Consider the following 144,179-nt stretch of genomic DNA (forward strand, 5'->3'; position numbering starts at 1 on the left):
CAAGTGAAAAATAAGACCTACTGGATAGTCAACCCATTACACCCCCCTGCTGGACACTCAGTGTTACACCTGAAATAATATGTCCTCACCACCAGTCATTTTCTACAGGGCTTCTAAGGCTCTCAACATCCCTGATAACACCATTGATTACATTTTGTTATACATTTAACACACCAATTGATGCAGAAGTATTTTACTCACTCTGCATCAACAAAGGTAAATAGTTGATATTAGGGACATTTTTTTAGTTGTATCCATGTTAGAAGCCTACTAGTTTGTATCTTTAAATAAGACTCATTAAATATAATGTCTTACTGCAGCTCTGCAGTAGCATCTTCTGTTACTTTTGCTACTTTCTGCATTGCAATCTTTGATGCTTTGACATTTTCTGTCTTTTTCCTGAGGTCTTCAGTCCTCATCAAGACATGATTCAGCTCATTTGAAACTTCTGCATTTTGTTCCTATAATTGGAAAGACATGTTACAAAGTTTAAACAGATTGCACCCGCCACAGTAGTGTATATCAAAAGGTAAAGTTCTCCTTGATTTACTTATATGTTTTGACTTCCCTTTTCACATAACATAACATATCACCTACAATAAAATTGTATACGTATGAGTGTTTAGATATGCACAGAAACATAAAAAATGGAATTTCAATAACTGGAAAAGTCTTTATAAATTATAATCTTTATTAATGCACTTTATTCTAACTTGGGTTAAGTCACTACAGTTAATTTAGATATAAACTATTTGTATCAACTAAAAGTGCAGATTTGATTTTTTTTTTAAAAAAAGAGGTACTGGTACAAATCGGCTAAATATTAACATGAAATAATTGTTCAACATAATATACTAAAATTAAATATTTTTGTTCACTGCATTTTTTGCAGCATGCACTTGATACATCATTAACAAGAATATGCCATCTACTGTGCAACAGTGCAATCAGCATCTAATCCCAATTACTGTACTACTGCCCACTATTTACTAATATCAGAAGTCTTCTTACTTAACAAGCAGTTACAGATAATTAACACTACATTTGCACAGAAGGTCACTTATTTAGGAAGTCTCTAAATCATAGGTTAATTACCAAAGCTGCTGGTTACGCACATGTGGGTGTAGGCCTGTTCTAGTAATCATTACATTTTATTTTCATTAAATGTGTTTTTTTTTAGTAACGAATGGGTGATTTGGCTATATTTCTGGGTTTTATTATTTTTCCATAATATCACATCACTTGAGCCTACAGTGAGTTTGCCAATGGGTATGTATCATGTTCCTGTGCTGTTTTCTCCCCAATTTGAAAAGTTTCATTTTAAGTCTAAACACCTAAATAGTGGATGTTACTCTATTCCCCATTGATTTTACTCCATAATAATAATAATAACAATAATATGAGGGAGCAACTGAGAGCCACTCCAAGCTGTAGTGATTAAACTAAGTGACCCACACTAGGATGAAATATATTAACTTGTTCATGTTGCATGTAATCAACAAAGAAAAAGGTCATGTGGGATCTGGGTTTGATCTTGTTAGTTGTTGTATTTGTGTTTTTATCACAATAATTGTGTCCTAAACCCCCTTTAGAGTGACTTTGTGGTAATACAAATATGAAAGCTTTACACTCTCTCATTTTGTTGTGAATTACTATATTCTTTTCAACATGCTTTTGAACTATCAGTTCATTCTCATACCTTTACATTTCTCAACTGTCTCTGTGCAGTTATCTTATTTTCACAAAACATTTCTTCAGTTTGTGTCAGCTTCATATCACGTTCCAGTAGAGTAGTCTTCAAATTCTTAACGCTCTAAAAGACAACACATAAAAATACACAATGTGAACTAAAAACTTTTTATCTTAAAGAAGCACATTAAAAACAATCAGAGTACATACAGCAGCTTGTTTAACAAATAATGTAGCTTGCACACCCATACAGGACAACATGGTAGAAATAATAGATACAAACAAATATTTAAAATCATCTGCAATACAAAATAGAGGGTCAGCCTCCCTTTGCTCTGTTCTAATGGAGCAGCTAAATAACTTATACTCATTTAACATCAGCCCTCTGATCCACTTAGGCTTACTATGTAATGACTAGGAAAAGAATGACATGGAAATTGATGAAAGATAGGGGAAACCATTTAAAAGGTTTGCAATTTCTCATTTAGGCCTTCCAGTTGATAAAATGAAACAACATAATTGTGGTGAGTGTCAGTCATGTCTAATATGACTATTATGTTTTATGGTTTTAAAAAAATAGCTAATTTAGATTTAGAAGTCCACACCATCTTAACAACTTCAGATAACTAAATAAATGTTGCTAGTAGATAGTAGCAGCAGTGATGTACAATATGTACCACACCTTCAAACTATCACAAAGACTAATGGCATGTTCTTGGTCTTTTTTGGCCATATTTTAACTGAGGGAAGGGCTTCCCACATTAGTCACTAGCATTTACCTGTTGTGGTTAAAACACCATCAATAATGAGTGCTTTGTTGATGTCTGGAGACCACCATTCTATATAGAATGCAATTTTAAATAATATATAAAATGTAAAAGAGTTGAAAATATCCATACAAATACTACACTCAGGTCACTGTGAATACCATAGTGTTTTGGAAGCTTTGGTGAAGTGTAAAGTCAATGTTTAGGGACATTGGAAACACTTACAGTACATGTAGCTTGATGCCATTGTCCTAAATATTCCATGTGCTACGGGGTGGGATGAGTTAAGAACTTGAGGATACTTTGTTTTCATGTGCAAAGCACACAAACTTGGTAAGAAAATGTTGTGCTGAAATTTTAGACATCGTAATGTTCTTTGAACTAACCCTTTTTTTTCTCTTTTCAATTTGATGCAACCTATAGTACTACTCTATTCTGTAAGGCACGTAACAGGCTTACAGAATAAAGTAGTACTATAGATGCTTTTGAAATTTTGATAAATAGTTGTTATTTGTCCAATTACCAGTAGACAGTTGCCTATTAGTACAACCAAACAAATATTAAAGTGTATTTTTATTATTACCTCTATTGCTTCCTTGTTAAGTGTCTGGAATTCTTCTACTTTCTTCTGATGCTGGTTAGTTTCAGTCATTACTTCATGAAATATCTTCTGAATGTCTTTTTTCTCTATATTTGCATCTGTTTGCCTTTGCTTTAGTTCAGCGTTATCGGAAGCTACTTTAGTCTGTAAACACAGAAGTCGGTCAACAGTCAACACAAGATGTGAAGCAAAACCATTCTTGTTTTTTTGTTTTGTTTTGCAATACATCAGCAGGATTTATTTAATGCAGGTTTTCTTTTGAAGAAAAGTACAAAACAGAACTTTAAATCATCCTCAGAAATGATGACGTTATACTACCTTTATTCTTACAAGTTCCTTGATTTCGTTCATACACTCTTTTCTTGTTTTTTCAATTGTTTTCTAAAAGGGGGAAAACAGAATTAGAAAACAAACTATTTGCTTTTAAAACATAGAAATATACACAAAACCAAACATTTCTGTTTCAATTACTAACCCTCATTTTAGCTTCATCAATGAAAATCTGCTGCTCCATGTCTTCCATATTTTCTTTAGTTGCACTGTGATTCATCACCACATGGGAGAGCTCTGCCTTCACCCTGATTGTGGCTTCATTATTCCTACCTATTGCTTTATGCATTCTAGTTCTGTCTTTCTGGATCCTTACAACTGTGTCCTCACTGTGGCAACATAAACATTACATCAGGTTTTTTGGGGTGCTTTTTTTTTTTTTTTGCATGAAATGGGAAGAGAAACATGATAGTAAGGACAATATTCATCACCAGCTTTTTGATATTTTTCTCAGAAAGAGGGACCCAATATTCAAGTATAACAACATTAACAAACAAAATACCTTTACACTATATTATATCTTGTCTGAAATGCACTAAACTGGATTGTGATACAAAATGTGATATGATGGGTCTGGTAGGTATATGAAAACTGTTCATGTCGTATATGTTAACACAAGTTAGAGAAAAACTGTGTACCTCTCCTGAATTTGTTTAGTTAAGTCTTCAATCTCCAGTTCACATGCTTTGTTTTCATCACACACAACACAGAGGTCCCGACATTTTCTATTGTATTTGTCTCTCAACTGCGCAATCTTAGATTCACCATTCGATTTCTATGGAAGATATCAAATATTTTAAAAGAATATTCCAACTACGTTTGTTATCAACATGTTCTGTAATTAAGCATCAGCACCCAAATACATAATTCATATAATTCAAACAAAGTTCAAAAACTCACAGTGATTTGAATGTGCTGCTGAAGTTTTTCATACTCATTGTTTAAGTCCTGGTTCTGCAATACTTTTTCTTCTATTTTCAACATTAAATCAATTGTCTAAAATAATAATAAAAAAAATATAAATGAAAATGGAAGTAAGTGAAGGTTTCAAAAATAAAAAAAATGAAACAGCTTTAATCAAGGTAGCATTCACATGCTCACCAAGATTGGAAATAACACATTACAGGTGTCAGAGCCATGAATCAACACATACATGGGTGACTTCACTATCCCTGTCACCAGGAACATTCACGCCCAGTTTAGGACCATTAATAAAATGACACCTGTGTTGGTTAAGTAAAAGTACAGAACAAACTAAATGAATGATTTTTGTTATATTCTGTCGCACTGCAATTCATTAAAAAATACAGTATTCGCTCTTCTTTAATAAGATGAAAAGATATACATAAGCCAGAGATCTGACATCTAAGCTGAAATAATATTACTGCATTCTTTTTTTTAAATGGTTGTACAATCATTTTTTAATTAATGTTTGGACCACCGTAGTGCCGCAGTACTGTAGTAAAGTATCACTACGTCTTTAAATGGGATATGTACACGTTAAACTTGTGACTTAAAAGGACAAACTCATCAGGTACATACTGGGTCCAGTTCAAAATGTATGATCCTTACAAATGATTCTATGCTTTTTGGTTTGAAGTGGTAAATGGCCCATATTCTTCTTAGAAAAAAGCAAGTAGCAGCAGGACCTGCATGTGTAGGTAGGAGAAAACCCAGCATGTCCTTTGTGTTCATCACCAGCTACTCTGAAGCACATTCTTATAGGTGGCTCTGAGTCAGGGTTAGCATTTGCACTGAAGCATGGTGTAATAAGATTAACAGCTCGCTACCAATATCAGCAATAGCTGCACACAAAGAACGACATTCCTCCATCCAGGACAGCAACCAACAGGAAAGCGTAACAGAACTAAGATGTGCCTGGGACAATTCTGGTCCCCACCACTTCTATTTAATTTTATCTTGGCAATGAAGCATGAAGTAAATAGCAGCTACTCTCATGTGATAAAATAAACAAGCACTCTCGTTTCATGTACATATCATCAACAGATAATGATACTTAATTAAAAATAAAGTAAGACTCCTGAGAAAAAGAAAAAAAATAACATCAGTAAGCCAAAGTTATCTCAAAAGTTAGCTTCTTTACTTTTTTATTAGTGTACTTATAAGGGTTGAATTTTACTCATCTAGTGCCAAATAAATATGGAAACACAAAATGATTCTCTTGTGTATAAAATACTATTTTCTGTATGTTCTTTTCCTTTTAAGCTCAAAATCATGGAAAAAGAAGACTATTTTGGCACTGGAGTCTGTTCAGATTGATGATTTGATCAGCATATTAATCATAATCTGTACCACACTAAAAATGATCTGTTTTATGTTTTTATACAGTACTCAACCAAATTGTATTTAATTAAATATCAGTAATAACCACAGCTCTGCACATTTTTGTTACTTTAATATGCTCTTAGCCAACACTAAGATGTGACATACGAGAAGAAGAAACTCTAGTCTGCTGAGTTAGCTCCTGAGGTGGAACAGCGGGGGTGGAGAGTCCAGGTAGTTAAGTCAGTTTAAACTGCCGGGGTCTGAGGACAACATTTTGGGCTCAATTAATTTCTTGGAAGCAACAAGCATTGATGGACCAAATGGCTTCCTTTCGTTCGTAAATTCTCTTCTTCTGTCAATGGTTTATGTTCTACAAATTTATGGTCAACAAATACATGACTTAAATGAAATGTAATTAAGATAAAATATTGACAGAGTTTTTCCAGACTTTGTTCTGTAATGCACAAATAGGAATATCTTTGTGTGGAGTCGTGCACAGTGATTTTGTTGCAGCTGCAGGTTGCATAATCTCTAAACCTAAATTTGCAAGTCGGAAAATAGCTTTATACACAAAGATAAACATAATGTTGACCTGGTTGAGCAACTTCTGTGTCATGCATTGCAGAACATGGGCAGAAACTAGACAAAAACAAAAACTATTCATTATCAAACAGTTACCCTATCACTTAGGGCAGTGGTACTCAACTCTGGCCCTTGAGATCTATTCCAGTCCTGGTCTTTATTACAACCAGGTCCTAAATTAATTAATTGCCTCTCAGCAGCTTCAATTAACTACATTAGAACCCGCCTGGAGTACAAACCTGGACTGGATTAGATCTCGAGGGCCAGAGTTACCAGTGATCTAGGGTGTCTATGTGTCGTGGATTGCAGAACGCCCAGAAACTCTCACATTTTTCATAGCAAATATAATAATCCAGTCATAAGTCTGAATAAACCAGGTATCAGTGACAGCTAATACTTGCTTCATTTTTCAAAGCTGTTTCCTGTTCTTTAAGTTTAGGAATTATTTCCTGTAGTTCTTTGAACAATTTGTCTTCGTCTTCCATCTTTTTTTCAATCTCCAACACTTTGTTGCAATACATATTCCAGATTAATTTAGTCTGCTCTAAATCTTTTCTGTCAAAACCAAAAAGACACATGCAAAAGTTAGTTTTTATTGTGCTTCAGTTGTATGCTTTTTAAAAATATAACAATGCAAAGAAAATATAGTTTACCAAATGCAGATAACAATAACTATAACTATCAATTAAAATCTCTTATTATTTTGTTTGGTTCATCAAGGAGATAATGGAAAACATTACAAGGGGATTTTTTTGGTCATCTTTTTACCTTACCTAACGTTAATGCAAGGAGGCAAAGTAAATATTACCAAATAAGCAAATGCTGTAACTGTCTCTTAATTAAGGCAGTGAGTTCTTGTGACAGTACACTTTATTTTAAGGATCTGCAGGCATGTATTAAGCAGAAACTCAAAAATATTGGACCATCGATTTTTGAGCGTGTTATAAATTAGGGGTGTGCCGATGCTTAATGTTTTTTTTTTTTTTTTGGTCAGCAGGAATTAATTCATTCAGATTTTTCCGGTTAAAATGCAGAACTATTTACCTCAATATATCTAAAGAAACATTCGAACTACATAAAAACCATGAACAGAAAAGTTGGTCATCACAGATATCGCTTTCCAATGGTAGCAAAGTGGAGAAATCCACAGCTAACTTCTTTTACAGTTTTAAGGTGAAAAATGCGCAAACATCCTTCCTCGTTTTTCTTTGAAACCTTTAGCAATACAATAAAAACACCAGTTGGGAAATTACTCAGCTTAAGATATGATTTTAAAAGATATCCTCAGTTTTTTAAACAACCGTGTAGTTTTCTTTTAATTTGAAATCAAACATAACAGTGAAAACAGTAGAATGATTGATTATGGGAACACCTGTAAAAACACACATCTAAATATATAAAATTATACAGTCTTGGTAAAAAAAAAAATAAATAAATAAAGCAACATGGTTCTTTGAACATTGTTTTGCAATAACGTGGTTTTGTTTTTATGAAGGGCACAGCAAATTAAAATGGTCCATGGACACTGTATGGCTACTACACTTCAGTAGTTACTGTAGACTAGTACTGTAGTTTCTAGTACTGCCTCAGTTAATGGTAAAACTACATTTTCAATATGTTGATACCAGAAGACTAAAGTACACTAAAATTCTTTCTGAGTACAGAAAGCCTTCTTCGCTATTCATGTCTTTTTTCTGAGGGTTGTTAAGTTTGTTTTTTCAATCTGTTTAGATGTTTTATTAGTATCTCCAGTGTATACAAATTGCACTGAAATCAAAATGCCTACCAGTGCAGTGAGACACCCTGTTAGGACAATGTCAGATTTATCCACTTGATGGTAGAAAAATTCTTATTTATGGCCACAATCAAATTAATTGCTCAAGTTATGGTTTATTTTTAATTTAATAACATTGTTTTTCTTTAAAAAAAAATCATTATAATATTGAATGTGGTATTTCTTTCGTTTTTATAATAATGTGTGGGCTTTGTAGTCTCGTTACACATGGTACAATAAGTATACTTTTTATTTATTTATTTATTTATTCATTTTTAATTTTGCCCTTGACGTTTTGCTTGCTAGGTTGTCATGCTGTGAGTCTGTGTCTGAAAATGTGATTCTCACAGCAACTCTGCATCACCAGGCTTGTACAGCCTCAACACTTAACTTCCCCCTGCTGCTAACAGGAAGAAGAGGCTGAATTTAATTGCCATCTGCATTTTTTTTTTTCTTCTATGGGAAGACAGTTTTTTTTTTTAAAGTCCTGACTAATGTGAGACCCTTGCTTATTGGTCAGGCTTTCTGTCAATTTAAAATTCAATACATTAAAAAAATGCCGTCAATCAGGAGGAATGTCACTGTTCAGGGGACATCTCAAAGCACTAGGGAGAACAATGTGACTTGAATGAAGAGCAACTCTGGGCGCTTACCGGAATGAATTAAATTAATTTAAATTAAACTGAAACAAGCCTTTTACAAATGTGTTAATTTCACAGCAAGATAAGCTGAGTCCCTCATTTATACAAGTGAGTTCAATCATTTGGCAATAAACTTTGCATTGAGAGGGGGTTCATCCTGCAGACGGATGGGTCTCGGGGCAGTGTTGTCTCACGAGGTGTGGGGAAGTGAACACCTGGTCATGTCTATCATCAGGAAGCTAATTTCCTCGCGAAAATAATTATAATACCATCGAAGAGGAGTGGGCAGTTGACGCACTCTGGTACTAGCCCCCCACTAGCCCTTGCAGAATACAATCCAGCAGAAGCTCTGGCCGGAGAACTGGATTAACAGACAGGAACTGACAGAATACCAATGAGAAAGAGACAACAGAGACAGCGGAAGAAGGCAACCTCTATAGTTGTGTAACGTACCCACACTGGGATGTGGTTTAATTAGCTCAGGGGATCTGGGCAACCCCAATAGTGATAGTGAGAGGAGAGAAGAGTGTGCGTGACACTCGAGCCTCACCGATTAGTGGAGGCTGCGAGATGCTGCATGGAGCAGCAGTCTTTGTTTGTAGTTTTGTTAACAGTGCTTATTTTCTCTTTTGTTTGTACTATTATTTTACGATACCAGTGCATTCTTAAACAGACTTGTGGCACCAAGCATATTTAACGTTGTTGATATTGGACTCCCCAGCTCAAGGGTGCCCCCTTGTGTTAAATAAATCTTGTGCGCCTGTGTGGCATTTTCAAAGAAACCTGTCTGACTCCCGTGTCCATCAGTGAATCAAACACACACCCTATCACACCTACTTCAAAGCTAATCACTCTGCCTGAATTATCTCCCAGTGTTGTATTTGTTTGCTGAGTTTAATCAGAGGTTATATCTAATTAGCAAATCATATTATATCGTTACCTTTGAACTCTACTGATTCTACCTGCTTCATAGGTTGCTCTGTTTTATCTCATTATTCGTAATATGGTAGTGAGCGAGTAAAAAAGTACACTGGATCACCACCACAGAGAGCAACTGAACAGCAAAACAGAGTGTGAAAGTTTTCTTTTTTGCTACTTGAAGCGCTTGGCTTCACTCTGATCACAAGACAAGGCTCTCCAAGCTAATACTTATAAGCACACATGGCACAGTTGAAAGTTACAATATCACATTATTTCTAAAGACCCACAATGGTAAAATAAATGGCTAAAGGATTAGCAGTAGATTAACCAATAAGATTACAGTAGCAGAGGAAGCTTGCACAAGAATAATGTATTTCAACTACAAGTGTCACTGAAGCTAATGGAACATGTATTATGTAGGGGCAGCAGTGTGGAGTAGTGGTTAGGGCTCTGGACTCTTGACCGGAGGGTCGTGGGTTCAATCCCAGGTGGGGTACACTGCTGCTGTACCCTTGAGCAAGGTACTTTACCTAGGGTAATAGTATGTAAAAAATAATGTGATATCTGTATAATGTGAAATAATGTATAATGTGATATCTTGTACAATTGTAAGTTGCCCTGGTTAAGGGCATCTGCTAAGAAAATAATAATAATAATAATAATACTGTGACAGAGACATTATGATTCTTGGTGATAAATCTCCCTCCCAACCTGTGAGGGTGTTGTGTAAAGGGAACAGAGTGCCCTGGACTGGATGGCCAGACAAATAATTCCCAGGGTTAGGTGAAAGTCAGCCATCTAGAAAGGGGGCCAAGCTACGGTACACTAAATCATCGACCCGTAAGGGAAACTATGTGGCAGCCGCAGATTGGAGGAGCGCTTGCAATCATTGCATGATTGGTGGTATATAAGGGGATGTTGCAAAGTGATCTGTTCCTTTGTTATGGTTAGCGCTAACCGGAAGAAGAACCATATTATTGTGAATCATGATTGTTTTGTTTGTTTTTGTCGTGTCTAATTATACTTGTTTGTTATTTAGACAGCCAACATGATCCGGAGCCGTCGCTACATGCCAGTACAAAACCCGGACCATGAGCACTACAGCACTCACTTTGGACTGGTGACCGTGCTTGTATATTGTGGGTGTATTAAAGTGTTTATTGTTTCAGGACTGAACCCCTTGGTTATTCACTATTATTTACCATTTGTCATCAGACTTTGGATTATAAATAAAAGATCATTGCACCTGGATTATCGTTGTCTGTCTGTTATTGATCACCACATCCCTCCTGCATCTGCACATTGTTAACCACTTTGCCACATATACTGTATATATATATCTCAAAAAAGTACAGTTCCAGCCGTAAAGCCACAGAAAGGAAAAAGACGACAATTCCCAAAAATCCAGGTCCTCAATCAAAGTTTCAACAAAGCAAAGTTTTTATTCTTACAAAAATCTGCTTACGCGTTTCAACAATATGTCTTCATCACAGCAGTACATGAAACGTGGATCTCAGACCTTAAATACATTAGGGGACATAGATTAGCATCTTCATTCAGTCCCTCCCACACTCACTTAGATTTGTGTGTTTGGAGAGGGTCTAGGTCTCAGCACGTGGGGGTAATTTGGTAAACCAGTTAATGCGAAGAGAAGCATACTGGATATTCACCTTACAAACACTGGAACCATTTGGACTGAATGAAGATGGTATCTATGTCCCCTAATTTAAGATCTAAGTCCCCTAATTTAAGATGTAGACCAGATTTCTATCTCATTATAAGGGGCAAATTGATTACTGTGAAATATGGCCAGCTATATATATGTATGAATGCATTTGCAACTGTTATAAATTCCGATCCTGTTTTTTTATCCTTTTTTGTGTGTTTTATTATACTGATTAAGGTCAATCATGCTTTCCAATTGATGAGTGAAATTGGACCTCATTATTGTGGAATAAATTATATAATCTTAGCTTGTTCGGTACACTAATCTGATCGTAAATAATTGTAATAATTGGTGATGCTAATTGGACATGCTCTCATGGTTTTACTTATTGACTGTATATATAAAAGGTTGTTAATATTTAAGTCAACAATTTAACCTAAAGACATCATTATTCATTTTATAATAGATTATCACGTGCAACCAACTGTCATAGTTATGATAGTGAGTGCTGTATGAATTTAAGGTCTGAGATGCACGTTTCATGTACTGCTCTGATGAAGACATATTGTTTAAATTTTTGTAAGAATAAAAACTTTTTTGATTGAGGACCTGGATTTTTGGGAGTTGCCGTCTTTTTCCTTTCTGTGCCTTTACGGCTGGAACGGTACTTTTTTTTATACATTTTTACAGCGCTGGTACACACATCCTTCTAATATATATATATATATATATATATATATATATATATATATATATATATTATTTGAAAGTACTTAAAGTGCTTTTGTTAGAATGCTGAATTCTCATTTGCCAAATTTCCCTAATAGACACTCAAAAATGTATAGAACTGTTAGAAATAATCATTGTTCTTCAATAAGTCCTGCAGGTTGAAGAGTTCCAGTATATTTGTTGATTCAAGAGCAAACAGATATACAACAGCTGATGTTTTTTTTTTTATATGGAAAGTATAAGAAATGAATGTGTCTGCAATATACAGTGGAAGTTCTGCAGGGGAACTACGTAATTAATTTTGGTAACTGTAAAATATTTCAAACGTATAGTGGTGGTTTACATTCTTTGAATGTCCTCATTCAATATACATACATACTTACTGGAGCTCTTGCAATTTATACGTGATGTCATCAATTTCCTTAACCATATTTTGTCGTTCTTTCTTTGCTTTAGAACTGGCATCATCAAACTCCTGCTGTTTCTGCTGATGTGCAGAGTCAATCTCTGAATTTGTTTTATTTGACTTGAAAATAAGGAAGTAATATTTACAAGGTTAAATTAAACAGTACAAGTAAAAAAAAAAAAGTAAATAAAATATAAAAAACTGTAAGAAAATACAGATAAGGAGTTCTGAAATAATGCTTTGCCTTCCTTATTTTCAACCACAGCCTCAGTTAGAAGTTAGAAATGTGTTACTGAATTTGACAGAATAATGAAGTATAGGTCTCTAAGCTTGAAAGAAGTATGTTTTTTTGTTTGTTTGTTTTTAACAACAGCAATATAAACAAAAAATAAATGCAAAGTCTTTCTCATTTACATTCTTTTAATTCCACTGAGAAAAAAGAAGTGGTTCAAGGTTTGCTCTGGAGTTAAATATAAATTTGGTAGTGTACTACTAGTTGTTATTGTACTAAAATGCATGTTATTAAATGTTTTCTGTCCAATTCAACCAATTTTTAATAGTGGTTGCCAAACTCAAAATAAATAAGTGCATGTAAAAGCTATACTTGTTCTTGTGACTCAGTAGGTTTATTTTATACTGTTTGGCAAATATCTTTAAAAGGACAGTTCTGAAGAAAAGGTAATTCTTTTAAACTTTACTATTGTATCTGGTATCAAAATATTATAAAATACTATGCTAGAATAGAATACCTCCTCCTGAGATTTTTCTATGAGACTTATCGTAAGGTTTTCCTTTTTAATCTTTTCTTTCAGAAGTGGACCGTGCTTCTTCACAAAGTCAATGTCATCCTGTAGTCTCTGGTTCAATACTTCGGCCTTTGTCAGCCGTTCTTGCACTTGTTTTACCATTCCATCTTTACATTTAATATGCCATTGCAGTTCGCAGATATCTCGGGCACAGGCTTCATTTTCTGTCAATCAAAAACAATTGTACAAGTACATCAATCTATTGGAAATTAATTCAAACCTGTGTCTTCAGAGTCTCTGGTACATCACTGCCAGTTGATGGACAGCAAGAATATGTCATCAAAATCATGAAGCTGATGTGATATCTATCATGACCTGATGCACAGACCCCGATTAGCACTACTCTTGTACCCTTTTCCACCTGCACTCCCGAGCCGTGAGGCCCTCACGGCTCGGCTGGTTTTCCACTAGCAAGATACCCGACCCGAGCCGACCTGTACAGTGAATCTCCAGCCTCGCAACATATCTGAATCTGGCTCGGTGCCGACTACTTAAAGTGCTAATCTGGGTCTGTGCACAATGCCAGTTGATAACACAAAAGCTGCATGACTGTTAAATATATAAAAATAATGAATGTAGTGCAATTGAAATATATTTAGATCTTCAAATCTCAACAGATTTAAAAGCGGGACCTTTAGCTTTTAAGCCTTGACTATTTGCCATAACTACATGTTTCAGAGAACCTATACTGTACCTACAAATAGAGACATATGCTGTATCTGATTGTCTGCTCGTGTCCCCCTGTCATTTTCTCAATTGTTAAGGTATTTGACAGGGTGTGCTCTGTTGCTGGTTCCTCTGCACAAGCTTGCCACTGCAGGAGCAGTTTGGACACACAGCGGGAGAAGCGTTGACGATCAGCTGGTGGAACAAGGAGGCTCGGCCAGGGTTTGGTTGATCGGGAGGTACAGTAGTGCTTACCGTTTTCACGGAACCTCTATTTTCTTAGCTGTGCTTTGACCAGTGTTTTGTTTTTACTGTTTTTTGTGTTTATTAAATTACGCACTGGGGCTACCATTGCTGGTACCCTATTGGAGTTAAAATGAAATTAATCTGTGTGTTTGAATAAAATCAAAGCGCCTGTGCAGCGTGTCAAGTACAATGTTCTATGTCTGGCTCCAAAATCTAATGATCACCCACACATGTAACAAAACCCCCTGTTACAAGCTACTTTGAGATTTTTCCTCTAAGACTGACTAAGTCAATATGCTGTGTTATAGTATATAAAGCAAAAGTGACTGTGGTTTATGTAGGCATTGATTGTTTTCTCACACTCCATGGTAGCTGATGGAAATACAAAGAGTGACACTCTAGTGCTAGTCGTAATACCTTTCTGCACAGCTGCTGGGAGCTGCTGAAGCCTCCAGAGTGACAGGCAGTCGATTTTCTTGCCTAATGTTTTTCTTCGTTCCTTCTCTGTCTTTAAAGCTGCTTCTGCCTCTTGGCAGTCTGCTTCCAGACGTGCTGTCAAGTCAATAACCTCTGATAGCACGGCGCTGGTCTCCTCTCTTAGAGGGGTCGATGTGCCACTTTCTGGATCAGAGCAAGAGAAACAACAACTAGGAAAATGAAAACTGAGCAACAGAAACGAATGCATTTTGAGATGCATCACTGTTTCCTATCCTTTTTTGTTTGGAAGTCAATACCCAATAGATATACAAAAAAAGAAATTCCCAATAAAAAGTGACAGAATCCGGACTTAGACTCTTGCTTACTGTGAAACGTGCTATACCAGATACCCATGTTTTGAAGATCTGTTCAACTACTATAATCAATGACAGCTTAAAAAAACTGTTAAAACAATGTTCTGGTTATATGATGATAATTATCCAATCCCATATTTATTTACCTTTATCTTTATATGTATAATCACTTGTTAAATGATAATTAATTACCTCTTGCACAAAGTCCCATCCCCTCAGCAGTGAGATCAGGCAAAAATAAGGTACTAACAAGAGGCTGAACAGCACTGGGGTCTGGTGATGAAAACCTAATGGAAACATAATTTAATCATGACATGGTTAAACATGGTTAAACAGTGTGTATGTTAATCTACTTCAATCAGGCATTCATCTAAATCTGCTGTGAACTAAATATATACTAAATAAACACTCTAGTCCCTCAATAGCTCTTATTATTGATGTAAGAAATATACAATTAAAAAAAAAATGTATGTGTAAAATAATATGTAACAACTAGTGTGCTATCAAAATAGCATAAATAAAATGATGTCATTAACTGCCAGACAATGAATTAATTAATTATACAATGCTGCTTGCTCAGTGAAATGGAAATGTAACAGAGTAGAATGTGCCTATACCAGCATCCTTAAAACAGACAACATTTTAATGAAATACACCTTGGGCTGTAAACAGTAACACAATGAAAATAATAATGAGAGTTTAATTATAAAATGCTATGTTTGGCCATACGTAACTAGGCTTTACAAAGTTCAAATCTGATAAATCCTTTTGTGTGGCTAATGCAGCTGTGAAATGTGCCTTTTAATCAGATCTTAGTAACAAATTAGACAGAAATCTAAATCTAAATTGATGTGCAACTTAAAAGCAATAACACACGACAGAATGTAAAAATACGGTCCAGTATCTGCACACCAATATCTGCAAGTCTTGGAGTGTTTTATTGTGCTTGTAAAATGGCTTCAGAATGCTTCAGAATGGATCTTTAAGTAAAAAAAAAACCCTAACAATTTGAAAAATGCTTGCAAAATGTCATATTCATACATAGATATAAGTTACAATTTTCTTCGTGAGTAACATTATTGTGCTTAAACATTCTTACCTCACAACCTTGCCATGCTGAACTTTCAGAGGAAACATCTGACTTGGTGTGTGTTCCAACTGCAAAATTAAGAATACTGAAATTAAATCTTAACTACAGGTATTTTGCCTGAATATTTTGGCATCTTTGTTTTTTATGCTCCATAAGCAGAAACAGCACTAAAAAATTATACGAAACACACATACCAGGTAATAAATTATATATTCAGAGAATGTTGATGTTAAAAGCATCCCTTTACGAATCACATAGTATTTAAAAATGTATTATTGAAAATCTCTGGAAAAAAGACTAAAGGCAGGCACTAACATAGATAGCATTAGCAGTGTGTACATTAGCAGCAAGTTTCAATTTAATACATAAATAATGTTGTCAAATACAGATCCTTCATAGTGTCAACATGTCTTAATGATGCAGGTGCTCAGTTTACAAATACTCAGATACAGGCCTGTGACAGAAATACAATGATTCTTGGTTGTAAATCTCCCTCCCGACCTATGAGGGCGCTAAGCAGCGAGAACAGAGTTCTCTGGACGGGCTGGTCTGACAGTTCTTTCCCAGGGTTCAAGGGAAGTCGGCCAGCCTGGAAAGGAGCGAGACTCTGTTGCAATAACCCACTGACCCGGAAGGGAAACGACGTGGCAGCCGCAGATTGGAGAGGCGGTTGCACTCGTTTACAAAGGGGTCATGTGTGACGGCATAAAAGGGGACGGAAAATCGCAATCTGTTCCTTCACATTTGGTTTGGTTTAACCCTTTGCGGTCCATTTATTAATTGCGCGTCAGGCACGCCAGGTCTAATTCATTTTCACACGCGCAGTTAATTTTAGACGCGCTGTTTAAAAGTATTTTTTTCACAGTCAAACTGGTTTAAACGGCCCTGCATATCAACAAAGCACTCACTAGGCATCTCCAGCCCCGCCCCACCCTTTCGTTCGCTATAGCTTTCACCTATGTAAGAAATAAATAATAATAATAATAATAATAATAATAATAATAATAATAATAATAATAGTCATACATACCAATGCATACCAATCAATCATCTCCTGATCACTCGTTTTATCACCAAACTCCTCAATAATGCGATCCAAGTCATTATTTTATTACTATAACATCTCAAAAAAGCTCTGCAAATGTCCGTGTTCTCTGTGCGCTGATTCACAGGCAGCCAGCTTGTTTACTTACGACCGCCCCGTTATCTGATACCAGGGCCATGTATGACTATTCATGAGATACGCCTTTTTTTTTTTTTTTTTTTTTTTCAACTTGTCTCGGCTCCTGTCGTTCCCACTCGGCCATTGAATGATTTTCTCGACTTTTTCCAGAGAAAAAACGACTAAAACCAGTTTTTTGCGTTTCTATAATGATGTCGGACAGGGTCCGACAATGGACCTGATAGGAATAATTGCAATGTCGGACCAGGTCCGACAATGGACCACAAAGGGTTAAAATAAAAATGAGATGGACCCTGTGAGAAACAGTATTGTGAGTGTTGTGTTTTGTTTGTTTGTAATTGTCTTGTTTGTTATATTACTAGACAGCTAAACATGTTTCCAGAACTGTCTCCAAGGGCCAGCACTAAGCCAGAACATCACTTCACCACTGTCAATAAATAAACTTGTATCACCCACCACGAGCTCTACTGCATGCACCCAGGACTGGTGACCGTGTCAGTATTATTGTGGGGCGGATATTGTGTTTATTATTTGGGACTGTAATCCCGTTATTGTCTACCCCGTGCAGTACACATTGTTGTGCATTTGCGGGGGATTATTGTTTTGGTCACCAGACATGGATAAAAAGAAAATAAAGTCCTTTCCAAACAGGATTACAAATCTGTGTGTGTTTCATTACTGCACTGCATCACCCCTGCACCTGCATCCACTCAGCCACTTTGCCACACGTGGTGTCAGACACGGGATATGAATTGCAACGCACTGGCGGAGCTACTGGAGGCACTGGACAGCAGACGGGACACAGAGGAGAGAAGGAGGGGGGAGCGTTACACTGCGCTCATTGAACGGGTAGTGCTGGCACTTTCCACAGCACCAGCCCCTACAGGAACACCAACAATGTCGGCACCGAAGGCTCAGGCGATGAAGATGATGGCGGAGGATGACCCAGAAGCGTACCTGGTTGCGTTTGAGCGGCTGGCTACCAGCGAACCATGACCACGGGAGTTCTGGGCAAGCCAGATTGGACCCTGCCTGATCGGGGAGGCTCAGGCAGCCTACCAGGCTATGAGCGACCTCAGCTGCACCAGTTACGACCTGGTCAAGCTGGCCATTCCCCGCCACCTCAACATTATGGCAGAGACCCACTAGGTACGGTTCAGGGAGTACCGAAGATCCACAGAGACACGCCCCAGGGTGGTTGTGGAGCAGTAGTGTACCCACATGGTACACCTGCTGACCCCCGAGAAAACCAACCTGCAAATGGGGAAAGCAGTGGTTGTGGAGCAATTTTGCCATGTGGTCAGTGCCGATACCCAAGCATGGATACGGCGCCACAAACCCGACACCCTGGAAGACACCGTGAAACTGGCAGAGGATTTTGAGGACTCCCTAGTCTCAGCCTGGACCGGGATACTGTTGGCTCCTGCCCTTCGGTAGGACCGATTAAAACATCACCTGTTAGTAGGGGTGGCGGAAAAGTTGCCACACCCAGTTATTCTGGGCCGAGACTGGCCAAAATTCAAAGGACCGAGGTCATGAGGCTGGCGCATGATATCCCTTTTGCTGGGCACCTTGGAGCTGATAAGACAAGGGAACGGATATTGGCTCAAGACCAAGAGTATGACCAAGAGTAATGACCAAGAGTAACAAATTAAAACTTTTAATTAGAACAGTGGTTTTGTGTTTCTACCTAGCAACATGACCTGAATGCCGTAGATCCTGAAAAAATAATAGGGTTGTTGACAGTTAAGTTTGTGTGAGCCATAATAACCGTGGCTGTAGTAATCCCATTGTGGCGCTGGTACAGTAGTTTAATATTACACATACCGGCGCATATGTCGCACCGGCCTATTAGTCGCTCCCCCCCCTTTTAAGGGCCCTGCAAAAAATGCCTAGAAAATCGACTTATACAATGTTTTTTACGGTATGTAAAGTATTTATTGAAAGTACTCATGACTTCAAGGTAATATTGCATTTTACTCACCCAAAATACATTTTACTCACATACAGCCTGATTTTCAGAAGGGGCAAAATGAAAAACAGGTCACAAAACACCATTGCAACACCTGATAGGTGGCAAACTGTATTTTCAAAAGTCCTATATGTCAGTTGTGCAATGGCATTTCAGCATGTGCGCTTTGTAAAAATGCACTCTCATTACAGCTTGTTAAGCAATTGTACGTAATTAGTTCTATTTTGCAAATACCGTCTTATTTTCAAAAGATGCAAAACACTGATGTGCCCACTTAGTACAACAAAAATACACTCGCTAATTAAAACATGACCCCTCTTGTGTCTTATTTAAACTGCAACCACTGACAGGGTTGCTGAGCTGTAATTGACAGTGGCAGATATTGAAGCGCTTACAATTCTCTGACTACAGCATGAGAGGAGAGGGAAGGGAGGAGAAAAACTGAATTAAAACGTTATTATCAGTTCAATTAAGGGTCTAGTTAAGTAATTGAGAGCTCAGTTGGAAAGTAAAAAGGTCCAATTAAGCAAATTCTTATGGGAGTTAATGTTGTTGAAGCTGCCACCCTGGGATCCTTCTAGACGCTGTTTGATGAGATTCTGGGATCAATAAGATACTAACAACCAAACGAATGGCCTCCTCTCGCTTGTAACCTTTCTTATGTTCTTATGTTCTTATGAAAACCAGCAGACAAAGGAGGTCCCCAGGACCGGGTTTGAGAATTCCTGCTGTAAATGCAATGGCAATCCAGACAACAGCTGGGGACAGATCAGGCATCTGTCAGTCTTATGTCAAAGATACTGACTGATGTCACAGATGCACTTTTCCGTAGGGGTATATAATATTTCTAATTGGGAATGTGGAACCAAACACAAATTGTATCAGACTAACACATTGAACATCACACAAGTTTTATGTGATGCTCAATGTATTATCACTGATGTAGTTGCCAAGTACACTGGTTCATGGCATGACTCATTTATCATGGAGAACAGTGTCTTGTTTAGAAAATTCGAACAGGAGCTTCTAAGTGGAGGCTGGCTAATTGTAGAATATATTAAAAACATAATTAACATTTCATAATTCTAGGAGGTGATTTCTTATAAAATGCATTGTGTGCACTATTTATTTATCGAATGTTAATTTGCACAGTAATTTTGCAGTTTACCATGATTTTCCCATGCTTATTTAATGCATTTGTAGCACTTTACCATGGTTAGGTCTTTTTCTTTTTTTTTTTACAATACCCAATCATGTTTATTTGTGATTCACCATGCATTTGAATCTGCACTTTATTCTTTTGACATGGAATAGTGCAGCCAAGTTTTACAATGGGTACACTGTGATAAAGGTAATTCTAAGGTAACAGTGGAAATTCCACTTAATTCTTGATCTCCTATACTTTTCACTATTGTGCAACCAAAATAGAAATCATTTCATCTGACCTTTTTGTCCTAACCTGATTGTAAATGCAGTTCTTGGTCCTGAATGAATACTATACTGCCATATTTACTTATTTTTAATCATACCTGTTGAAACCAGCCTTCAGTTTTTCTCTCAAGCTCATGAATGTGGAGAATAGCTTTGTTAATACAAGGTGATGGAGTGTTTACCAAAGCACAGCTACGACGTCTGGTGGAACAGACCAAAAATAAATCATTCTTCACACCTGAAATAAAGCGTACATTGAAATTCTAAAAACTGAATGCCATAATTCCTTCCAGTAAAACATATGGAATTGAAAGTAGATATTTGTGTTTTTTGTGTACAAATACAAAGCATATTTTATGGCACAATGTAATACTAATATTCAGAATATAGCCTACACACACACAGGAATACACATAGATAAGTAGGTATTGTTTGTAGCCTTGCTTCATCAAATCAACATTCTTGTATATATTTTTACTTTTTGACAATAGGGTTGGAGAACAGCAGTGTTACAAATTAATATAGTAGCCTACATTCTGTATATATTAAGTTTTCTTTTTAAAAGCTGTCTTATGATTCATAAAAACACCATCATGTGATTAAAGTTTGCACTACAGCTCTTGAAGTCCTTAACATAGGTCTATATAAGCATATACATACACAGTGGAACTCCGTTCATCCAAGTCTAGTCGAGTCAAGTCACAGAGTTTGCTCGAGTCGAGTCACCTCTGGCTCGAGTCAATTCGAGTCATTAGTTCTGACAGTTCGAGTCTGATTTAATCAGATTAATTTTACGAGAGATTAGCAATCGACAAGTAAAAATAAAATAAAATTTCAATAAAAAATAAAAAATTGAGATGCTCAATAATGTGGTCATACATACCCCACTGAGATTCACCATTAAAGGTCCACAGTTTCTGCCTTTTGTTTTGTCTCTACATTTCAGGGAATTCATGATTCGTTGGCCTATTTATAAGCAGATTTTGTTATTGACCATTCAGAGGCCCTTTTACCTATGCTCAACTGGGTTGGATGTACAGTAATGGATACCACAAAACTAAATAATGCATTGAACCATTTATTTACAATTTAACTTTTTCTCAACAGTGAAACTCCCTGATAGTTTTTTTTCAGATACCTTAACCATATGAAAGGAAATGTTGTGGCATTTAATTTTATATTTGATACAGAGATCCTGTTTCTAGGCCTTAAAACATAGCAGTTACAAAGGAAAACAGTCCAAGTAATGCAAATGAGGCAAAATTAGAGTTTTAAAACCATTACATACTCACACATATACTGTATGCTCCAATTCAAAATCAATAACCTGAACCTAATTTGCTTACTATTACAGAAAGAAATGTATCTCGAAAGGATAAGAGTTTAGCATAATAATGCATGTTACAAAATAAGTAATTCTTGTTATTTTCAAATAAAAAAGGGTTGTTCACTAATATGTTTAAAAAAATAGTGAAAATATTTCACACAGAACACATCGCACCATAAACCCTTTAACTACCTATACTTAGCACAATAAAATCCCAGTTGTTTGTCTAAATAAAATCATCAATGTGGTTAAAATGCGCAAACGTACAGTAATACTAAGAGGCCAATTGTATTTTGAATAACCCTACTAACGTAAAAGACTGGTATTGTAGCTGCTGTTTCATAAACACATGCAAAATACCCCAGCAGCGCAAACAAATACATTTTTTTTTACCGGTGTAATAATTGATCGGTTCACCCATTATGACAAAATGACAAAAGCCAGTGGTTGTAGAAATAATGGAGAGGCTACAGGAATGTAAAAAAAATAATACAATTATTAAAGCTCCAGAGAGCTGTTTGTGTGTTCATTTCTTGTACAGTGCGTTATTACGTTAAAATTTGTGTGCAAAACAATGTTTTTTGGTTTTTTTTACATTTTGTAAGCTTGGGTAGTTTGGCGTTTAAAAACTAACAATTTTAGAAAAATATTTTTTTTTACAGTTCTTTTTTATTTTATAAAACATTTTAAATAGTATAACTTTAGATAAATATACATTAAACTAGACAACAAACACTTAAACCCCTATTTCTTTCTACTGCATTTAAGTTTTAAGCTCACGTAAATCTATTGATTGACCCACCAAAGAAGTAATTTCTTATTGATACTTGGTAAGAAATAATAAAAAAAGAACAAAAAATGATTTCAGTTATTTTAGACGCCTTATTTATCTAGCTTGGAATTTCTCAGTACTGGCAGGATATAGACTGCTTTTTTCTCTCCCTGTCTTCTCCATAGTTCTTAAAAGAGAACTCGACGAATGCAGGTAGTCTTGATTTACCTTCCATGCTGCTGATGCTCTTCTCTCTGTCTCTATGTTGTCAAGTGTTCCTCTCACTCATAAAGAGGCAGGGCTTGTATGCATCAAAAGGGCTGAGGTTGTTAAAAATTAAACTGATTGTGTAATTTATTTTATCATAAAGACTATGACTTGAGTCGAGTGGGGACTTTTGGGCCAGGACACAAGTCTTTTCTTGCAGGGACGCAAGTCAAGTCGAGTCATTTGATGACAATGACTCGAGTCGAGTCACCAAAAATTGAGACTTGATTGACTCGAGTCATTACAACTCTGCCTTCAGTACGTCTTGATCCATCGGTTGTGTGAGGGGGAAAGAATGAAATTGTTACTTCAACACTCGCATTAAGTGTGTGTTCATCTGAAAAGGGATGCGAGGGAGCATTGCCCAGCAATAAGAGTGCCTTTTGTGCCAAGCCATGCTCTTCATTAAATCGGTGGACCGCAGGTACAAAATGAATGGGGAACCAGTTTTTAAAAATGTCCACATCCATCCATTAATTCTTTTGACTGAAATACACGACAGGTTGGTGATCCATGTTGACATTTTTAAAGCATCTTGGGCTCCTTGACTTGCCTATTAGAACAAGAAGAAGCTTATGTGAACTGTTGCTGTTTGCACACGTAAAGTGCGTTACCCTCTCCTTGCTGCTTTATTGACCAGGTGCACAAGTTTCCAGAACAGACATGTTTCGTCTCAGTTGTCACAGTTACACATTTTCATCACAGGTACAAATCATGCACAAAAGCGCCTTCTGTGGCCACAACATTGCATTTCATTTTGAATTTACCAACTTTCCTTGAGGAAAACATATCCACGTCTGGGAGGTTACTAGACATCCTCTGCTTTTGAATAACTCTGAGGACACCTGATTTTAAGTCCCATGCTTATCATGCTTAAGTGCTTGCTTTTCAGTAATATCTCCACTATATCTCCAGAGTTCCGGAAACCAAATCCATATAAAGCTTTCAAGGTTTAATAAAACATATGACTAGATATTTTGTGCTTTGTGTCCTCCAGTGAACAATCATATTTTGACTTTGGGCAATATATTCATCTGTCTGTCACAAAATCCCAATAACAATAGTTTTCCACCTCAACTGCAGTCCATATTTTTATACTATATTATCATTGTTTAAATTCAAGTTCAGGTTATATTTTAACATCAATAAATAATCTATGAGAGGTTTTCATGTTTTAATAAAAACATCCCTCTATCATCCAACTTTCAGTTAGTACTTTACTCACTTCTCCATTCTTGTAGATGGAGATTTACTAGATTTCACCTACTTTAAAATATTGTTTTTGGCTACCAGAGAGGCAATACTAATAATGGCTTATAATGTTAACAATTAATTTTAGCACCCAGAGTGCAATCTTATTTTTCTATATATTTTTAAGTCATCTTACCATCATCATATACTTTGGTAGAGTCTGAAGGGGATTGGTCATTGCCAGCCTGGCTCAATTAATATAATTCCATGGGTTCAAATGTGACAAACTCCAGGGAAAAACTGAATAATAATCATCTTACTGCGACAAAATACCTGATCTTCTGTAATAATGTTGCAAATCTCATGTTAATAAGAAGGCTTATCCCACAACAATAAAATAAATAACGCAAGAGCCAATGGAACTTGATGGCAAAAAAAAGAGCAATATCTCATCCAGGGCAAGTGAGCTACAGCGCTACATTAATGCATTTCATGATTGTTAAAAGTACATTCTCATTTCAGAACAGAATGTCCTGAGTAATCTCAAAAAATGTTATTCTGTGTATATACAGTGCCGAGAAAAAGTTTGTGAACTCCAATGATAATTATGGAAATTCCATACTTTTACCATGATAGCCATCTTTTCTTAAATATCCAATAGGGTTTATATTAACCAATTCCATGTCTTTTGAAACAAAATTATGTATGAATTAGACAAACAATGAGTAATTCAGATTCAGGGTATGTGAAAAAGTAAGTGAACCCCTGGTTTTATCAGCTCAGTTAGGGGGATAATTAGAATCAGGTGTTTAAATAATTAGGTAGATCTTCAGGGGTGAGTTTGAGAGGCCCCACCCTATATAAAGATCAGAAACTTTGTGAGTTTGGTCTTCATCATACAGGTGTGTGAAAACACGTCATGCCATGATCAGAAGAAATCTCTGAGAACCGCAGAAAAATAGTTATTGATGCTCATCAATCTAGAAAGGGTTACAAAACCCTGGCCAGTTCAGCGGGGCTGCACCAATCCACTGTCAGACAGATAGTCTACAAATGGAGAAAGTTCAAGACCACAGTCACTCTACCCAGGAGCAGTCGTCCTACCAAAATCTCTCCAAGAACAAACCGGAAAATCATCAAGGAAGTCACAAAGAACCCCAGAGTAACATCCAAGGATCTGTAGGCCACTCTCGCCTTGGCTAATGTGAGTGTTCATCACTCAACTATCAGAAAAAGACTGAACAAGAATGGTGTTCATGGAAGGATAGCCAGGAGGAAACCACTGCTCTCTAAAAAGAACATGGCTGCCCATCTGAAGTTCGCCAAAGACCACATAGATGATCCACAAGACTTCTGGAACAATGTTCTCTGGACAGACGAGTCAAAGGTAGAACTTTTTGGCCTCAATGAGAAACGTTATGTTTGGCGAAAACCAAAAACTGCGTTCGAACACAAGAACCTCATCCCAACTGTCAAGCATGGTGGTGGTAGTGTCATGGTTTGGGGCTGCTTTGCTGCCTCAGGACCTGGACGGCTTGCCATCATTGACACAACCATGAATTCTGCATTGTATCAGAAGATTCTAGAGGAGAATGTCAGGCCATCCGTCCGTGAGCTGAAGCTGAACTGAAAGTGGGTCATGCAGCAAGACAATGATCCTAAACATACAAGCAGATTTACAAAAGAATGGCTGCAGAAGAAGAAATTCCGTGTTTTAGAATGACCTAGTCAAAGTCCGGACCTAAACCCCATCGAAATGTTATGGCAGGACCTGAAGCGAGCTGTCCATGCAAGGAAGCCCTCAAATGTCACCGAGTTGAAGCAGTTCTGTAAGGAGGAATGGGACAAAATTCCTCAAAACTGATATGAGAGACTGGCCAACAGTTACAGGAAACGCTTAGTTGAAGTCATTGCTGCTCAAGGGGGTGCCACCAGTTACTGAATCTAAAGGTTCACATACTTTTTCACACATGGATATTGAATGTTGAATCATTTGTGGAAAAAGTATAATGTTTTTGTGTCATTATGAGGACTTAGATTAAGATCTAATAACATTTTAGGTTTGAAATATGTGAAATATGTGAAAATCCTAAAGGGTTCACAAACTTTTTCTCGGCACTGTACTTATTTATAAAGAAAAATGACATTCTATAGTCCAGATATACACACCTCCAGATTGTCCCTGATAAACCCTACTGGTACTCACGTCACCTGCTGGCCAATTTTTTAATTTACTGTAACCTTTGGATAGGTATGCATATCCCGTTGAATGCACAATATTAACCCGCCCCGTTACTTGTTCTTGCCCTGGTGAGACTAACCCTTTTTGTATTAGGGACTGACCACACCTTGAATCCAAGAGTGCCTGGGTTTGTGTACCATCCACTGTCACAGGACGGTGACAGAACCCATCTGCTAGGGCCGGTTGTACTAAACGGATCCGATCCTGGATCCAGGCTCCGATCTTGATCCTATGACGTATTGGGTTGCACTAAAAGGATCAGAGCTGATCTTGAGCTCAGTTTCGGCTCAAAATCTGATCCTATTTCAATCTTGCTTCAGACCACGATCAGAGTGGGATCAGAGCTTCATTTAATGTTTTATAAATGGAGAAATTAAATGTTTTTAGTTTTGAACAAAGGAATAAACAAAATAATGTAATTCCTCCATTTAAAACTCCTTGATCCCAATCTGATCCTGCTCTATGATTGATGGTTGCGAATTAACATGAATTAAACTGTAATATATATTAAACAACAGAGATGTTTGACATACACCGTCATAATATGTAAAGGAAACTATTTTTACAATTGTAATCTTTAAATAAGCACACTGTATTTAGATGACTGATCGACATAACGGTAACTTAATAAACTTTTCAAATATTTGCAGGATTTCACAAAAATATTTCCCTAAGATTATTATATGAAAACAGAGATACTTTAATGTTTTAGAAAACACTAATGTTATCCAAATAACGGTGCATTTAAACATAGCCATAAATATTATATTAAGAAAATATTGCTGTACAGAAAACACCCAGTCAGGTCTATAATATATTATGGTCTAATACAGTAGACCTGACTGAGTGATGAAGCCTCATAACTAAATATTATTACACATGTTTTGTGTGTTGACAAAGTCATACTGCCGTTATCATTTTATCGATTAAATTAAATCATTGGTTTAATTAGATTGAACACTGTCAGGTTTTTTTTTTTTTTTTTTTAATGTTTTGGTCACTTCCCTTTTTTTTCTTAATGAGCTTACCTTCTCTGACAGCCTCGATCTCTCCCTGTCCGCAACATTTTTCTAGTGGCAGCTATCATCAGCCACTGATTCAATTTGCTCAAAATGTGTTGATAATTTGCCCTGAACCGATGCTGCAGATAGCTGTTTGTGTGTTTGGGGGCTAACTTACCGCTGTAAAGAATACAGCATCGTGAGTGTATCCGTCAGCAAATACACACGAACATTTATTATAAACTTTTTATAAGTTAAAACAAACAACATCCAGATATTAATGTACTCAATCTGTTTATACAAGCTTTGGATTTTTAAATTATAAATGTAGTAGTTGCTTCTAAGGTTCCAGCATGGACAGAATTTAAAAAAAAAAAAAAGTATGGATGGGATTTATGTCGTTTTAAATTAAATGTACTTGATATTCTGACATTCAGAATCCTTAAACGCTGCACCACAAATATTCGCTTCTCATTGGTCAGTTTCCCTAATTACGGCATATGCAGCGCCAGAATCGGATAAAAAAATTGGATTAGTGAAGCCTGCTCATGATCCGTTTAGTACAACGCCTTCTCAAGATCCGGCTCCAGTGAGCCTGGATCCGATCCTGTTTTTTGATCTCGTTAGTACAACCAGCCCCTGGAGTGACTGAAGTAATTGAACATTCTTACCTGGACAGATGAGGTCACATTCCATGGCAGGGCAATCCCGATCAATGTGGCCCACCTCCTGGCATGTCCAACACTTCAGTTGACGTGGTTCTTGCCATGAAGCTTCTAGTGGAGCTCTGAACACCGGAGCCATCAATGGGGCTCGACGGTAGGGTGGCTGACGGCCATGGGTAGCCCCCACCCTATACTGGTTCTTGGGCCGGGACCTCACGCCGTCACACTCCGTGCAACTACCTGGTCACACAATACTATTCAGTTTCATCGAAACTGGAGTAGAAAAAACTACATATTTCTTGCACTATATTTGTAGTCACTAAATACAACTCCTTGAACTAACTAACAATCCCGTTTAACACGAATATGTGTTTTTCAATATACAGCTGTGTCCAAAGGTTTTGCATAATTTGTTTATATCGTTGAGTCAGAAAACAGTGACAGTGACGTTTTAATCACCATTTTAGTGTTTGGAGCATCTTTCTTTCATAGTATGTTTTGTAATTAATGTTCTGTTAAATCACAGAATCAGTGTTCAGCCATTTTCTTGTGAGTGCACGGGAGAAGGGCGTTCCTTTGAAAAGGGGCGGGACTGACAGTGATGTGAACCAATCACATGACAGACGGAAACTATTGCCCAGTGGTGTAAGGATGGCAGGGCAATAATTAAATCTATTTTTGTTCTTATGATGAAGTTTTAAGCAATCACAGGCCAGGATTTCCAACTACTGATATATTATGTAACGGAGCCTCACGTGTTTGAAAACAAACACCTAGCTCTTTTCAAGCACTAACTAAACTTATGCAGGTCCCTGACTAGCTCACAAGACGGCTAAGCCGTTTACCTGGCATAAAACAAAAATACACAGAAAAAGAACACACGGTACCTTTTTCTGTGATACGACTGATTACACACACAGTCGGGCTCTTCACACAGCAGCCTCGAAGAGATTGGCTGCTCTCCTGTGATACCCTGCACCTGCTCTAATTTACAATAATAGACAAATTGGATTATGCCGCACTGAGAGCTGGACACCAAAAAAACTTTTATAACTACTGTATGCGGTATTGCGGTTCAAACCCCGGCCCACTCACTGACTCTGTGTGACCTTGAGCAAGTCACTTATCCTCCTTGTGCTCCGTCTTTCGGGTGAGACGTTGTTGTAAGTGACTCTGCAGCTGATGCATTGTTCACACACCCTAGTCTCTATTAGTCGCCTTGGATAAAGGCGTCTGCTAAATAAACAAATAATATTAACTTCAACTTTCAACTTTCGGTTATTTATTTATTTACTTATGCTGTATAAGCTATATTTATTTATTTATTTATTTATTTATTTATTTTTAAATCTAGTAGTCGTCAACAATTTTTTTGTTGTTTTAACCCAAATTTAGTAGTGTCCAATTATTTTGTTTAGCTCAACTCACCACTACCACCCCTGCGCTCGGGAGGGGCGAAGACGAACACACGCTGTCCTCCGACGCATATGTCGTTAGCCGTCCGCTTTTTTACACACTGCAGACTCACCAGGCAGCCACCCAGAGCTACAGTGTCAGAGGACAACGCAGCCCTGAGCAGCTTACAGGCAAGCCCGCAGACGCCCGGCCAGACCACAGGGGTCGCTGGTGCGTGGTGAGCCGAGGACACCCTGGCCAACCTAACCCTCCCTAACCACTGGAAGGCGCTCGGCCAATTGTGCGCCGCCCCCTGGGAGCTCCCGTCTTCGATCTGCAAAGGAATAGCCTGAACTCGAACCGGCGACATCCAGACAATAGGGCGCATCCTGCACTCTACGCGAGTGCTTTTACTGGATGTGCTACATTTAAACAAAATATATATGTAAATATTTATTTATGTATGCTGTATCAGCTATGTAGTGAATTAGTTATACAATTTATTTAAATATAAATTAGTCTCATAGTTGCCCTCTCAGGGACGTCAAAATGTAAAAAATGAGACATCCCACATTTAAGTTCTGGATCATGTAAAACTCGAATTCCCTTGACAATAACCGACATTCACACAATGTGTCAAAAATATAAAACAATAGTTTATTTAAGAATAAAAAGGGGTGCACAACTAATCTAATATTACAGAAAGGAAAGGCTATTGGTTAGAGATATGCGTGAATAGTATACAGTTCATTGATTTCATAGTCAAACGATTACAACGACCATAACATTATTAGCATACATGGTTAATATGATGTTCTCCCATCACCACAGAACCTAAACCTCTGGGTAGGAGAGGATCTCTCATGTCCTTTGTAATGTTATTGAAGCTGACACCCTGGGATCCTTCAAGAAGCTGCTTGATGAGATTCTGCGATCAATAAGCTACTAACAACCAAACGAGCAAGATGGGCTGAATGGCCTCCTCTCGTTTGTAAACTTTCTTATGTTCATCACCTGCAACATTAAGGCACATTTTGACAGGATGTAAGGTGGCTCTTAGCCAAGGACGGTTTACTTGGCGCCATGACCAGGTACTGAGATGTTTGGCCTTAGCACTGGAAGACAAGCGTAACATGACTAATAAGTTGCCACAAGTTCCATCAAAACATTACACACAAAAGACAACATTCCTCCGCCCAGGAGAGCAACCATCAAGAAAAGGTGTTAAAACCAAGCCTTGCCCAGGACAACTGGATGCTGCTAGAGACTTGAAAATGCTGGCAGATGTTGGTCAACGGCTTATTTTTCCACCTGAGATTGACACCACTAATCTTCGACCAGATATTGTCTTGTGGTCTGGATCAGCACGCCTTCTTCACCTGGTAGAGTTAACAGTGCCATGGGAGGTTGCTGTAGATGAGGCGTATGAGAGGAAGAAACTGCGGTATGCTCAACTAGCCGCTGAAGCGGAACAGCGAGGATGGAGAGTCCGGGTTTACCCAGTGGAGGTGGGTTGTCGAGGATTTGTGGCACACTCTACAACCCGGTTTCTCAGAGATGTCGGATTCAGTGGCCAATAGTTGCGTCGCACAGTGAAGAACTTATCTGAAGCAGCAGAGAGGAGCGGCAACTGGCTGTGATTGAGACGGGAAGATTCTGGTTGGGGATCTCAAGCACAATAGAAAAAAAGAAACGCTGATGTACGGGTAAGTAAGCTGGGCTGAGTTGAGTGGGGGACGGAGGGGGGTGATGCTGGGATGCCAGAATCACCGTCGAGCCCTCTTGAGGTGTCGTGGGCTAGTCGACGGAACACAGAGGATGAAAGGTGCCCACTTGAAGACCCCAGAGATGTACCCTACTTAGCTCAATCCAGACGGTTGTCATGCTGATACGCTGGGGAGACCGCACTGTGGTTGATCCTCGGAGCCAGCATCACAGCCGTTGTCTGTGCTGATGCACTAAGGAGGCAAATAAGCTGATCCCTGGAGCCAGCATTACACTTTGGCCATCAACACCAGGCAGAAGGATATTTACATCATCATATGGAAGGAAACGCAAATGGATGGAGACACATATGGATCACATTAGTTTACTGTAAAGCTACGTCTTAGTTAGTGCTTATCTTGGCGAGAGCCGAGTTCAAATCAGCATGAAGTTTTAACATCTACTCTCGTGTAATGGAAATCATATTAATTATGGCTGATCACACAAAGTGTCTACTTTGCATTAATATTTTCAATACTCGCTTCTCGTTGTAATCGATCATGTTTCATATCAAAATGCACGAGAATTAATTCAACTTCCCATTCAGAATGGAATCCAACATTCCAGTACCTAAACTGTGTTGATTTATTTAGTTTAGACGTGATCTACCAAACTAATTATATGTTATCAACCTCAATTAATTTATTCAAATTAACAAAGAAATGGGGCAATGATCAAATTCTCTGCATTTAAGAAGCAACTCCTTTGAGTTGCACATTTCAACAAACAAAATACATTTCTTACACACTCTAAAACAGGAAGTTATATTCTATTCCTAGAACAATTTATCCACTAACTTGATAGCATTTGCTACAGTTAATTTCTCGAGTCATAAAGTATTTAATACGTTGAATACTTATCGATTTTCAACAAAGAAGAATCTATGCTGATGAACACGGCAGCTCTCTGGATCTGAAGTTCCCATGAAAGAAGACAGTGTTTTGCTTGAAGTATGCATTGTATTGCCTAGGCTCGCAATAAACAAATAGTTATTTTAATGTAGATCAGCTTGTTGATTTCCAAGTCTTGCAGAAATATTTCCGTTGATCAGACATAACTCAGTTCAGATAATGCGTTGCAATTGAAAAGTTATGTAGTTCGTAAAAGTGTTCTCGTTGCAATTCTTCTGTATGGCTAGTACATGACCTTAGGTCCAGCTGCTGGCTATACTTCCGTTTGTTGTGTGGAGTGACGTGGAAACCAAGACCCGCTTTCAGATCAAGGCAGCGTCCTGTTTACTGTTTCAGTCTCTTGTAGGGCAAAGAGCTAGGCTCTTCAAAGCTGATTTTAGCCATTCTTCAGAACATTGGTTCTTCCTTGCCTTCCGTGAATTTGAGCAATTATGCTCCCATTACTCAGAAACTTTCTTCATAGCAATTTAGCTTCCATTTCTTATACCTCCAAGCCATTTCCTCTCAGCACTCCTTTCTTTCCTCTTGCCTCAGGAGCCTTGTTTCTAGTGTGTGGAGCTCACTTCTTGCCTGGAATGCTGTTTCTAGTGTGTGGAGCTCACTTCTTGCCTGGAGTGCTGTTTCTAGTGTGGGGAGCTCACTTCTTGCCTGGAGTGCTGTTTCTAGTGTGTGGAGCTCACTTCTTGCCTGGAGTGCTGTTTCTAGTGTGGGGAGCTCACTTCTTGCCTGGAGTGCTGTTTCTAGTGTGGGGAGCTCACTTCTTGCCTGGAGTGCTGTTTCTAGTGTGTGGAGCTCACTTCTTGCCTGGAGTGCTGTTTCTAGTGTGTGGAGCTCACTTCTTGCCTGGAGTGCTGTTTCTAGTGTGTGGAGCTCACTTCTTGCCTGGAGTGCTGTTTCTAGTGTGGGGAGCTTTCTTAATGTGGGAAACGCGCCGTATGGGAAGCACACCCTTTGAAAGTCACGTGGCTGCTTTCGTGATTCTCACTTCCACCCTGTGATTGGGCAGTTTGTTTATTTTGGGCTGTGCCCGAGTCCACATGGGGTGTTTCTCATTGGTTGTTCTCGTTCAGAGACGGCCCCTTGTTCTCAATTGGTCCGCTGTTTCGCCCCCTGTCGGCTGGATTTATGAGATGTACTGTTTTCTGTCCGAGGTGTCAAAGCACCTAAAACTGGTTTGCCTTGTGCAAGATACTCTACTGGTGCCAAATGATTCATTCAGCGATGAGGGAAGATCAAACACTTGTCCAGCAGTTAGTTTATGACTTTTTTAAAAGCATTCTTTTGTCAGTGGGGGAGTTTTTGACCAGAAACCAAGTAGATACAGAGAATATATATATATATATATATATATATATATATATATATATATATATATATATATATATATATATATATATATATATTCCATTTAATTTGCCTTGCTTATTTTCTTGACTGATTCATATATTAAATATGTACTGAAGACTCAACCATAGTGGAAAATTAAATGCCCCTCGGGAAGACTATTGTTACCCCCCTGTCAATCATTTTCAACTACAGCCCTCCTCTCCAGTCCATATTTACTATACAGTACTGTGCAAAAGTTTCAGGCAGGTGTGAAAAAATGCTGTCAAGTAAGAATGCTTTCAAAAATAGACATGTTAATAGTTTATATTTATCAATTAACAAAATGCAAGTGAGTGAACAGAAGAAAAATCTACATCAAATCAATATTTGGTGTGACCACCCTTTGCCTTCAAAACAGCATCAATTCTTCTAGGTACACTTGCACACAGTTTTTGAAGGAACTCGGCAGGTAGGTTGGCCCAAACATCTTGGAGAACTGACAACAGTTCTTCTGTGGATTTAGGCAGCCTTAGTTGCTTCTCTCTCTTCATGTAATCCCAGACAGACTCGATGATGTTGAGATCAGGGCTCTGTGGAGGCCATACCATCACTTCCAGGACTCCTTGTTCTTCTTTATGCTGAAGATAGTTCTTAATGACTTTCGCTATATGTTTGGGGTCGTTGTCATGCTGCAGAATAAATTTGGGACCAATCAGATGCCTCCCTGATGGTATTGCATGATGGATAAGTATCTGCCTGTACTTCTCAGCATTGAGGAGACCATTAATTCTGACCAAATCCCCAACTCCATTTGCAGAAATGCAGCCCCAAACATGCAAGGAACCTCCATCCTGGTTTCACTGTTGCCTGCAGACACTCATTCGTGTACCGCTCTCCAGCCCTTCGGCGAACAAACTGCCTTCTGCTACAGCCAAATATTTCAAATTTTGACTCATCAGTCCAGAGCACCTGCTGCCATTTTTCTGCACCCCAGTTCCTGTGTTTTCGTGCATAGTTGAGTCGCTTGGCCTTGTTTCCACATCGGAGGTATGGCTTTTTGGCCGCAAGTCTTCCATGAAGGCCACTTCTGACCAGACTTCTCCGGACAGTAGATGGGTGTACCAGGGTCCCACTGTTTTCTGCCAATTCTGAGCTGATGGCACTGCTGGACATCTTCCAATTGCGAAGGGAAGTAAGCATGAAGTGTCTTTCATCTGTTGCAGTAAGTTTCCTTGGCCGACCACTGCGTCTACGGTCCTCAACGTTGCCCGTTTCTTTGTGCTTCTTCAAAAGAGCTTGGACAGCACATCTGGAAACCCCTGTCTGCCTTGAAATTTCTGCCTGGGAGAGACCTTGCTGATGCAGTATAATTACCTTGTGTCTTGTTGCTGTGCTCAGTCTTGCCATGGTGTATGACTTTTGACAGTAAACTGTCTTCAGCAACCTCACCTTGTTAGCTTAGTTTGGCTGTTCCTCATCCAGTTTTATTCCTCCTACACATCTGTTTCTGTTTCAGTTAATGATTGTGTTTCAACCTACATATTGAATTGATAATCATTAGCACCTGTTTGGTATAATTGTTTAATCATACACCTGACTATATGCCTACAAAATCCCTGACTTTGTGCAAGTGTACCTAGAAGAATTGATGCTGTTTTGAAGGCAAAGGGTGGTCACACCAAATATGGATTTGATTTAGATTTTTCTTCTGTTCACTCACTTTGCATTTAGTTAATTGATAAATATAATCTATTAACATGTCTATTTTTGAAAGCATTCTTACTTTACAGCATTTTTTCACACCTGCCTAAAACTTTTGCACAGTACTGTATATACATAGGTCTCAGAGAGTTTGAATAGCTAACACATTGCATTCCTGAAAGAAATACAACATTCAAATATTAAACACCACAATAGAACATGGCTGACATGCCACCTTTTCCTTCAACATCAAAACCAAAAAATGTCACCTCAATTACAATAAAAGATACAGCCATGAAAGTTAACATTAGCCTTTAACTACCAACCCTGACAAGCTAGCTGTATGTAATTCATACAGCTAATCCTAGGGCCAAAGCTAGGGCCAAAGATGTTTAGTTATATAAAAGGTAAAGCATGTAAGGGTGAATACTGTTGAATATATTTCTGAATTTTTTATGGCTAAACCATTGCATTAATGAAATAAATATAACATTAAAACATTAAAACTGAACTGCATTCCAACATCAAACAGATAACTGTGTCAATATAACTGTGACATTCAACCTTTTCTTCAACATCAGCTCTGGAACAGTGAAATTTAGCAAACAGCCAAGAGTGAATATGCCTGCTTATCCATCTTTTAGAAGTTGCTGTTACAGTTGCTCATCACAATGTCACAACTCAAAGAATGATCACTTGCTGTTCATCAAAAGGTCATAGAATACAGGCAGACAGAATAGTAAGACTGCAAAGCCATGGGTTGAAGATGCCCATATTAAGTACATGGGGAATTATAAAGGCACCATAATACAGGGTCAAAAACAGGCTAACAGCAGAACAGCAATCTTCCATGAACAGACAACCACTAAACAGAAGCATGTATAAACCCATATTAAGAACAATGTCTAGTTGTTTGCAAGTCAACATTTTAATGAGTCTATTGAATTATCAAAAATTTCAATATTGTTCAATGTTATTGTGGGCATAACATAGAAATATGCATTTTAAATCTTTTTTCTCTAGAAATACAACAAATCAAAGATGTAGACTTGGTAACAGATGCTCCTATAAATTAAAACTAAACATGAGTTACTATTGCTGGTAAATATGGTACTACACATAAGCATCAGCAGCTGCACAATCTATGTAAACAATTACAGCAGTAAATTCAGCTGAAATTATGCTTCCTTATTAAATAAATCAAAATATGAGTTTGCAGTTAATACCAACAATTCGACTTTTACACTTGGTTTTCCGAGGCAGAGGCTTAAAAAATGAGAAAAATAATCCAAAACTGTTTTTTTTTTTAATTTTTTTTTTTTATTCTAAAACTGTCAGAATAATTGCAGAGCCTTAGATCAGGAAACTGCACATTTCCCTCAGTTAGTATCCTCAAAAGCAGCTAAAAGAAGATCATTCGGATTATAACTGAGTATGGTAAGTACTCACCACTGACTATGTTCTGCTTTTGAGTTCGAAAATTGCCAGCAGTGGCCTCGGCCTTTGGCAACGAAGGCACCAGCACCATTGATAAACCTTCGCTGCCTTCATCTGTAAATATAAAAATGCTGCTCTCAAATATAAGTACAAGTACAGAGAAACATCATCTGTAATTGATAAACCCAGGAATGAAAGACCCAAAAAGCTGTCTAACAAGGATGAGCAATACTTGAAGATAATATCCTTAGGAAATGAAAGAAGACAAGCGTTGAATTGATAACAGAACTGGCAGAAGGCACAGGTGTGGTTGTCCATCAAATCAACAATACGAAGGTCTCTCTTGAAATCAGGACTTAAAGGATGTGTTGCAGTAAGACTACATCTGTTTAGAAAACGGAACAAGACTAAAGGCTAAAATGTGCTCAAGAAAACAGAAATTGGACTATGAAACAATGGTCAAAGGTGCTTTGGACTGCTGATGGATGGACAACGACTTTTGCACAGTAGTGTATATATACACTGATAGATTGAAGATAGTCTGGTATGGTAATGACAAATAATTACAGTTTCAAGCAATAATGTATTACGCATCCACTCAAACAATGTAAGAAAAGTACATACAGTACAGTACAACTATTTTATCATTATTCAGCATCATACAACACAAAAGGGACATAGAAACGGTACAGGCATGTGCTAGATTATTATACACATAAAGCAGCACAAATGTCAACATTTAGTGATTAAAGTAAAGAAGAATGTAAAATCTACAAAAAAAAAGGCGTTGTCCACATTAAACAACTGCACTATACAATACTAGGTCAACCTTCCATATTTTTCTTGAACATTTTCATTAACCTTTACTACAGTATGGGTCACTTGAATTCGAGTAATTAGGAGATTACAGTACAAATGTCAACCAAAACCTAAGATTGACATTTTCTGCAATGAATACTGATTAAATTCATCTTACATGAGATCTATCATTTTTTATTCTGAATAAACCTGGTAGGTCACTCAAATAGCACATCTCTCTACTGATATTGGTTTAAATTTATTAGAGGGTTGTGGTTTAATGTTCAAAATGTAATCTCTAACTAGGGCTGTCTGCAATAACTAATTTATTTGTGAAGCTAAAACAAATTATTGTACACTCAATAGCAGATTTAGATGGGCAGATACTTGCTGCACAGCATGATATACAGTAGTTATCTCAATGATAGATGCTGTTGTAATGACACCTCAAGGAAGAAAATGTTTGGTGTTGGAAATTCCTACACATTTCTAAGGGTGATGCTACACCATTTTACAAACTACATTGTCGCGGTAGTTTAACAGTTAAAGTCAGGGGAACATACATGTTAAAACCATTTATGGCATGATCAGCTGCTGTGAAGCAAAAACAAAAAATGCAATGTAGTTTGTACACATCAATTTGGATATGTTTCCTAGCCTGAAGATAAGTTTAGCAAGGCAGACACATTAAATTATGCACTTGAAGTTTAAAAAAAGGACACATAATACATACTGGTATAATACATACAAAATACATACTGGTGCAATTCTTGTTGCCAAGTAAACAGAAATGGTATCCTCTGCTTTGCTTGCTATTTCTTAAAATATGAAAGATTTATCAGAGGTTATTATTTAGCAATGGGCTAAAGGCGTATACTATATATATATATATATATATATATATATATATATATATATATATATACATGAATAATTTACTGTACAGACTATATACAGTGTATATATATATATAGTACTGTGCAAAAGTTTTAGGCAGGTGTGAAAAAATGCTGTAAAGTAAGAATGCTTTCAAAAATAGACATGTTAATAGATTATATTTATCAATTAACTAAATGCAAAGTGAGTGAACAGAAGAAAAATCTAAATCAAATCCATATTTGGTGTGACCACCCTTTGCCTTCAAAACAGCATCAATTCTTCTAGGTACACTTGCACAAAGTCAGGGATTTTGTAGGCATATAGTCAGGTGTATGAGTAAACAATTATACCAAACAGGTGCTAATGATCATCAATTCAATATGTAGGTTGAAACACAATCATTAACTGAAACAGAAACAGATTTGTAGGAGGAATAAAACTGGGTGAGGAACAGCCAAACTCAGCTAACAAGGTGAGGTTGCTGAAGACAGTTTACTGTCAAAAGTCATACACCATGGCAAGACTGAGCACAGCAACAAGACACAAGGTAATTATACTGCATCAGCAAGGTCTCTCCCAGGCAGAAATTTCAAGGCAGGCAGGGGATTCCAGATGTGCTGCCCAAGCTCTTTTGAAGAAGCACAAAGAAACGGGCAACGTTGAGGACCGTAGACGCAGTGGTCGGCCAAGGAAACTTACTGCAGCAGATGAAAGACACATCATGCTTACTTCCCTTCGCAATCGGAAGATGTCCAGCAGTGCCATCAGCTCAGAATTGGCAGAAAACAGTGGGACCCTGGTACACCCATCTACTGTCCGGAGAAGTCTGGTCAGAAGTGGCCTTCATGGAAGACTTGCGGCCAAAAAGCCATACCTCCGACGTGGAAACAAGGCCAAGCGACTCAACTATGCACGAAAACACAGGAACTGGGGTGCAGAAAAATGGCAGCAGGTGCTCTGGACTGATGAGTCAAAATTTGAAATATTTGGCTGTAGCAAAAGGCAGTTTGTTCGCCGAAGGGCTGGAGAGCGGTACACGAATGAGTGTCTGCAGGCAACAGTGAAACCAGGATGGAGGTTCCTTGCATGTTTGGGGCTGCATTTCTGCAAATGGAGTTGGGGATTTGGTCAGAATTAATGGTCTCCTCAATGCTGAGAAGTACAGGCAGATACTTATCCATCATGCAATACCATCAGGGAGGTATCTGATTGGTCCCAAATTTATTCTGCAGCATGACAACGACCCCAAACATATAGCGAAAGTCATTAAGAACTATCTTCAGCGTAAAGATGAACAAGGAGTCCTGGAAGTGATGGTATGGCCCCCACAGAGCCCAGATCTCAACATCATCGAGTCTGTCTGGGATTACATGAAGAGAGAGAAGCAACTAAGGCTGCCTAAATCCACAGAAGAACTGTGGTTAGTTCTCCAAGATGTTTGGGCCAACCTACCTGCCGGGTTCCTTCAAAAACTGTGTGCAAGTGTACCTAGAAGAATTGATGCTGTTTTGAAGGCAAAGGGTGGTCACACCAAATATTGATTTGATGTAGATTTTTCTTCTGTTCACTCACTTTGCATTTTGTTAATTGATAAATATAAACTATTAACATGTCTATTTTTGAAAGCATTCTTACTTTACAGCATTTTTTCACACCTGCCTAAAACTTTTGCACAGTACTGTATATATATATATATTTTTTTTTTTTTTTTCGAAACTATGCATTTATACAGTATCAAGACTTACTTTGTAAATGAGATTCCTCCCCCTTTGAAGGAAATTGAAGTAGTTTTACATCAGACATGTTGCAATGCAATGACTTTCAACAACCTGTAAGAAAGAAAAGTACCAGTATTTTGTTATTAATGAACTGGATTAAAGTATACAAGAAAGCAAAACCACATGACAGGGTGTTCAAAGTATCCACACGACTAGGGTTGATGTTTGGCACAAGGCAAAGTCATTGGCTTGCAGATTTTACCAACTGTGCTGGTATGGTGACACATTTGCATAGTTCAGAACACTTGTTAGCCAATGAGATTGCTCCCTCTATTCTTGCCATTTTATAATTTATATCACAGGAGCCTACTCAGGGGGTAGTCTCACATCTGGTTCTAAATTAGATCGCATCAGGTAGTGCCGTTTGTCAGAAGTGTGGACGCTGTAATACTGAACTACATTTTTTGTGTATCCTTCAGTATCCCAAAATGTACTCAGAACAGACGCCTGAAGGAGTTGAGAACGACTATCAATACTGCTGTACCACATACAATTTCTGAGGCTTGTTGTTAAATGATGGCTCATGGAGCGACGTGATCAGATGCCGAAATCAAGCCAAATTGATATCTGTACTTGGTGATATCTGCTCCATATTCCTGGATTGTAAACATAAAATACAGCACATGCGCTGCTTGGAACTGTAACTGTAACTAATAGTGTTTGTACTTATTAAGCCCAACAAAACAATACTTTAGTGTGAACACTTTGAGCTGGATTAATTAAAATGTTTTTGAATGGCACTAACACACATTACTCTGATATTAACTTGCTGAGCACACCAATACAGTTCTGTACTAAAATAAATAAATAAATAAATAAATAAATAAATAAATAAATAAATAATACAAAAATAAACCCAGGACGATTACAATTTTACTGTTTTGGACCAAGACAGAAAATGAATGCTGAAAACTGTGACAATCCCAGTTCACCTGGGATGTCTGGTAACCCTAATATAGTTCCCTGATACATTTTGCTTTGTGCTCTATTTGTTTCCTCAGAATAATACAAGGGTTGTACCAACAGACTGGAGAACCAGGTAAACTACAGACCAATAAGCCTGACTTCTATTATAAGTAAACTTATGAAAACTATAATAAGATCCAAAATGGAAAATTACCTATATGGTAACAGCATGGTTTTAGGAAAGGGAGATGGTGTCTAACTAACCTGCTTGATATTTTTTGAGGATGCAACATTGACAATGGATAATTGCAAAGCATATGACATGGTTTATTTAGATTTCCAGAAAGCTTTTGACAAAGTCCTGCATATAAGATTAATTCTCAAACTGAACGCCATAGGGATTCAAGGAAATGCATGCACATGGATTAGGGAATGGTTAACATGTAGAAAACAGAAAGTACTGATTAGAGGAGAAACCTCAAAATGGAGTGAGGTAACCAGTGGAGTACCACAGGGAACAGTATTAGGACATCTGCTATTCCTAATCTACATTAATGACACAGATTATGGTATAGTAAGCAAACTTGTTAAATTTGCAGACAACACAAAAATAGGAGGAGTGGCAAACACCGTTGCAGCAGCAAAGGTCATTCAAAATGATCTAGACAGCATTCAGAACTGGGCAGACACATGGCAAATGACATTTAATAGAGAAAAGTGTAAAGTACTGACCCATTTTATAAGTGCAATAAGGCACTTCAGGGTGTGGGATATACTCTAATATCCACATGCACCAGATGCATTATAAGTCACAAGGCGTGACTTATTGCTTGCCTGTATACCAGTTCAGTTGAAGTTTATTTATGTATTTATTTTATGTATTTACCTAAACAAGATCAATACTGTCTTGATTTTATTTTTCACAAGACCTCCACTAGAACAGTGGGTCTTTGAATATAAGAATACTACTGATTTAATACATTTTTAATTAAACGGTATTTGAAAATCTATACACTAACTCATTTTTAATTTACCTACTGCTACTATCACTGTCATAATAAATCCCATAAATATCAACTAATAAAGAGGTTAACTGGGTTTTTCAAAAGGGCCGCCTCCAGTTTTTGTTTTCTCTTTTTTAATATTCTTGTATGGCCTCAGCCAGCCGATTATCCATTTTTTTAAATGTCATTTACAGTACGACTTACGGCTCGGTTGATGGCATTTACCAGTTCAGTAATTTCTTGCTAGGCTTTATTTTTGTTGGAATTTATTTAATGACACCCCTAACGGCCTAACCGCCCCAATATTATTATTATTATTATTATTATTGTAGTACAATTGCCAATTTCTCTTCCCCCCCCCCCCCCCCAAAATAGACTCGAAAAAATAAGACTGGTCATCGTTGCTTAGAAACAGTAGCTTAAGCCCAGTCTTACGTAAAACCTACGAAGTTTTGCTTTGTGCAACAGACTTATCTCAATGTCTTACGTTAGCCCAAAGGTTCGAAAACATTATATTTCATGCTTTGTTTTATTATTATTATTTTTTAACTCACCTTAAAGTGTTGCACATGTTTCGATGTCAGATTGTTCATTGTATTGCTATGTTATTATTTAATAATTAAAATAAATGTATTAAGTCACCAAAATCTGTATTTAAATTATGTAAATCTTGACATAACATATACATTGTGTGGTGTCTGCATATCTGCCTGTTTTATTGTTGATTTAACTTTATTGTTTGTTAAGTTTTGCATGTGTTTTCATTTAAAGTGTGGATTCTCTATTGCTTCATAGTTTCAATTCATGTTGTTTATTGAAATCTATCACAACATTGCCACTGTTGTGATGCTAACCCAAAAAAATCTCTTTTATCGTTTGTCACATACCGTCTGTTTTGTTGTGTCTCGGGAATAATGAAGACAGTGTGTTGGTTGAGATAACTCAGCTTTATTGTAGCTCATTACAATGCCGTGTGTCTCGCGTTCTGGCTTGCTTACAACTGACACAGACCTGAACTCTAGTGCTGCGTAAAGATTATAACAGACATGTACTTAACACATATACTAGTGCGCCATCTAGCGACCTGAAGGCTAGTTATCGTAACATCTCCTTTTACATAAACAATGAGCTATTTCCCCACTCCAACAATTCTTAATGTTACTTGACTTTTTTTTTTTTGTTTGTTTGTTTTTTAACTTGTTTACTGTGTACATACGTTATTAACTCAAAGAGTCCTTAGCTTAAGTCTCAATATCCTTTGAATACTTCAGAGGCGGTTTAATGTTGGATCTGGTTCGAGTGCATTTCAGTTTGATGCTTTCTTGCTCTGGTATTTTTTCAGAACTTTGTTCTTGTTCATGAGAATCTTCTTCACTTGTTTTAGTCGCCATTGGTAATTGATCTCTTCCATCAGGTAGGTTGTCCGTTGGTAATTCATCTGGTCTTGCATCAGGTAAGTCGTCTGTGTATCTCTGTATGATGTCTTTGTATTGCTCGTTGACAGGTTTTATGTCCTTTCAGTTTCGTCGATATGTATGTCCATTGACTTTTACTTCGTACGACCTTGGGCTGATTTGTTTGGTGCAAATTCCAGGCTCCCATTTGTTTGACTTGCTGTTAGGTGTTAATAGTGCTCGGATTGTCTGTCCCTCTTGTAGTTCGGGCATGTCTTTTGCTTGTCGGTTGTAGTAATGCTTTGTTTTCTGTTGACGTATTTCTTTTCTTTCAGTTACATCTTCGACTACCTTTGGTTTGAGTAATTGTTGCGCTGTAGGCAGTAATGTGCGTGTGCGTCTTGACATTAATCGTTGTATAGGACTGCTTTTCATTCCTTCTGTCGGTGTGTTTCTCCAGTTCAGTATTGCTTTCCATGGATCTTTGCCATCTTGTTTGGCTTTTTTCAGAAGTGTTTTGGCTATCTTCACTGCTGATTCAGCTTTGCCGTTGCTCTGGCTGTGGTAAGGGGATGATGTAATGTGTCAGAATTCCCACTCATTTGCGAACTGTTCAGATTTGTGTCCAACGAACTGAGGGCCGTTGTCCGTAATGACCGTGTCAGGTATCCCGTGTCTGCTAAAGTGCCTTTTGCAGCATTCTATGGTTGTAGTTGTAGTCGTGTCTTGAAGTTCATCAATCTCCCAATATTCTGAATAGTAATCAACTATAATCAGATAGTCTGATTTGTTCACAGTGAAGAAATCCATTCCAACTTTGCTCCACGGTTGCTCTGGTATTTGATGTGGTATGAGCGTTTCTTTCTGCTGTTCTCTCTGATGCTCGTTGCATATGCTGCACTTGCTGATTAAGTATTTTACTTCATGAGTCATGTTTGGCCAAAATACAACATCACGGGCTTTTCTCAGGCTTGCTTCAATTCCACAGTGGCTTTCATGGATGAGTTAGTATGTTTGAGCGTATTGCTTTGGGTATTACAACTCTGTTGCCTTTGTAGATAATTCCGTCTTGCGTTGTAAGTTCGTCTCTGTAAGTCCAGTATTCTTTGATAATTGTAGGTGTTTCTTGTTTTGTTTCAGGCCATCCTATTGTGATAACCGACTGTAGCGTTTGCAGTGATGCGTCTTGTTGCGTATACGCCTTAACTTTGTTCAAGCTTTGTGTTGAAAAGTTAAGGTTGGTGGCATGATCAATGTTTTCAATCTCCTTCTGCAGTTTTGTTTCAATTGAGTAGACACATTCTTGTGTGTGTGTGTGCATTGTCTTCTCGAGCGGTAGTGGTGCTCTGGAAAGGAAATCGGCGATGTGCATTTCTTTACCTTTCTTGTACTTCACATGCAGCTGATAGCGCTGTAATCTTAGCATTCTCTGTAGGCGCTTTGGTGCTTAAAGTAGAGGTTTCTTGAAGATTGTTTCTAGCGGTTTGTGATCACTTTGTATGTTGATGCGCCTCTGCCATGTATGTACTGGTCAAATTTTTCGCATGCAAAGACAATGGCCAGACATTCTTTTTCAATCTGTGCGGATCTTTGTTCAGTTGGCGTAAGTGTCCTTGAAGCGAAAGCTACTGGTTGTCCGTTTTGAAGTAGTGCTGCTCCAAGTCCAGTTTCGCTTGCATCGCATTGTAGGGTGACTTCTTCATGCACATCGTAGTATTTCAGTATGGGGTGATTTGCTCTAGGGCTGCTTCGTGTTGTGGTAGCCAAGTCCACATGACGTCTTTGTCAGTCAGTCGTCTTAATGGTTCACAGACATCGGATAGGCAAGGTAGGAACTTCGTTAGATAGTTTACAAATCCAAGTAATCTTTGTACAGCTTTTGTGTCTGTCGGTTTTGTCATTTCTTGTACTGCTCTGACTTTGTTTGGGTCGGGAGACAGTCCCTTTGCAGTCAATAAATGTTCCATGTATGGCACGCTTGTAAGTCTTAGCTTCATTTTGGCTTTGTTCAACTTCAAGTTGACTTCTATGGCTCTCTTTAGGAGGCTGATTAGATTTTGATCATGGCTGGCCGTAGCTTCTTCTGTAGTGTCTGCACATACTAGAATGTCGTCTGCTATCACGCTTATTCTGGGAAGCCCTTGTAGTACATCCTGTTGTCTTCACTGGTATTCTTCAGCCGCTGGTTTTATTCCAAAGGGCATCCTTAACCATCTATATCTTCCGTTGGGCGTCCAGAATGTTGTTAAGTAGCTGCTTTCTTCATCTAGACGTACTTGCCAGTATCCATCTTTAGCATCAAGCACTGAGAATATCTTTGCTTTCGCCAAATCAGGTAGAATTTCTTCTATCGTGGGCATCTGATAGTGTGCTCTCATCAGGGCTTTGTTTAAAGCACTCGGATCGATGCTAATGCGTAGTTTGCCTGTTTTTTCTACAACTACAATGTTGCTTATCCACTTCGTTGGCTTTGTGACCCTGGCAATTATTTTGTTCTTTTCCATTTTGTCTATGATCTCCATTACGCTTTTCTTCAGTGGTATGGTATTCTCGGTGGAAGGTGTTGCACTGGTGTGATCGTTTTGTTGATTTCCAGATGTAGTTCTCCTAGCAGGCAGCCAAGTCCTTCAAAAACATCTCCATATTCTTCTAGAATCGCTGCTGTTGTCAGGCTTTTTTCTTGCCTTGTTGTTTTGTCTTCAACATGATGTACAGTATTTTCATTGTTGACTTTAAGCAGGTTAAGTCGTTCACACGTTGTAGCTGATAAGAGTGGTTTTTGTATTGTTTGCATTATCTGGAACTTCAGTCTGTATTTTTTGTTGTTGTGTTCCGCTATCAGCTTGCACTCTCCTTTAGGCTTTATCAATGTGCCGTCATAAAGTTTTAGTTTGGCCTTGCTTGGTCGTAACTTTGCTGTTCCATCTTGCATGATTTGTACAAAGTCTCTGTAACTCATGACGTTGACTGTCGATCCACTGTCTAGCTGACATTCAGTATATTTGGTAGCGTAATTGTAGTGCTCCTTACAGTCTGGTGATAGCTTCAGATTGACGTACCACTTGTTCAAGCCGTATTTTATCGAATTGATGTCAGAAATGTAGAGCGTGTCTGTTTCTGAGCCGTCATTTTCCTCAACAAGGTGGAGTTGCTTTCTTTGCTTGCAGACCTTTGCGAAATGGTTTCTTTTGCCACAGTGATTGCAAGTGACTCCATAGGCGGCGCATTTTGCTTTAGCGTGCGTTGAGCCGCAATATTGGCAGTTGCCTTGCTTTGTGCTTTTAGCTTCGTTGCTTGCTGGAGAGCATGTCTGTTTCTTGCTGCTGTAGCTTAGCGAATAACCTTTGTGTTCTGCACGTTTTTTGTGCATTACATAGTGAACAGCTTCAGGTTCTGTGGAGTTCAGTTTTTTTAGTTGTACAGACGCTAGCTCGCTTGCTTTGCACATGTCTACAGCTTTATTTAGCGTTAACTTTGGCTCACATAGCATTCGCGCTTTAGCTGCAGTGTCCTTTGTGCCTATGACAAGTCTGTCTCTAATCAAGTCTTCTTTCAGTGTCCCATAGTCACACGAGTCGGCCATTTTGCACAGTTTAGCAATGTACGGATCTGTTGTTTCAGATTGAGTTTGTTCACAGGTATTAAAAATAAATCTTTCATATATCACGTTTCGAGTTGGCTCAAAATGCTTCTGCAATGCATTGAGTATTGCTTTAGAAACGTGTCGTCTGTCTCCGATATATCCACGTGCCGCTGAAGTATATAGCATTCTTTTCCCATTACAGTCAGTAACGTTGCAACTCTTATTTTTTCTTCTTTGCTGTCTAAGCCTGTCGCTATTTCACAATTTTCCCACTGGGATCTGAAAAATGTCCAGTTATTGTATGTGTCGCCTTTCATATTCATAGCTTCTGGTACAGGAATTCGACCTAGCGCCATCTTTTTTTTTTTTTTTTTACACACTCCACGGTCACTCGTTTAGTAGTATTTCTTTATAGGTTTGTTATTTGCGACGTTTTTTTGCACATACCTTATAGGTTCATTCTTCTGACACCATGTTTTGTTGTGTCTCGGGAACAATGAAGACAGTGTGTTGGTTGAGATAACTCAGCTTTATTGTAGCTCATTACAATGCCGTGTATCTTGCGTTCTGCCTTGCTTACAACTGACACAGACCTGAACTCTAGTGCTGCATAAAGATTATAACAGACATGTACTTAACACATATACTAGTGCGCCATCTAGCGACTTGAAGGCTAGTTATCGTAACACCGTCTACCCTTATACAATTTGAGAAAAAGAAAAACTAATGTGTACCAAAATGATCAAAAAGAAAAAAAGAGGATATTTCAGGTACTTAAAAAGGTAGAATAACTGATTACAAATCAATTATCAGGACGTTTCGGACTACAAGTCCTCCTTCATCGGCTGAATACAAAAAAACTGTGCTTTAAGAAGTTAGTTATATATATATAAAATAAATACAAACATTAAAATAAATACAAACATGTATGTGTTAAATTGGTGTATTTAATGTCTATTTTGGACTCAATAAAAACCTCTGGGTTCAGTTATTGGACGTACACTGGATTTTGTTTTTGTTTTTACTTTTACTTAATGGTGGTAGTGTTAAGAATATATTTCAACTCAAGATTAACTAACTTCAAATGAAAACCCAATTTAACGGTAATCGCCATGTTATTAAAAAAAGAAAACCTTAATATTCATTACCTGCCTTTCCACGTTAACAAACAGTAAGTAACCGAGACAAATACTAAAACGGAATAGTTTCCAGCCCAACAAGGTATACTATGAAGCGACATCTATACTTACAAACTGCCTAAATAATAATAATACAGTTAAAAAAAAAAAAAAAAAAATCAGTTTTAACCGTATACATTCTGTTTCACTGTTGATCTTTGGACACCTCTGCTTTATTGTCGTCCAGAGTGACACAGCGCGTCTGGTATCTAGGCAACAAGGAGACACCCCCATGGGGAAATTTCCATTTGGAATATAAAGATCCACGTACGTGCTTACATCTTAAATGTATGAGAACAAATCTCCTTAAACTAGGCTGAATGTGGGTTCATGTTTTCATGGAATTAATTTCACATACAAAGATAATTTATTTACCTTAGTATGTAACATATATAAAAAGAAACAGTCATCAGAAAAAGAGAGCAGCTAGTAGTATTACTATAGTCAACTATAATTCCCCCAGGCTTGTCTTTCCATGGAAAGAGCCAAAGAAATACCCAGCTTTTAACAAAGCTACGTGGTTAACTGCTTAGAAAGAAGACGTGAAGGAAAAGGGGGTTGCTGCTCTTTTAAACGAAAACGCTTTTAAGCATTCTCTCGCGTTGATGGCGAACGGTGACCTCGCGAGAGTGCGGAAGTGTGTTGTGAGAATGTTGTCTGTTTCCCCGGGTGACGTCAGTGTGTATTGTTGTCCCCAGCTGTCAGCTGCAGCGGAGAGGTCTAGGGGACGGTATTGTGTGTGTCAGTATGTCAGTGTGTCATTGTCTCTGTCTTCTTGCCATCTAAAACCTCGCACAAACTGCTGCTTTACCCATGAAATACAGAGATGAAGGACAAACGGAAGAAAAAGGATCGCACCTGGGCAGAGGCTGCCCGCTTGGTAAGTGGCTTGCTTTTCCTTTCGAGGAACGTGTCAGTGAGAGAGAGAGAGAGAGAGAGAGAGAAGAGAGAGAGAGAGAGAGAGAGAGAGAGAGAGAGAGAGAGAGAGAGAGAGAGAGAGAGAGAGAGAGAGAGAGAGAGAGAGAGAGAGAGAGAGAGAGAGAGAGAGAGAGAGAGAGAGAGAGATGATGATGATGAGTATCCAAGTGTCAGGTTAGCTTTTACCCGTTACAACATAGGAGGAGGAGGAGGAGGAAGCTCCACATATCACAGGTTTGGGGGTGGTTGTTGTGGTCTTCTGCTTTGTTTTGGGGGAAAAGATGGGAAACAATGAAACGCATTCCCGATCTTTAAGATGCAAATATCGCATCTTTAAAAATGCTGCAAACAAAACGGGGGTTTGCTGTAACATCATTTCCCATCACTGCTGGTGAATATCTGACTTGATTTCGACCCTTATAAAATACGCATGGATTGGAAACTGTCCAGCAATGCAGTTTGAATGGGCTTAACTTTTTTCTATGTGTTCTGCGTTAGTTTTAAACTAGTAGTCGATTAGTAACGAACGATTGGATTGTGGTTCAACACAGAGCCCCTAATAGTTTGGGCCGCCAATATTAATCTTCCGTAGTTTGTAGCTAAATAATAAAAACGTTAAATAATTTTAATGTGCAGTAAAATTATGCAATGCATTTAGTTCCCTAAGTGGATTAAATTGTACACTTTACCTTTGTTTTCTTTATGCAAATGCAATTTAACTGCTATCATTTTTTTTTATGACATTGTAATCTTAAATATTAACTCCAACATCACCAATTCTTTTCTTAAATGTATTTTTGTGGGTGGGGGGTTATTTCCATGCATGTATAGTTAATTAAATTATATTTTCCCCAAATTAATGAAATATATATTTTGTATACAGTATTCATGTTTTATGTAAGTAGTTTGCTATATTGTCTGGTCTAGCACAACATTTTAAGGAGGTTAGCAAAAAAAGGGAAGAGCAAATCGCAACCCATTGAACAGCACTGTAACATTAAGGGAAGGGATTGGACATGTGCCAAGGTAAAAACTGTGAATTGTTTTATTTTGATAGGCAATACTCTCCAATTTAAAGACTAACATCATAGTTTAAAACAGTCTAAAAACACTCAAAGTTAAAAGCATGAATTACTGATTGTCAAGTGTATGCGTATACCAATAACTGCGTAAGCTATCTATTGGTTTATTCCCCAAATCATAGCAAGGTTGATTGGGGATTACCACTTGATTAAAACAGAAGTGCAAAACATGGTCAATAATAGATGCAGTGAATTACACAGCAATAAGCCTTGTCATAAACCTTAAAATATTTAAGGAATGTTACCTAACACATTTGAACCCATTTGCAGAGCAATAAGTACCATGTTGAAAAAATGGTTTTATTAGGTTTAGTATATTAAAGGAACTGCTGTGTGGTCCAGTGGTTAAAGAAAAGGGCTTGTAACCAGCAGGTCCCTGGTTCAAATCCCACCTCAGCCACTGACACATTGTGTGATCCAGAGCAAGTCACTTAACCTCCTTGTGCTCCGTCTTTCAGGTGACATGTTGTAAGTAACTCTGCAGCTGATGCTTAGTTCACACACCCTAGTCTCTGTAAGTCGCCTTGGATAAAGGTGTCTGCTAAATAAACAAATAATAATAAAAACAATAATAACTGTAACTGCATCAACCAAAACCTTTTACTACCTTTTAGGGCTGCAACAAAGGGTACATTTTGACCTTCGAAGGTTTGGAACACATTTACCGAAGGAAGGTTCGAACCTTCGATGGTACTCATTTGCATAATTTATTGGTGACATCACCATAGCTACTTGATTGAAAATCCTATTATTTTACAGGTAATCCATATAAATGGAATAAACATTTACATGTAGTTTAAAAATACGTTATATCATTTAAATAAAAATAAAAATACACGTTTATTTAAACGTAATAGAGACTGCTTGCGATCTATACAGTAAGCTTGCATTGCACCAGCACCAACTGCAGTGGACAAAGCTTTATTTAACAGTCACCGTTCCAAGCAGGTTATCAGTCACATTTTACTACTACTAAAAATATTCATAATACAGTACTAATAATAATAAGAACTTACGCTTGTCAAGTGATCCCAGAGATTGGTTATGCCTCCATGATACGAGTTGCTTGCACAGTTTGCATTCAACTTTTTTTTTTGGTTGTCTGGGCATTTAACAAAAAAATCACAAACAGCAGAGGGGTATCGAGACATTTCTTTAAATACAGCTTATGCTATACAACGCTTTGCTGTCGATGGTGAATGAAGAAATTAAAGGTTTGGCTCTGGATAACACGAGCGGGGAAGGGCGGACGGTGCTCAGTTTTTGAAACTAAAATGATTTGTGTTAAAGTATATTTTGTATGTTTCAAACATATTCTACCATAGCACTTCTCTTACACTGCCTTGTACACTAGATGTTCAGTACATATTTTACTGAAGCACTACAACCACTAGAGGTACGAGCCCACTGCTTTGGATACTATACCCTGCTCCAGTTGTACGTAATGTATAACGATGTAGTAGCAGATTTTATTAACAACTTTTGTTTACGTAATATGCATTATACAAATTAAAAGATTGAATTTTGCATGTGAGTGATATGTAATGTGTGATTTATAGTTTTCACACATTGTCAAACAGTTTCAGTTAATAGGAAGAAGAAAAAAAAAACATATTGTGCGTGAACCCGTCTGACGAACCTTCGAAGGTTTAAAACAATCTTCGAATCCCTGGCTAGCGAACGAACCTTTGGACACAGCCCTACTACCTATAAATATTTAATATTCTTCACAATTTAACACTTCAGTAAGTTACTGTATTGCCTGATTTGAGTTATTGTTTCCAAAAAGATACAGTATAAGCTGCAACTCCTGATGGCACACCACTGTTGGTTAGGGAGGTAAAACTGGCATGGACTGTTTCTCCTCATCGCGCTACAGCGAACCCTGCTGGCCAGGTGCCCAGTGAGTTCAAGAGCATACGCCTGCAGGGCTGGCCTTTGTCCTAGTCCTGTAGGTGTACACGGACATCCGCTCTTGAGTTCCTGGTTAAAAAAGGAAGCTGGCTTTGTTGTGGGATTGGAGGGTGCCCATTGAACCTTTGGGTGGGGAATTGCTGTGGTGAGGGGAAAAAGGCTGGGCATTCAAATTGGGAGAAAATCGGTGGAAAAATAATTGGACACACTAAATTAAAAAAAAAAAAAAATAGAAAATGCAAACCTTACTCACGGTTCTCCCCAGACCTTTTCAGCTAGGCGGGTCGCCGCACAACTGAAAAACCCAGAGCCGCCCGTCTGCTACTGTGCCTTTAACGGTAAGGATTGATTGCGCTGCAAGCAGACCAGATCACTTGCGCGCGCGCTGAGTGAAAAATAATCTTGGAACCACATGACAGCTGTGTTACGTCTTGACACAGCATTTAATCAGTCAGAGAGTTGAAGGGGTGGATTTTCTGTTTTAAGCACTTCTAGAGGCTGAAACGTTAAAAAAATAGCCGCTTATTTTTTCGAAAGCAAAAATAGTGACAATGAAGATGGGAATTACCAAACTGAAATGGATGATGAAAAATAAAAATAATATGTAGAAAATGGAAAAGAGCAACCTGATATGGTCAACGAAGAGCAACTTGTAGAAAGAGAATTGGAAAAACCGCAAGTGGGGCCAGTGCGTAAAAAAAAAAATAGAAAAATTGTGATAGTGAGTATGATGTTATGGGGGGGAGTGGCTTTTTTACAGCAAGGAATTGGGTGGTATGATGTGCAAGCTCTGCCAGAACCACAAAAAAAATCGCAAAGGCTAAATGGAGCAGTGTAGCCTGTGTATGAATTGGGGTGGATTGTTATTCATTATTTAATTTCTTATTATTAAAATTCTTTGTCATTATATTTATTTTTCCATTAAAAGTGCACCCGGCTATAATGCTGTGCCACCCAGCTGTACAGAATTCCTGGGGGGAACCCTGTTACTGTTCAATCATTGTGATGTTACGGTTTTAGTAATTGTAAAGCCGTAAACCCACAAACCCACAGGTTTCAGCATCAAATAATCAGTATATACTTACTGAGCATGTATTAGCTACAAATACATACAAGTAGCACCAAATGGCTCTACCAGTACCAATTGCATCTCTGCACAATGTTATACATATAATTCCCATGTGCAGCTTATTAAAGAACATGTTAAAAAAAACATACACACAAAGAAAAGCACGTACTGTTCTTTTAAAGGTAAGATAAGTTAGGCAGTTCAAAATACTTGCCATGTCAGAAGCATTGGTTTGCTATAAAAAAAAGAAAGAAAAAAATTATTTTGAAAACAGTGCAAATGCAAAACCAAAACCATTTTTTTTTAGCAGAATAAAACAAGTTTAACAGTACACATTTAACAGCATACATTTAGTTGCAGGAAGGAACATTTAAGAGTTTATTGTATTATACTATTAAAATGGTTTTATTTTTCTGAGAAATTGCATCTTTGCCTTTGTGCTTGCTTCTAAGTAGGGTCCATTGAGTTAGAGGGCAAAGTTTGCCCATAATAAAATAACTTTACTTAAAACAATAATGTAACTTATGCTACTGCAACCAAGTCATTTCTTGCTAGTTTTTAAATATTTATACTGGGGCAAGTATGCACTTACTTCGGATTGGGTATATTATTTGATATCTTTAACAAGGGCTGACGGAGCGCAGAACAACAGGAGGGTAATGTAAGCAAACCTTTTAAAATGACCTTACAGAGCAAATTGACACAAAAATGTGTCAAATGATGCAAGGAGATTCCTACACTACCTGATTTGATTGAATGCTTAGTAAACAACAAGCTTCAATATGAAAGCTGAACATTCATTTCAATAAAGAACAACAAGAAGTTTTCTAATTAAAAACATGTTGTAGCCTACTTCACTAATGTAAAAACAGGCTTCTGCTATTTTGAAATACCACTGCTTAAGGTTATTACTACTGCTTAATAAAAGTAACACAATTTTTATGAACTTAAACATGTTTGTGGCTCCACAAGAACATTAACCTGCTAACTTTTTTTTTTTTTTTAAATAACGGACTGATTCTGTTGCCTTTTTTCAATGAATAGAATTGAATTAATACTAAACTAACAACTACCTAGCCTATATTTAACTAATCACTTTTTGTAGTCTCAAACATAAGAACATAAGAAGAACATAAGAAAGTTTACAAACAAGAGGAGGCCATTCAGCCCATCTTGCTCGTTTAGTTGTTAGTAGCTTATTGATCCCAGAATCTCATCAAGCAGCTTCTTGAAGGATCCCAGGGTGTCAGCTTCAACAACATTACTGGGGAGTTGGTTCCAGACCCTCACAATTCTCTGTGTAAAAAAGTGCCTCCTATTTTCTGTTCTGAATGCCCCTTTATCTAATCTCCATTTGTGACCCCTGGTCCTTGTTTCCTTTTTCAGGTCAATAAAGTCCCCTAGGTCGACAATGTCTATACCTTTTAGGATTTTGAATGCTTGAATCAGATCACCGCGTAATCTTCTTTGTTCAAGACTGAATAGATTCAATTCTTTTAGCCTGTCTGCATACGACATGCCTTTTAAACCCGGGATAATTCTGGTTGCTCTTCTTTGCACTCTTTCTAGAGCAGCAATATCCTTTTTGTAACGAGGTGACCAGAACTGAACACAATATTCTAGGTGAGGTCTTACTAATGCATTGTAAAGTTTTAACATTACTTCCCTTGATTTAAATTCAACACTTCTCACAATATATCCGAGCATCTTGTTGGCCTTTTTTATAGCTTCCCCACATTGTCTAGATTATTATTATTATTTATTTTTTAGCAGACGCCCTTATCCAGGGCGACTTACAAGATATCACATTATTTTTACATACAATTACCCATTTATACAGTTGGGTTTTTACTGGAGCAATCTAGGTAAAGTACCTTGCTCAAGGGTACAACAGCAGTGTCCCCACCGGGGATTGAACCCACAACCCTCTGGTTAGGAGTCCAGAGCCCTAACCACTACTCCACACTGCTGCCCCAGATGAGGACATTTCTGAGTCAACATAAACTCCTAGGTCTTTTTCATAGATTCCTTCTTCAACAGTGTTTGCCACTCCTCCTATTTTTGTGTTGTCTGCAAATTTAACAAGTTTGCTTACTATACCAGAATCTAAATCATTAATGTAGATTAGGAATAGCAGAGGACCTAATGCTGATCCCTGTGGTACACCACTGGTTACCTTGCTCCATTTTGAGGTTTCTCCTCTAATCAGTACTTTCTGGTTTCTACATGTTAACCCTTTGCGGTCCATTGTCGGACCTGGTCCAACATTGCAATTATTCCTATCCGGTCCATTGTCGGACCCTGTCCGACATCATCAAAAAAACGCCAAAAACGTGTTTCTAGTCGTTTTTTCTCCGGAAAAAGCCGAGAAACCATTCAATGGCCGAGTGGGAGCGACAGGAGCCGAGACATCCCATATGGGCGGTCATAAGGAAACAAGCTGGCTGATACTGCATCAGCGCACAGAGACTATCACGGACATTTGCAGAGCCTTTTTGAGATGTTATAGTAATAAAATAAGGACTTGGATTGCATTATTGAGGAGTTTGGTGATCAGGAGATGATTGATCGGTATGTACGACTATTATTATTATTATTATTATTATTTATTTCTTAGCATATGTGAAAGCGATAGCGAACGAAAGAGTGGGGCAGGGCTGGAGATGCCTAGTGAGTGCTTTGTTGATATACAGGGCCTTTTAAACCTGTTTGACTGTGAAAAAAAAATACTTTTAAACAGCGCATCTAAAATTAACAGCACGTGTGAAAATAATTTGGACCTGACGCGCCTGACACGCACTTAATAAATGGACTGCAAAGGGTTAACCACTCCCTAATCCATGTGCATGCATTTCCTTGAATCCCTACTGTGTTCAGTTTGAGAATTAATCTTTTATGCAGGACTTTGTTAAAAGCTTTCTGGAAATCTCAATAAACCATATCGTATGCTTTGCAATTATCCATTGTCGATGTTGCATCCTCAAAAAAATCAAGCAGGTTAGTTAGACAAAATCTCCCTTTCCATAAGTTTACATATAATAGAAGTCAGGCTTATTGGTCAGTAGTTACCTGGTTTGGTTTTGTCTCCCTTTTTGTGGATCGGTATTACGTTTGCAATTTTCCAGTCTGTCGGTACAACCCCTGTGTCAAGAGACTGTTGCATGATCTTGGTTAGCGGTTTGTAAATAACTTCTTTCATTTCTTTGAGTACTATTGGGAGGATCTCATCCGGCCAAGGGGATTTGTTTATTTTAAGAGCTCCTAGTCCCTTTAACACTTCTGCCTCTGTTATGCTAAAGTTATTTAAAACAGGATAGGAATAGGCCAACATGTAGGGCATGTTGTCCGTGTCCTCCTTTGTAAAAACCTGTGAAAAGTAATCATTTAATATATCTGCAATTTTTTTTTCTTCATCTATGATTTTGCCATTTGTGTCTTAGACATTTAACCTCCTCTTTGAATGTTCTCTTGCTGTTATAATATTGGAAAAATATTTTGGAATTGGTTTTAGTCCCCTTAGCAATATTGATTTCTATCTCTCTCTTGGCCTTTCTAACTTCCTTTTTGACTTGTGTTTGCAGTTTGCAGTACTCTTTCTGTGTATTTTGTTTTTGGTCCCTTTTAAACACTCTGTAAAGAGCCTGTTTTAGCTGAATATCTTTTCAAATTGATCTATCAAACCATTTTTGGCCATTTTGTTTTAGATTTAGATTTGTCTACTTTTGGGATGTAATTGTTTTGCGCCTCTAGTACTACATTTTTAAAAAACAGCCATCCTTTTTCTGTGGATGTTTTCTCTATTTTACTCCAATCTACTTCTGTTAGTCTCTGTTTCATACCTTCATAGTTTCCTTTTCTAAAATTGTAAACCTTAGCTTTAGTCATTACTTTTTGGGTTTTAAAAATCACTTCAAATGAGACCATGTTGTGGTCTGAGTTTGCCAATGGCTCTCTGACCTCTGTTTTAGTTATTCTGTCTTTGTTATTTGAAAAGACTAAATCAAGGCATGCCTCCCCTCTAGTCGGTGTCTTGACAAATTGCGTTAGGAAGCAGTCATTTGTCATTTCCACCATTTCAATTTCGTCGATCGTGCTCCCCACCGGGTTTTCCCATTGTTATATGGGGGATGTTGAAATCCCCCATTAGTATGGCTTCTCCTTTTCTACACGCATTTCTAATGTCATTGTATAACAGATTATTTTGCTCGGCGTCTGAATTTGGCTGTCTATAGCATGCTCCTGTTATTATGCCCTTTGAATTTTTGTCCATTACTCTGACCCATATTGATTCGGCGTTGTTTTCTTTGTCCAGATTTAACACCTGGGCTTCAAGACTATTTCTTATGTATAACGCTACCCCCCCCCCCCCCCCCCCCCCCCCCCCGCCTCTTCTCTCCTGCCTATACAGTGTGTACCTACTAATATTATATTCGTCTCCATCACTCTCAGACAACCAAGTTTCTGTAACACCTATCATATCGTAGTTACTTGTTAGTGCAGTAGCTTCAAGTTCTAACATTTTGTTTCTGAGACTTCTAGCATTAAGATAAATACATTTAATAGCTGTCTTACCTGAGTTGTTGCCTTTGTTTTGATGTGGTCTCCCTTCTGTTTTTTTGTTTTCTCCCCCCTTCCTTTCTAGTTTAAATGCTTCTGGACCTCCTCAAGGATCCTTTCTCCGAGTAGATTGGTTCCCTTTTTGTTTAAGTGCAGTCCGTCCCGCCTATATAGATAGTACTTGTTGTAGAATGTGCTCCAATGTTCAAGAAAGATGAAGCCTTCCTGTGTGCACCACGATTTCAGCCATGCATTTTGATTTTGTATTTCCAGCTGTCCATGTGGTCCTTTGCAAGGTGCCGGCAGTATCCCAGAAAATACCACAGATTTGGTCTTGTCTTTTAATTTCCTTCCTAGCTCTCTGAATTTGTTTTGCAGGGGTCTTGGCCTGTCTCTTCCAATGTTGTTTGTACCGATGTGGACGACTACTACCGGGTCGTCTCCTGTTCGTTCTAGGAGCCTGTCCACGTTCTCAGTGATGTGCGTGACAGAGGCTCCTGGAAGGCAGCACACTGTTGTAGTAAGGGGGTCCAAACTGCGAACTGAACTTGCTGTTTTTCTCAATATGGAGTCCCCAACAATCATGACCTTTGCTGCCTGGCCAGCACTGTTTATAGGGTCCTGGATGTTGTTCCTTTCGTTCTCTTGATGTTGGTTTTGGTCATCTAAATTTCAAAGTGGCTCAAATTTGTTGGATGTTTGGATTTCTGGTGGTTGTGTTTTTTTTTAATTATTATTTTTCTCCCAATTTAGAATGGCCAATTTTTTTTTTTTTAAGCTCAGCTCAGCGCTACCACCCCTGCGCTGACGAACACACACTGTCCTCCGAAGCGTGTGCCGTCAGCCGACCGCCTTTTTTCACAGTGCGGACTCACCATGCAGCCACCCAAGAGCTACAGCGTCGGAGGACAACGCAGCTCTCGGGCAGCTTACAGGCAAGCCCGCAGGTGCCCGGCCAGACTACAGGGGTCGCTGGTGCACGGTGAGCCGAGGACACCCTGGCCGACCTAACCCTCCCTCCCCCTCCCTCCCCCTGAGTCGACTCTCGGCCAATTGTGCGTCACCCCCTGGGAGCTCCCGTCCACGGTCAGCAGTGGAATAGCCTGGACTCGAACTTGCGATGTCCAGACTATAGAGCGCATCCTACACTACACGTGGAGCACCTTTACTAGAATGGTGGTTGTGTTTGACAAAGTTTATTTTTTTCCCTGCCCAGCGGCTTCTGTTTCAGTCATTGTCCTAAGGTGCTAACGTTAGCTATTGTAATGCAGTGCGGACCACCGGAGGGTCGTGGGTTCTATCCCAGCTGGGGGACACTGCTGCGGTACCCTTGAGCAAGGTACTTCACCTAGATTGCTCCAGTAAAAACCCAACTGTATAAATGGGTAATTGTATGTAAAAATAATGTGATATCTTGTAACAATTGTAAGTTGCCCTGGATAAGGGCGTCTGCAAGAAATAAATAATAATAATAATAATAATAATAATAATAATAATAATAATAATAATAATAATAATAAGGATTTCAAATCTGAAATAAGAATTTAAATATCTTGTACAGTTCCAGAGCTGGACAAGGTTTTACAAGCAGTGCTTACAAAGGTACCACGAAATGTTTGGTGTAGGGAGAGTATTATTCATTTTTTTATTAACAATAATATGATAGCCAATTAGAGTGCAGTGTCCTGACAGGAGAATTTCTACCCATTTATCACACTCAGAAAGAAAAAGTAAATTACAAATAATAATAATAAAAAATAAGTTAAACTAATGATAAAATACATAGCTAAATAATAATATTGGCTACAGCTAAATAATGTATTTTACATATATACACAAAGAAAGTAAAAGTAAACCAATAACAATGATTAAAGATAAATAATGTCTCTGTCCTTTACACACATACACAAAGTAAACTAATAATAAAACACAAAGCTCAGCAAGCACACACGACACTGCACAAAACACTGCAGATTTTTTTTTTTAAACGAATATAAAGTTAAAATTAAAATTAAAAAACAAACAAAAAAAGGCTAATTATTTCAAGTACTTACTGTTTATATGATGTGTTGATTAGCACTCTTGAAATTGTAGAACCGGAAATACAGAACCTCGAATCCACTGTGCACTCAGTCGTAATGGTGCTGGCAGAGACTTGTCTGTGTAATCAAAATATTATTTGTCCCGCCCACCCTAGCCCTAAACCAATGATATGATGACGTGGCCCGTAGTCATGGCTACGACTTGCACACATAAAAAACAAAATTGCTGGTTGGACGGCTGAAACATGTTTTGTCATCGGTCAAATATGATCAATGACAAAGCAAGTCGGCAGCAAGGGGTTAAATCAGTCCAAACTATAGCCGTCTGTCTTGAGTGACACTAATAATATTGAACCCTTTGCGGTCCATTTATTAATCGCGCGTCAGGCACGCCAGGTCTAATTAATTTTCACACGCGCAGTTAATTTTATACGCGCTGTTTAAAAGTATTTTTTTTCACAGTCAAACGGGTTTAAATGGCCCTGCATATCAACAAAGCACACACTAGGCATCTCCAGCCCCTCCCCAGCCTTTTGTTTGCTATAGCGTTCAGCTGTGTAAGAAATAAATAATAATAACAATAATAGTCGTACATACCGATCGATCATCTCCAGATCACTCGTTTTATCACCAAACTCCTCAATAATGCGATCCAAGTCATTATTTTATTACTATAACATCTGAAAAAAGCTCTGCAAATGTCCATGATAGTCTCAGTGCGCTGACGCACTTAGCCAGCTTGTTTATTATGGACACCCATTATCTGATACCTGATACCATGTATGACTATTAATGAAATACGCCTTTTTTTTTTTTTTTTTTTTTTTTTCCGACTTGTCTCGGCTCCTGTCGCTACCACTCGGCAATTGAATGGTTTTCTCGGCGTTTTCAGGAGAAAAAACGACTAAACACCCGTTTATTGCGTTGCTATAATGATGTCGGACCCAGTCCGACAAAGGACCTGTGAGGAATAATTGCAATGTCGGACCCAGTCCGACAATGGACCGCAAAGGGTTAACATTACTACGCTGTCATGTGCAATTTCACAATTGTTATTATTATTATTATTTTTTTTTTTTTTTTACCTTTTCGTTTTGAAGCAATGCACTGTCCGTAACCTTTTTCGTGTTTGATTGCTGTCTGAGTCTAAATGCCGCTGGATCATAGCTCGACGTATGTGATCCAATGAAACATTGCAGGCTGTACAAAATGATTTGCCACCAGTAGAATGCAAAAATATTGTAAGCGATCCGCTGCAGCAATTATCGTAAATTTTTTTAAATTAATTTTGGACACTCGCAAAATGTTCATATCTACCAATCAGTGAGGAGAGCCCAGAGTGGTTATTGGCTGCTGTCAAGTGTCAATCAATAAATCCTGTCCAGTTTTCTTTTTGAAATTAAAACAAGCTTATAATTACATCAGGAATCTGGACCGATACACATAACTTAATTGGACTTAAGTGCTGGGTAAAAGTACACAAAATAGACAGTTTTCACAGTGAAGAATTAATTCCACAGTCTGTGTCATGTTTTCACGACCGTGAAATAGGTAGGGCCTTAGTAATGTACTGTATAAGTGTAAGCAAATCCCAGTATGTGACTCATTTTTGGTTGCGACGTGGTATGTAGATTGATTAGGCCTATACATGTATGAAAGATATTCCACATATCTTGGTTTCGATGTGGGCAGTAAGTCAATTAAAAATAAATCCACATACATGTATGAAAGAGATATTATACATATTCAAGTATGGAGACGCAAAATAAAATTATCAACCAGAGTTGTTGCTGTCGAAAGTTCTGTTGCAGGAAAGGATAGGCTACCTCTTAATGTACTGTTTGGAAAAATGACAATATAGTTGTTTTCACTGAAGATAATGCAAATCTAAGTGGCTATGCCAAGTCACGTACAATTTTGATTAAAATATGACAGCAAAAAGTGAAATGCATCTCTGCAGCCGTGGCACACTGGAAGGGACTGCTGCTTTCACTAGCAGAAGCTGGGACACGTAATTCATAAATTGTAACCAACAGCAAATTAAAAAAATGAGAGATTGAATTATTTCCATGTGAATAGGCCGTAATGTTAATGTAGTTTTCAAACCTTGTTTTTTTTTTCTCCTTTGGACAGTGGGGTTGATGGTTTGTTTGTTTTTTTCCTGAATTTAAAAAAGAGTTAATGTTGCTTATTTTTTATTTTATCTCGATAATGATCGATAATCGTCGATAGAATTTGCACGATAATTAATGTCAACGTCAGGGTTCGATTTACACACTAATATTAACCCTTTGCGGTCCATTTATTAATTGCGCGTCAGGCATGCCAGGTCTAATTAATTTTCACACGTGCAGTTAATTTTATACGCGCTGTTTAAAAGTATTTTTTTTCACAGTCAAACGGGTTTAAATGGCCCTGCATATCAACAAAGCACTCACTAGGCATCTCCAACCCCGCCCCACCCTTTCGTTTGCTAAAGCGTTCACCTATGTAAGAAATAAATAATAATAATAATAATAATAATAGTCGTACATACAGATCGATCATCTCCGGATCACTCGTTTTATCACGAAACTCCTCAATAATGCAATCCAAGTCATTATTTTATTACTATAACATCTCAAAAAAGCACTGCAAATGTCCGTGTTTTCTGTGCGGTGATTCAGTCAGCCAACTTGTTCACTTACGTCCGCCCCCGTTATCTGATACCTGATACCATGTATGACTATTCATGAGATACGCCTTTGTTTTTTTTGTGGTTATTTTTCGACTTGTCTCGGCTCCTGTCACTTCCACTCGGCAATTGAATGGTTTTCTCGGCTTTTTCCGGAGAAAAAACGACTAGACACCCGTTTATTGCGTTGCTATAATGATGTCGGACCCATTCCGACAAAGGACCTGTGAGGAATAATTGCAATGTCGGACCCAATCCGACAATGGACCGCAAAGGGTTAAACAATATAAATATGTCCTGATCGTATTAAGCGCCGATGACTTGTGAGGCTATGTTTGCTGTGCTGCCTATGATGGCATGATTAATCCAAACATAATCCAGTGTAATATATTGTTTTAGCGTCCTCACAGATCAAAATACATTACAGTTCACAGCTTGTTCATATAGTAATAGAGTAAATCGCACAAAAAGGGTTCTCATATTTCCTTGGGATTTGTAATTCCCATCCGAAAAGTCATTTTTATCACATCGATGATCAAGACAGTGCAGCCATATTTCTAATTCTATCCTACATGCCTGTGTCATGCAGTAAAATAAAAAAAAGTGCTAAAAGTGGGGGACCTTGGGCCAGGGTGGGGGTGAAAGTGAGGTTGGGATGGGATAGGTGAGGGTGAAGGTGTAGCCGGTTAAAAGGGGGACCATGACCCCTTTGCCCACCCGGCTCCTGCACCCCTGTCAAAGGCTAAGAGAGTCCTACAAACTCACTGTAAATACTGTACTATTCGGTACTGTACTAAGTTATTGTTAACATTTTTATAATTTCAAACGTGACTACATTTTCAGGAAATGTGTGCCCATGTGTGTAGTTTTAATCTGGGTTGTTTCACGTTTTACATCGTACAATGCAAAAATGTCTTCATCCAAACCTTGTTGTGTGTCCTGTAAACACCTCTCCTAGTCCATCCATGCCTCTGTATCCTGATGAACTTTATGAAGATGGGGGACAGTTGTTTTGTAACTGTTTGTAAGCACACCGTTGAGGAGCACATGAAGTCACATTGTGAACGGATGGGAGTGGCATTAAACCAAATTTTTTTTTAAAAAATGGTCAAATATTTCAGCTTAACTATATAGAATTAGTTTGTTCCATTTTCTTTGCTATCCTTTTGACGCAACTCTGTGAAATATTGAACTTCAATGATTTAATTACAGTATTACAGTTTGGCCTTCAATACCATATAGTCCCTCATGAAAAACGCGATCACAGATCGCGGTGCGATTTCGTGGAATGCATTCTGGGTTGCAGAATTATTGTTTTTCCACGGCAACATGCCTAACTAGCATTCATAAGAACAAATTCAAGTTTGTTTAAACATTCCACAAGGTGGCGCAGTGAGATTTTTGAATACCTGTGCTTTATTTATCTTGCTCAAACCGCTCGCAGGAAAAGCAATCCGCTCGATTTAGACATAATAAAATAAAAAACGGAATAAATAAATAAATAAATATATAAGTAAATAAATAAATAAAAAATGAAATAAATATGTAAATAAATAACGAAATAAATAAATAGATAAATTATTAAATATATTTCAGTTTCTACTTATGTATTTATTTTGTTTTATATTTATTTATTTATTTATTTATATTTGTATGTATTTATTTCGTTATTTATTTAATTCGAATTTTATTTATTTATTTATTTATTTATTTATTTATTTATTTATTTATTATTTATTTATTAATTTTGGCACAAATTATCCTCCATAGTCAGCAAGTAGAAAAGTAAAATAAATGATCAAATAAATACTGGTGTTTTGCAGTTTTAAACCTTTACTGAAATGAGGGGAAAAATACTTTGAAAGTGAGCAACTGCAAGTAGAAACTATAAAATTGACAAATAAAAATAAATTTAAAAAATGTTCCAACAGCCAATCTACTGGACACAAAATAAAGTCATCATTTACCGACCCACATTCAACTTGAATTAAAAGCTCCCTAATCTTTTCTAGGATAAGACTCCTATAGGTCATATTGCACACATTTGTAACATATGGAATATTCACAGCATTGAAACTCTACAACAACGACGTTGTAGCCCTGACTGCACACCTCTCCGCACTACTACCAAGCAAAGTTAGTAGATCACCGATTCACTTATTGTCCCGCCCATTGAGCAAGATTGACGGTAGCTCGAAAAGATGCCAAAATGAAAAGACGAAATAAATACAGAAATAAAAAGCGAAATAAAAAACGAAATAAGTAAATAAATAAATAAAAACTAAATAAATACGTAAATAAATAAGGAAATAAATAAATAAATAAATAAATAGATAAATTATTAAATAGATTTCAGTTGATACTTATGTATTTATTTCGTTTTATATTTATTTATTTATTTATATTTGTATGTATTTATTTCATTTTTTTGTTTAATTATTTATTTCAAATTTTATTTATTTATTTATTTATTTATTTATTTATTTTTTAATTTTGGCACAAATTATCCTCCATAGCTGACAGTGGCCTCTGCAAATTTAACAAGGTTGCTTATTATTATTATTATTTATTTATTTTTTTAATAAATTTAGTCGTTGCCAATTATTTTTTATTATTTTCTCCCAATTTGGAATGGCCAATTATTTTATTATGCTCGGCTCACCGCTACCACCCCTGCGCTGACTCGGGAGGGCGAAGATGAACACACACTGTCCTCCGAAGCGTGTGCCGTCAGCCGACCACTTTTTTTCACACTGCGGACTCACCATGCAGCCACCCAAGAGCTACAGCGTCGGAGGACAACGCAGCTCTCGAGCAGCTTACAGGCAAGCCCTCAGGCGCCCGGCCAGACTACAGGGGTCGCTGGTGCGCGGTGAGCCGAGGACACCCTGGCCGACCTATCCCTCCCTCCCCCCGGGCGACGCTCGGCCAATTGAGCGCCGCCCCCTGAGAGCTCCTGTCCTCGGTCAGCAAAGGAATAGCCTGGACTCGAACTCGCGACGTCCAGACTATAGGACGCATCCGGCACTCTACGCAAGTGCTTTTACTGGATGCGCCACTCGGGAGCCCACAAGGTTGCTTATTATACCAGAATCTAAGTCATTAATGTAGATTAGGAAAAGCAGAGGACCTAATATTGATCCCTGTGGTACTCCACTGGTTACCTTGCTCAGTACTAATCAGTACTTTCTGTCTTCTACATGTTAACCATTCCCTAATCCATCTGCATGCATTTCCTTGAATCCCTGCTGCGTTCAGTTTGAGAATTAATCTTTTATGCGGTACTTTGTCAAAAGCTTTCTGGAAATCTAAATAAACCATGTCATATGCTTTGCAATTAACCATTGTCGATGTTGGACCCTCAAAAATATCAAGCAGGTTAGTTAGACACGATCTCCCTTTCCTAAAACCATGCTGACTGTCTTCCAGGATATTGCTACCATATAGGTAACATGTGATATAAAAGGGCCTCTATGCAGGTCTCTGAAAGAAGGTACTTCAGGATTTGAATTGTGCATAGATTTGAAAATCTAGCATCTTAAGCCATTTTGTTTTACTGACAATAAGCCTACATAAATGTGATAGCCATAAGGTCAGTTCATAAAATAGCACTGTATGCATCTTCTTGTATTCTATTTCAAATATAAAGATAGAAGATCGCAGAAATGTGCAGTCAAAGGAACTAAGGATATCCTTCTCAGTTTTAACAATTCATTTTTGTTTGTTTTATTAGCAGAAAATAGCTACATTTTCACTTTAGAACCACAATTCTTGGATAATTTGTAGACACAAATGTAACCGCATGTGGTTTACATTTACACTTGAAATCCATTCTATGTAAAGTACTGTAAAAGGAGTTTCTGTAAATGCTGCTTAAGACAACTGCTCCTTTAAATCTGTGAAATGTGTGGGTTGCTTTGGTATGCATGCACTGAAGCATTTTTTTTTTTTTTGCAATGCTCTGCAGTTTCCTATTAGCATGGTTATTGAAGGCAAGGACCATGATCTGTCATCTACAGACACAGCAGATAACAGTCAGCAGCTCCAAGACACATACACATTTTCCAACTTTCAGTAGCAATTCCATTGCTTTGCAAAACAAATTATTTGCTATATTTACAATTATGCCAAACTACATTACAAAATGTACTGTATTTTAAACCTTACTGATACTGTATTGACGTTTTCTTTGTTGTACATTAGATAACATGGTACCCATCTGGTATCACTTTGTACAGCAGAGTGCAAATGTATTAGAACACCCCATTGCTTCTGTTTAGATTTGTTGTACATACGAAATCAAACCAGCTGAAAAACTTGGAAAATAGTTAAATTACTGATTAAGAACTGCCATGCGGGTCAATTTGGCCCATTTTGGATTTAAAATGTAAATTACTCTTCCATTGTAAATCGTATGTATATGTCCGTTTTTTACTTTTCTTAAATATATGAATTAAATATCCAGACGGCGTTTTATAGCCAGAATCGCAAAAAGTATAAAATTATAAACAGTTCTACCTAGAACCGCCACGTGGGTCAATGTGACCCGTGCAATACAATACATGTCTTTTTTTTAATGTAACGTAAGATATTCTATTTTTTTTTTTGTAAATGCAGCAAAGACATGCCCCCTCCTCCTAGCACACATGTTTTTTTCTTTTTATTTCAAGCCTTTATTTGTTTGTAGACTGACTACGAGACAGAGATTGCTGTGATTGTGGATTTGTCAAGATGCAAACTCAGTGAAAGCCTAGTTGCTTATTTTTCAATGTACCTGGAAACAACAATCCTTCGTTTTGTTCCACAAATGCAACTGGGAATATATCGGAAGGAAATATTTAATCTTGAAAGTAGTCATTTTGATTGGAGTACGGCAAGCTGCACTGAGAGGCATACAGCAAACTGAAATGACAGGTAGGATAACTTGTGCCAAATATGAAACGTATGTTATATATTCTTTTTTTATATTACTATTAGAAAAAAACATTTTGGTTTTACAGGTTTGTATGTACCAGTTTACACGTGTTTACACAATAGTGTTCAGTGAAACTGCATCTGTGTTTACAACACAGCTCCTGGATGCAGGTACAGTCAGCTGGTAGACGCGTACGCTCCTCCATAGAGTACAATGCAGCCGTCATACCGGAAGTAGTGTTATATTTTATTTTTATGTAGTATTAGAAACAATGATTTGGGGTTTATAGTTTTGTTTGTACATGTATCCGTTTACAACTGCACACATCCGTTTCTTTTGAAATGTATATTTTTTCAGTGTTTGTAGTCATGCTGTATATGCGCTCATTTTAAAAGTAAAGCCTTTTCTGTTCAATTTTCCATTTAAATAAGGTGTTTCTGTGCTGCAAATGTTAAATATGATGTTTATGAATAAAACTTCCATTGTATCCAATAGTATGACTTTAATTTTCATAATGAAGCAGTTTAAAAATGTATGGGTCATAGTGACCCACGTGGAGGTTATAGGTAGTTCGAAAATCCGGCAGTTCTAGTGTTAATTGATGACTTTAATAGACCACACATGAAATTAATTTAAAATAGTAAGAGCGTGCCTAATTAAACCACAAAGTGGTCTAATATTTTCACACATAATTACCTATTGCTTCTATAGCACTGATTACTGACTGGAAATTGAAATGCTCACACCCAGAGATTTTTATGCAGTTAAATATACAGTGCATATAGAAAGTCTACACCCCCTTTCAAAATGTTCACCTTTTGTTGCCTTATAGCCTGGAATTAAAATGCATTAAAATAGTTTTTTTTTTTTAAATGTATCTACACATCCTACCCCACAACTTCCAAGTGAAAAAAATATTCTACAAATTTGTAGAAAATTAATTAAAAAATAAAAACTGAAATAGCTTGGTGGGATAAGTGTCCACCCCCTTTGTAATAGCGATCCTAAATTAGCTCAGGTGTAACCAATCGCCTTCAAAATCACGCACCAAATTAAGTGGCCTCCGCCTGTGTTAAATTGTAGTGATTCACATGATTTCAGGATAAATTCAGCAGTTCCTATAGGTTCCCTCTGCTGGGTAGTGCATTTCAAAGCAAAGACTCAACCATGAGCACCAAGGCGCTTTCAAAAGAACTCCGGGACAAAGTTGTTGAAAGGCACAGATCAGGGGATGGGTATATAAAAATGTCCAAGGCCTTGAATATCCCTTGGAGCACGGTCAAGACGATTATTAAGAAGTAGAGGGTGTATGGCACCACCAAGACCCTGCCTAGATCAGGCCGTCCCTCCAAACTGGATGACCGAGCAAGAAGGAGACTGATCAGAGAGGCTACCAAGGGGCCAAAGGCAACTTTGCAAGAGCTACAGGCTTTTATGTCCAAGACTGGTCAAAGTGTGCATGTGACAACAATATCCCAAGCACTCCACAAATCTGGCCTGTATGGTAGGGTGGCAAGAAGGAAGCCATTACTCAAGAAAGCCCACCTTGAATCCTATTTGAAGTATGCTAAAAAACACTCAGGAGATTCTGTAGCCATGTGGCAAAAAATGTTGTGGTCTAATGAAACTAAAATGGAACTTTTTGGTCTAAGTGCAAAGCATTATGTTTGGCACAAACCCAACACAGCGCATCACTCAAAGAACACCATCCCTACTGTGAAGCATGGTGGTGGCAGCATCATGTTATGGGGATGTTTCTCATCGGCAGGGACTGGGGCACTTGTCAGAATAGAAGGGAAAGTGAATGGAGCAAAGTACAGAGAAGTCCTTGAGGAAAACCTGCTGCCCTCTGCAAGAAAGCTGAAACTGGGAAGGTCCACCTTTCTGCATGACAGCGACCCAAAGCACACAGCAAAAGCTACACTGGAGTGGCTAAGGAACAAAATGGTAAATGTCCTTGAGTGGCCCAGTCAAAGTCCTGATCTCAATCCCATTGAGAATCTGTGGCACTATTTGAAAATTGCGGTCCACAAGCGTCGTCCAACCAACCTGAACAACCTGGAGCAAATCTGCCAAGAAGAATGGGCCAAAATCACTCAGACACTGTGTGCAAAGCTGGTACATACTTACCCCAAAAGACTTAAAGCTGTTACTGCAGCGAAAGGTGGCTCTACCAAATATTAATGTGTGGGGGTTGAATACTTATGCAAGCAAGATATTTCAGTTTTTTATTTTTCTTAAAAATATTTCCCAACATAAAACCAACGTCACCTTACAATAATTGATTTTGAGTTTCAGTGTTTTAAAATAAAATATCAAACAGTACAAAATTTCAGTGTACCATTTGTAATTCAGTAATATGAGAGAATTGGTCAGGGGTCTGAATACTTTTGCAAGGCACTGTATATACAGTGTGTGTGTATATATATATATATATATATATATATATATATATATGGTGTTTTAAATTCATTTTGTTGTTGTTTTATTATTAGTTTTACTTGTTTAGTTGTAGTTTTATATAGTTTTTAGCGAAAGCTAAACATGGCAACGTACGTGGTCTTTCTATAATGAGCAACGGGAGTGAAGTTAGTTCGGAGGATTTCGATACCAGCGACAGTGATGCTGACTTATCACTCAGCGATAATGATGAAGAGGATGTGGAGCCAAGAACAGTACAAACTGTACAAACAAAAGAGCACGCAGCTACTTTACAGGTAAGCCAGCTGCAAACGGGAAGCTGTTTGGTTCGAAATGACAGTGCTATGACGAAATACTATCAAAACACAACACTGGGTACAGGCAATGCGGCAGCCAGATCCATCACAGTGCCTGCGCAAAGTAGCTGTGTACACACATTTGTGACTATCCCTCTGTGGCAAAGTGGTAAGTGGTACGTGCTGGCGCAGGGGTGATGCAGTGCAGTATTGAAACGCACAGAGATTTATAATCCGGTTTGGAACAGTTTTTTTATTTTTATCCAGGTCTGCTAAGCAAATAAACACAAAATATCCGGCTAACACGTTCTGGAGCTGTCGCCAAGGGCCAGCACAAAACCCGGAACAGCACTGCACTATTGTCATGCATTAAACTGTATCACCCACCACGAGCACTGCAGCACGCGTGTTTGTACATTGTGGAAGGGATACTTGTGTTTATTATTTGGGACTGCAAACCCGTTATTATTTACCCCGTGCACTACACATTGTTGTGTATTGCTGGGGATCATTATTTGGTCACCAGACCTGGATTGTATAAATAAAAGTACTTTTCTAACTGGATTACAAATCTCTGTCTGTTCATTGCACACTGCATCACTCCTGCACCTGTACACAATCAACCACTTTGCTACATGCAGTTATTTACCTAATTTTCTGTGCAATCGCCGACTGCACTCATTGCATGTGCTTGAGTATATTAAAATGGTGACGTGGGGAATGAATTACAGTATGCTAAGAAGGTCAAGACGGAGTGAGATTAACACACGGTAAAAAAAACGATCTCCAAAGAAATGAACGCGTTCATCGCAGAAGTTAACTGCAATTTCACGAGACAGGAAGGAAGGTTCTGTTTAGAAATTAAATGGTTAATGTCAAAGGATTGAATGAGAGAGCGAATGCGTTCCAGTTCATCTGGAGGCAGTCGGGCTTCAAATCGAATAGTATCCAAAGTTATTCCTAGGAACTCGAGTGTGAACTGGACCGATGGTTTTCTCCTCTGAGGGGGGACGCCGACTGCTGAGAAGAGAGACCTGAGTTCTAAGAGTGCCTCAGCTGGAGGGGCTGATGGAGGAGATAGAAGGAGAAAGTCATCCAAGAAGTGCAGCTATAATGACTTTCTATGCAATCGTTGACTGCACTCATTGCATTGCATGCACTTGAGTATATTTAAATTAGTGGTGCACAACTCGGGTCATGGAGGGCCGGTGTCCCTCCTGGTTTTTGTTCTAACCATACCCTAAATTAGTTAATTGGACCAATTAAGCTTCTAATAAGGTCCAATAAAGTACTTTTAAGGTGCTGTTGGAATAAAAACCTGCAGGGACACCAGACCTCCAGGACCGAGTTGTGCACCACTGATTTAAATGGTTACATAGAGAATGAATTACGGTATGCTAAGAGGGTCAAGACAGAGGAGTGCAATTAACGAGTGATAAAAAATGTATCTCCAAAGAAATGAACGCGTTAATCACAGAAGTTAACTGTGATTAATTGACAGCCCTAATTAGAATATAAAATCTTTTTTTAAGCAAACATGGGAGGAATGACTTGCATGTGAATGAGAGTAACACTTTTGTTAATTTACCACCATTTTGAATGCTAAATTTGCCGTGGCTGATGTTGATGTTTTATTGTAATTGGTGTGCAGTGATATTTGGCACCCAGAATAAAACATTCTTTTTTTAGAATTCATACCGCCATCGTACTGTACTTTTCTGGAGCAGGTGCCAATTTGGTTCGATTTACATCGTTCCATGGGTCAAAATACATCAAATTCCAGGGTCAATTTGAAGTATCATCATCTTACTGAGAAATACACTTCCTTATCTCCTGTAATCCCATTGCAAATCATGTGTTAAAACATTTGTATCACATAATTTTAGAACCAATAACGCAATGGTCACAAATGTAAGAAAAAAGGGACACAGCTACAGCAGTGCTTCCCTATGGTTGACATTCTCAGGAATTTCACAACAGACTACTTTTGATATTCTCAAAATAGGTTAATCTTCTAATGCTGTACATTTTTTTGCAAGTATTTTAACACAAAGGTACTTCTCTTAGAATAATTATAGTCATGATAGCCTTTTTGAAAACTGAATTGGTTTGTAGTAAGACATATTTTGTTTAAACTTGAAATTCCCACCATGCAGCCATCTCAGAGCTACAGCTTCGGAGGACAACACAGCTCTGGGCAGCTTACAGGCAAGCCCACAGGCGCCCGGCCAGACTACAGGGGTCGCTGGTGCGTGGTGAACCAAGGACACCCTGGCCAGCCTAAGCCCCCCCCCCCACGGTCGGCAGTGGAATAGCCTGGACTCGAACCAGCGACGTCTAGGCCATAGGGCGCATCCTGCAGTCCACGCGGAGCGTCTTTACCGGGTGCGCCACACAGGAGCCCTGACAATGAAGCTTTTTAGAGAAATGCGTTTATTAACGACCTCATCGCCTCAATTTCAAAGTATTAACGGATTGATTTAATTAACACATTTTGTTTGAAAATCACTTGCTACTAAAAGTCTTGTTACTATACCACGAGATCGATACAATAACACCGTTTTTTGAAAATCCTGCCTGGGGAGTGGCCGTGAAAATTCAATTATAAAATAATAACTGCACACCAAGAAGGTCACAGCTTTTTTTCTGCTCCATTTCATTACAAACAACTGTTTTATTCCAGTGCAAGGATGGAACCTTTATAGAGTATGTGCTGTCCTAGAAAATCCAGGGTGTGCAGTCAAAATAACTTAAGCAATAAAACTGGCGAACTGTGTACTTCCCACTGTGTAGAATATGAAAATACATTTGCAATGTGGCCAGAAGTCATTCAGTTGCTCTTTCCAATGATGTGCTTTACAATGTGCCATTGAAAGCAGGGCTGAATAACGGACCTTCTGAAGCTGGATCAGACATCAGATGTCAGGCCTCTCGTCTTGCACTGAAAACACTGAGATTCAACTCTGGAGTGTTAAACATCAGTTTCACCTCCATGCTGTCCTAGACTCTGGAGCCCAGCACGACTGGGTTTGGTAAATTTGTGAGGCCAGCCGCCCCAAAAATGTCAACATGATGCTCATCACAGCTCTTTTTTATGTAATTTGGCCCTCACCTGAATGCAGCCTTCTGGAATTTGAACTGAGTGAGGCACGTGTACAGTATTTTAAAGCCCTGAGCCGATGTAACAACTGTAAATACCAGGTTATCTTTCCATGTGTGTGTGTGTGTTTTTTGTTTTTTAAATGTTGTAATCTTTTTGGTAGGCACTAGAAAAACATCCCAATACTCCGATGACTGCAAAGCAGATCTTAGAAGTCATACAGAAAGAAGGACTAAAAGAAACCAGGTAAGTGTGTTTTTGTTTTGTTTTTACTTTGGTTTGTTTTATTGATCATGTTTCTCATTAAGGTGCTAAGTGATAGAGCCTTAATACCTGGGATACTACAGGTGCAGCACCTTTGTGTCCCATCACGTTGTATTTGAACCATATCTATGTAGTTCTTCCGTTTTGTGTTTTCTCTCATTATATTATTATTATTATTATTTATTTCTTAGCCGACGCCCTTATCCAGGGCGACTTACAATTGTTACAAGATATCACATTATTATTTACATACAATTACCCATTTATCCAGTTGAGTTTTTACTGGAGCAATCTAGGTGAAGTACCTTGCTCAAGGGTACAGCAGCAGTGTCCCCCAGCTGGGATTGAACCCACGACCCTCCGGTCAAGAGTACAGAGCCCTAACCACTACTCCACACTGCTGCCCTGTGGGAATTATACATCCCCACTCCCTCTACACTTTTTATTGCTTGGAAATTATGGTGCCAGTTATATGCATACTTTGTCTTAAGGTTGAGATGATACGGAATTCCAAACAATGATAAACATACAGGAAATAAATAAAACAACTCATGATTGTCATTACAGTGCTGCAGTGTTTGGTATTTGCATAGTGTTTTTCATGTTAATCCTGAAAATGTGTTAATGTTTTTAAGAAATAGCTGAAATTCCTGCAGGTTTTTGTTTACATTATTTTTTAATAATAATAAAACAATCATGCAAACTTGCATCAACAACAGTACTTTTAAATCAAAGACGTTAAGGGTGTCCTTTTTTGCTCGTGGGTTCAATCCCAGCTGGGGGACACTGCTGCTGTACCCTTGAGCAAGGTACTTTACCTAGATTGCTCCAGCAAAAGCCCAACTGTATAAATGGGTAATTGTATGTAAAAATAATGTGATATCTTGTAACAATTGTAAGTCGCCCTGGATAAGGGCGTCGGCTAAGAAATAAATAATAATAATAATAATAATAATAATAATAATAATAATAATAATATGAAATAGATTTTAAGAGACACTTCAAAGAAGACAAAATATCCAGTTGTCTGTCATTGCATGATCTTTTAGGAGGCTTAGGAAGGTCCATGAGCTCACTGTTGCTGGTTTTAAACAGGTAACTCAGGAGAGTAGCTATTTTTTTTTCTTGGCATCTTTGCTAAGGAAAGCTTTTTATTTTGTGGTATGAATGTGAGAAAGTGTTTACTAGCTTTGAAACTGCTATATGCAGACTACTGAAGGTCTATTAGGAACTGGGGAGGGGAGGGCATCTAAAGAGGCATGTAAAATTCAGGTTAAAGTATCCTGCCATTCCTGCTACCCGCTGAGTAAACACAGAGGTGTATGCTACAGTAACTTTTGTCAAATTCCTATTACCACTGCTCAATCACATGCTCTTGATTGGACCAAATTACACCTAGGTTTATTTAATGTCAGGTCTCTGTCTAATAAGCTCAGTTAATTACTGATTTTATTCAGGATTACAACATTGATATTCTCTCTAACTGAAACATGGCTTGGACCGAATGGCAGTGTTTCCTTGATTGAGGCTTCTCCACCTAACTATTCTTTTTTCCAGAAAGCTCGCTCTACTGGGTGGGGAGGTGGATTTGCTTCTGTTTTCCGTAGTGAACTTGGAATCAGACAGGAAATTGCTGAAGGTTATTCATCTTTTGAAGTTTTAACCTTGACATTAAAACAGTCCATTACCTGTTCATATTGCAATTATTTATTGACCACCTAAGTCCAACCCGCTATTTCTGACTGACTTTGGGGATCTGCTATCTATATTGACAGTCAAATATGATTCTAACTCCATGGAAGGCTACTGGATTCCTTATTATATCCTGCATGTCAAAGGTCTTAGCATAATTGTGGCCATACTTTAGATCTGGTAGTTTCTCATGGTTTAGCTGTTAAGAACGTTATCATCTTGCAATTCTTTTTGAGGTGAATCTGCCAGTATCTACAAAGACTGTGGACCATACATTTAAATCCCAGGTAATTAATTCTTCAACAGCTGTTAAGCTTTCTGATGTCGCGAGCTCATTTTTGCTACCCTAGATAAATTAATTAATCCTTCCCCTAATAGTCCTACTATTGACATTGGCTCCTCTCACAGCTGCAATGACTTCTTACGTTTCTTAAAAAAATAAAATACTAGACATCAGAAATGAGATTCCACAGACACCTTCTGTTAAGGAGGCAGAATTTTACCAACTACACCTATTAAGGCTACTATGGGAGCTTTTTCTTTGATTACCTTACAGGAACTGACAGAACTAATTCAACACATGAGCGCTACTACATGCTCTCTTGATCCTATTCCTAATGATCCTAATGTGTAGTGCACGGGGTAAATAATAACCGCATCCAGTAAAGGCGCTCCGCGCGGAGTGCTGGATGTGCCCTATAGCCTGGAGATCGCAGGTACGAATCCAGGCTATGTCACAGCCGACGGTGACCGGGAGTTCCTAGGGGGCAGCGCACAATTGGCTGAGCGCTGCCCGGGTAGGGAGGGCTTAGGTCGAAAGGGGAATCCACGGCTCACCGCGCATCAGCGACCCCTGTGGCCGATAGGGTGCCTGTGGCTCTGCAGTGGAGTCGCCAGATCTGTGTTGTCCTCTGGCGCTATAGGTCTGGTGGCATTGCTGTGGATCTGCAGTGCGAAAAATGACGGCTTGGTAGGAGCACGTTTCGGAGGACGCGTGTTCCAGCCTCCGTTTCCCGAGTCGGCGGGGGGGTTGCGAGCGGTGAGCCGAGGATACAGATAATAGTTAGACATGCTAAATTGAGGTGAAAACTGAGGTAAAATAATTGGTGACGACTAAATTAAAAAAAAAAAAAAAAATTATAAATGGTTAACTCCTCCAGTATAGTTCCCTCAGCACTTCAGGTAGCTGTGGTAAAGCCTATGCTTAAGAAACACAATTTGGACCCTAAAGTCCTCAATAACTGTAGGCCAATCGCCAACCTATCATTCTTAGATAAAGTTCTAGAGAGAGCTGTTGCAGTTCAATTACAAAAATTTCTAACTCTTAATGGTATATTCGAGAAGTTTCAGTCTGGTTTTCGTGCTGCACATAGCACCAAGACGGTCCTTGTCAGTGTTGTGAATGATCTGCTGATAAGCTCTGACTCTGGCTTTCCATCAGTATTAATTCTCCTTGATCTAAGTGCTGCCTTTAGTGCTTGTTATATAATGGTCATTCCAAGTCAATTTCTAAAGTGAGAATTCCTGGGATGTTTTTATAAGAAATTGCAACCTAGAAATGCATGGCTGCCAAGTCTGAGTTGCCTGTGATCCTCTCTTTACCCCATATTAGTTACTCTGAAGGGATTGGAAGAATGTGACGAACTTAGATTTTGTTATGACTGGCCAATCAATGTTTTTCTCTCAGACTTCACAAGCATATACGAACTCCAGTATGTAAATCATAATATTCCATGACACACATTAAGGCTATTTATAGAAAATCAACATATTTGTCTGGTTTGTTTATTTATACTTGCAATTTTATTTCAAGGAAACAAAGAGTCTCAACACAAAGGTAATCTAAAATATTTAGCCTTATTAAATTCAATTATAAAATCTATATATTATCTATATCTATAAAGCTGTATTTTTCCTGCTAGGTCGATAAATAAGTACCTTTTCAATGCTAAAAAACCTTAGGTCTTTAAGGTTGGCAACATTGCACCCTCACAGTATGCAAACACAAATAATCAGTGACGTAATAATAACATTGCTTAGAAAGGTGGGTTTAAGTATTATGTGTATTTTGGATGCATATTTGTACTTTAAGCTTATCTTTCATAATAAAATAACATTAATAGACTGTTATATTCTTACAATAAATATGTTGACTACTTACCATTGACTTAATTTAATGTATACATTTTTCTTCCTTGTATTACTGATATCGGATCCAACTCTTGAAAAGAAAAAGACCAAAAAGCATAGACATAAATTGTCTTCTTCGTTATTATTCTTTGATTAATACTGTATAATTAGGGGTCTATCTAAATCGCGATTTTGCGGAAATTGGGAAATGGAGGGGTCACTGCGAAATTCACTTCTTTTAGGGGCCAATGCATACTAGTTAGAATTTTAGACCCGAATAGGCACATTTTCTTTGTTTTGACTCGATACTATTAAAATAAATTCCTGGATGGGACAAATAAGATGACAACGAACGTGCTGCATATATTGCCTTTATTAAAGAATGCCAGATACCCTTGGGTAACTGAGTTTTGGGACTGTTTCTAATTGATATTGCCTTACATTTCCAACCAATTCAGTGGATGCAGAACGTGCAGTCTCAATGTATGGGCAAGTCCACACCAGACAGAGAATGTTGGCAGCAACTGCTGGGAGATGTTGCATGCTTCCCTTTACAAATGACAGCACTCTGTTTTAGTAAGGAAGGAAGAACCACTATTTTATACTATAATTATCATTATTATCATGTATTTTGATAAATATATACAGCGAATGCACACAGATATATAAGTAGCACTTGAAGTTTTCGAGTTTTATTTTTGATCACGTGACGCCCCTTTTAGTTTCTTAATTAAACTCAGAAAAAGCTGTTAATTACAAAACAATGTCACTTGTTTTTACCTTCATATCTTGACTAAACCTGAATCTGTTTCACCTTATTTTATAAACAGAGCTGACAAATGAAGTTAATTGCTCATTCCTGATCCTGCTGTTAACTCACATTTGATTCTTACAGTCACCTAATTTATCGTTGTGCTTTTGTTATTTCCCTAACTAGTTTAACAGTGATGTCCTGACAGATTTAATTTTCAGCATAAAATACCCAGTACGGAGTGGATAGCAAGTCCTTCAGGCGCCTGTTCTGAGTAATTGCAATCTGCACGTGTGTGACAGAAATATAATGAATCTTGGTTGTAAATCTCCCTCCCGGCCTGTGAGGGCGCTAAGTAGAGTTCTTTGGACGGGCTGGCCTGACAGTTCTTTCCCAGGGCCGGGAAGTCGGTCAATCTGGATGAAGGCGAGACTCCGTTGCAGGAATGTGTTGACCCGGAAGGGAAACGGCGTAGCAGCTGCAGATTGTAGAGACAGCTGCACTCATTTACCAAGGGGTCATGCGTGATAGCATAAAAGGTGACGGAGAATCGCAATCTACTCCTTCGCTTGGTTTGAGAGAGTGAAACTGGAAGGACCGGGAGAAACCCAGAGAATAGAAGAAGTATTTGTGAGTGTTTTTTGTTTGTTTGTCGTTGTTAGTAATTGTCTTTTGTTTGTGAATCACTAGACGGCTAACACGTATCCGGAGCTGTTGCCTTACGCCAGCACTACCCGGAACAACACTACACCAGTCACTTTATAAATTGTTATCACCCATCACGAGCACTACTGCAAGCACCCGCCTGGTGACTGTGTTCAGTATTATTGTGGGGCAGATAACGTGTGTTTATTATTTGGGCTGCAACCCATTATTATTGTTACCTCAGTGCTTTGCACATTGGTGTGTGTTGCCGGAGGTTTTATTGTTTGGTCACCAGACCAGGGTTAAAAATAAAAGACCCCTTTTCCAAACGGATTAGAGTTTCTGGTTGTGATTATTTCTGCACTGCATCACCTCTGCAGCTGTTCTCACTCAGCAGCCACTTCGCCAAAATGTGCCAGACATATCACTCGAGTACGGTATTAAATGGTTAGTAGTGTAGATGCTAACTATATTTGGCACTTTTAAGCCGGTTTAAAATTAACTAATTTGGTTTAAGTGCATAGGGCCTCATTTACTAAAGGTTCTTAAAAGTAGCCATAAGATGCGTGTTAACACAATCCCGTAACACGTGTCTTAAAACTATAAATAAGTTGGTATTTACTAATGTGAATGCCGCTTATTAAGACGCGTGCTATGGAAATCATTAACATATTAAGACGTGTCTTCTCACAGAAGATAAGGTACGTCTTAACGAAATGACGACATAGGGGCCACTGACTGTAAGATTGAGATACGCAGTTGTCAGTTATTGACTTTTACTAAATATATGTATTACATACTCTATAGTGGTGTTTGAAAGGCAGGATCTCAAAAATAAATATACAAAGTTATAAACAGTCCTACCTCGACACCATCATGGCTGTACAGTATATATAAAAAGCATTTTGCTTATACAGCATAGTAGCCTATTCCTTTTTCTTATCCATCATGATTAGATCAGTCTGCAGCCCTTAGGCTACATTAATGAAACTGTGAATACAACAAAGTATGGAGTTGGCATTTAGACCAGGTGGCATATTTCAGCGGTCAACGCATTTCTGTACATTAAAATATACTGTTCATGTTCAACGTGGATCTCGCAGACACCAATTGCAAGAAATGCACAGGTAATAATAACTAGGAGTAACTATACTGTACATAGCCTACTGTATAATCTATTGTAGCTAGACAAAGAATCATTTTGTACAGAAAAGTGCAAATCAGTTACCCTGTGAAGGTACAGAATTATTTGTACAGAAGTAAAAGCAGGTATGCAGAAGGTATCGACCCCAGTGCCAGCTGACACATGCAGTGGTATAGCTGTGCCCAAATCGTGTGAAGAGACAAAAAAAAGTGCACTGTATACAGGTATGTGATTTAGGTGAACACGTCCTTCTTTGATATTATGTGCTGTTGTGATTGTAAACCCAATTTCCTTTATTTATGTATCTTACTGTGTTTCAGTTATGTCTGTTTGAACGCAGTTAAGTTATATTTTTTCGTTTGCATATTTATTTTCAATGTCCCGTTACTTATTTTGTTTGTACAGTTTTATTTAATCATAATATACCTGTATGTAGACGCATTTCTGTTCAAAAGTAGTTTTTCTTTATTTATGTATTTTATGCAGTCTGCTGGTATATGTGCGTTTTAGTATATAAACGCATTTATTTTAAAATGAGTCTTAATTATTTACAGTTTCGGATGTGTAGTATCCTACATACATATACCTGTACCTGACAGACAGCTTTAAGACGGATCTCGGCTCCTAACACCTGCTTTCCATCAATGCTATCTAGCATGCGATTTATGGTGTGCTTCATGGTTAGCACAGTTTAGTAAATATCGTCTGAATAGCATTAGCCTCATTAGTGCTCGCGTGCCACTTCATTTGAATACATGACCACACATTTTGCATATTCAGCAGATGCTAATGTACCCATCGTGTTATTTTTAAGGCGTGCGTGCTAACTCACGTCTTATGGTTTAAGTCACGCTTTATCATGGTTGGTAAATACGGGATTATCTAGCACGCGCCTTATCCTTGGATAACACGCTTGTTATCGCATAAGAACCTTTAGTAAATGAGGCCCTTAGTGTGGACAGGGCCTTAGTTGTGAAAGAAAAAAACAGTGAAAATAACTTTCTTACCATATTGTGCTTGCTGATTTATTGTTCTGATTCTTAACCAGTATCTCTCGTTCACATTTACTTTCTTTTTTTCCAACAAACTTTTGTACCCTAGAACCCCAATTTAAATAATTAAAAATATATATTTTGAAGACTGCCTAAAATAATATGTATTTTGCTTTTTTATTAATTTGTTTATTTTTACCTGCATCCTGCTGCATTTAAAAACTTTATACAATGAACTGGCATGAGCATAAATACAAAGAAAAAAAAAGCTATGTCATCTGTAATAGATTTTACTTTCAAAAGTAGGAGAAAATACAAACTATCTGATACAAAGAAATGTCAGATGCCTGTATCACATTAGTAGCAAGGTCTACTGTACATTGTAAATCAGTTAGTTCACATTTTGTCTGAAGGTATATATAAAAAAAAAATAAAAAAAATAAAAACCTCTTCTGCACACATGGGCAAAAGCTTAGTAAGAGTGCACTACTGCATTACAAACAAGCTTGAGGATGGTTAAGCATGCTTAAATTTACCAGATAAAATGTATAAAATTGCCTGTATAGAGAATGTAATAATGTTTTAATTTTCAGAAAGCTACTTTTAAGACTATATGTGTGTGGGGGGGGGGGGGTGTACTGTACTGTACCTTGTCAGAGTGAGAAGACCTCAAACTACAGCTGACTGATGCTCGAGTATCCAAAACCCAATTAACCAAATACATTTTAACCAGAAGAAATGTACAGTCACAGACAAAAGTATTGGCTTATGATATCACAATTAAATGTAACAGATTAAGGACAAGCATTTGGTAATCACTTTTTAATAAAACAAAAAGCAGGATACACAATTTCTAGTAATTTAACAAATAATCTTTATCAAAAAACAAACTTATTTAATTTAAAGTATTCATTCATGACAAAAGCATTGGCATTGCTTTAGTATTGTGTCCTCCTTTTGCTTTTATTATGGCTTTCAGACATTTATGATAATTCTTAACCAGTGTGTTACATCCTGTTGGTGAAACCTGGGCTCATTCTGTCTTGCATATTTCCTTCAACAGACTGGATACACAATTCTTGACTACAGCATTTTTCAGATCAGTCCAAAGTATTTCTATTGGATTGAGATCTGGTCATTGCAAAGGCCATTCCAGAACTTGTATCTTTTTTGTTTTCTTCAAGAATTCTAGAGTTGACTTAGCCGTATGCTTTGGATCGTTGTCATGTTGGAAGATAAACTGTCTGCCAGTCAGCCTATGAGCAGATGGTATCATTGTACTTTGTAGAATGTTTTGCTACATGGCTGCATTCATTCAATCTTCAATCACATGAATATCATGATTGAACCACCTCTATGTTTAACTGGAGGTGCAAGGTTATTTTAATTGAAGGCTTTCCCTTTTCTTCAGGTGCCTTTGTACAGTTCTTTCATGCACTGTTATGCCTGTTGAATCTAAATCTTTCTTTAAGTCCTTGGCTGTTAATCTTGGATTTTTTTCTTAGCTGCTCAGATGATTCTCCTACTTGCTGTAGCCATCATGGGTGAAAGTGTTCCATCAAAATGGCCTCTCCCAGGTTCATTTAATATAATTTGTGTAGAAATGCAAAAAAAATGGGGAGGTCTAGTGTCTATTATTTGTTTATTTAGCAGACGCCTTTATCCAAGGCGACTTACAGAGACTAGGGTGTGTGAACTATGCATCAGCTGCAGAGTCACTTACAATTACGTCTCACCCGAAAGACGGAGCACAAGGAGGTTAAGTGACTTGCTCAGGGTCACACAATGAGTCAGTGGCTGAGGTGGGATTTGAACTGGGGACCTCCTGGTTACAAGGCCTTTGCTTTAACCACTGGACCACACAGCCTCCTAACTCACAGTGTGTGAAAAGTGCCAACACGGAGTGAATCACTTATCTAAAAATATAACACTTCCATCTATCAAAATGCGGACAGTTTATGACAGAGGAGCGCTGCTATTGACATCCCAGCCACACTCGCACTTCTATTAAGCAGTAAAATGGCTTATACTGTGATTTAATGCAAGCGCCAGTAATCAAGCGAACGAAATGCTTTTTCTGAGAATGACACCGATACCACAATGACGAAAATGCTCCACCAGGCAAAGAAACACAGTAAGACACTGTAAATTATCTGTTTGCTAGACCAAAACATAGTCGTGCTTGTCTGATTAGTTATGCCTTAACTGTCAAGTGGAGATCGATTAGTTTTGAAATGGAGTGAGAGAATGTGAGAAATGTGTATTATTTGTTGTTTAGTTTGAAGTGTATACTTACTGTTAAAGAGCAGTAAAAGCTGTGAAACGAAAGACACAGTTCCAGTGCCTTCATTTCTATAAGAACAAAAATGTACATCAATATGTAATATTTCAGGCTACGATGTGTGGCATTTTGTTTATTTGTTTATTTGTTTGTTTATTTATTTATTTATTTATTTAATTTATTTTAGCTAATTATTTGTCTAATAACGTTACTTAACAGATTAACAGTACAGATTGTGTGGTAATTTAGATTTTTTTTTTAATCCTTGTGGAACATTGTGGCAAAGTGGTGAGTGAATACAGATGAGTGCAGTGCAGAGCGAATATAAAACAGACAGACAAGTGCAAGGGTGTTTACTGATTTAATTAACAATGTCCACAGCCTTATGGCAAACACCTGTAAATAATAATGATGGAGTGATACAGCGGCGTGTATCACTCGATATTTGTAAATCCCCGGGTTTGACCCGTAACAAAAAGTCCAGTTTTACACACCAACACTAAACACAAAACACAAACACAGTTCTCAATGATAGTGAATACGTGCAAGTGATGTAATACAGTTCTCTGTGAAATGCAGGGGTGAAAGTGATGTCCGGGTTTATGCTGGCTTTCGCTACAGCCCCGGATCGTGCAACTGGTAGTCTATTAATAAACAGAAAACAGTTAACAAAACACTAACAAACACAAGACAAAACTTACGGTTCACGATACAGCACACAGACTCCTTGTAGGTTTTCAACACTAACCATTTACCAAGGAACAGATCACGTCAGCTATGACCCCTATTTATATCCTCGCTCATGACCCCTAGGTTAACGAGCGCATCCGTTCCTCCAATCCTCAGATGCCACACCGTTTACCGTCTGGGTCATTGAGTTTGGATACCATAGCTGCGCCCCTTTCCTAAATGACCAACTTCCATATAAATTGTCGTGCCATTTAGTTAAGGGTACTCTGTTCCTTTTACACAGTGCCCTTACAGGTTGAGAGGGAGATCTAACACCAACCACCATTCAATCTCTGTCACAAGCATATAGAAAAATAAACACATTTTTTTTACTTTAAATGTTTGTTTTTATTTATTGTACTTTATTTTTACAATGGGGTTTATAATGTGATTTTGAAATATACATGTGTGTCTCCAAGTCTTATTGGAGAGGGGCTCAGGGCGCAAAATATGTTGAAGACAGTCTTCAGGAGTAGACTGGCAAGTGACATTGAATCCCCTCCTTGTCATAAGAGTAGCGGACCTCACTAGAAGGAGTATGATTATGAGAAGGCCCTGACAAAGTTCAGAAATGAAAAGTAAAGAAGGATCTTCTGCACAACAGCTGCAAAAAAGTCACTTGTGTAATGCAGTGACACCTTGATTCTACCAGTTTGTTGTGTGTGTGTGTGTGTTTTTTTTTTTGTTTGTTTTTTTATCAATGTAATTTCAAAAGACATAATTCTTACTGACTGAATACTAAATGAAATACTTTGTTTTTATATTTATATTTTTGTTGTTCTTCAGAAACACAAGATCATTAAACTGTCTTGGCTTGTATGAAAATACTGTGGATGTGTTGAATTCTAAATCATAAAACATACTTACCCCCTCACTAAAGAAAATGTCCCCCGAAAATGTTGGTAGGGAGCCAAATTGACCATCAATCAGTAAGTCCTGGAGCAAACACTGCATTTCAAAAACTATGTTTGTTAACTTGCCTCAAGTGTGATTTATCAGGTTAATCCATCTGGTAAAATAACAAGTTGTAAGTGAAGTCATTTCTGAATTTCTTTTTCAACAAAATTAAGTTCAAATTTGCTTCTGAAAGTGGTCCAAAATGGTTCTGAATACATCTGAGAGCATGTACAATCCCAAAGCTTCAGGGGGCCTAGACGACCCCCAGACTCCAGGCCAAATGATTGGTTTGGCCCCAGGAGTTTGTCAAAATGATCATTTGCCACTTTCACCCATGTTATTGTGAATTCTTGCATTCCATATTTCCTTGATACTGTTCTGTAGCCATTTCCTTTGTCGTCGTTTGCTACAAGTGCTTTTCTCAAATGGGAATCCAACACGTTTGTCTTGACCGTCATCTGCTGTGTTGCCAAAACATTCTTCTTCAACAGATGTTGGAAATAATGACCTCTTTTTCTGGTTATTTACTATATAATGCAGCTTAGTTACTCTGTAATGGGTTTCAATTAGTGGATATATTTCTTAATTAGTTCTATTAAATTCAGACTTTTAATGTAAAGCTGCCAATACTTTTGTCATGAACAAATATTTGAAATTGCTTAGGTGTTTTTTTAAAAAAAAAAAAAAAAAATTATAAAGATGGTTAAACTACAATTTTTCATTTTTTTTATTTTTTATTGTGGCCTTTGTCATATTAATTAGCGGCTAATGTTCATTAAATTATCATATTTTAAGTGTGTGATGCTTTTGTCTGTGACTGTATGTCAGCAGAAGAGTTAAGATAATTTGAGCATACTATTGTTACTTCAGATCTAGTGTATTTGATAGCCTGTCCATCATCCTTGTAAACTGCACCACAGTCTGCATGTAATATTCCCCTATAATAGTAACACCCTGACTAACTACTGTTTAAAAAAATCGTGGTTTAATCTCTGTCATCTTTTATTAAGCAAGCTTAACATTTTTATGAGCTCAGTTCGATTTTTTTCTCTCTCTCTCCTTTAAAATGAGATACTGTACACCTAAGTCATGACCAACCTAAACCGTAAGTGAAATAATAATGGCCTGTATTAAATATAACTAAATGGACACATCTATTTATTTGTTGTGTTTCTTATGTCGGGCTTGTAATAATTCACCACTTTCAATTTTGCCTGATTAACTCTGAACTGTCATGATTATGAATGTGCAGCTTACAAGAACACATTGGTGTGTAGTGTTAATATTAAAGAATCGATCTACAATTTTGTAGATCATTTGTTATGTTCTTTTAACATGCAAATGCAATATAAACCAGTCACAGAGGGATACCCTCATATCACATGCGCCTGGGACACCTAATAATTCATAAGTGCCATAGGCACAAATGAGCTGTGAAAGGTCTTCTTCATGAGGGTTATTAATGTTGTATTCCACTAGAGGCCATTATATATTCTTTGTGTACTTCATAGCACTTGAAAGTGTGTATATCTCTAAAACAATATGTATCTTATCTATTGTGTGGATAATTATACGCTTTATTTGTATATCTTGAAATATATCCTTTATTGACCAAGCAACATAAATCACATGTTTTCCAGATACATATGACGTGATCCAAAGTGTAGTAGTAATTTACTAATCTAATAAAAATGGATTACTTTCTCATAGTTTTAGGACCCCCACTCTCCTGTTGTGGAGGAGTCTAGACCTTATATTACCCAAAATGGATGGTTCCAAAAATAATAAACTTTTGGCATCTAGCAGTGATCACCATCAGGAGATGCTCTTTTAACACTAGAAGCCCCACGGCGGTCATTTTGGCAGTTTTTGGTTTTAAAATGTAATTTTCTCCAGTTGTGTAACACATATGGGGCTGTGTGTTCATGTACCTTTCTGTCCGTATGTATTAAATATTCTCACAAAGCATGAAACGCGGGAGTGCAGAAATAAAGGAGATATATTACATTATACCTAAAAGCCCCGGGAGCAGTCACATTGACGGCCACACAGAAAACAATTGTATTTTCATTATACAGAACGGTATTCTACCTTATTATTTTTATTTACCAGTCCGCAATGTGTTTAGCTGTAATTAGATTAGTCTCTACTGTCTGCCTGAGTGAATGACTGACAGTCTATTGTTTTTCAATCAGCCTTTTGAAAGGCTGGCGCCTGCTTGCCAGCTGCGCTGCTCTGGTCAGTCATTTGGTCAGCATTGGGACTAGTGAAAATAAATACCAGAGACCGTGGAGTTTTATAAGCTGGCTCCCGACGGTGTCCTGTTCAGGTGTTTTACAATGTATTGGACATAGCAGCCATCAACTCCTGGGTACTTTACAAAGAATGCACGGAGAAGAATTTACCAAGGAGAGAATATATTTTACTGTGCGCACAGGAACTTTGCAAGAAGCATTTGGAACAGAGAAAACTGCCAAGCGTGTACCCACAGCTGAAGCTGGCAACCTCGCTGAGAGCCGCAAGAGACGCCAATGCCAGGTTGGCAAGTGCAATAAAAATAAAACTTCAAACAGCTGTGCCCTGTACAGAAAGGCGGCGTGGAGAAGCACAGTATCTGTATTGATTGCAAACAGCTTTAGAGTCAAGGTAAAGGAATACCATTCTGTAAAAAAAAAAAGGAAAAAGAAATTAGACTTTTTTTTATTACTTCTGGTGCTGTGCGCTTCTGTAAAATGTTTTCTTCTAAGTTTATTAGCTTTGTTCAGTTGCTTTTGCGCATCTGATAATAAACTGATTGCTTTTGAAAAGTAAAAAATGTATTGCTATCGTTTCAGTTTTATAAATATGTATGTTGTAAACCGATGTCTGTTCAGATGTTTATTTACTTACAATCATTTTCTTCTTTTGATTTGTAAAATAAATGTGTGTGTGTGTATATATATTTACATTGTATAATTCAATATAATGTAAATATAAGTATGCTTCGGTTTTTCAGATGTTTATGTAACATACTCAAAAAAAAAAAACCTATTACATCCGACTGTTTCTCCGTTCGTTATATTATTTATAGTGTTTTGAATACAGCCGTCAGAAAGACTTCTGCAGGGCTTCTAGGTATGAGTATATCTCCTGTCCTTCTAGTGTTAAAAGTGTTTTAAAATTAGTAGCAGGTTCTTCTTAATAATTATAAAGGGTCTGATAATTTTCAAACTTTTCCCCTTGCCTAAACAATTTCTTATCTTACCTGTGAGATGCATTGTGTTCAAATAAATATACAGTGACCTGTATATTCCTTATTTAAGGACCAAAAAATATGCTTTGTATGCCAATATGTACTTTGTTGCAATTAAAAAAAGAATCAGCTGCCTTACTGTAGGTAAGTAACTTTTGAGTATTTGGTGCACCCTTTTTCAGTCAGCTATCAATTCTTTTCATAGGATTTGTTTCTTTTGTTGCCTTTCATCCTATTGGATACAGATGCTGTTGAACTTTTTTGATCATTCATCTGTCAGACACATAGTCTGCTACATAGTTTAAACAAAATCATAACATGTCTTTGCTTCTACAAATCTGCTTTGCAAAAAAAATATCAATTTTGACATAAACCCCTATACAATAAAGTACTTGTATGATATACAGAAATATATAATTATGTCTTTGATCTGCAGAGTTGTTTTTTTTTTGTTGTTGCCTGAAGCCCATGTGACAGATGCATATGATTAAACTTAACGTTACCAGTCTGTTATTGTAATGTAGATGCTTTCAGGGTTGGAATAATTTTTATAATGCCCCAGTAGAAAGTGCATGCTGTTGTTGCTCAGAGCACTCAATGTATTTCATTTTTCCAATGCTAGTGGAACCTCTCCTTTGGCTTGCCTGAATGCCATGCTTCATACTAATACACGCGTTGGTGATGGAACATTCTTTAAAATCCCGGGAAAATCTGGACTTTATTCCCTGAAAGTAAGTACTGTCAGTAGAACTATGTGTTATATGAATATTAGAAAAGTTACGCTCTTTTGTGTTAGTTTACCAATGAAAAATATGTATTTGTCTGTCCACAACGTCCGTCAACAACTGTGCACTGCTGCATGTAAAATAACAAAAAGCTTAAGGAGTGTTTTAGCATATATTCTGTTTTTTTTTTTTTCAATGATACAGCAGTAGACTGTTAATGCTGGACAAATACTGTACAATGACATATGTACACTACAGGGAAAAGACAAGGTGTTTTGTGTTTTCTGTTTTAAAATGATTAACTGTTTTTATAATGTTAAGGAAATCATGCATCTGCTATTATATTTTTATTCCCTCATATTCAGTACACAGAAACCATCTTTTAACAACAATTCAAATACTATCTTAAGTGCTTGTAGTGGCAATATTATTTTGCCATGTAAACAGATATTCAGTATGCTAAACCGCTTTTTTTAATGATGCACGATAAGAGCAATTAATTTTCATAAATTGATGCCTAATTGCCTTACAAAAACAGAATAAATCTGCTGCAGATCTTGGAGTACTTGAATTTAGAAGGATTTTTAAGATATATGAAATATTCAAAAGTAAAAGAAGAAATTATAGTATTGGATGCTTTAAAAGCAGGGTTGGCCTGACTCCAGATTGCTCCAATCATTCCCATGGTTTGTGAGCTCTAGGTTGTTGTATCGGTCAAGATTCAGGAAGCAGACACAGGCAACATTAAAGGATTTTGGTTTCTGTAGCAGTAGTCTGAACACTGAACTGGCTGGAAGGAATTTAAGCTGCAAGGGCAAGTCTTCTGCCGAGAGTGGAAGGAAGTATGTTACAATTCCAGGCAGTGAAATAAACAGCATCTGTACCTCACGTTCTTAGGCACAAAGAAGAAAGACAACAGTGATTAGGTTTTTTTAACTGTGTGTGTGTGTGTGTGTGTGTGTGTGTGTGTGTGTGAAATGTGCTTCAGGTAATTTAGACAGTAAAGCGCACTGTGGAATTTATTTAGCTTTATTTAATTGTGTTCTCAATAGAAGGAAGAATCACCAAGCCTTGCCGATGGGGCAACTGAGTCTGTGTGTGAAACTGACATTGAAGGTACTGAAATGACGGAGAGCAACAACAGCACTAGTGATGAAAATGGTGGTAAGTTAAAGCATGATTTTTATTGATTTTAGTTGGAATATTTAAATAATACAAATGCATTTGACTACGGTAATGAGATTACATGAACTCATTCCTGTCTCGTATTATTCAGTTTCCATTTTACCAGATTCTCTGAGGTGCCAGTAATAAATAAACATTAGGATAAATGCACTAATCTGCAGCGATTGTGGTCTTAAGTAAATTGCTTTAACAGCATGTGTGGAAACAATATTATTTGTCATGTGCCCCCCCATAGTCAAGATCTGTTTTCTCTAAAGGAAGGGAAGTCCCCTCATGTCTCTCTCTCTCTCTCTCTCTCTCTCTCTCTCTCTCTCTCTCTCTCTCTCTCTCTCTCTCTCTCTCTCTCTCTCGACTGATTTCTTTATATATTTCATTACCTGAAGAAAAAACTTCTGAGCCCTTAAATGATTCAGTGGATCAATTGATTATTGCCTTGTCTGAGATGTAGTTGGAATTATGTTTTCGAGACCTGAACTCTTATCGCAGAGTAATTAAAAATGATTCTGGTGTGAGGTGTTTTAAAAGGCCACAAGTGTAGCGATAGAGTTTAAGGAGCCAGCTTGATTCTGTTGTGCACAGCAGTGTCTGCCATCAATCTAGTGATGGGTAAGAAAAAACAAAAATGCAGTCATGTTTTTGTTGAGCTTAGACTGATCCCCTGTACTGACACACATTATGACACAGCGTACTGATTTAAATTATGGATTGCTCTAGGAATCAAACTCATGCTTTACCCAATTCAAAGTCCACTATAATAACATCCAGATAATACATATTTTGGGGAGGGACAAAGGATGGTAGTAACAGTTCTACAGTAACTGGTTTAAAAAATAACACTCCACCTTATTTTATTTTGTTTTTATTTTTTTTCCCTGGGGGTGTTCCAGTGTATATTGGTTCTGCCTTGAATTAAACTGTGTTAGGAAGACCTTATGATGATAAAGGATATGTGTTAGATTGTGTTAAGTGTCTTTCTTGATTTTGGATTTTTATGATAGAACACAAATCAATGCTTAAGATATCTAGGATACAGGCTATAAAGTGGTGTAAATTATTTGAATAACTGCATTATCAGTAATATATTTTCAAAATAATTGTGCCACAGGAGCATCTGGCTACCAGCAAAAATCCATGTGGCTCCTTCCTCCAAGTATTTAACCAAATCAGGATGTTGAGATTTTCTTTTGAGTAGCTCTCCAAAAAAAACACTCCTTCTGCATACGTTTGGCGTTTGTGTCTTTCATAACTCTTGGTATGCAAGAAGCAGGAATCGTAAAAACTGCACTGTAAAAAGAGAAAAAAAAATATATATATATATATAATTTCTCTTTTTACAGTGCAGTTTTTACGATTCCTGTTTCTTGCATACCAATATATATATATATATATATATATATATATATATATATATATATATATATATATATATATATATATATAAATTGGTTCCAGAACAGCATATTTTCTTGCAGGGATTTTTACAAATATTTTATCTGGCTTGCCATTAGCAAATCAAAAACTTCATAAATACACAGGCCTTATATCATTATTTAACCCAGCACCACCACCACACACACACACCTTTTCAAATGAATCCAGTACATTCAAAACCAGGTCATGCATTATCATGTTCTTATTCTTCCAAATCATATCAGCAGGTTTTATAACTGTCTTAACTAGGGGTTTCAATCGATTAATTAATTAATCAATTAATCACACCTGTGGGCTTTGATCGATTTGAAAAAATAATTGATAATCTTGTCAACCTGCGCGGTAGACAGGAGGCACTTTTTAAATGAAAAAATGTAATCGACATTTATTGGTTGCTTTTTTTTCCTTCTATTTTTTCAGTTTGTCCTATAAAGCTACCTGAAGAACTGTCTTCCGAACACGACACAAACCCCAATACAGCAGCTGTGCAGAACAAGTCAGTGTCTTCCACTCAGCAACATACCAAAAAGGCTCTTAAACAGGTAAGGCAGAGAATTAGCTCATCATTTTCTTATACAACAGCACCCCTAGTTGGAACAAAAAAAACCCTGCAAGTATTTTTTTTTTTCATGTGAAGTAAAATGAAACTCCTGATAAAATTACAATCACCAAGTATATTATAACGACACGATAGTGCCATTATAGTAAGAGCAACAGACAGTTTCTTGTTTAAACCTGATTTTGAAGGTATATGTTTTATTGGCCTTTTCAAAACCGATCGGGACGTCATTTGGCACGCTTGGTGTCCGTGTCACTGAGAATTTTTTTTGGTATAGATTGTGAAAATCCGTTCGGTAGTTTTGAAGTTACAGAATGGCGTAAAAATTAGTTTTTACAAATTATTCAGACAATTTTTTGCGCTCAGATAACTAAAAAACGGCTGTGAGTTTAAATACCTCCTTTGGTAGGCTCGTAGAACTCGTTAATGAGGAGTGTGTTAGTTTTTTCATAACTCTGAAAATACGCCTGCACACTTCGGTCAAATGTTAGAACGTTCGGTCGCCCATTGATTCTCTTATTAACTTATATCTGAGCCGAGCTGAGGAGTGATCCAGAGTGTATAACTGCAGGCCGGAGACCAGATACGCAGTACCTCTGTTTTACAAAGCAAGGGCTGCATTAAAAAACTAAATAACAAACTACAAACCTGAAATAAAAAATAATAGACGTATCAATTGTTTATCCTAGTGTAAGCAAAAATATAAAGCTGAACAACGTATAGCAGCAACGTGTGTTCATGGTAATAGATGAACCGCATTTATTATGTTTTATTGCTATATTTTTAAAGAATCGGTAACTTATTTTTGAAATACTGCATAAGCCTTGTTGCTTTTGCTAGGGGGACTTGGTCTAAAAAGTAAAGTTGTTTACCTACTGCATTATTTGACAGGACGTCACTTCCTGCTTTGCTGTTGTGGTCTACACAGGAGACAGACACACAAGATGGAAATGTAAACAAGGTTGAACTGTTGTTATTTCGGGTTAAATAAAACCTATTTCATTAATTAACGATGCATCGGAGTCCTTAATAAATACCCACGCTTACACAAGCTACATATATAAATTTACACAAAATCTCAGACTCACTGTCGGTTGTACATCAAATTAAAAATCCAGTGTTGTGTGAATAAAAGACTTGCAAGTCCACTCATTTCAGAAGTGCATTCAACAGCAGCTCGTCTTATTTGAAATCCAGCAATTTTTCAGTGGCAGTTTTCATAGTTCAAAACACAAATCTGTGAACTTTAATCATTAAACACCCTGTATATCGTCGTTTTTGTTTTAAATCAGTTACCATAACATTGTAAAATATAGCAAAGTGTTTTAGACCTTTAAAAATGTTGTCCGAATCTTTATTAAAATCTACAATTTATGAGAAAAAATATACTACAGACATAAACCACATCATTCTAATAATAACATTTTTTAATATGACATACCATTACATTAATGAATATAGTAAACTATACTTTTTGTTTAAGGGAGCTTACATAAACACTTACTTGCTTACAGTATGATAGGAGAGAGAGAGAGAGAGAGAGAGAGAGAGAGAGAGAGAGAGAGAGAGAGACATTTTAGAGAGAGACAGATGAATTTTTGCAAAAAATCTAATTAAACATTGAAATATGATGCAAAAAAAAAACACACATTTGAACGGTGTGATCGATCTCCTGAAGATAAAAAATGAATTTACTTTACACCTAGATAGATAAAATGACAAATGTCACATTTCAAATATATATATATATATATATATGGATTACAAATAGGAATTACTTTATTTTGGAATTGATTTTGTGTTCATGATTTCTAGTAGAGAAGCTCTTGAACCCATTAAGAACCCATCTGCTTGAGGCTTTGTTTGGTGTGTAGGTTGTGAAAATGTGTCATCGTGGGTTGCTTGCTAGCGATGTAAATGTCAATATAAACTGTGAATTTCTCCTTCCATCCTGGTATCTTGGGATTTGCTAATTTATTACTCAGAATATGTACTAGTTGCAAACTTAACATAGCCAACATATTAAGGTGCCCTTTTCATAAATAAGCATTAGATATTGTATCTGGTCTAATATAGTAGTTTTTATTTTGGGGCTTTAATTGGAGCATGAATATATATGTTTTTTTTGGTTCTTTTTTATTTTTTTAAGTAATATCAGCAGTATAATATTTAACATCCCATCTGTGATGGAGCAGGTAACAGTTGTACTGCTTTAGGCAAATGTTTAAAACATCTTTGTATACTACTGTGGGAGCCCGGTTGTGATCACAACACAAGGCACTAACGCTAAGGCAAAGGTTGATGGTGGGATGGTATATGGGCGCAAGCGGGAGCATCCTGCCTTGAAGTGATTTTAGTACCATGCTTTGACCTGAGCTTTTACATGTGTCGGGCAAAAAATAAATTACTTCCAATAATTATGAAGTATGAGGTGTATTTATATATTTTGTTTTCCATTTTGTAAGCGTTTCTCAAAATTGGGCCCTATGCCTAATACTTAACTATCTAAAGTTATGAATAACGAATAACTATTTGAGTTTTAGGATGGTTGTACCGTTCTCTTTTTTACTAAAATAAAGCTCAACTTATTTAAATGTTAAACTAAAATGTTAGGTTTATAGCTGTAGTTAATTTAAGATTAATACGATGCATGATACTGACCACTTTGCGATTTCTGTTTAGGTTTATAAACTTTATGCTTATAGGTGTACATTTTATTTATTTTGCTTTTCGGTTGGAATAATCACAAATGGATATTTTCATTGTATTCCGTGGTAAATCCATCTCAGTTACAAATGTGAGCAGGAGGATGATGGGAAATGTAGTTCTGAGAGGTCCATGCAGGTACATGTGATGCCATCTTGAGGCAGGGAATGCAATTTAAAAGTTAAAAAAAAGTGGCCAAAATGTAAAAAAATAAAAATGCACACACCTTACGTAAACAGTTGTAACAACACATGGGAACATGTAACACAATAAAATAAAAAGGTCCTTATGTACCTTTTTAAATACAGTCCATAATCTTCAAATAGTCCATAATCTTCAAAGTTTTATTAGCATGTTCACTAGAGAGCAGCAAGCAAGCTCATATTTTCTAATTAGCAAGTACATTTGCTGCAATGATGTGCCAAATTTAAAAAGTGTTATACTTTTTGTCTTATGTACTGATCCATATGTGTATACTAATAGTGATGATCTAAGTGTCTGCAAAACAATGTGTCATGTAAAGAGAATCTGTTCATTGAAGATAAGAAATTGACATAAATCAGTGACCATGTCAGTTTTTATGGAAATGTGCTGCAGAATGTAAGCTAGTGATGGAAATTGCCCCATAGCTTGTGATTAATTTTTTCATCCAGTTGCTTTGCACAATAAAGCTCAATTTTACGTTTAGCTTTTAAACTTAATTTTGCTGTATTAAACCCATAGAAAAATGGTTCCTATTCACAAAGCTTTAACACCCAAGTTATTTTAAGAATGAGTTGTGTATGATACTGTTATGGGCTGTCATGAATATCAAACTTATTTATTTCACAAAAATAGAATTAGAAAAGTGTTCTTTAAATAGCCGACAAGTTAATGTTTTGAGAATATGGACCTAAAATCTCAAATTGAGTAATCAATGTAGTCTTTTTCATATCATACAGTTCATTTGCTTTTGATACATGCCTTTTACCTAGACTGTTTGGGTGGTGCTTTAATAACAATGATAAACAAGGACAGCTTTTTATGATGTTTTTAATCCATAAATTTGGACACTTAGTTGACAGATGCAAGGGAGCAGAACGCTGGAACATGCTGTTCATATCTTAAAGAATGCCTTTATGGTCTCTGGGCTATTGAGACACTCATCACGGATACATCATAATCCACCCCTAGTGCAGCAGATACCACAGTTCAATAACACCATTTTGTACTGTACAGAATTATATAAAATAATACAGAATCACCTTTCAAACATAAGAAATAAAAAAAGTAAATGAAACAATCGACTTAAATGAACATAACATGAATGACCTACAGTGTGTATTTTTAGAAGTGAAATTAGGTAATGTACAATACAGAAGAATAAAGGAAAATAAATGGAGCGATAGACTCAATACCATGATGCCTGAAGATTGAAATAGAAAGGAATAGTAAGTCATTGCACCATTAACTATGTAGAAAATGACATCACAAACGTATTAATAGATTTAAATAGAAATAAGTGAGTGTAGTTGCCATGGCATCAAAAGCATGTAAGTACCTCCACTGTTTGTTTTCAAACACACTTTCCCTTGATAAAGATATGTTAAACACACCCAAACGTTGGGAAGTTGTCTCTTTGGAGGAAAACATTTTATATATGTATTTGTTGTTTTGGTTTGAAGATCTCTTGAGCAAAATAAGTTTTTTTTTTGTTTGTTTTTTTTAACTTACAGGCTTTACGGCAACAACACAAAAGAAGAAACGGCGTCTCAATGATGGTGAACAAGGCTGTGCCTCGAGTTGTATTAACACCTCTAAAGGTCTCTGATGAGCAGCCGGATTCTCCATCAGGTAAATATGTCACATTAATCATTCCAAGTGTGGCGCTTGCATTTTTCTCCATACAGTGTTTCATATATGGATTACGAGCACTGCAGTGAATTTATTTGGTATATCTGGCGCTATTTGGAACATGTTTTCGGTAACACCTGACCTTGGCCATCTATCCAGTGTGGCTGATGGCTGTTGGCACTCTCAGAGGTTTTTCTCATTATTATTTAAAGTTAGTAATTACGTGTGACTTAAATTATTTAAAAATAAGAAAACAACGTGTACAGTCATTTAAAACAACAAATACTTCTAGCTCATCTTTATGTGGAATGGAGTTCTGTGCCTTCATTGCTGGTAGTTAAATTGTTGTGCACAGCAACCCACACTACCTTCACCCCACAAATCACTGCAACCACTAGAAGTTAGCGAGACACAGCAAACACTGCACACTCTGCAAAGCCAGACAAGGGGGAGAGCACAATTGCACTTTAATTACATTTCGCAACAGGTCTAAATATTGTCTAGAATCATTTTTTATGCAATCTGAACTCCATCTGACAGATAAAATAAGCAGGTGTAATAACATGAAGTAAAATGTTCAGTTTATTTTCCCATGTGGAGAATAATAATGCATTTGAACGGTGTTGTTGGGAAGTTGCTGACAAACTGTTAAAGAAGAATTGACATGGACCACAGAAGAAGAAAATAGGTCATGGTTTTCTTTGGCTGGTATTCAGAAAGCACACTTAAATTATTGCTGAGGGGAGACTTAATAAAGTGAGCAGCTGAGGGAATAAAACAATAAGGCTTCCGATTTTCGTGTTTAACCGATTTAAAACTGATAAAACTTCCAGATACAAAAAAAATGAAATCGGTATATATATCCAGTAAAAAAAAAAAAAAAAAAAGTCTAAACACACAAAAAACTCAGAAGAATATGCCTGTAACCATAAGGATTTTGTTTGTTTAAGACAGCGAAGGAAAGAAGGTGCAATTGAAGTGTGTAAGTACTGTCAAGTTACTATACATATTGCGACAGAAAAAACAAAAATAACCAAAAACAGTAATTTCATACAGTATATTAAAAGTGAAAGCCTCGACAAAAAACAATTTACATATAACTCAAAAATAGTTAAAAAAAAAAAAAAAAAAGCACCGAAAAATTTAATTAATAAAAAATGGGGGAAAAAAAGCCCTAATCATAATCATAAAGCAAAGCTGTCTTCATGGAGTGTAACCTCAATGCTTGAAGCCGTTAAGTGTTTGTGGTTCTGCTACAGCAGGTGAGCAAGCCGCTGACAGGTATGATCAATTTGCCATACGTGATTTCAATTTACATATACCCTGTCAGCCAAACAGAGAGCAGGATTTCTCTCCATTGTGATTGAATAGCCCTTCATATAACTGCTGATTAATTCCTTAAGTTAAACTGCTTACAATTAGATATAGTGGGTTGTCCTGCCATATCCGAACTACAGCCAAGGTTACGTATACCATAGCAGTTCAAAACTATTAAATGGATTCATCTTGATATGATGGTGAACTGATGTGTTTATTCCAATGTCAGCTGGTGTGCTTCATTTGCAACTAGACCCTTGGCTTTTTTACACAGCTATGACATAGAAAAAACAGGATGAATCGATTAAGGTATCATACTATAGTAAAACAGTATAGGGTTATGACAGTTTTTATATTGTCAGGGCAATAGGGCTGTTTTCACTGACACCCCTTTGGCTTTTCATAGTTGTCAGGCCTGTCTGTGCCAGAGAATCTCTTTTCTTTATGTTAAAAAAAAATGATTAGCTTTTTGACTGAGAAACCAAGCGCCCTACTTACTCTGTGTCCCTCTGACAAACATAAATCATTCCCTTTTTTTAACCTCAGGATTCTTGAATCATGTCTTACTGTCTTCCTGCTTTAGCACCGAAGGCATTAAAGTAACTTGATGAATTGCTTCTGACTCTGAGATCATCCCTTTTATGTTTAGCCTTTAATAAATTGTGACATCAAAGAACTGTGTATTCCGTATACGTCTCTTAATCGCAACTGTTGTAAATTGTTAGGCAGCTCTCATCTTAACGCTTCTTGAGAACCACTTGTTTATGTTGGATGTGAAGTAAAAACAAATAGCAGTGGATGTTTTGGTTTCCCACATCCACTGTTGTAGCAAGGTAATTGTTTTCCTTTGCTTTTTCCATTGTTATACTATGCATTTGCCATGGCTTGCCATGTTTTTAATAATATGTTTTACCATACCTTTCTGGGATTTACGATGTTATCTATGCGTAGTGCTTGAAGTTTTCGGTTTTAACCGATAATAACCGAATAAAACACCCCCAAAGACCTATTTAGAACCATTCTTTTTTTATTCTTTTTTTAAACCGATAAACCTGTGTTTTGGCAATACATTTTAAATAATGGCAATAATTCACTACTGTTTCTACATAAAGAAAATGGCTTTCAGAAGGCGGGCAGTGTGCAAAGACATGCTACAATCATCAATTTGCCAGGAAAGTCAATGCGTCATTTGCTTAGCTTAACGACCATGAACCTGGTTGTAAACAAACCAGCAATATGGTGTCCCATTAAGGTTTTATTCAGTGGTGAACCAAAAAAGTTATTGTAAATGTAGAACTGCTGTACAGTTATGCTTCTACAAATGCATATTACAGTTTTTCTTGTGTACAATGACTGCCTAATGATGATGATGATGATGAAGATTTAACATTATTATTATAGCTACATAAATATCAAACCTTAATCAGAGTACCATGATGAATGTTTAATCTAAGGGAAAAATGTAAATAATTTATTGCATGCTGGCTGAGATTAATTACTACAGTACGCTAGAGTCGTACACTGGGGTGGGCTAAAAAAAAAAAAAAACAACACATGAACTAGTCTGTAGTGTAATAGATACTCAGAGAATAATGGGGCATAAAATGAAATCTGTTACTTCTCACAATTCTCGGATTCGAAATGCATCCAGAGTTCAACATTGCCTGAATCCTAAATGTGGACATCCTCACTTCAACACAGTAGGTTAAATTGTGTTTATGTGTTAGTGAAATGTACATTCAATGTACTATAGAAACTGAAAATGGATGTGTTTGAGTGGTGTTTATTTTTAATAACCGAAAATAACCGATTTTGCCAAATAATAATAAAAAACAAAAAAACACCCCCGAACTAAACATAAAATAAAAACCCTCAAAGAGAGTTGTTTGTTGTATTCTCATTCTTTAAACAGTTGTCTGTGATTATCCATTCAACAGACAGTTACAGAAAAAAAAGTACACCAATTTATCAGTCCCAGTTCTCTGGCTGTTAAAGCTTTGCCCGATTATTGTAAATCGCAGGACTGGCTGATCTTTGGGAAAATCTACCAAAAGAAGGCTTAATAGACTGCAGCATAAAACTATGAAAAAAAAACAGTTAATTTTTTTTTTTTTAAATATAGGTTATATATTTTTTCTAGGATTAGAATCTAAAAATGGTGGAATTGGTGTTGGAGATGGATCTGAGAAGGAGTTAAAGCAAGGCCAGAGATCACCGACCGGCAAACAAATTAGCCAGCACCTAAAGAAACTAAAGAAATCCGGTTTGGGTGAGCAGAACAATGACTTGTGTGATCTACACACCTCCAAAAATATACTGACACTACTGCCCCACACTGAGATGTAATTGTAATCCATAATGTTTACTATCATGCGTATCACACTAGTAACATTGTGTGAAGCCTCTCTGTGTCAATATTAAAGTTGTTCATTCTCCTTCTTTATAAAACATCCAGTTAGCCTGCATAATGGTTTAATCTCGTTTTAAATGGGTTAAACATTCTAATTCCAATGGGAGTGCAACCTAACACAGTGTCACCCAATGTATGAGTGTTGGAATAGTTATTTTTCATAGCTTACGATTGTAAGTCGCCCTGGATAAGGGCGTCTGCTAAGAAATAAATAATAATAATAATAATAATAGAACACTGTTCAGCCTTGTTGCTGAAATGTATATGGGATGAGTTGTTTATGTAGTACATTTTTTAGATGTGGCATTTAATACATGTAGATTAAGACCTGTGTGTTTTAAATATAAATGTTCACACACACACACACACACACCATATACAATGTATTATGTTGTATAGGAGGGCATGTGTAATTCCAGCTGTTTTACCCTAATTCTTTACAGGGCACTTAAAATGGACCAAGGCTGAAGATATTGACATTGAGACTCCAGGCTCTATATTGGTGAATACCAACCTGCGGGCTTTGATCAACAAACACACATTTGCATCCTTACCTCAGCATTTTCAACAATACCTCCTCCTTCTGCTGCCAGAGGTGGACAGGCAGGTGAGTGCATTGCATTTAGTGCTAAACATGGTGAACATTAATGGACCTACTACAATCCCCCTCCCTTACCCTGCTACTGACAGATGCTATGCCTAATCATTGTTAGAGGTTGCTTTTGTGAAAGTGTTTAGATCTACTACCAAAATAATACAATACCTAAATATAGAAAAAAAAAAATAATCTCACCTCCCAACATACAGGCAACCACAAAATGCTGTTGGCTGCCCTTCGCCCACCCTCACTCATTTAAGCTGTACCTCACCTATTCTCTGTAGTTTGATTTGGGATCTTGTTAAGTTTAAGCACCCTGCTGGTGCAGTTCACTGTAGTTCAGAGAAATAGATATGCTTTCTTTGTGTGTGGTGTTTTTTTTTTTTTTAATAGAAATTCTATAATGTGCTCAAATGACATCTGCCTGGTTTTCTGGTTTTTTTTTTTCCCCCCCAAAAGATATGTTCATCAGCATGGAACCAACTCTGCAAAGCTTCAAGTTTGCTTCGCAAAGCATGTCTGAAATCATCTGCCAACACTAAAACCGTCCATTTTTTAATGAAAGCAGATACTTATTCACCATGCTAGCATATAGATTTCAGTGGAGACTGTATCATGATTTATCAAACAGAATTTATTTTCTACACCAATGGTTTTAATCATGCTTCCAGCTTATACTGTTTTTCTCCAATCCAAAACCTAGTAACCTGTACCTTTTGTACAGTTTGTTCCGTTCTTAATTCTTAGAGAAAATGTGAATGCTTTTCACTGAAAAGGAATGTTCAGACTGATTTTATAAAGACATCAGACATCATCAGCTACAATAATTCTATCTGCTACTTTGTGATCAATATAATCGAGTTTCAAATGGCATGTTTGGTAGGTGTAGGTGTTAATCCAGGTGGTTTTAGCAGTTTATAGCAAAGCACCTTGGGGTCATTTGTAATGTTTTAAACTGTGGTCGATCTTCATACCACACTGAAATGTATAATTAGGGCTTCTATTTTTCTGTTTTAATTAATTTTTCTGTGCATACTTTTAGCTATTTTCGAGTTTTATGTAAATCCGTTTTTTTTCGGTGCTTTCGCTTTTTATATACTGTATGAAATAATTGTTTTCGGTTACTTTCCAAAATGCTTGGCTGTTTATTTTCAGTCACAATATGTATAGTAATTCGACAGTACACTTAAATTGTACCTTCCTGCCTTTGCTGTCTTCCACAACAAAATCCTTATGGCCACAGGTACATTCTTCTGGGGTTTTTGTGTGTCAAAGCATTTTTTTACATTTCAACACAATTTGCAATTATTTTGTCTAACTATAGCTTTAAATTACCGCGAACAAGCCTTCGTTGTAGTCTTGTTTTAAATCTCACAAGCGGAGTCTCCAATGGAAATGTAGTAACTCAGTAGTTGGGGTGGGTTTAAAGTATTCAGAACGAATCAATGATAGATACAAGTCAGGAAGGAGGGACATTGCCCAATTGCATTAGGAAAGGTAGTTGTTTTTTTTTTTTTTTTATTGTGGAAAACTGTAAAATGTTTTGAGTGAAATAGCTTGCATCACTTGATTTTCAAGGTGTGGTATCCAAAGCATAATCAAGTACAGAGAAACATCATCTGTAATTGACAAACCCAGGACTGGAAAACCACAAAAACTGTCTAACAAGGGTGAGCAATACTTGAAGATAATATCCTTAAGGAATAGAAAGAAGACAAGCGTTGAATTGACAACAGAACTGACAGAAGGCACAGGTGTCGATGTCCATCCATCAACAGTCCAAAGCACCTTTGACCATTGTTCCATAGTCCAGTTTCTGTGTTTTTGTGCATGTTTTAGCCTGTTAGTCTTGTTCCCGTTTCTTAGCAGAGGCATTCTTACTGCAACACATCCTTTAAGTCCTGATTTCAAGTGACCTTCGTACTGTTGATGCCTTCTGCCAGTTCTGTTGTCAATTCAACGCTTGTCTTCTTTCTATTCCTTAAGGATATTATCTTCAAGTGTTATCCTTGTTAGACAGCTTTTTGGGTCTTCCAGTCCCGGGTTTGTCAATTACAGATGATGTTTCTCTGTACTTGTTGATTATGCTTCAGATACCACACCTTGAAAATCGAGTGATGCAAGCTATTTCACTCAATGCTTTTCCTTCTTTATGCAAGTCAAGGTTGTTATAATAATAGAAAACACTAGTGGAGGCTTTGAGTAAATTGTTGATGCTCTTAATGCATCAGAGTGGAAAAATGCAATATGTCTAAGACTTTTGCACAGCAGTGTATATATTTGCATTTGTTTAGAATGAAGTATTTTTTTTATATAGTAAACCAATGCTTCTGACATGGCAAGTATTTTAAACTTTAAAAGAACAGTACTTGCTTTTCTTTGTTTGTTTAACACTTTAATAAACTACATGTGGGAATTCTAGGTGTAGCACTGTGCAGAGATGTCATTGGTACTGGTTGTGCCATTTGGTGCTACTTGCATGTATTTGTAATTAATGCGTGCTCAGTAAGTACATATTGAAGATTTTATGCAGAAACACCTGCCCAATTTTGTCGGCTTGAAATTACTAAAACTGTAACTTCACAACAGCAAGGTTTACTTGGTTTCTTAGAGCTTCTCATTTGTAATTTTTTTTTAAATATAAATTTGCCTCTCTACGCTCGGCAGTTAGTGCTTCAGTTTGTCCCCTACGTTTTAACAAAGTTATGGCACAACATTTCTGGACTATCGCTTCAGACATTGATTAATAAGCACTGAATTGTTGTACTGAATATGTAAATGTATTGGTCCAGAGCTTATCTATACTTGAAAAGTGAATATAATTTAGATTTTTGTTATTATATAGTTTAATAAACTGTTCATGCAAAAGCTTTATTTTTACAGTTGGTTATTCATTATCATCATTGAAAATGATGTCAAACTCCTTAAGTCAGATCTTCGAAAATTGTCGAAAAGGTCCTTGAAGGTCCATGAAATTTATATCAGAAAAACTGTATGAACCCTGTATTTACCACATCTGATTGAGTTAAGCAGAGATTGTATATTATCTTTGCAGGTAAGGTTTTATAAAATCAATATTATGTGAAATGGGCATACATGTAAAAGGTTTGATGAGTAACATTTCAAAAACTACTGTATGTTTGTTAACTAGCCTTGTGTGATTTATCAGGTTGATCCATCTGGTAAAATGACAAGTTGTAAGAGGTAATATTTTTTTTTTTAGCTTTTTGTACAAATTTGCTTCTGAAAGTGGTCTAAAATGGCTCAAAATGAATCTCGGAGCATGTACAACCCCAGAGATTCAGGGGCCTAGATGGCCCCCCCGACCAAAAGAATGGTTTTGCCCCAGGAGTTTCAGTCAAAATGATCATTGGCCACTTTCACCCATGAATTCTCCAATCTTCGTTTCATTTTATTTTAAATTGTATGCAGTAATGTTAGAAAGTGGATCAATAAATGACCCTTGGGGGAAAATGCCAACAAAATTAATAGAGAGAGAGTAGCAGTATTTCATCTGCCACTGTTTATATGATAAAAAAACAAACCAAAAAAAAAAAACTGTTCAAATCACCCTCATAATTGAAAACGTTATTGTATTGTAACTAGGTAGAGTTTCAGAAATTGTCTTTATTTTCTAAAGACAATAATAAAGTATGTTTGGCATGTGTAATTGGGTTAAAATAACAGAACTGAATGTGGTATCCCTGCATTGTATTTGATTAGCATTAAGCTCTTATCACACTTACACTACATGTTACTGTGGACCACTATATTCATTAACACACTGCTGGGCTCATTATTAATACAATGATTGCATGCCCTGACCAATTTGATGCTAATGAGAAGGGCTAACTGTACTGAATTCTCCTGTGATTCTTAAATGCACATGTCAGATCCCTGGTGTGGAGCCAAATGTTCTCCAAATCCACTGCTTCTTGCTTTCATGCTGTCTGCCTTATTTTTCAGATGGGAAGTGATGGAGTTCTGCGTCTCAGTAACTCTGCACTGAATAATGAATTCTTTGCGTATGCTGCTCAAGGTTGGAAACAGAGGTTAGCAGAAGGTATGTCAAAACTGGGCTTTTGTATTTATCATTTCACAAATATGTTGCTTAGCAACTAGATGAGACATGGTCCAGGTAAGTGCAGCATATTAATATATATATATATATATATATATATATATATATATATATATATATATATATATATATATGGATAAACAGAAAATAAATGTAGTTTTTTTATTATTATTCTTTCAGACTATATCATAGTTTAACTGTACTAATATGTCTATGTTGTTATTTACAATCACACACATGGCACAGTATAAACTGTGGAAAAAAATATTCCACACTTATTTTTTTATTATTTCTCTTTATAGATTTTCATATATATTTTTAACCAACTGGAGTAAACAAATGTTTTACAATTGGAGCTGTGGACTACACTTAACAGAATACTGTGTGTATTCAAGCAACTATGAATGGAAACTGATTTATAAGATGCACTTTTACTAATATTGACCATGAAACGGTGGTTATTGTCTATAAAATCATCCTCTCCAGCTTTTGGCCATATGCACATTGCTTTTTCCTATTGTTTTTCTAAAATGCAGGTATGTGTTAGTGCTGACATAGCGTTATGATGTTTTGATCATCTGCAACTATGCTGTGAACCTGTATTTTTATCTATAATATTATTAGCCTTTAATTAATGTTTTTGTTGATTTTAGTGTTTTTTTTTTCTTGTACAACCAGCACCAGCTAACTCCACCATAAAACTCATTTGGAAACAATTTTGTTATTGCCTATGCTATTTAAAAGCAGCCATGGAGGCTTTGCAATTATTATGTAAACATATGCTTTAACATCCATGCACCTGGGATTGCTACCAGACATTCTATATGTTTAATCTTTCACATTGAAAATATAAAAAAACTTCTATTGCAGGGGAGTTTACACCAGAAATGCAGCTCCGAATAAGACAGGAAATTGAAAAAGAAAAGAAGATAGAACCATGGAAGGAAAAAGTCTATGAAACATATTATGGAGAAAAGTAAGTGTTAAACATAGGAATCCCTTTTTGTTGTGGCAGTGAATGCTTCTGACCTTAAAGCGACACATGGAGAGACTTGTGCGTTCATTTAGTGTTCATGTGGTGAAAATTGTAAAACCAACTTCAAAATTGTTTCCTAGCAAAAAGTTCTGTAAAAAACAAAATCCACTAGTCACTCTTGATTTCTTTAGTACATCCTTGTTTTATCTAACAAAACATAATTATACAGGAAATAACTTTGTCCCAAAAATACTACACACAGAAGAGGCTGATTTAGCAGCTATTTAATAAAGTTCTCTAGGATATTTAATTTAGTGTGATAACCATTTTGGGTTACCATTAAGTAGGTACGTAATAATATTAAACAATATCCAAACAGTTTTCATCCTGCTTTTTTATTTTATTTATTTAATCTTTTTAGATCGGGTATGACAGAAGAGGAATCAATGATACTTACCTCAGTGCAGGAGTGTACTGAAGATGGTCCAAGTTCAGCAGCAGACTCTTCATGCTTGCCAGGAACATCCAGCCAGTCTCCTGCAGAAAAGGAGGAGCTGGAGAACACTGAGACATTGCATGAATGTGAAGAAAGTGTGGACCAGGCAGTGTGTAACATGGAACTAGCTTCAAAAGTAGTGACCGAACAGCCAACAGAAGATATACTGTTGTCAGGGTTCCCTGACATTTCTGCAGAGGAGTCTGTGGTGCAAGAAGAGATAGCCGTGGAAGTAGACTCAAATACTTGTGAATATCTTGAGGAACAAGATGAACAGGAAAATGGTCCAGCTGAATATGTCAGCAGCTGCACCCCTAGGAGCGAAACAGAAGAAACACCAACACTGCAGTCAGACAACTCAGTTGTCCTCACAGAGTGCGCTGTTGAGTCCTCAACTCAATCCACAGAAGAAATAAATCATAAAGCAACAGGTAATGAAGCAGACATATTTACAGCCACTCCACCGTTGGCTACAGCTACAATGGACCAAACTCCATCCCCTCTATTGGATTCAGAAAATGATGGCAGTCAAATGCAGCCTCAGACTACTGAACAGCAACATACGCCAAATGAGCTGCGGACCTCAAAGGAGCTTGGAACCACGGAAGGGCTTGAAACCACGGAGGGGCTCGAAACCACGGAGGGGCTCGAAACCACAGAGGGGCTCGAAACCACAGAGGGGCTTGAAACCAAGCAGAAGCTTCAAACCATGGAGGAGCTGCCAACCCCAGAGGAGCAGCAGACCACTGAAGAGCAGCAGATCACTGAGAAGCTGAAGCCCACAATCAGTCTTCAGTCTGCAAATCAGCCGAAAGTCCACGTAGAGATGAAAGATCCATCTAGTGATTCTGAAAAAGATCACACTGATTTGCTTCTAAAAAGCCCAAACCAGCCCAGCTCTACAGAGCAGTCCATCTCTACAACAGCACCTTCCCCAGAGCAACTAGAAACCAAAATCCAGGCAGGCCCACAGCCAGAAGAAAATATACAACAGATTCAGGAAGAAGTCCCAATTTCTGCCCCTTCTGAAATACCACCTGAGGAACTGCAGATCACAGGTCCAGAGCTTAAGCTATCTATGCCAGAGAAAGAAGACACTCTACTTTCTCCAACCAAACAAGCATCAACATCATCAGAAACCCCTCCTTCATGTACAAACATGGAAATCCAGTCCAATGAACATCAGTCATCTCTACCCATGTTGCCCAGTGTGAGTGGAAGTCCGGTTCAAGAGAAAGAAGCTATGTATGAGAAGCCACATGTATCAGTATCCCCAGAACCAACTGTTGTCATAGAGGTATCTGAAACTGGAAATCCTGAGGCTGAACCGACAGCATCTTCACATGTTGCTGCTAAACCCTGTGCCTCTCCCAGTGCTGGGAAACCTTCTGTATACAGTGGGCGCTATAGCAAGAAGCTTGAATTCCCAGAGTCTAAACAACAGCACACTGCTGAGAAACATGATGTGAAAGCGGCTCCATTCACGGAAGCCCCCAGTAGTTCAATCCTGGAACGTGAAGACTGCAAACCAGCTCAGCTCCCACCACAAATAACTGCAGCGACTTCACCATTGGAAGAATTGCCTTTACCAGAGATACCCAAAACAGAAAACCTTCAGCTTCAGCAAAACATAAAAGAACTAAAAGAACCTAAGCAGCAGAGTAATAATGCCTTTGTGTCAGGCAAAGCATTGCCTGATACATCTAATAATACCAAAGGTCTTAAACAGATCAAACATCACCATTCTCAAGAGAAGTCCTCCTCCTCCTTATTATCAGAAACCACTTCAAAAAACAAACACCATAGGTCTCATCAAACAAACCACCAACACAGACTGGAAGAACCACATTCTGCAAAACAAGTAGAGTCCAACACGTCTCCAGAGAGGCAGAGGACTGACTGTAGGGATCCAGAGATCTCCAAACGGAAAACAGGAGAACAGCACACAGGCATGTGTAAAGAAAAGAGGGCCAGAATCGAAGAGAAAGAGCCTCAGAGTACTGCACAGTCCAGCACCCCACCACCTGAAAAAGAAGTGCCACCAAAAGAGGAGCTAAGAGTCCCACCCCTCAAGGTCTGTTTAAGGAATACATATAAACATGCTTTATCACCTTTAATGTCATCAGATTTTTTAAACAATTTGTTTTCTATGGTTAACATTTTGACAGGAGAGGGAGGAGAAACATTTAGTTTAGAACACAAACCACTTTCTTTTGCTACAGGTCATGTAAATCTGGTGTGATAAATGGGGCTTGCATGGAAAGGTCAATTACACATAAAGCACCAGAAATTATCCACAACATACAGGAAAGGTGTTAATAGTGCCATATTTTTCATAAAGTTAACCTGTTTTTCCAAAAATGATTTATAAGGTAGAAATGTTTTTGTATTTTAAGTGTTGCCCTTGTACTGAACAACACAGTGTACCTTTTACTATAATGTGAAAGACAACATTGTTTTGTGCAGTAAAAGATGTTTAATTCCCATAAAAATATAAAATGGGAGGGGACTATTTGTTCATGTGTTCATTATAATAAATAGCTATGTACTGAAGAGAACAGAACCGTACTGCTGCCACTACTGTAATACAGATACACATGTAATTTATTTATTTTAAATGTTTTTATTTTTAGATCCAACTCTCCAAAGTTGGTCTGCCTTTTATCATCAAGACGCAGCCAGTTTCCAAGCATGAACCCAAGGTTTCATCCACCTCTGGTCCAAGTACAGGAAGGAACACAGGAGCCAGGACTCTGGCAGACATCAAGGCCAGAGCTCAGCAAGCCAGGGCTCAGAGGGAGGCTGCAGCTGCCGCAGCTGTGGCAGCAGCTGCCCGGATAACATCTGGAGATGGTGGAGCCCCTTCTGAAGGGAGTAAGACCAGGACGCTTGCACATATCAAAGAGCAAACCAAGGCAAAACTGTTTGCCAAACATCAAGCCAGAGGTCATTCGCACCAGGCTGTTAAAGGAGCTAAGCTGCATAGTTCAAAGGAGGATAAGTGTTCCTCAGATTCACAGGCAGCTGTGCAATCCAAGAGTGATGGTCCAACTGGTGTTATTATTGCTAATCCCAATCGTAGGTCACCCGAGAAAGGCTTTGCACTGAGTTCAGGGTCTTGTCCTACCTCCAAGGCTTCAGAAAACATAATTGCAAAGTCTGTGGGCAATATGTCTGTTCCAAATGCTGCTTCACAGAGTATCCCAGTACCACAATCCTCCTTCAAATTGCCCCAGACTGGAAGGACTAACACTATGCCAAGTGTAGAGAATAACCATGCCAATCCAAATTCAGTTTTCAGTTTAGCAGTGCCAGTCTCTATCCACGGTTTTTCTATTCCTCCTGACAACCCTTCTGTTCTAATGGCTGTCGGTAGACCCAACCACCAGAATTCTTTCTTCCAAGTATCTCCGTCCAATCCCACTGCCAAAGCCACTGTTTCCGGCTCAACCCATAGAGCCGTTGTGCCAAAGTATAATGATGACAGCGCTGCACCAGACTCGGCAGAAGTGCTAGCAATGCCATGTCCATTGAACAATGCATCTCCAAATTACCCCATTAATGGAGGGTTAAGGTATCCGGGTCAGACAGCCCCCCAAGTGTCTTGTGTTAGTACTGCACTGCCTACATCCAAAGGTAGTACATTCCAAGACAACACAGTATCTGAGAGAAACTGCCCTCCCAGAAGCAGCACTCCATTTTTATTTGAAGGACCAAGTGTGCCATTTTCATCTGACTTTCACGCATTAGGCAGCGCTGACAGAAGGGAGATGCATCACTACAGACATAAAGCCGTCAAGTCAAACTATATTACAGACAGAGGCCATGTCAACGAGAGTCCAATTACAAACAGCCCAATGCCGACAACTCAGAATGAAACGGGAACATCAGGGAAGTGTAGAGAGTTGTCACTGACAGACTCTGCCAGTAACAAAGCTATTCCATGTAAGGTTATAGTGGATCACAGCTCTGGATCATATTCAAGCATACCAGCTGCAAACTTGGCTGATGCTCGACAAAACCTACCAAATAAAGGGGTGAAAACGGAAACCGTTCTGCGACTGCAGGAGTCAATAATGAGCAGGTCTGTACCTTTCCGCCAAAAAACAGAACAGAATGCAATTTTTAATGATGCCTCCAGAACGAACAGTAAGAAGCAGCAGGTGACTCATAATGCTCTGCATGGTGTGCCTGTACCTCGGCAGAACAGACAAAAGGGGGTTAGACTTTCTGAGCAGAGTGCTGCCAATCTTATATACAGCTCCTTGTTGTACAAACATGCTGACAAAGTGGTAGTCAATGAGCAAATCAGTGAACCTAAAAGTTGGCTGAAAGAGAATGATGGACGCCGCATGGACACAATGATAATCCATCAACATGTAAGTGATGACAAAGAGAAAAAAGGCAACATTATTTCAAGCACTGAAGGAATGATCAGCTCTCCAAATTGCTCTAATTTTTCAGAAACCAGGGTCATCAAATCTGAACCCAGTGATATGGACACTGAGGACTTGAAAGAAGCGGTGAATTTGCATCATGCAACTCATTTACTAGACGAGAGGCTAGTCAAGACCTCTGCAGCTGCCGCTGATATAGCTGAAGACTGTGTGTCATTGATCACAGAAAATCATAGAAGAGGTCACCTTGCTGTAAGCTCTAGCTGTCGTCTGTCATCAGTGGAGGCCAATAACCCTCTAGTGACTCAGCTACTGCAGGGGAATTTGCCTTTGGAGAAAGTACTACCCCAGACCCGGTCAGGGGCCAGACTGGAGATAAACAGACTGCCTCTGCCATTGCAAAATACCTCAATATACAAAACAGCTGCAGTTGAGAGAAATGTCACGGAAAATGTTCAGAGCTGCCTCAGCCCAGATGGCAAAGGACTTGCTCCAGGAATAAGGGGGCTTGTCCACATCAGAAAGCGCGATATCCATCCCAACAAAAGGGTGGCTGGGGAACTCGCTCACATTAAATGCGAGCAGGGCAAGCAAATGACTGAAGCAGCAAGTAAAAGTGCTTCCTGCGCACTCAGTACTCACTTAAAGCAATTGGGCCCAAGGCAGCCCTTTGTACAGGAGTGGGTGAAAAAAAGTCTGGTGCATGGCACAATTACTCCCAGCCCGGAAATCAAACAGCAGAAGCCGCTCCCCGCATGTAGCTTTCAGAAAGATTCATTGGGCATTGATAAAAATGGCAGCTTTCCTTCTGAAGCCAGTGACTCTCAAAGGCTTTTTTATCCTCTCCAGGCTGACGTCAGAGACACCAACCCTCCAACAGCGTTGCTGCAAGCCAACATGAAAGCCACATCTGGCTGCACCACTCCAAACACATTAGCATTCAACAGGAATCAGGAACAAAAATGTCTAGGAGGGGTCAATGTTTCTGTGGCAACAGATCAGTTAAGAAAAGGAAGTGTTTTTTCACCAAATCTTCAAATTAAGCAGGCTGATGCCATTCACAATGTCTCACAGGATGCCCAGAACAAATCTTTAGTGCATCCACCTAATGGAGAAGTCCCATCTGATCAAAAGCAAACAGATGTTGCCATGGAGAGCAAGAGATTTAGTTGGCTTCCTTCAGCAAACATCTGTAGCAATATAAAAGTGGAGCCGATTTCTTTTAACGAGAGGTTAGGAAACAACTGTGAAATGGGTGTTAAGCAGACATCCTATCAGCAGAAAGAAGCAAAGGAACACATGCAGGTTTTTCAGCTCAAAAGCCAAGAGTTTCCTTCCTACATGGCCCCAATGCCACACAAGTCTTTTGCGCAGTTAAAATCTTCACAGGCAACTCAGTCCCAGCAGGTGTATGGAAAGTACTCCACAATACATTTTGGTAACACTAATTTCAACAGAACTGCCTCTGTTATTGAGCAATCCATTGGAAACTTTCTGGGCAACAATGCAAGCAGCAGCAGTGGCTTGTCGAATCAGAGTGCCTCTGTTTCGGATCAGATATTTGCTGATGGCAGCAGTGCTGATGAACTGGAGCTGAAATGTTCATGCAGGCTGAAAGCCATGATTGTGTGCAAAGGCTGTGGAGCCTTCTGCCATGATGACTGCATAGGCCCATCAAAACTATGCGTTGCTTGTTTAGTAGTGCGGTAGACAGTTAGTTATTTAAAAAGCAAATGTATGACACTATTTATATTGATAACACTTTGAGAACTACAGTTGCATTCCTGCACCATTTAAAATATAAGAAAAAAAGATTACATTTTTAATGTATTTGTTTTAAAACCTGTTTGTGTCAACTTCATTGCAACACTGTAGTACAATGTTTACATGAAAACAAAGGAATGTGAATTTTAAGCTATTCTATAAGCTTCATGATTTGTAAGTATAGCACTGTTTTAAAACTTCTGGGGATAGGCATGAGAAGCCATTAAAAATATGCACTACCATAACTCAGAATTAGGCGAGGCCGAAAATACAAAAACATGCTAGAAAATTGAAATACTGTAAGGACGTTCATAACATTTTGTTATTATGATCTGTTCCACGCCCCCCCCCCCCCCCCTCCCCCCAAATCTATGATTAGTCTAACATTTGATTAACACAATTAGACTGTTTTAAGAAAAGGTTGCATGGCAAGTAGGTTTCTTAACAGAAATACATTTCTGAAATACACACAAAACTTTGTGAAAAAGCCTTGAATGTGAGTTAATATGTAATAATTTAATATGAAAACATTTGCAACATTGGGATTAGGGATTGTTCCTTTCACAGTGCAGCTGCAGTAATAAAATAACAGTAATTAGACGTTACCGGACCAATTTAATTTAAGCCAAGGATTTCCTGCAGAACTATGGGAAAACACTTTACACTAATACGTGTTTATAAATTATTTATTTATTAAATATATGATTACAGATTTTACAATTACATATGTGACTACCTCAGTTACATATTGTAGACTTTGTACAATATAATATGTCAGTGTATAGCATGCTTGAACCCATGTCCAATTATGTTTTGGAGAATAGAATGTTGGGGCTGTGTTGTGCCAAGTGTTATCTAACACACCCTTAATCACTATTTGGCATAAAACATCCATTTGAAAGTAAAAGAGTTCCGTTTAAGTGACCATTAGCAAAGCAAAATAATATTTTCTTATCACAGATTTATTGAGCTCCTTTATTGAAGTAGTGATCAAGATACCGATAAGGTATACATAATAGACACTGCGTCTGTAATATACATATAACCATGCTGTATTAAAAATTGCTGAATACATTTTTACCAGTTACCAATGCTCTTAAATACTGGGTCAATTACATGATTTTATAGTGTTATTATTACAATTTTTGTTGTATAACAGAAACAGTTACTGCTCAGTGTTTTAAACTATGTTTAATTTGTCAGTGTTTTAAACTATGTTTAATTTGTCAGTATTTTAAATGTTTACATACATCTCAAATTTGCCATTGTATGCCTTTTTCAGAGAAGCGCTCTTAAATTACAACTGACATCAGATGTATTAGTGTTATTGGTGTGAAATTAACCTATGCTTAACAATATGTGAGGAACATGGATTTTAGTAGAGAAACATTGAAAACAACAACCAGTCACTAGTATACCTAGACAAAGCCTTCTTCATATTCTACCAAAGAAGAAAAGCTCCATCAAGTGGCATAAACTCACACACACATATATATATATATATATATATATACACAGTGCCTTGCAAAAGTATTCAGACCCCTGACCAATTCTCTCATATTACTGAATTACAAATGGTACATTGAAATTTCGTTCTGTTTGATATTTTATTTTAAAACACTGAAACTCAAAATCAATTATTATAAGGTGACATTGGTTTTATGTTGGGAAATATTTAAGAAAAATAAAAAACTGAAATATCTTGCTTGCATAAGTATTCAACCCCTGTGCTGTGGAAGCTCCCAGTTTACACCAATGAAAGAAATTGCCCTAACGAGGACACAATTACCTTACCATTGGCCTCCACCTGTGAACCATTAAAGTTGCTGTCACATTTTCTGGATAAAAACCCCATTGTTGAAGGATCATTGGTCAGGCTGTGAATCTGAAGGAAAATGAAGACAAAAGAGCATTCTACAGAAGTTAAGAGATAAAGTAATACAAATGCACAGATTAGGGAAAGGGTACAAAATAATACCCAAGTGTTTGGATATCCCAGTGAGCACAGTTGGATCAATAATCAGGAAGTGGAAGCTGCATCACACCACCCAGGCACTGCCAAGAAAAGGCCGTCCCTTAAAACTCAGCGCTCAAACAAGAAGGAGACTTGTGAGAGAAGCCACAGAGAGGCCAACAATCACTTTGAAGGAGCTACAGAGTTCAGTGGCTGGGAGTGGAGTAATGGTGCACCAGTCAACCATATCAAGAGCTCTGCATAACACTGGCCTGTATGGGAGGGTGGCAAGAAAGAAGCCGTTACTCAAAAAGTACCATCTGAAAGCATGTCTGGAGTTTCCCAGAAAGCATGAGAATGACCCAGCTGCGACGTGGGAAAAGGTTTTGTGGTCAGATGAGACCAAGATAGAGCTTTTTGGCCAAAACTCCAAGTGCTATGTGTGGCGCAAACCTAACACTGCCCATGCCTCAAGACACACCATCCCTACAGTGAAGTATGGTGGTGGCAGCATCATGCTGTGGGGATGCTTTTCATCAGCAGGGACTGGGCAATAATTGATTTTGAGTTTCAGTGTTTTAAAATAAAATATCAAACAGAACGAAATTTCAATGTACTATTTGTAATTCAGTAATATGAGAGAATTGGTCAGGCATCTGAATACTTTTGCAAGGCACTATATATACATATATATATATATATATATATAATCATACTGCAGTCACTCAGTCAAAGGCTTTTTAGTGTTTAAACTGCATTATCCTTGATTTATTATTAAAATGACTGCAGATAAAACTTAAGAGGATTAATGTTGTACTCATTAGAATTCAGGGAGACTGTCGTTAAAGGTGCTGTATTTTACATTTGTGTTAAAAAAAAAAAAGTCTGATCTTAATGTATACAATAAAAAAGTACAAATATGTGCCTATCTGTGTTATCTCTAGATACCCCTATTTTACATACAAAAGTTAAGTATTATGTCTTTGTGTGATGACATATTTTAACATTGTTTTCCAAAGGCTTTTGAGAGAGATGTCCACAGGTAGGTCACAATGGTGTCCAATTATCTTGCATAAAAGCAGAATTCAGGCAACTTTTAGAACTCAAGACCCATTATGAAAATAGGGATTCTTTTTCATACACATAACATTAACTAATAATAGTACTAATAATAGCTTTATTTATTTATTTTGTGATCACATTTTTATTAGGGAACCCAAGAGCGGTACAACAATACAAAATTAAGAACAATGCCCCAAGTTTTCCATTTTCACCCCCCACCCCCAAATCCTCCCATGAAGGACCCCAAAAAACCATTTCAGTCAGAGATAGTTGGAGATAGATTTATCAGAGATCTAATGGAGTCTTCGTACGATTTCCAGGCCTGCACGTTCCCCTCCCTACCGCGATGGACCTGAGCAGTGGAAAGTTCCATATAAATGATATCGAGAAACGTAAAGGTCCACTGACGAACGGGAAGGGAGTGCGGAGCCTGCCATCGAAGAGCTATTATCCTTTTTGCTGCTGTAAGACAGGCCAACCAGATCCGTTTCTGCTGCAATGATAGGTCAAGGGATGAGTCATCATTCCATAGCAACACCATATCAGAGCAAGGAATATTCTTCTCAAGCATGGTAGACAAAGCTGAAGAAACTTGATCCCAGAACACACCCACACCCAGACACTTCCAGACCATATGTAAAAAGGAACCCATGGCGCCCTGAGGACAGAATATACATACAGGAGTAGGGGTGAGCTTCATTTGATGACATCTACAAGGAGTTAAATATGTCATATGCAGAAAGTTATAATAAATCAGCTGATGATTTGGATTTTTAAAGGCAGAGATTAAAATATTCCAAACAGTTTCCCAACAGATTGCCTCATTTTCAGAAGATAAATTCCTATTTAGTATTAACCACCAAAGGTTTATGAGAGGCCTTTAGTAGATGAATCTAAAGTGTGGAAACCTTTCATTTTACCCCCTGCGTCCAACATATCATGCAGTGTATGAGATGGCAGTTCTGTCTGCCAGTACCCCATAGGTACGAGTTGCAGAGCGAAGACGAAGGTAGAAAAAGAAAGAATAGCCTGATAAGTTATATTGTAATTATAGATCTTGGAATGCGCAAAGGCATTTATCTTTACAAACATCTGCAAGAGTATATATCCCCCTATCTCTCCATTGTGGAAATGCATGGATATATTGTGAAAAGTGTTGAATTTAAATCAAGGGAAGTAATGTTAAAACTTTACAATGCATTAGTAAGACCTCATCTAGAATATTGTGTTCAATTCTGGTCACCTCGTTACAAAAAGGATATTGCTGCTCTAGAAAGAGTGGAAAGAAGAGCGACCAGAATTATCCCAGGTTTAAAAGGCATGTCTTATGCAGACAGGGTAAAAGAATTGAATCTATTCAGTCTTGAACAAAGAAGACTACGCGGTGATCTGATTCAAGCATTCAAAATTCTAAAAGGTATTGACAATGTCGACCCAGGGGACTTTTTCGATCTGAAAAAAGAAACAAGGACCAGGGGTCACAAATGGAGATTGGATAAAGAGGCATTCAGAACAGGAAATAGGCACTTTTTTACCCAGAGAATTGTGAGGGTCTGGAACCAACTCCCCAGTAATGTTGTTGAAGCTGACACCCTGGGCTCCTTCAAGAAGCTTGATAAGATTCTGGGATCAATAAGCTACTAACAACCAAATGAGCCAGATGGGCCAAATGGCCTCCTCTCATTTATAAACTTTCTTATGTTCTTCTTATGTTCTTATGTTCTTAAAACATACGTTTAAAAAAAAAGAAAAACGACAGCGCACCTACTCGAAAAACCAGATGAGTATTTAATCAAATACAGTAAAGACCCAATGCAGAAAATCCAAACTAAAAATTCCAAACGCTGTGCTATCAACACATCCCTTAGCAACAGGGAAAAATCAACACCAACACAGACACTATGCTCAAGTTAAAACATGTAAAAAAATAAAATAAAATAAAAATACAGCATTACAACGTATATTCCAACACACACACCTTCAAAAAAATCACACGATTATTTCCTCAAATACAGTAAACACCCAATGAAGATAATCTAAACGAAAAATTCAACTCTTGCTATGCTGTTAACATATCCCTCAGACACACGGGCAAAATCACGTGTCAGCCAAATATGCTCTTAAAACATACATAAAAAACTACAGCATTAAAAAACTTTGTGATTGCTAGAGTACATGTGTGTGCGTGCGTTAAAGATTTTAACGCACACACATGTACTCTAGCAATCACAAAGGTATTTCCTCAAGTACTGTAAAGACCTATTAATTATATTTTAAAATAACAAAAAGCACACCTTCTCTGGCCTAAGGTTTGACTTGTTTTTTTTACCGCTAATAATAATAATAATAATAATAATAATAATAATAATAATAATAATAATAATAATAATAATAATAATAAAAACATTCAATTACCTAAAGCTAAATAAACATTTGAAAAGAGAAATGTGTCCTGACAGTGTTGCCAGACCTGACTTTCTCGGGGAGTTGTTTTTGTCTTTCACTTCTTTTCTGCAGCAATGTGTGATTTTCCCAACGTCTCCACTTTATAAAATGGCCTCCAGGCACGTTTTAGGCAGCATTTGTTAGGTGTAGGCAGATTGTGACTGTAGTGCATTAGAAGCCGAAAGTAGTTCCTTCTTTAATTTTTTTTGTTAAATCTTAGCTTACATAATACAATACTATTAGCTTACAATATTTAAATAAATGCGCTCTGATAATACTGTAGTAATTCTCTAGTTTTATTTCCTCCTACTCATGGCGTATGGATATAACAGCTGAAAGTATGCTCCTGAGTTAATGTTAACAAAGGGAACGTTTTAACACCCTGACCAGCTTTGACCTGATGTTTTTTTTTTAAATAAATAATATAGTAATTAAAAAAAATAATTAAAACACATACCCTGTATTTTTAAACTGAATAGTTTTTATAAAGTTTATGATTAAGAACTTCAGTTTGATAGGATATATTAAAAATCTGCAACACTTCATATGGTTCTGTGAGACCAGAAGTATTTATTTATTTTTTTTACATTTGGAAGATATTAAGAATATTAATTCTTCTTCTTATAATAATAATTTTCAGTGTAGCTTGAATTAATTTTTGGTGCATTGAGGGCCTTCACCAGAACAGAACCAGTGATGTGTTGCAGGTTTTCATTAAATCAAATTGAAGTTCTTAATCACAAAAAAAACTAAACTTATACAACAATTCACTTTAAAAAGACAGTTTGTGTTTTAAAAATAAATGATGACTCGGTCAAATGGTTCTGTACATTAAAAAAACATACGGATAATTTCAGTAAAATTTATTTTTATGGTATTCTCAACGTTATTTAATGTTTTTTAACCATATAGTAAAATACGTTTTTTAACATTGAAAAATGACGGTTAAATATGTATTTTTACAGTTTTTGTTTGTTTGGTTTTTTTACAGTGTAGCTCAGCTGTTGTAAATAATGCAGTGTGGACTGCAGGTCAAACCAGTGTTCGTGTATTGTGTTTTTTATTATTTTTTCAATGTCAGACTTCTAGCGTCTTTTGAATGACTTTCCTTTTTTGTATTACATTCTAAACTGTTTAAAAGCAAACCCACAGCAAAACATAGACTAATAGTGTATACACAGAGCAAAAAAAAGTAAAGGGGCAAAATATATAGTTTGCCTCCCCTGTGCCCTATAACCTCTTAAACGGTCACAAAAATCAAGCACGTGCGAAGACATTTTACAGTTTACCACTATAAAAATATATCCCCCCCCCCTGCCCCCCGCCCCCTGACTTGCAGTTGTTTTCGTAAACCTATGCATTTTGCTACTGTGTAAATTGTGTATACAACACTAATACCCTGTATCTTTCTAAACAAGGGATTTAGGAGAGCTCCCTAATAAAAGCTGAATCTCAAAACAATAATTGTGTGAATATAGTAATTGTTACAGCTGTGTATAATGGTATTTAAAACAGGATTCATTTATCCACCTTTTTACATATCCGCCCTAACTCTGGTCCCACGCAGTCGGACATGCGACAGACTATTGTATATCAAAATGTTTTAAAGATATCTGTAATTCATTGCACATGTTTTCCAGATATCTTTACATATTTTAAGATATCTTAAATTGCTTTTTGAGATTGTGATGGAGAAACATAATTCTCTCTCTGACTGTAGTAAGAGGCGCTGTTTTTCCATCACTCAGCCAGAATGCGGTACTCAGCCCACGGTAGTTTAAAAAATGAAACTGTAAACTAAAAAAATGATGAACCTTCTTTTTGTAAATGGACAGATAAAACTACCCCATAAACGAATGTTTATTCAATCTGTGTGTATCTGCTTTTAATAGATACATTTGAGATAGGTATAATTTTGGGTAGCGGGGAGCACCCTGCTAGTAAAGTGAACTTGCATCTTTTAATTATTCTGTGCTAATGAAAATGTATATACATAAAGGGGTTGTGAGTTTAAGATTGTTAACAATTAGTTATAGACATGGTGCTTACCACTGGATTTAAAAGCGCAGGTAATGCACGTCTGCCTGAGGCTTGTGCTTGATGTGAGCAGCTCTTTCAGGGCCGTGCTTACCTTTAGGGTAAGATTGAGTTTATATTAAAATGAAGGTGAAGTAAAGCATTATTGTTGGGTAAATAATAATAATAATAATAATAATCTGGATTCATGTGTTTAATTATTATGGGTATTTGCACAACCTCACATATGGTGTAAGTGGTGGGATCCAGTGGCCAGTAGGGTGCTGTTTGCTGAAAATTTCAGTGGACTCATTTAAAGAACAGAGGGAGCAAGGAACAGCACTATGCCGCCAAAAATACCATGGGAGGATCAACCTGGGGAGCTGAAGGATGGAGCAGCGACTGCCAGTTCCACAGAGTACAACACTGTTCTAGAAGTCTAGAAAAGCTGATCCTGTGGTAACAGAATTGGCTGGAATGTTTAAGGCCTTCTCGGGGTGCAACGTGTGTGAGAGGAGTGCATGGAGTGGGATGCTGCCTGTCAAGACTAGCGCTGGAGAGCCATGCAGCACCAGTTGCACCAACTTCAAGGACAAATGGGGCCAGGCCAGCTGTCAAGACTGGAAGGTGACGAAAGTACAGCAGGTCAGCGGACTCGGCCAAGTTCATCTGCAGGGACTGAGAGAGAGCACTCTGCAGGCTTCAAGGAACCTAAGCTACAGAGGTTAAGTGATAATGATGACATTGGGCATGTTTTAGTGACTTTTGAGAGAATTGCAGCTGCTTGGAAATGGCAAAAGGAGGACGGCAATCCAGTTAGTTCCACTTTTAACGGGGAAAGCACGTAGTGCCTATGTGGCGATGGACATTGACGACACCTTAGATTGTGAGCAGGTCAAGGAGGCTATTTTAAATAAATATGAGGTCAATCCTGAGACCTATCGACAATGACCTATCGAAGGAGGTCTGGGAGGGGGAGCAGCCACCACAGAAGCAGAGAGAGATCTCTTACGTGCTCCAGATGAGGGACAAGCTTAGCCAGATGTCCAGCATGTCTCACAACAACCTGGAGAAAGCACAAGCTGTCCAGAAGAGCTGGTACAACTGGGTGTCCAGGAAGAGGACGTTTGCACCAGGACAAGAGGTACTACTGTTGTTGCCCACCAGGGAGAGCAGTTTGCTGGCCAAGTGGCAAGGGCCTTACAAGGTAACCAGGGAGATGAGACCGGTTACCTATGAGGTGGCCATGCCAGAATGACAAAAGAAGAAACAGATATTTCACATCAACTTATTAAAAGAGTGGTTACCACGAGGGGGAGAGTGCAAATACCAAATGTTTGCAAGAGCCATTACCGAGGAAGAGGAGCCCACAGAGCAGTACTTTTCAGTGGGAGGTCAAGTCTAGAAAGTAGAGATTGAACATCTGTCCACAACCCAACAAGAAGAGGTGCAGGCTAGTGTTCCACCTGGACTGTTTAGAGAAGAACCGGGACATACAGACCAGACACAACACCATATCCCTTTGAAATCAAAGGAGATCAATCACAAGGCCGAAAACTATGTGGAGCTGGTTGAGACTCTGGTGAAGAACTACGGCACAATGGGCTGTAGGATGTCCCTCAAAGTCCATATCCTTGATGCTCATCTTGATAAATTCAAGGAGAACATGGGAGCGTACTTGGAGGAGCAAGGCGAGCGCTTCCACCAGGATATACTGGACTTTGAACGCCACTACCAAGGACAGTATAACGAGAACATGATGGGAGACTACATTTGGGGGCTGATTCGTGAAAGTGATTTACAGTATAATCGTAAATCTCGAAAAACTACTCACTTCTAAATCTTTTGTAATCATTTTTGTATTACTTTAGTATAAATACATGTTAATTTGGATTCATATGTTGTTTTTTTCTGACTTGAACGAAAAGACACAAATTCGCCCGTTTTCTCATTGGAAATAGGTAAATTTCAAAATATCACTGTCCTGGTCACAAAAGCAAAGTTTGTGGGGAATAATAGCCATTTTCTATACTTTTGAGGCATAAGTAATTAGGAAATAACACTTACTACCCAGGAACAAAAATTGTGTTACATAGTGTCCGTATCTCATGCCCCGGATTGATGAGCTTTTTGAACGTCTGGGGAAGGCCAAGTTCATCAGTGCACTCGATCTATGTAAAGGGTACTGGCAAGTTCCTTTTAGTACCTGCTTCAAAAGAATTGACAGCTTTCAGAACACCCTTTGGGTTTTATCAATTCACAGTTATGCCTTTCGGACTGCATGGAGCAGGAGCCACATTCCAGCGTTTGATGGGCAGTGTTCTTCGGGGAGCTGAAGGATACGCTGCTGCGTATATCGACGATGTTGTGATTTACAGTGAGACATGGGAAGAGCATCCCCTTCATCTGTCCGATATCTTATGACAAATTCAACAAGCTGGGCTAATGGTTAATACAAATAAGTGTTTGTTAGTGCAATAGGAGGTCAAGTACCTTGCCTACATCCTAGGAGACAGTGTTATTAAGCCGCAGGCAGGGAAAGTGGATGCCATTCTTAACAGTCCTGTCCCCAAGACAAAGCGACAGGTGAGGTCATTAATAGGCCTAGTAGGATGGTATCATCATTGTACCAGAATTCTCTTCCCATGCTGCTGTTCTTACTGACCTGACAAGAAAGTCAAGTCCTAACAAGATCAACTGGTCTGCATCATGTGGAAAAGCTTTGAATGATCTCAAGCAGTGTTTGTGCCAGGAGCCAGTGCTACAAAGTCCTAACTTTGAAAAGTTGTTTACCGTCCAGACTGATGCCTCCAGGGTTGGTCTGGGGGCAGTATTGCTGCAGGGAGAACCAGGTGATCTATGTCCCATAATCTACATCAGTAGGAAATTATTTCCCCAGGAAACCAGGTACTCTACTGTGGAAAAAGAGTTCCTGGCGATAAAATGGGCACTTCATACTCTCAGGTATTACCTGATTGGAAAGGACTTTGATCTGGAGACCGACCATCATGCTCTCCAATGGTTAAGTCATATAAGAGGCTCAAAAACACGAATTACCAGATGGTACTTGTCCTTACAACCATATAATTTTGAAATAAAATACAGGGCCGGGCGCAGCCATGTTTAGTGGTAGGGGTGCGCAGAAGCAACTTGCTTTATAGCAAGGGAGCGCTCACTGTAGTCAATGGGGGGATTGTACAATGGTAGAATGCTGTAGATTCCTGAAATGTCAGAGGGTTGTAAAGGCCTAAGGGAAGTAATGTGTACACCTGAATGTAGCTGATTTGTCACATGCTATTGCAGCCGTATTGGAGTTTTCATTATTTAAGATTTAGGCCTGAATCAAATCAACACTTTGATCCACTCGCTAATCGCAAATTACAAACCCAGTATTGATGGTTCTGGGGTAAAAGAAATAACCCTCTGACAAGCAAAGAAGTCACCATCAGTACCAAGTTTGTAATTTGTGATTAGCGGGTGGTTCAAAGTTTTGATTTGGTCCAGGCCTTAATTTTAGTTAAGTTTTTATAATTTACTATTTTGACTTGAAGTAAGTCAACAAGTTTTTATATTTAGTCATGATTTCCATTACACGAGAGTAGATGTTAAAACTTCATGCTGATTTGAACTCGGCTCTCGCCAATATAAGCACCAACTAAGACGTAGCTTTACAGTAAACTAATGTGATCCATATGCGTCTCCATCCATTTACGTTTCCTTCCATATGATGATGTAGATATCCTTCTGTCTGGTGTTAATGGCTGAAGTGTAATGCTGGCTCCAGGGATCAGCTTATTTTGCCTCCCTGGCGCATCAGCACACACAACGGCTGCGATGCTGGCTCCGGGGATCAACCAAAGTGCGGCCTCCCCAGCGCATCAGCATGACAACCGTCTGGATTGAGCTAAGTAGGGTACATCTCTGGGGTTTTCAAGTGGGCACCTTCCATCCTCAGTGTTTCGTCGACTAGCCCACGACACCTCAAGAGGGCTCGACGGTGATTCTGGCGTCCCAGCATCACCCCCCTCCGTAGTTTGCAGACTTTGGTTGGTGGCAGCTGTGACATGCAAACACGGGAAAAGGGGATTTTAGTAGAGAAACATTTTAAACAACAACCAGTCACTATATACACACACTTCACAATAGTAAGGTTTTCTTGGTTTCTTAGAGCTTCTTAATAATAATAATAATAATAATAATAATAATAATAATAATAATAATAATAATAATAATAATTTGCCTCTATGCTGGGCAGTTCAGTTTGCCCCCAACTTTTAAACAAAGTTAGGCGCTTACGATTGAGACACACACGTATTGGACTATTGCTTGTGACATGGATTAAAACACTGCATTGTTGTACTGCTTTCAGAATGAAGCACTCACTTATAGGAACCAAAACTGACTCTGCGTTACTGAATTTAAGTTTACTGGTCCAGGGCTGATCTGTACTCAACTAAGTTAGATTTTTGTTATTCTACAGTGAAATAAACTGTTCATGCAAAAGCTTTATTTTATCAACATTGAAAATTGTCAAACTCCTTAAATTAGGTCTTTGAAAATTGTCAATGGTCCTTGAAGGTCATTGAAATTTGTATTAGAAAAACTGTATGAACCCTGTATTTACCACAACTGATTGAGTTAAGCAGAGATTGTATATTATTTTTGCAGCTTTTTGCAAAGGTTTGAGTAACATTTCAAAAAACATGTTTGTTAACTCACCTCATGTGTGACTTATCAGGTTGATACATCTGGTAAAATGACAAGTTGTAAGTGAAGTAATTTCTTAATTTATTTTTCTACAAAGTCTGAGAGCATGTACAATCCCAGAGGTTTTTCTGGACCTAGCAGCCCCCAGACCTCCGGCCAAAAGACTGGTTTTTCCCCAGGAGTTTCAGTAAAAAGGATCATTGGCCACTTTCACCCAAGTATCTGTAAACCGTGTGGATTTTGCCAAACTGTCATTTAGAGATATCTTAAAATGCAATTTTGGATATCTGAATAAAGATCTAAATCATTTAAAGATATCGCTAAATGACTTCCTCTCCATTTTAAAGATATCTAAATGACTTCCTGTCCATTTAAAGATATCTCTAAATCATTTTAATGTTTTAAGAAAAAGCTGGATTTTTTTTTTCTCGGAAACAAACTCATGCAGTGGAGGGTTGCTATTTTGAAATAACTTCCTGTTTATTTAAATATATCTCAAAATGATTTAAAGATATCTCTAAATGCTAGCAAAATCCACCTGGTTTACCGATATTTATATATTATTTAAAGATGTCTGTAATTCAGTTCAGGTTATTCAGGTCTTAAAATGAATTAGAGATATCTTATTTAACCATTTATTTTAAGATATCTGGAAAATATTTCAAGATATCGCTATCTATTTTTTATATCTTAAAATGATTGAGATATCTTTAAATCTTTTGAGATACCTGTGTATTCATTTGAGATATGTAAATGAGCATTTGGCTTGCCATACCACTGACCATTCTGGATTGTGACTTGGTGAACTTCAGACATGCCTTGACACAGAAATGTGTGCTGAAGATGGAAACGTTATCCATTTTTAAAGTATGTTTGTGTCTTTTTAGATTAAAATATTTGGTTACAAATTAAATAAACAAAAAACCTTTTTAAAAATATTACTGGATCAGTAACGTACGTTTAAATATTACACTGATGTGTAATGCTTACTATATGAAGCAATGCTGCTCCTGATAGGCAACATCCTTGTTGGAAATAACAGTAGGCTTAATTACACAAAACCCCCACAATCTTAACTGTGCCCTACTATTTCCCAACTGCTGTGGATGAAATCAAAGTGGATATACAGTGGTGCAGGTGGTTGTGTACGTCACACATATTTGCATGTGTCTGAACAACCTCTTTATCCAATTGTCATGAAGTTTGGTATTAACATTATTTCGTTTAATATATTGAAATGTATGTCGCACATTTTTGCTTATACTGTACTGTATCTGGAGAATCGCTTGTCAAATTTCATTGCTAATTCTTACTCTGTACAATATATGTCATGGTCATCAAATTATTTTATCATACTGGTAGCTCTAATTTAGACTTCCATATTTTGGAGAAGTATGTCGTTGCCATGCTTGTTTTATAAGTAATTGCTGTAACTCTTGCATGATCATAGTTCACTTTTGGCATTTGTCGGGCTAGTTATCAGTGTATCTTGATTACCTGTATACTTGTCTTACCTTGTGTCTGTGGTGCAGCGGGGCCATTCAAAACATACTAACAAGCATTGCAGCAGAAAGGCTACGTTCCAAGGTTATGTACCATAGGAAGATCCTTGTAGGTCAACAGAAGAGTGTTTGAACCACATGACCCTTGTTAGGCAGCTTCAGCAAAAAAGATGCCCTCCTTTAGCAATGTTTCCAGGTGGATTTTTAAATAAATACCTGTCAGAAAATAACATTATTTTTCAGTGGAATCTGTAATTTGATGAATGATGATCATTATGAGTATCTAAAGAGTTTTAGTAAATTAGCATAATTGTTGTAGTCTCAAAAACCTTTCCAAATCAGTGACTAGTATTACAGTATATAAGGACTATATGATGGCATCTGTATCTCAACAGGGTAACGAACCAGCCGTGGTAGCTGCCAGTTTATTATCCCCGTGGATGCTATTATAAAATGTTACAGATGCCACACTCCTAAATGAAGTGATTTAATGATGGTGCTATTCAGGCCTAGTCGTATGATTAGGGTATAATAACATGGTTTTGTAAGTGTACTGTCGGACCTGTCAAATGTTTATTCAACATGTACATGAAAGATCATGAAATATGATTGTAAATTACTTATCCAATGTCCACAAGCCTGTTCAATGTTACTGTAATAATAATTGCTTTGTGTGTGAATCTACATTCTTCCATGGTTATGCATTCAGTTTGTTATAGAAAGCTGTCCAGTCTGTGAGACCTATGGGGACAAATACATTTGCTCTTACTACTACTTATAGCAGCAGGTGACTAATAACCTCCAAGCTCTGTAATAGTTCATGGGGAACAAAATAGATACTGGAAAATAAGAAACCAGAATTTTGTGTGTGTCCTTATGTTAGTTACAGGAAGCACCATTAGAGCTTCTGTTTTCAATATAAGCATACAAGTGTAAAAATGTAACTTTAAGGGCACTACATCTTTTAATTCAGTCTTTAAAATGGCTATTATAGTAAGGGAACTGTCTCTACTGTTGTATGCCACAATACTTAATGGTAAATGGTAATTTTAAATAAAGCACCTAATTTGGCCCTATCAATATATATATATATATATATATATATATATATATATATATATATATATATATTGAGAAAGAAATATAGATAGATAGATATAGATCTACATGTAGATGTACAATATATATTGTATTGCAGATATACAAAGCTGTTTACCTATTAAAACTGCCTTGCTGCAGTACCAGTGGACTAACCACTAGAGGGTGGTAAGGTATGGGTTTGGCTTAGGATATACGTGATTATTATTATGGGGAGACCGCACTGTTGTTGATCCCCGGAGCCAGCATCGCAGTCGTTGTGTGTGCTGATGCGCCAGGGAGGCAAATAAGCTGATCCCTGGAGCCAGCATTACACTTCAGCCATAAACACCAGACAGAAGGAGATCTACATCACCATATGGAAGGAAACGCAAATGGATGGAGATACATATGGATCACATTAGTTTACTGTAAAGCTACGTCTTAGTTCGTGCTTATCTTGGCGAGAGCCGAGTTCAAATCAGCATGAAGTTTTAACATCTACTCTTGTGTAATGGAAATCATTATTTCTTTATTTAGCAGACACCTTTATTCAAGGCGACTTACAGAGACTAGAGTGTGTTAACTGTGCAGTGGTTACCTGGTTAAGAACAGGTATGTAAACTCTGTTCATCTGCCCCACCCCCCCACCCCCCGGGATCCCAGAAAGTGCCAGCTCTTTCAAGGGCTCCCAGTAAGCAAAGCAGAGCATAGGGGGGTGAAAGAAACTGCAACAGCTGGTACATGGCCTGACCTTCTAAGAGGCCCTGCTCCACCTGCGGAAGGTGCTGCAAACAAGTGCCACCTGTTCAGGCGCAAGACCACTTTCCTTGGCCATCAGGTCAGCAAGGAGAACATCGCCTCAGACCCGGGGAAAATCTTCGCCGTGCAGCAGTGGCCCACCCTGGCCAATACCAAACAAATCCGCAGCTTCCATGGCCTAGCGTCCTATTATCGGTTTGTACAGGGGTTCATCACCAATCGCCAGCTCCATGCACCATCTCCTGGATGAAAAATGTCACTTCCAGTGGGACCCCAAACATGAGGCCGCCTCCTCCCAACTGCGCCATGCCCTAACCAGCGTTCCTGTGCTCGCTGCCCTGTCCACAACAGCCCCCTTCATCCTGGGGGTATTGGTGCGGTGCTGTGCCAAGGCACCCCTGAAGATGGAGAGCGAGTCGTGACATACTTCAGCCGTGCCCTCACCAAAGTGGAGCTCAATTACTGTGTGACCCAGAGGGAGCTATTGGCGGTAGTAAAAGCTATCAAACACTACCGCCCCTACCTCTGTGGTCACCAGTTTGTGCTCCACACCTATCACGCCACGCTGCAGTGGTTGATACGGTTCAGGGAACCCGAAGGACAGGTAGCCCGCTGGCTCGAAATGCTCCAGTCCTATGAGCTGGACATCTAGCACCAGCCAGGAGTAAAGCATGGCAATGCTGACGCCCTGTCCAGGCGACCGTGCAGCGAGATAGGGTGCGGATACTGCGATCGCCAGGAAGCCAGGGAGAGGGAGGCACTGGAAGAAGGGGACACGGTGACGGCGAGAGAGGTGCAGCCTCCATCTCCCGCTGAGTGGCAGGAGCAGCAGAGGCAGGCCTGCTGATGAAGTGGAAGGAAGAGGACTGGCAGTTTGGTCTGAAGTAGCCCCTCTCTCTTCGGCTCTGAAAGGGTTGTGGTCACAGTGGACCACCTTGGAACTGCAGGAAGGCGTCCTGCACCGCTGATGGCAAGGCAAGAGGGCCACCTGCAACTAATGGTGCCTGCATCACTCCAGCGTGTTGTACTCAAAGCCAACCACAGCGCACCAGGGGTAGGGCACTTCAGCATCAACAAAACGTTGGCCTGCCTCCGTGAGCGGTACTAGCGGGGGACGCTGACGCCATGATGTAGACCCACTGCCGGTGGTGCAATGACTGCACCGCCAAGAAAGGCCCCGGCGAACAGTCGCACAACCCCCTGCAGCAGTACCAGGTTGGTGAACCAATGGAGAGGGTGCCCATCGATGTCACGGGTCCCTTCCTCACCTCCAACAGCAGGAACCGGTTCATTGTGGCAGTGGTAGAGTACTTCACAAAGTAGCCAGAAGCCTATGCACAGACAGTGGCGGACGCACTCAGGGGTGGGTTCTTTTCCAGGAGCTCCATTCAGACGAAGGGTGGAATTTTGAAAGCAAGGTCTAAAGCAATGTCTGCAAGTGGCTGGGGATCAGCAAGACCCGCACCATCCCTCTTCATCCTCAAAGCGATGGCCTTTTTGAGCATTTTAATCGCACGCTCGGCACCCAGCTGGCCATTGCCACCAGTGAGCACCAGCGGGATTGGGAGCTCCACTTGCTGCTGATACTGCTGGCCTGTCACACAACCATACAGTCCACCCGCTGCACCCCTGCCCTGTTAATGATGGGGCGGGAGCTGTGGACACCAGCTGCAATCCCGTATGGGCATCCGTCAGGGGTAAAGGAGTAGCCAGGGATGGAATACACCCAGCGGTTGCAAGACCACCTGGATAGCGCTCACGCCTTTGCCAGAGAACAGCTCCAAGCCGCCGGGATCCGACAGCAGCGGAACTACGACCTGCAGTAGAGAGGATCCAGTTTCAGCCTTGGAAGCTGGTGTGGGTTTACAACCCCTTCTGAAAGAAGGGACGATCTCCCAAACTGGATGCTCCTTGGGTGGGACTGTGTACTGTGCTGCAGCGAGTGGGTGAGGTGGTCTACCGGCAACTTTGCATCCAGAATTGAAAAGCTGTGCTCTACCGCAACCGCCTCTCCCCCTATCACGGGTCAGAGCCCGCAGCGAGACCACCTTCAAACCTGCCACCAACTCCCCCTGTTTCGCCAACAGCACAGCCCTCTGCCACCAGTTCGGGACCTGCGAGAGACTCTCGCCAAGGCGAGGCGCGAGCACAACGACACTGCCGGCCGCCCGCTCAGTACAGGGACTTTGGGTCCTCCGCCGCCCAGCCCAGTTGGTTAATCGAACCGTGCTGGTTCAAAGCGCCTTGACTGTATGCCACCGCCGCTATTGTGGACCGATAGCGACAACATGGAAAACCTTTGCAGGATCGCTGCGACGCAGGCAAGGCTGGCGTTGCGCCAACTGTGGAGCAAGCTTTTTGGGGCCAAAAAGAGACTAAGGTTTGGGCAATGTAGTAATCCGTGCATTTTGTGTTTATGTACCTTACTCCCTGCTGTCTGTTTGTGTTTGCATACTTTGTGTGTTATTCCCTCCCAGCTGTATTCTGCCATTGCTTTTTTTTTCTTTTGTGGTGGGGGGTCGTAACCCAGTATAAATCTGTACGTATATTTTTCTAAATTACTTTACACTTACTTCAAAGATGCAACATGTTTCAGTAAATTAAAACGCCCAATAAACTTTTTGTGATTGGTAAGTTAATTGTACCTAGCTTATTATTATTGACTAAATATTCAACTTGTTCCACATTACTAGCACAATCTTGTAGGGTGTGGCTACATTCCTTTTTGACTTGCCCTGTGAATTGGCCCAGATTGGTGCAGGTACTGTTCTATTTGCCGTTGTATCTGTAAATTGGTGTTTGAAAAACAGCTTCAGTCCAGAACAGGAGGAGGTCACTCTTAACCTCTGATTTGCTGAGCTGTTTTTCATCACCAATTTCTAAGACCTCCACCAGTCATACTGACCTGTGAGAGGCTGCTGCTGGTTATCTGTATTTGTCCTGGCTAGCCTGTGAGAGACTGCTGCTGGTTGAGTGGTACTGTGTTGGGTCCAGAACAGGGGTAAGTCACTTGTAACCTATGCTATAATTTTCTCACCATTTTTTCATCTGCTCTGTTCCTTGTTAAATTATTATAAATTCTACTTATTTATTGTCTTCCACACTATATGGATTCCAAAATGCGTGCTTTGATCTGTATCTCTTGTGAAATGTATATGGTGGTCAACACATCTGAATTTAAGGAAGACTTTATTTGCAAGAAGTGCTGTGTCATGTATTCTTTAATGCAGAAGGTTGATGAACTTGAAAAACAAACTGGAAGACTTAGAAGCATAAACGAAAATGAGCAGTTCATGAAAATAGTGTTAACAAAATGAATAACACTTGGTTAGTTTTGAATACTGAAGGTGAGACTGACGACTCTGATAACTTTATAAATGCAGCTGCTCCATGTGATGTTCCAGTGCCACAGCATGACAATGGAACTGTATGTGTAGAGGGACCTGAGAAGGTAAACATGGATGAAAGGCAGTAAGTGAGTGGGGATTGGGTAACTGTCAGAAAAAGTACAAAGAGGAGGACGACACCGAGCCGTCAACACAGAGAGGAGATTGATCTAGCTAATAGAGTCCAAGCACTGAGCAATGACGACCTAGTGCTGGATGAACACAGGGGTGAGGTGTTAGTAGGTGATTCAATTATACGCTGTGTCCACAGTGATTTTAGCCATAAAGATCCCGTAAATAGGGTTGTTACCTTCCTCTCTGGAGAAAAAGTAAAGGATATTGAATCAAGAGTGCACAGATTATTAAATCACAAAAAAGAGTCTGTGTTCATTGTACATGCTCGTGCAAATTACATAAGGAACAAAAAAGCTGAGATTCTGAAAGACAGCTGAAAAAGTTAGGATGCGTTATGATTCTCTCATGTCTACTACATGTTGTTGGTGGTGGCGATGAAGTGTTCAGTAGAATTATGGCCTTAAATACTTGGCTGGCTAGTTGGTGTGTGCAAGAAGGGCTGGAATTTATAAACAACTGGGATTGCTTTTGGAAAATAAATACATATTATAGGAAAGAGGGACTGCACCTAAATAGTTCAGGGGCAAGCAGGCTAGCTGATAACATCGAACACCACCTAGCAAGATATTTAAACTAGGAACTGGAGAGGGGAGGGAATCTAAAGAGGCATGTAAAATTCAGGTTAAAGTACCCTGCCATTCCCGCTACCGCTGAGTAAACACAGAGGTGTATGCTACAGTAACCTTCATCTAATTCCTATTACCCCTGCTCAACCACATACTCTTGATTGGACCAATTTACACCTAGGTTTATTTAATGTCAGGTCTCTGTCTAATAAGGCTCCATTAATTAGTGATTTTAGTCAGGATTACAACATTGATATTCTCTCTTTAAGTGAAACATGGCTTGGCTCAAATGACAATGTCTCACTGATTGAGGCTTCTCCACCTAATCATTCTTTTTTTCAGAAAGCTCGCTCTACTGGGCGGGGAGGTGGACTTGCTACTCTTTTCTGTCATGAACCTAGGATCAAACAGGACATTGTTGAAGGTTATTCATCTTTTGAAGTCCATTACCTGTTCATATTGTAATTATTTATCGACCACCTAAGTCAAACCCCGCTATTTCTGACTGAATTTGGGGATTGAAAAATAAGTTAAGTTGGATTGTTCAATCAGATTTATATACCACAAAATATATATTAAATGTTGAAAACCAGGTTACCTTATTGTTTTAAATCACCCAATTAATTAATTTGACAATTTACATAAAATGTATAACATATGACAACAATGCAGGTATTGTAGATATTGTAGCTTTTAAATAAATAATCCATATAAGAGAATAAGACGCTACTTTAGTAAAACAGATGTATTGTACATTAGTTATGTTGAATACTCGCCTCTAGTGCGATACTTGACCCTGCATATACTCTGCTAGCTTTCCAAAGTCTGGTGTGTACTGTGTTATGGCCAGCTTCATGCAGTCGTTGAGATGAGTATCAGTCAAGCGTGATCTATACTTTGACTTCAGGTATTTCATTGCAGAAAATGCAGTCTCACACAAATATGTGTGGGGCAGCAGTGTGGAGTAGTGGTTAGGGCTCTGGACTCTTGACCGGAGGGTCGTGGGTTCAATCCCAGGTGGTGCTGCTGCTGTACCCTTAAGCAAGGTACTTTACCTAGATTGCTCCAGTAAAAACCCAACTGTATAAATGGGTAATTGTATGTAAAAATAATGTGATATCTTGTAACAATTGTAAGTCGCCCTGGATAAGGGTGTCTGCTAAGAAATAAATAATAAGAATGTGGATCCAAAAAAAGCACTCATGCGAAAACAAAGTTCTTTCAAAAGGGGGTACTTCTGTTTCTCCATAAGTGTCCAAAACCCCTTGTCAAATGATCGGGACTTCAGTTCTAAATCATTCTGAAGAGTGATTATTTCCATCTCTGAGTCGGCATTGTCACATTTCGCTACATATGTTATCCTGGATGTGGTTTCACTGGTATCGGTGTCAGTGAAAGGGTTTTGAAGGTAAATGGCTAGGGGTTCCATTTGTCTGAAGTCATCAAATCGTCTTTCTAAGTCTTCTTCAATTTTTTCAGTGTGTTCAGCATAAATTTTCCTGTCGAAGGGTGCATGTTCTTCCTGCTTCTTCTCTAGACCTGGAAAGTGAGTGAAAACTTGATTTGAGCGCTCCACACTTTCAGCTTGTTTCAGAATGCATTCGCTGATCCAATCAGCTGTGTCATAATGTGTCCTTCTCTTGAAGCTCAAGGTTCACGGTGTTCAGTTTAGAAGTCAAATCAGTAAGACACGCCAAATCGGTGAGCTCCTGGTAGTGTTGATCTCTTTTCTTCCAAAAACTGTTTTATTTCTGGAAGGAGTTCCTGGAAACGCTCCAGAACCTTTCCTTTGCTGAGCCATCTCACTTCTGAATGCAAGATAAGGTCACCGTACTGCGCATTAAGTTCAGACAGGAGTGTCTTGAACAGCCTGTGTTGCAGTGCCCTGGCTCGGATTAAGTTGACAATTTTCACAACCACGCTCCTGACATGATGAAAATTGAGCACTTTTGCACACAAAGCCTGCAGGTGGATGATGCAGTGATAGTTAAGAAAATTGGGGAAGTCAGGGTCTTTTGCACATAGCAATGAAGCCAGTCTTCTTTCCTACCATTGCAGGTGTACCGTCAGTTGATATTGACACATTTTTTTGCAGAGGGGCACTGATCTCTTGTAGAATGCTTCAAAGCCTGATAAATATCTTTACCTCGTGTTTTGCCAGTCAGTGGTACAACTGCCAGCATGTCTTCTTTCACACTACAATCCTCAAAAACTGCCCTGAGAAAAATGCACAACTGAGCTGTGTCGCATACATCTGTTGATTCGTATACGTGTAAGCTGAAAGATTTGCAGCGCATCAAATCATGTTTTAGCATGCAGGTGACATTTTTTGACATTGCTTCCATTCTCCATGTTACCGAGTTTGCAGAGAGCTTGACATCTTTAATAGCAGACATAATTTCAGAATGGTTTTTGAAGTCTTGAAAAAATGTTTTCAGAAGCTGCAAGCAAGCTTCCTTAATGACCTCATCATCTTCAAATGGTTTCTTGTTCTTTGCAAGTACATGCACGATCTTGAATGATGCAATCGTGGCTGCTTTAGACTACTAGCATGTTCCTTAAAAAGAGATTGTTGAACAATCAGGCTGCCTTCAATTCTATCACTTTTAATTTTGTCAAGTAACTATTTGGAGGGTACTCACTTGCAAACTTCTTGTGGGGTGTGGTAAAATGTCGTTCAATGTTGCATCTCTTCGTCACACTGACATGTCTGTGACAAATTAAGCACACACACTTTTCATTGGAGCTTGTAAAGAAAAACTCCTCTTCCCACTCTTCTTTAAAGTTGTATGTGTACGTTCTTAATTTCTTTTTTGGAGGCCCTGTCTCACGTTTAGACATTATTAAAACGTTTCTCTCTACTAAGTCCCGGGAATACATTTGCGGTTGAGACAGGAAAACATACTATGACCTTTGAACTTCAATCCACTAATGCCGAATTGCATACCTTGTCTGTCACTCAAACTGCTGGTACTGTGTAATGGGAGGGAAGGTAGCTCACAAGGAATTATGTTTTTTGGTTTTTTTTGAGATCGGAATAATATATATATTTACAGGGGCCTGCCCGCGAGTCACTGATTGGGGACCCCTGCTCTAGACCATTGCATCCTACTGAATCGTCTTTAAAGCACATTAGGACTGTCTGACCTTGTCCTATCCTGGTTCAAATCTTATCTCTCTGATAGGTTTCAGTTTGTCTCTATTGGGGTGGTAAAATCAGCATTATCGGAAGTTGTCTGTGGTGTTCCACAGGGCTCCATTCTAGGTCCCTTGCTGTTTTCATTATATATGCTACCATTAGGTGACATTATCCGCAGACACGGAGTGAACTTCCATTGCTATGCTGATGATACCCAGCTATAGTTGTCCCTAAAGCCAGGATTTTTTTCTGCCTGGGTGTTATTAGCTACTTGCCTTACAGACATCAAGCATTGGAAGTCACAGAATTTTCTAATGTTGAATTCAGATAAAACAGAGGTTATGCTAGTGGGATCAAGAACCAAGTAAAAGTAAATGTGGGATTACATGAGCTCGACCCTTGCAGTCTCTCATCAAAACTTAAACTAGAAATTAAGAGTTTGGGGGTCATCTTTGATCCTGCTATCATTTGAAACTCATATTAGGGAAGTTACTAAAGTATCTTTTTACCATTTGAGAAATATAGCCAAACTTAGATCAATTATTTCCTCATCTGATGCCGAGAGACTAATGCATGCCATTGTTTCATCTAGAATTGATTATTGTAATGCACTTTTTTCTGGTGTCCCAAAAAGCGTGGTATCCCGCTTGCAGCTTGTTCAGAATACCGGTGTTAGAATTCTGACTAAAACCAGAAAAAGTTTTTGCCTCCTTACACTGGCTCCCTGTGCAGTATAGAATTGATTTTAAGATTTTGCTGTTAACTTACAAGGCCCTGAATGGATTAGCACCTAGTTATTTGTAAGAGTTACTGACTCTGTGTCTTCCAAACCACACTCTGAGATCACAGGATGCAGGGCTGCATGGCTGCTGGTTATTCCTAGGGTCAATAAAAGCAATACGGGAGGCAGGGCTTTTTCCTGTAGAGCTCCTAAATTATGGAATGCTGTGCCTTTGTTTGTCAGGGAAGCTGGGACCATTACAGTTTTCAAGTCAAGACTAAAAACGCTCTTTTATAAAATGGCGTTCTTATGTTAGTGGGTTTTAATGTAACTTTAAAATTGTATTATGTGTATACTGTTATTTAAATATGTTATTTAAATGGTCTGACTTTGGCAGTTGTATGTGTCACATTTACTTTGCAATAGTTATGTATAAAAAGCGCTATATAAATGCAATAAATAAAATAATAAATGTAAAACGTCATTAAGTGAGGTTGGCATTACAGGGGAGATGAATGGAGGTTTCAGTCCCTGGGCAATAGTAAAATGGACTTCACAAGTTTTTTGTATTTTTAAACATCAATAAAAAAAAGCTCAAAGCAGCTCAATCCAATACTGCTCCATTGACAGTCAACAGAAAATCTTCTCCTGAGGTCTCGATATCCCACAACGCTTTGCTCGCAGTGTGACGGAGGTCCCCCATAGAGAATCAGTGGAGTTGAATATCTTTAATGTAAGTGTATCGATAAATTAGGGGTGTGTTCAATAGGCAGAACGCTCCAGAGCGTTAAGTGGCGCTTTCTATTGAACGACCTGCACGCAGAGAGCACTACCTAACAGTAGCGAGTCAAGGTCAACGCTACCTCGCTGGAGGTTCAAAATGGCCAACCGGCATTATCAGTGCGGTGGCTGCAAATTGATTTTTTCAAATATGAACACATGTGAGAAGTAATATTTATGTTGTTATAAATGTTATGTTGTGTTGTCATTTTAGCTTTTTAATACTGATTATGGTATTTATTTAAGTGATGATTGTATTAGAAAAGGAAACATGGAGTATTTATAAACTTGACAAATCTGACTTGTGTCTAAAGATGTATATAATTTTTTAAATAAGAGATTATGTGTGCCAACATCCCATATCCTGTGTCCATTTCTAAGGTCTGGGAAATGGAAGACTTATTTAGGAAGAATTTAGCCTAAGGACTCCATAGCTTATGGTATGGTACTGTGTCCCTAACACCACCTCCTGCTGCACCTGATACTCACATGAAGTTTCCTATTAAAAGAAGATACTGGAAGAGGTGAGAAAAAAAGTAAAAAATTATATTAATATATACCAGCTTTACATCAGTAGAGTAAAGCTTTAATGTGTCAGATGATGACATTGTTCATGTTATTTAAATGTATTATTTATACTTGCTCCCCACCTACAAGCAGTAACCTCTTCCCCAACAAATGACTAACCCTTTTCACTTCCTGTATAGTAGAAACTGTTATGCCATTTACTTTAAGTAGAACAAAGGAAAGAGTCTTAACACTTGAGTTGTAACTAAGCTCAATAAATGTCTTGACTATTGTTGTGGAACACTAAACCTGTGAAATTGAAGGCTTTAGTTCAGAATACGAATTGGAAGTATTGTGGCCATTGGGAGGCTATAACTTACTTTTATTGTAAGATAGGATGAAATTAGTCCAACAAGGTAACTTTGGTCCAAATATATATATATATATATATATATATATATATATATATATATATATATATATATATATATATATATATATAGTGTGTTATATATTTAGTCAGTTATACTAATAGCATGAGTTTGAGAGTCATCCGACCTCTTGAGTCAAACCATTGGATTCAGTTTTAGCCATTGAAGTCATTGCTGGTATATTTTGGGTCACCATTTAGAAATACAAACCATGCATTTGGATTTCCATCAGGATTTCCAGGGTGGGGGTGGGGTGTAGGGACAAATAATAGTCTGAAGATAGGAGGGAGCAGAAAGGTTGAGACAGTGATAGGCGAGTACAAGAGTTTTTAATTGGATGCGAGTGGCGATAGAGAGCCAGTGGAGAGGAGCAGCAGAGTAGTGTGGGAGAAACGAGGAAGGGAAAAGACAAGGCGAGAAACAGAGTTTTGGATGAGCTGGAGCACACGGATAGCAGAGTTGCAGTAGTCAAGGTAGGACAGTAGCAGGGCCTGAACCCTATAGGAGCTGCATGGAGTAGTTGGTGAGGAAGGGACAAAGGAGCGTGCCAGAGTAGAGATGTGCTGTGTAAGAGAAGGAGGGGTCGAGGGTGACACCAGTGGATGAGGAGGGAGAGAGGGTGGTGGATTCAAGAGAGATCAGCAGTGGGGGAGGAAGAGGGGGAAAGAAAAGGAGGTCAGATTTAGTTTAAGATCATACGAGTGCTTCCAGGAGGAGATGGCCAAGAGACAGCTAGATACGGGAGGATATGTGGGAGTCAGAGGGGGTAAAGGAGAGGAAGATCTGGACATCATCAGCATAGAAATGATATGGGGGCTAGTCACATTATCATATTACCAGCATGTCCTTTTTTATTATTATTTATGAGGAACTGTAAAATAGGTACATCTTGTGCAAAGGTGTTCCACCTCACAAAAAAAAAAGAAAAATAAATTTATTAATCAATTTTTGTTAATTATCCCAGAATGCAGCTGCATTTGGAAAGAAAGGACTTGCACTTTGTCAATTGTCTTTAAATAAGGGCAAATGTCCCAGAAGTCTGTGAAGCGGGGAAGATGGCAACTGCAGTTTATTGCGCCATGTGAGAGGAGTCAATGAACCTAAAGAATGAATGCTGATAGTGAGCCGTGTGTATCGATCAGAGCTGTGCGCAGGGAGTTACACAGGATGGATTTTTCTTTATGTACTGTAGTTTCAATTGCTGACATTTGTTCACAAATCTTTGATTAAGGTCTCGTCTGTGACAAAAAAAAAAAATGTTTTACCATCTCTACCTTTATTTATTTTAAAATCTCATTGAAATGTTATTTCAAGGCAAACTGTGTTATATAGCATTGTACTGCTTGTGTGATTTAGTGTCGGTACTGTAACTCGTGCTTCTGCGGTGCAGTCCAAATAGATCTTATCCAAGAAAAATATTATAAGTACCACAAATACATTCTATGCTGTGAGTGATTTTACTGCACCACGCAATGTTGAAATGTTTCACTTGGGAATGCAACTGAGGTTCTAAGTATCTCAAGCTACATGAAAAATAGCATTTTTGTTATAACTATTGTCTATGGTTTAAAAAAAAAGAAAGGAAGTCAAGTAGACAGGCATGTTGGCCAACTGGTTGTCTCCTTGAGTCCTTCATTTTTTCAAACCAAAAATCCAGGAACTTTTCACAAGATGATAAATAGATCAACTACTGTACTAACCAACACCAATGTGTATAGAACAAAATTACATAAACTGCATTAAGTGACAACCATATACTTGAATGGTGATTGAACTATTCTGCTTTCTAGTGCCAGCAGTCCCCTCCCTCTGTCTGTGCCACAGTATCTTTCTTGACCCCAGCCCAGGTCCTTCCCTCTGCACTGACTACTTCTGTACATGCCCATCGTCTGGCTCTTCATGACTCCCCACACACACACAGTCTCCTCATCTTGCTGTCACCCACACACAGCTGTCTCTCACCCTGCTGAACATCTCCTTGCACTGCCTTACTCTCACCATTCCACTCTCACCCTCACCCACCAGCTGACTTGCAGCCTATCCACTATTCTTCATCCAGATGGCTACCTTCCATGCTTATCCTGGCAGCCAGCCGGCTCCCATTTGCTCCATAATGCCATTACAGTAGCCCTTTTATACTCGTTATAAGGCGGAACACAAATAGCACGGTCTTGTAACTATGGCTCCCCACTATAGTGTTATAAAGGGTGAGTACGGTATATATATATACAGACGTGCTCAAATTTGTTGGTACCCTTACAGCTCATTGAAATAATGCTTCATTCCTCCTGAAAAGTGATGAAATTAAAAGCTATTTTATCATGTATACTTGCATGCCTTTGGTATGTCATAGAATAGAGCAAAGAAGCTGTGAAAAGAGATGAATTATTGCTTATTGTACAAAGATACTCTAAAATGGCCTGGACACATTTGTTGGTACCCCTTAGAAAAGATAATAAATAATTGGATTATAGTGATATTTCAAACTAATTCGTTTCTTTAATTAGTATCACACATGTCTCCAATCTTGTAATCAGTCATTCAGCCTATTTAAATGGAGAAAAGTAGTCACTGTGCTGTTTGGTATCATTGTGTGCACCACACTGAACATGGACCAGAGAAAGCAAAGGAGAGAGTTGTCTGAGGAGATCAGAAAGAAAATAATAGACAAGCATGGTAAAGGTAAAGGCTACAAGACCATCTCCAAGCAGCTTGATGTTCCTGTGACAACAGTTGCAAATATTATTAAGAAGTTTAAGGTCCATGGAACTGTAGCCAACCTCCCTGGGCGTGGCCGCAAGAGGAAAATCGACCCCAGATTGAACAGAAGGATAGTGCGAATGGTAGAAAAAGAACCAAGGATAACTGCCAAAGAGATACAAGCTGAACTCCAAGGTGAAGGTACGTCAGTTTCTGATCGCACCATCCGTTGCTTTTTGAGCGAAAGTGGGCTCCATGGAAGGAGACCCAGGAGGACTCCACTTTTGAAAGAAAAACATAAAAAAGCCAGACTGGAATTTGCTAAAATGCATATAGACAAGCCACAATCCTTCTGGGAGAATGTCCTTTGGACAGATGAGTCAAAACTGGAGCTTTTTGGCAAGTCACATCAGCTCTATGTTCACAGACGAAAAAATGAAGCTTTCAAAGAAAAGAACACCATACCTACAGTGAAACATGGAGGAGGCTCGGTTATGTTTTGGGGCTGCTTTGCTGCGCCTGGCACAGGGTGCCTTGAATCTGTGCAGGGCACAATGAAATCTCAAGACTATCAAAGCATTCTGGAGCGAAACGTACTGCCCAGTGTCAGAAAGCTCTGTCTCAGTCGCAGGTCATGGGTCCTCCAACAGGATAATGACCCAAAACACACAGCTAAAAGCACCCAAGAATGGATAAGAACAAAACATTGGACTATTCTGAAGTGGCCTTCTAGGAGTCCTGATCTGAATCCTATCGAACATCTATGGAAAGAGCTGAAACTTGCAGTCTGGAGAAGGCACCCATCAAACCTGAGACAGCTGGAGCAGTTTGCTCAGGAAGTGGGCCAAACTACCTGTTAACAGGTGCAGAAGTCTCATTGAGAGCTACAGAAAACGTTTGATTGCAGTGATTGCCTCTAAAGGTTGTGCAACAAAATATTAGGTTAGCGGTCCCATCATTTTTGTCCATGCCATTTTCATTTGTTTTCTTATTTACAATATTATGTTGAATAAAAAATCAAAAGCAAAGTCTGATTTCTATTAAATATGGAATAAACAATGGTGGATGCCAATTACTTTTGTCAGTTTCAAGTTATTTCAGAGAAAATTGTGCATTCTTCGTTTTTTGTGGAGGGGTACCAACAAATTTGAGCACGTCTGTGTATATATATATATATATATATATATATATATATATATATATATATATATATATATATATATATATATATATATATATATAATTTAATTAACTTGCAGGAAAGAACAGTTACATTATTTAAAAATATGTATTTGTACTTGCTTACAGTATATATATATGAATGGTTTGTTGCAAACGTATTGGTTAAATGTCAAGACATGGATTGTAGCTGCGGTTCTGCAAGCACCTGTAACATGTGGCTGATTATTTTTAACAATTTATTGCTCTGACGATACACATCTTATTTGACTTAAACAGAGGACGCATGACCTTTGCTGAGTCTGTCAATTCTTGTATTGCTGATTTCAGTTTAACCCTAATATTTTGCTCTGGAGACCTAACGTCTTTACAAAAACAGGAGGCAGTGTGGTCCAGTGCTTATAGTCCCGGGCTTGTAACCAGAAGGTCACCGGTTCAAATCCCACCTCTGCCACTGCAAGTCATTTAACCTCCTTGTGCTCCATCCTGCAGATGAGATGTTAAATCAGTGTCCTATTGTAAGTGACTCTGCATAGAATGCAAAGTTCACAGCCTACCTCTGTAAAGCGCTTTGTGATGGTGGTCCACTATGAAAAGGTGCTATATTAAAAAACAAAAAAAAATTATAAAATTATATAAATGAGATTATATATAAATATGTGGGCCTGTAATATGTGGCCGATTATTATCAGACATCGTTTATAAATAAAACATGTCTGATAAAATGTAATTTTGGTAGATATTTCTAAGAAGAGGTATACTTTTGAATAAGTATAAGCGTATGTAAGGTAAAACTGTAAAATCCTATATTTAAAAAAAAAAATAATCGACATTGAAAATAATTTGAGATTTGATGTTATGTTAAAAGGCAGGATTTTTGGAATCCAGTGTTCTACTCCAATTGCTCTTTTGTCTAAAACCTAAAAGCCTGCTGCGTGTGTTTTTAAATCCTTTTAGGTTCAATTATTTAGTTTGTTCTTGCTTGTTTGATGGCATGACTTGTAAACAATTCCTAGCAAAGCAAGTTTGAGCTACTTAAAAAGGAAGCCTTAAGTAAACTATCTTAAAGTACGGTAAGCTGTGCCCCAGTAAAGACTATGATACATGTTTTTGTATTGTTTTATTTAGAACAGGGTAGAGGGAAACAATCTTCAGTAGATATATGGGCCAATTATACCCTCAGATGAAATTCAGTTGGTATAACTGATGCATTTGGAAGTAATGCTGCCCATTGGGAATGGAAGAGCATTTTTAAATTGGTTGAAGCTGCCAAAATACTTTCATAAATCTTACGTCACACAGTTTTACTGACTATATAGGTCTCAAATGGGCAGTTTTAAAATAAACATGCTATCGCAAACATGCATTTTTAGATCTAGTACTACAATAGGCAAAATAAAGTTCTTGGTTTACTTGCCTTCTCTTACAGGAACTCAGTAGCACGTTCTGTGTCAAAGCACCTGTCTGCAAAGGATATTTTGTTGGTTACTGTGGCAGAGCAAGTGCTCAGCCTGGAAATAGTGTGGGTGTTTGTGTTTTGGTAGTGGTTGGCAGGGATGGGGTTAATTCCTGTCCCTGCCAAAAAACATGTGAGAAAATAGAATAAATTCTTAAATAGAATAATTGGTGTTAATTGGGAACAGACACATCCTATAAAAGAGATCCAAAGCTAGGGGGAAACTACCAGGGAGCTGGAACAAAGGAAAGGAAAGTTTAAATTATTAGTTTAAAAATTTGAAATGTTAAGTTAGCACTCCAGGAAGGAGTTAGGTTTTTGTTTTGTTTATTTTGTCTTTAAAATAAACATACAGGCCTGCCCTGTTTAAAGACTTACCTGTGCTGTTGGAGTGCAGTTCTTTTACACAAAAAGACAAGTGAAGATAGTCCTGCATGTGGCAAGCTAAACCCGGTTTGTCACATTTACTAACAGGAAAGAATGTCCTGGTCAAATGACCACTAGTTATTTTCATTTCATTTTCAACTTCCACATCACAACGTTGTTTTCATTTAATTTGCTTCTTTCGTGTGGTCCCGGGAGTTTGCATTTTTTGACACATTAAACCTAATTTGCAATTGAAGTTTTGTTCATCTTAATTGCATATGGATTATCATATCTAGTTATTGTCTCCAGTCCCTGAACTGCTAAAACACCCTGTGACAGAGAGTGAATGAATCCTAATCAACGGTCTCCCTCCCGACCTGTGAGGGCACGGTATAACAGGAAGTGTGCCCCGGACTGGATGGTTTGACAATTCATTCCAGGGTCAGTTGGAAGCTGGCGATCCAGAAAGGGGGTGGAGTCACAATACCAGAAGTCATCACCTTAATGCGGTAGGCGATGAGTCAGTCATGGATTGGAGGACACGTGATTGCACTCGCTACCGAAGGGGTTTTGACTGAAGGTATATCAGGGATGTGGCAAAGCAATCTGTTCCTTTGTTATGGTTACGGAAAGACCTGTAAAAGACGTACAAACGAAAAAGTACCGTGATTGTTTAGTGTTGCCTTATCCTTCTGTTTAACTGTTGTTATTTGTTATTCTAGACAGCTAAATATCCGGGAGCTGTCACTCTAAGCCAGCATCAAACCTGGACTACACTGCACTGCTGTTGTCACTAATTATTGTATTAAATCACCACTTGCACTAGGAGCACTCACTATTGGACTTGTGATCGTGTGTGTCATTAGTATTATTATTTTTATTTCGGGACTGAACCCCATGGTTTTATGTGCGCTATACACATCGTTGTGTAGAGCCAGTTATTATTATTTAAGGTTGCCAAACAAGCAA

At 38.1% G+C, this 144,179-nt stretch overlaps 2 protein-coding genes across 4 annotated transcripts; one reads left to right on the forward strand and one right to left on the reverse strand.

Moving 5' to 3' along the window:
• Positions 1-12,365: 12,365 nt before the first annotated feature.
• On the reverse strand, positions 12,366-47,574 carry LOC131736989 (coiled-coil domain-containing protein 178-like). The gene is made up of 8 exons (XM_059023399.1): positions 47,366-47,574; positions 39,999-40,082; positions 20,676-20,815; positions 16,001-16,059; positions 15,094-15,188; positions 14,528-14,731; positions 13,142-13,362; positions 12,366-12,512 (listed from the first exon to the last, which is right to left on the reverse strand). Exons 2-8 carry the CDS (start codon positions 40,054-40,056, stop codon positions 12,366-12,368), a joined length of 924 nt encoding a protein of 307 aa, XP_058879382.1. The 5' UTR covers positions 40,057-40,082; positions 47,366-47,574.
• Positions 47,575-48,745: 1,171 nt separating this feature from the next.
• Positions 48,746-115,179, forward strand: LOC117400481 (putative Polycomb group protein ASXL3). 3 transcript variants are annotated; one of them, XM_034000521.3, is made up of 12 exons: positions 48,746-48,976; positions 73,248-73,330; positions 88,464-88,572; positions 89,619-89,730; positions 91,603-91,724; positions 96,163-96,280; positions 99,720-99,866; positions 100,451-100,614; positions 104,572-104,668; positions 105,557-105,662; positions 106,084-108,232; positions 108,792-115,179. In XM_034000521.3, exons 1-12 carry the CDS (start codon positions 48,923-48,925, stop codon positions 112,263-112,265), a joined length of 6,735 nt encoding a protein of 2,244 aa, XP_033856412.3. In that variant the 5' UTR covers positions 48,746-48,922; the 3' UTR covers positions 112,266-115,179. The 3 variants fall into 3 exon arrangements, with proteins under 3 accessions (XP_033856412.3, XP_033856413.3, XP_033856414.3); XM_034000522.3 differs by having other exon boundaries at positions 99,738-99,866; XM_034000523.3 differs by lacking the exon at positions 99,720-99,866.
• Positions 115,180-144,179: the final 29,000 nt, after the last annotated feature.

Source organism: Acipenser ruthenus, chromosome 4, assembly GCF_902713425.1.
Source record: "Acipenser ruthenus chromosome 4, fAciRut3.2 maternal haplotype, whole genome shotgun sequence".
Lineage (NCBI taxonomy): Eukaryota > Metazoa > Chordata > Actinopteri > Acipenseriformes > Acipenseridae > Acipenser > Acipenser ruthenus.

Bases quoted from the DNA above. Each gene is read 5' to 3' on its own strand.
- LOC131736989 (XM_059023399.1), bottom strand. From the start codon at position 40,056: ATGTCTGATGTAAAACTACTTCAATTTCCTTCAAAGGGGGAGGAATCT. The intron at 15,189-16,000 runs GTAAGAATGTTT...TGTTTCCATTAG, and splicing joins CAGCATGGCAAGGTTGTGAG to GTTTTCATCACCAGACCCCA. The intron at 12,513-13,141 runs GTATTCTATTCT...CTTATTTTCAAG, and splicing joins TAGAAAAATCTCAGGAGGAG to TCAAATAAAACAAATTCAGA.
- LOC117400481 (XM_034000521.3), top strand. From the start codon at position 48,923: ATGAAGGACAAACGGAAGAAAAAGGATCGCACCTGGGCAGAGGCTGCC. The intron at 48,977-73,247 runs GTAAGTGGCTTG...TCTTTTTGGTAG, and splicing joins GGGCAGAGGCTGCCCGCTTG to GCACTAGAAAAACATCCCAA. The intron at 99,867-100,450 runs GTGAGCAGAACA...AATTCTTTACAG, and splicing joins ACTAAAGAAATCCGGTTTGG to GGCACTTAAAATGGACCAAG.